At 58.0% G+C, this 122466-nt stretch overlaps 11 protein-coding genes across 19 annotated transcripts in view; 3 read left to right on the top strand and 8 right to left on the bottom strand.

Annotated features, from left to right (window-relative positions):
* Positions 1-3070: 3070 nt before the first annotated feature.
* On the bottom strand, positions 3071-5399 carry LOC133276108 (activated RNA polymerase II transcriptional coactivator p15-like). The gene is made up of 5 exons (XM_061466631.1): positions 5194-5399; positions 5053-5128; positions 4823-4939; positions 4571-4679; positions 3071-3496 (listed from the first exon to the last, which is right to left on the bottom strand). The coding sequence occupies exons 1-5, from the start codon at positions 5397-5399 to the stop codon at positions 3417-3419; spliced, it is 588 nt and encodes a 195-aa protein (XP_061322615.1). The 3' UTR covers positions 3071-3416.
* A 522-nt stretch (positions 5400-5921) lies between these two features.
* Positions 5922-15696, bottom strand: NCLN (nicalin). 3 transcript variants are annotated; one of them, XM_061466698.1, is made up of 16 exons: positions 15426-15696; positions 13725-13915; positions 13369-13513; positions 12653-12747; positions 12357-12437; positions 12103-12206; positions 11918-12006; positions 11626-11765; positions 10887-11065; positions 10639-10726; positions 10517-10555; positions 10250-10413; positions 9629-9682; positions 9469-9547; positions 8692-8791; positions 5922-8239 (listed from the first exon to the last, which is right to left on the bottom strand). In XM_061466698.1, the coding sequence occupies exons 1-15, from the start codon at positions 15607-15609 to the stop codon at positions 8732-8734; spliced, it is 1692 nt and encodes a 563-aa protein (XP_061322682.1). In that variant the 5' UTR covers positions 15610-15696; the 3' UTR covers positions 5922-8239; positions 8692-8731. The 3 variants fall into 3 exon arrangements, with proteins under 3 accessions (XP_061322682.1, XP_061322683.1, XP_061322681.1); XM_061466699.1 differs by lacking the exon at positions 5922-8239 and adding an exon at positions 8268-8494; XM_061466697.1 differs by lacking the exon at positions 5922-8239 and having other exon boundaries at positions 8268-8791.
* A 983-nt stretch (positions 15697-16679) lies between these two features.
* S1PR4 (sphingosine-1-phosphate receptor 4) lies at positions 16680-17930 on the bottom strand. The gene has a single exon (XM_061466647.1). The coding sequence runs from the start codon at positions 17883-17885 to the stop codon at positions 16680-16682; it is 1206 nt and encodes a 401-aa protein (XP_061322631.1). The 5' UTR covers positions 17886-17930.
* A 4215-nt stretch (positions 17931-22145) lies between these two features.
* Positions 22146-23847, top strand: LOC133276122 (mast cell protease 1A-like). Its single transcript, XM_061466646.1, has 5 exons — positions 22146-22405; positions 22484-22616; positions 22735-22870; positions 23028-23279; positions 23476-23847. The coding sequence occupies exons 1-5, from the start codon at positions 22291-22293 to the stop codon at positions 23605-23607; spliced, it is 768 nt and encodes a 255-aa protein (XP_061322630.1). The 5' UTR covers positions 22146-22290; the 3' UTR covers positions 23608-23847.
* Positions 23848-25797: 1950 nt separating this feature from the next.
* On the top strand, positions 25798-27543 carry LOC133276121 (cathepsin G-like). Its single transcript, XM_061466645.1, has 5 exons — positions 25798-25869; positions 25952-26099; positions 26420-26561; positions 26664-26897; positions 27397-27543. The coding sequence occupies exons 1-5, from the start codon at positions 25806-25808 to the stop codon at positions 27532-27534; spliced, it is 726 nt and encodes a 241-aa protein (XP_061322629.1). The 5' UTR covers positions 25798-25805; the 3' UTR covers positions 27535-27543.
* A 5551-nt stretch (positions 27544-33094) lies between these two features.
* On the bottom strand, positions 33095-43223 carry GNA11 (G protein subunit alpha 11). The gene is made up of 7 exons (XM_061466691.1): positions 43041-43223; positions 38573-38757; positions 38162-38316; positions 37129-37257; positions 36322-36451; positions 35457-35610; positions 33095-34599 (listed from the first exon to the last, which is right to left on the bottom strand). The coding sequence occupies exons 1-7, from the start codon at positions 43174-43176 to the stop codon at positions 34409-34411; spliced, it is 1080 nt and encodes a 359-aa protein (XP_061322675.1). The 5' UTR covers positions 43177-43223; the 3' UTR covers positions 33095-34408.
* Positions 43224-50851: 7628 nt separating this feature from the next.
* Positions 50852-55850, top strand: TLE5 (TLE family member 5, transcriptional modulator). 2 transcript variants are annotated; one of them, XM_061466687.1, is made up of 7 exons: positions 50852-50934; positions 51181-51278; positions 52236-52299; positions 53996-54040; positions 54305-54367; positions 55046-55120; positions 55595-55850. In XM_061466687.1, exons 1-7 carry the CDS (start codon positions 50908-50910, stop codon positions 55811-55813), a joined length of 591 nt encoding a protein of 196 aa, XP_061322671.1. In that variant the 5' UTR covers positions 50852-50907; the 3' UTR covers positions 55814-55850. The 2 variants fall into 2 exon arrangements, with proteins under 2 accessions (XP_061322671.1, XP_061322670.1); XM_061466686.1 differs by having other exon boundaries at positions 55592-55849.
* Positions 55851-65822: 9972 nt separating this feature from the next.
* On the bottom strand, positions 65823-78147 carry LOC133276147 (transducin-like enhancer protein 1). The gene is given in 23 exon segments (XM_061466685.1): positions 65823-66169; positions 66465-66541; positions 66728-66878; positions 66954-67101; positions 67209-67456; positions 68654-68790; positions 68793-68911; positions 69562-69638; positions 69717-69892; positions 69972-69987; positions 69989-70105; positions 70333-70488; positions 70768-70812; positions 70963-71067; positions 71328-71344; positions 71668-71863; positions 72490-72564; positions 72769-72831; positions 75999-76043; positions 76469-76532; positions 77127-77275; positions 77638-77760; positions 78033-78147. Coding segments are annotated over 22 exon segments (2313 nt in total). The 5' UTR covers positions 77662-77760; positions 78033-78147; the 3' UTR covers positions 65823-66061.
* Positions 78148-84119: 5972 nt separating this feature from the next.
* On the bottom strand, positions 84120-88559 carry PLPP2 (phospholipid phosphatase 2). The gene is made up of 6 exons (XM_061466683.1): positions 88389-88559; positions 86085-86236; positions 85582-85859; positions 85453-85510; positions 85191-85367; positions 84120-85102 (listed from the first exon to the last, which is right to left on the bottom strand). Exons 1-6 carry the CDS (start codon positions 88438-88440, stop codon positions 84965-84967), a joined length of 855 nt encoding a protein of 284 aa, XP_061322667.1. The 5' UTR covers positions 88441-88559; the 3' UTR covers positions 84120-84964.
* Positions 88560-92639: 4080 nt separating this feature from the next.
* On the bottom strand, positions 92640-105443 carry MIER2 (MIER family member 2). 6 transcript variants are annotated; one of them, XM_061466677.1, is made up of 13 exons: positions 105356-105443; positions 101661-101748; positions 101011-101162; positions 100440-100625; positions 99696-99819; positions 98972-99081; positions 98252-98321; positions 96922-97088; positions 96148-96229; positions 95953-96047; positions 95059-95186; positions 93951-94087; positions 92640-93287 (listed from the first exon to the last, which is right to left on the bottom strand). In XM_061466677.1, the coding sequence occupies exons 1-13, from the start codon at positions 105362-105364 to the stop codon at positions 92818-92820; spliced, it is 1818 nt and encodes a 605-aa protein (XP_061322661.1). In that variant the 5' UTR covers positions 105365-105443; the 3' UTR covers positions 92640-92817. The 6 variants fall into 6 exon arrangements, with proteins under 6 accessions (XP_061322661.1, XP_061322663.1, XP_061322662.1 ...); XM_061466679.1 differs by having other exon boundaries at positions 95083-95186; XM_061466678.1 differs by having other exon boundaries at positions 96922-97073.
* Positions 105444-122373: 16930 nt separating this feature from the next.
* C2CD4C (C2 calcium dependent domain containing 4C) overlaps positions 122374-122466 on the bottom strand; it is a 1616-nt gene continuing 1523 nt past the window's right edge. The window contains exon 2 of the mRNA XM_061466644.1: positions 122374-122466. This exon is cut by the window's right edge and continues 1190 nt beyond it. Coding sequence (XP_061322628.1) covers positions 122396-122466 — 71 coding nt within the window. The 3' untranslated portion in view covers positions 122374-122395.

Below are 122466 nucleotides of genomic sequence, written 5' to 3'. Positions count from 1 at the left end.
GCCACCGCCATGGCAGAGCCGAAGGAGCTCTTTGCAAAGCCTCAGGCCGAGCTCCTTCGGCTCTGCCATCGCTGTGGGGCAGGCACAACGCGGCCTCTTTTCCCCTTGCTTGGGCTCTCTGCTTCTGCCACCTCGCTCTGCTCTTGCCCTGGATGCTACAGGCAGATGGAGGCCCCCACAGCAGCCCACATGTACCAGTACTACCCAGATGTGTTAGGCTTGCTTCTACCCCTGCAATGGGAGGAACTGCAGCAGGTTTCGGTGCTGATGCGTGCAAGGAAGATCAGGGAAAAGGGGTTGGGGGAGCAGAGGGATCCTGATCCCAGGGAGAAATGAGAAGAACAGAGAGCACTGCTCATGTATGAACAGTTACCAGGCTCAAGTCATGCCCAGAGTGAGGGATCCCCCTGCAGAAGCAGAGGAACACGCTGGTCCTCGGTAGGGAAGCACTGTGCATCCCTTCCTCTCTTGTGCTCTGGAGAGATTTCAGCCCTTCTCCAGGCTCCAGCTCTGTATCCTTCTTCCTCCATTGTCCCCATCTGCACGTGGAGCTGCTGGAACACTCAGGTCCAGCCTGGCCTTGAACGCTTCCCGAGCCTCAGCAGGGGCTGGAGCATGGGATTGGATCTGGAATCTTCACTGAAATGGCCTTGCAAAGGCCCTCAGCTCCTGGCCTGAACCTCGGGGCCATTGCAGGGCTCTTGCTGCGGCTGAGGGTCCTAAACCAGCCCCTAAATAGCCCCAGCGAACTCCCCCCACTGGTCAGCCCGGCTCACATCCCCTGCAAACACTGCCAGGGCTTTGCCATCCATCGGGACACATCCACTGGGAAGCCCATGACAGGTCAAGCTGCTCTCGTTTTCAACAGCTCAACCATTCTCAAGCCAAGAAACCTCTACAGCAACAGCAGCAAAGCTCTCACCTTGGACGAATCGTACCGTAGCAACTCATATTTCCAAGCACCTTTCCATGCACAGCCTGCTTTTCCCTGTTGGCTCCTCCAGCACAAGCTGCTCCTGGCTTATGTTAGAGCTCGATGGACCCAGTGCCTCAGGTGGAAAATGCCTGTTGAGAAGGCAAAGTACATCCAGGAGCTTTTGGAGTCCATGGAAACCAGAACTGGAGGACCTGGAAAGAGCTCAGAGCCAGGCAGACACTTACACACCGCAGCAACAGGGGTAAGGGGCAGATAAAGCATAGTCATGGCATCAAGAGAGGGTGAAGAAGGGACGTGACAGGTCCCCTTTGCAGCCGACATTGAGGGGGCTGCAAGGGGCACAGCAGGGCTCAGATGCACCATTCCCAAAGGAGGAAGGAGCCAGCTTCTGCCCAAACCCGAGATGCTGCTCCACCAAAAGAGCTGTTAAAGGAAGAGTACATTGTGTGCCCAGGATTCCCTTCTGCAGGGTGAGATTTGCTAGTGATAAAACCCGAGTGAAAAGCACCTCTCTGTTGCTTGTGGTGTGTCTGGATTTAGACAGGGCCCAAAAGACAAGAGAAAAAGTGAAGAACTTCCAGCTCAGCAGAGAAGGACTCCAAGAGGGGACATAGGAACAGCAAAGCTACGCGTTGCGATTGAAGTGCTTGCCTTTTCCTTCCAGCTCCTAAAGGCAGGGAGGAAAGGACAAAAGCCAAGCTGGAGCTCTGCGTTTCCACATCACCTAGGAGACAGAAAACCAACCACCAGCTCCGAGAAGAAATAGAGAGGAGGGGAAAAGTCAGTCAAGGATCCTTTAAAACAAGCTGCTTTTCCTTCCCTATCTGCTCCCCAAGAGCCAAAGGCCAAGTTACAACAGTCCTGGCAGAGAAAACCCCAAGCAACAACATCCTATCTCAAGAAGGGAAAAGTTCATTCCTATAACGTGATTGTTTCTGGTCTGGAGCAAAAGGTTGTGCAGAGCAAAGTGCTCCAAGCCAGGCAGATGAAGAGCTTCAGGGACAAACACCTTCCCTTTGCAGGAGATCCATTGCTAGAAGCTTCCATCCTCTCCACTTTACCAGCCCCTCTTGCTTTTCATCTTCCCATTACCTTCAGTCTCGGAACACTAAGGCAGAAGTATCCCACAGGAAGCTTTAAAGCATGAGCAACCTGGCTCTGGGACACAGCCTGGTGTCCTCATGCTCTTCCTCTTATTGAGAGGAAGCAGACTTAGCTGCACATCAAATGAGAGGAGAACACCTCAACCATCAACTCCACCCATCTCCACCCAGCAGCCACAGCACTGAGCTCTCCAAAACTGGCTTGAAGAGACAGTTCTGTGAGGACAGATGATTTCTTCCTTGCTACCCTTAGTGCAGGGACAAATCCCACCTTTAGGAAAGCCTCTAACTTCAACTCACTGCTCCACCCCGCATCTTCCACACAGCCCTGAGCTGGTGCAGCCCCTGCACCTCCACAGAGCAAGGGCCTCGGTACCTCCTACTTCACCAAGGTGTTGCAAGTGTCAGATATATTTAAGAGCATGAAGCATTCGGATACTATGGAAACCAGGGCAAGAGAGAACCCAAAAATAGATGGAAGACGCAAGCTGTTGAAGAGTCTGGAAAAGTCTTGCTGAGGAAGGCTGCAGCTGAGCCCAGAGTGGGATCCATTTAGAGCTCAGGCACAAAATAGCCTCTCTGCTCTCTTCCCAGAGCTTGTCATTTTTCTCTGCCACAGGGAAAGGAATATTCCTTTTCCTCCTCAGGTCTTTAATTTCCCCTCTATTTAATAGGCTTCCTCCTCATCAGTTCCCTGGAATGATTCGCAGTCTCCTTTGCCCTTCCCATCACCTGGAGCAGCCCCGTTGGCTGCTTCTGTCCAGCAGGATTATTGGGAACGTTGCATGAGAGCAAACATCAGAGAGCCTTCTCCTTCTGAAAGGGAAACCCAACAGCAACCTGCAAAGAAGGGTGCCTGAATCAAGGAGGTGTAAGGCTGTGAGGTACTACCCTGGCCTTTTTATAATGCAAGCACCTTTATTGTGTGTACCTTCACCCTCTACAGCCAAACCAGTTGCTACAGTACAATCCCTTTCTTCACACAGAAAAGCTGAATGACACACAGAGGAAACAAGGAGGAAGCCAACGGGAGGTGTACAACCCATCTTTCTCAACACTGAACCCAGTGGAAGACAGCACCAGGTAAAGCATCCCACAAGGCTGAAGCCATCCACGCCTCTTGTCCCTCACCAGCACAGATCTCAGGTCTGCTTGGGACCAGATGTGCCCAAGTCCCACTTCAAGCACTGGTGCTGGTTCCCAGTGCTCATTACAAGCTACTCCTTGGAAACAGAAGAGTCTTTTCAGCATGACCACCTCAGGGAGGAAACCCCAGCGAGGTGAGGGGAAGGCTTCAGGTGGGAATCTTTGCCTTTATACTCATCAGTGCACTTAAGGGAAAGGAAAGAGATTGAAGGTGTCCAAGATTCTTCGTGTTAGAACTTCTTTACTGCAGCATCGACCTCAGGAATGATCTCCTTCAGCTGGTTCCACTGCTCTGCAGACAGGGCAATCCCTAGAGAGAGCAGGAGAGGCTTCAGAGGAGGCAGGGGTTGAGCATCAGTTTCCTTTCAACTGCCCAAGGGAACCAATGCCAACTCCAGCCCTGTTTAAAGGAGCTGCTAACAAGAAATCACTCGTGTGGCTTAAACCCTTGAGAAGAACTGGCTCCTTCTGAGGTCCAGCAGAGATCTTGATGTGCTGGGCCTCTCCCTTACAAAGCCAATGCAGCAGGGGAATCCTGGTGTGTGGTCCAGCCAGATGTCAACTTGTTCCTTGGTTCAGAATCACATGAAAGAAGTGGGGCCAGAGTGTTATTAAATTCTCTAGATAAAGATCAGGGCCCAAGAGCTCTTGCGACAGCAGAGGCAGTATTTCACTGAAAACCCCCATTTCTCCATCCTCTCTGTTTTAACTGACATCCCTTACATTGTGGGTGTGCTTTTTCCAGCCTGGAAGGAGTCCACAAGGCTCCTTTCCCTCCCTGCTCCCAATAGCACAGAAAAGCTGGAGGGCTTTGCTTCCCATTTGCATTACAGGCTACGCAGTTCCCTCTGAGGGAGCAATTTAGACTTGTAACTTCTCCAAAGGAAATTCATTTCTGGAAGGAAAACCACGCTCCATGGGTAGGAAGCAAATCGAGCTGAAGCCAATTTGCCTGCCCTGCACACGCAAACCTATAGCGAGGACCAAAAGGTTCAATAGGAAAGCCCACATCAACCCAGTCTTTGTCAGGCACAACACCCAGGGCAGGTGAAGGGAGAGCAGAGCCTGAGAACTATGAGGCAAGTGCCAAAGTTCCAAAGCAAAAGGCCTGAGTTGAGCCTTAACTCCGCAGCTCCAGAGGAGACTGTGTCTTCCCTTCTCCAGTACTTCCATCACCTCCCCAGGTAGTGCTGGCCTCTATAGCACATCGCCACACAGCTCGCCTAAAGGATAAGGAACACCTAACACAGCAGGGTCCTGGGAGGGACCTAGAAGGGTCTTATCCTTCCTGTCCCCACCTCAATTGGGAAGAGTGGATTTACTTTTGGAGGGGGGTGTTCTCCCTGCCATTATAAGGGAAACCCCCCCCAAACATCACCGGTACCTTTCCTCCCTGGCTTCACGTCACCATCCTTGCCAGCGTAGAACTCCCTGATGTCCACCAGGCCCTTCCCCTTGAAGCAGGACACTCGCACATAGCGCATGTACCCAATCTGCAGGGACACAGAGCCCGTGGTGAACCTGCCCAAGCCACATGGGCCACTCAAGAGCCGGGAATGCTGTCTTACAAGGGGAGCAGGTAGAGGGAAGGTGGATATAGAGAGATGGAGGAAGAGCAGCTCCCTGCCCTCAGTACCTGGAACATGGCCCCCTCCTCACCACCTTGTCCCATTGGGGTTTCTATCGCCTTTGAAGACTTGGCCTCTGTTTTCAGCTTTTTCTCTGCCTTCAAAGCCGCTTCTTTCTTTCTTTTCTAGACACAGAGATCACCGCTTTGAAGAGCGGGGTGAGGAGCCGCAGGAAGGCATTACCCGGGCCTCCACAGCCCACACGGTGCCCGTCACACCGCCGAAGCGGCTCGCTAACCTTTTCCTTCCCATCCTTTCCCTTCCGGTCAATCTCCACGCTGTTCATCCCCACCAAATCCTTGCCTTTGGGCATCCTATGGGCAAGAACCGGGCGTCAGAGACACCGGGAGCAGGCGGGGAGCCCCGGCCCTACCGGTACCTCCCGGAGCTCTGCCCGCGCCGCCGTCCCGCCGTCCGCCCCAAGAGCCAAGCCCCGCCCCTCCCCGCGGCCGCTCCGCCAATCGCGCGGCTCGCTGCTCTTCCCGCCATGTCAACGCCTCTTCCAGCCAGCCAATCGTGGCCGCGCTGCCCCGCCTCGCCCCGCCCCGTCAGGGCCGGGCCGTGAGGGGAGCGGGCTCTCGCCATGGCCGCCGGTCGCTCGCTGCAAGCCGGCCTAGTGCGAGGTGCGTGGCAAGGGGCTCGAAGCTGGATGGGCTCGAAGGCTCCTTCCACCCATTCCACGGCCGCTGTGTTTTGCAGGACTCGGCGAACACACACCTCTAAACACGAACAAACAGCTCCCAAGTGTTCCAAGAGTCATTTGTAACGGCAGAGGCTGGAGCTTTCTTGCATTAGAAGCTTTAACTGCTTCCAAGCAGCGCAAAACGTTGGGATACATGGGAATTGCCTCACCTTGGGGGGGGGTGGAATCTTGCTCAGGGTCCCTAAATGGGGTCCATCCTACTATTTGGCTTTGGACTCTATAGAAGGGGTGATGTAAACCAAAAGGGTGGAAATCCATGTTTATCCCTTCAAATCAGTCCAGGAGATTCCAGGCCTTTGGGAGCTTCCAGCTCTCCACCCAAATCTGTTCATCAAACCCACTCATGGGGTTTATTGGGTTTTTTTCCCAAGGCACGAAAGGGACAAACGAAGAAGGGAAGGAAAAACGTGGAAATACTTAAATATTATTACATTTATAGTCAGGGAAAAAAAAAAAAAAAAGGAAAATAATCATAGGTCAATCAACTGCATTGAATTTTCTATTAGCTTTTAAATAGTCACTCAATATACATTTGTTCTTTAGGACACACGAGAGAGAAACAATGGAGGCAACACTGCCAGAGCCATCAACTCTTTGCTCCCGAGCTTCAGCTCTTCCAGATGATCACCATGGAATTGCTATCCAAGAATTCCAAATGGAAACGAAACCAGATCAACCCGGAGCCCCCCCACCCCAAGGCCCAACCTGCAGGGACACCGAGGAGCAGCCGCATCATTTCGGATCAGTTCGATCAAAAGTGAATGGCTCTTCAATGGAAAACCCGCTTTGTGCTGTGACCACCACGAGGGTGGGTGATTTCAAACCACCCCCACCCCAATTTGGGGTGGTTTGAAGCATTCTGGAGAGGTCGTGGTGATGCCTTCAGGCACAGGGAGTGGGATACCCAGTTCTGCTTTGGCTTCAGGGCCTTTCCTCTTCACACGGAGTACAAGAGTAGAGAGTCCCTATTGCGCAGTAGCACTTACTTCAGAGCAACAAAGCAGCCTCTTGTTTGGGAGATGGACTACAGCAGTCCAAGCTACCCGCACACAGTCCCCATTAGTGCTTGTGAGGGTGGGAGTGGGCAGAAGGAACAGCTTCAGTGCTTAAAACCTGTTGGAAAAGCAGGTTTTTGGAGGTGCAGGCTTAGACAGCACCAGGGCAGCAGGTAACACCAGGCAGAGAGCAAAGCCAAGGGGTTTCTGGCTACAAGCATCCGCTGCCAGTCGCTCGTGTGCATGTGGACATATGTTTTCTATGCTTCTTCCTTACATGCCATGGAAACTCCTGATCAAAAAGGCTCCATAAAAACAGGGGCAACAAGAACCAGCTACATAGAGCTCTGCTGCAGTGTTGTGAGCTTTTATCTCACCACAACAGCGGTTGTTTCTGCCTTCGTGGCTCACAGCAGTGGCAGAACTGAGCAATGCACTGCACTATAGCTCAGCACCTTTTTCCTTGGGTTTTCCAAACCTAGCAGAATAGCAGGGTCTATTTATTACAAGCTTCGCTGTCAGCTTCCCAAAGGAAGCAGCACTGGGGCAATGGAGTTCGCTCTGCTCCAGCTATGAGAAAGCTGGAATTTGATGGGAGTGGAGAGTATTTCGATGCCCACGCATTTGGACCGAAAGCAGAAGCCCTTTACCATAGTAAAAACTACTTTCTCTAGCAGCCAGCTACACAACGGGCATCCAGATTACAGGATAAATCGTGATGTGCCCCTCAGGTTTATGAGCTCTCCTCCTCTGCCTCTTTCAACCTTTCATTTAAAGGGCTGCCATTGGCTCCAGGCCCTGCATCAGGAGTGTTCCCTGTTGAGATCTGCTTTAATACTACAGCCCTGACAGGGACAGAGCTGTTACCACACTGCCTTGGTGGAAGCCTTTGACTCTGAGCTTCAACTGCAGATGACAATTCTTGAGCACCCAAGCCTTATCTCTGAACAACATTTGGCTCTCCAGCCAGGAGCAGCAGCAAAGTTAAACTTAGCCTTGCTCAAGGATAAAAGTAATAGAGAGTGTGTGTTCCAAGAGATGCTCTCTTAGGTATTGCTCTAGAAAGAGCCATGTTTAAAACGACATTCATGAAACTCCTTTTTGAGGTTTGTTTTGCTTTTTAATGGCTAAAGGGACCTGCCTCCCTCCATACACACTGGGGGCAGCACATGAAAGGACAGCAACAAGCACTTTGGGAACGTGCAGGCCAGGAACAGTGTTTCCAAAACTAATAAAGAGCTGAAAAACATGAAATGAGACCCTGAGATGCAGATGAACATGGGAACCCCCCCAAAATCCAGACCCCATCTGGAAGTGAAAGCTGAGGAATGGAGAGTGAAGGGATTACAGACCAGAGCTCAGCAGGAGCTGGGTTGCTCTTGTTATTAATACAACCAGTTCATTTAAATACATGGAACAGCATAGAACAGGGCCCTGCAGCAGTTGGACCTGTAGAACACCTCTTCAAAATCAAGCCAGAGGTTGGTACAGAGCGATGGCAGCTGTGAACTGCTCAAGGACCAGAGAAACCAAGTACCCAGCACAATGCATCTTCCACGGGAGACGGGAGGGAATCTGCCCTGGCACAAACCCTACTGCAAGGAACCTGCTTGACCAATCTTGACTCATCCTGCCAGTAACAGCAGAGATCAGTTCCAGTGCAGCTCCTTGAAGGGAGGGAGTTATTGCACAGTCTAATTGCTCAACACACCTTCCTAAAGCCAGGCCTGGAAGATAAGGTGCCATAAGAAACCATGCTAATAGTATTCTCTTTAATTTCACGTGCACTTCTTTTTGGTTAAAACAAGTGCTCCCAGTCCTGTTTGCTGGGCAGAGGTTATACATCACTCTACTCTGTAGTTTCCAAGTATGACATGTGTGTCCATGAAGGTGCTGGACTTGCTTTTACACTCACAGAAGCTGCTCAGAACCAGCCAGTGTTGGATCAACCTGCAGAACTCCTGATGTCTCTGAGCCTTTCCCTTGCCAAAAGCAAAGGAAATCAGACATGGTGCAAATGCAGGGGAAGAAGGTGAAGAAAAGCACTTCAAAGGTGCACAAGAGTTAAAATGTCATGTTCTTTCTGCCTTCCTCCCCTCTATAGAGGAGCAAAGAGGAGACAGAGGAAGAAAACCAGCAGGATTCAACGGAAGGCAGAAAAAGTTCCTGATGGGCTCACCGATGGCTCAGTGCTGCTGTCTGGGTGGTGCCTTGGGGCTTCACTGCTGCTTGGTTTTAAGGGATAATCTCTGTATCATCCTGTAAAGGAGACCAAAGTGCTGGGAACAGAAGGAAAATAAGTAACCATCAGTCCTTCTCAATACTCATAAAATGACTGTGTTCTACAGAGAGGCAACAGGCACAAACTAAACGTGAGGAAGAACCTCTTTACAGCGAGGGGGACTGAGCACCAGAGTAGGGTGGCCCAGAGAGGTTGTGGAATCTCCTTCCCTGGACATATTCAGGAGACATCTAAGGTGAGCAGGGAGATTGGACTGGATGACCCTCCCAACCTCAACCATGCTGCGTTGTGGAAGCTTACTAGAAGGCTTAACTCAATCCCACTGGGCAAATGCAACACCTTGTCCGGATCATACGGAGCACTCACCCTGAGGACAGGGTGCACCTGGTGCAACAGGAGTTATTACAACTTGGAGCTGTACAGAAGTGTTTGTGCCTGTCTCACCCCCCCAGAGATGATGCAAGCACTTGATAAAGTCTTTTCATTTTTTGGATGCAGCTCTGTTTGTTCTGGAGGGGAACTAAAATGGCAAGAGATGGCCTTCGGGTACTCAAAACACATGCACATCAAAGAGCCATCCTGGACTACTGCTTTTAGAGTGGAGTGGCATTATTGTTTCAACTGTGGTGCTGGGAGGGTGCGAGCACCAGTTACTGCAGCTAATGTGACTTGTGAGGGAAATACTACACCCACTTCCTGCTTATTCCCCTTTACCTGCACTGCCACATAGGCAACACCAAGGTAGGCGGCGATGCAGACAGCCAGGAGCAGGTCAAAGATTGCTGGCTTGACCCTGTGACAAAGAAAAAACACCTGAAATTGCTACAGCTACAGAGGGAGGCAACAGCTCCCCACATCCAAGGGGGCTCCGTACCTGTATGCATTCATCACCTGCTTCAGCTGGTCATAGAACACAAACTCAGGGTCCCTGTGAAAAGAAGAAACCCTTCAGGTTGTACAATGCATCTCAACGCTGCGGCAAGGACAGCCCAAGCCCCTCATTCCCAAGGAGTTCATCCAGCCAGAAGCAGGGAAGCGTGACCACCTGCATTCCAGTTCTGAACTGGTTTTAGTTAAGTCTTTCCTACCATCAGAGGCCCAAGTGTACAATTCAGAACATGCTGTTCAGCTGTCTCAGAGCAGCCCATGGAAGATGCTTCGCCATGGTCATTAAACTGCTTCAACCCCAGCAGGGTTGCCTCCTTGCCATTAAAGTTTTCCAGGGGACCTGAGTCTTTCCCTGCATCCCGAGGAAAGCAGCACTCGAGAGTGGGAAGCATGGAACCAAAACAAGCTCTTCACACAGAGGGAGCTGCTGGGACTTGTTACTGTGGTGTGAGGATGAGAAAGAGCTCTCTTCGGGACAACAGAGAGCATGAACCAAAGCCGACAGGAGAGAAGGAAGGACCAATCACTTCCAGCTCCATGCCAAGAAGTTGGACACGAAAGCATTAGAGGGGGAAGCCAATGTGCATGCTTTCACTCCTTGTCTTACCTTTTGTCTGCCTTTACGTGATGCTGTTTGACATCCTTCAGGTAGCGACCCATGTAATATTCTAAGGTGTTGAGGAAGGTGCTGTCTTTATCGATGAGCTGCGCAGCCCTGGGCTGACTGCTCAGCCAGTCCATCACTGATTCCAGCTGCTCCTGCTGGATCTGCTGCAAGAAAACACCACCAAAGCAAAAGGAGTCAAGCACGGGGACCAGGGCCCCTCTCACAGATCCTTCATTCCTCCTTCCCACAAATAAAACCTGTGCTCACCATCTGGTCCGTGAAGATCTGCAGGTCTGCAGGTGCGCCCTGCAAGGGAATAAAAACCCTTGGTGCAGGGCACCTGCTTGGGCGGGACAAAGGTGGCAGACAGCCCAATGGACAGCTCTTACCTTGTCTGTTAGGTTGTAGATGACCCTTGTCAAAGCCTCAGCAATGATCCTGGTATTCCTGGTTAGTGCCTTAGTGTCTACTCGTGACCTAAAGCAGAAGAAGGGGATTATAGACTTGTTGGCGGCTCTAGAACTCCTCTAGAACCCCCCTTTCCCACTGCAGCAATCCAGAACCCAACTCCCAGTGGTTTTTCACCCATCAGCACAGCAGCAGCAGTGCTGAGGTTGGATGGGGGGTGGTCTCCCACCTCCTGTCCATGATGCTGTTGCGCCGGCTGTCCCGGTGGCTCTCCAGGTGGGAGATGGTGAAGGCGGGCAAGCGGCGGATGGCGAAGCGCTCGTGCTCCCACGCCAGCATGTCCTCAGCCAGGTTTATCTTCTTGTGCACCATGGAGAACTTCACCTCTGGGAACTGGCTGGTAACAACCTGAGGCAAAGGACATCCAGGGTGTCACTGCCCACTGCACAGTCCCATCTCACACTGCCCAGACCCAGCTGGTTTGTGTTCCCCAAGGTGCAGTTACTTCCACCTCTAAGGTGCAGTTACTGCCATTAAAAAGTTGGTTTAATGTCAGAAAAGAAGTGGTGAATGCTCCATCCCTGGCAGTGTTCAAGGCCAGGCTGGACAGAGCCTTGGGTGACATGGTCTAGTATTGAGGCATCCCTGCCCATGGCAGGGAGTTGGACCTGGATGATCTTAAGGTCCTTTCCAACCCAAACCAGTCTGTGATTCTATGAAAAAGCTGGTTTAGGGTCACTACAGGGGAGCTTTTGCAAGCAGCAAGCCATAAGGAAGTGCAGTGGAAAATGCAGATCTGGTCTGCTTCAGCTGGGACTGTGGCACGAGGATTTGTCTGCACTTCAAACCAACAACACACGAAATCCCTCCATGGCACAACTCCTCCTTCATCCTTTCCTCTCTTGGAGAGCTGCAACTCCCCACAGTAAGTCCCAAACTCCCCATCTACTTAAAATGCTTCTCATTACCGTCTCCAGCTCCCTCAGAAACGCATGCTGCAAAGTGCCCTCCTTGGGAGGCTTGGAGACATGGAGGTGGAGGCTGTTGCCTCGACCCAGAGTATCGAGGCAGAGAACAAACGCTACGTTGTCCTGCAGCAGGCTGGAATCTGGAAGAGACAAACCCAAACCCTTATTGCTCTGCTTTATGTTGGGATTTCCATCCCCAAAAAGCAGGGAGATTCCCCCAGGAGGGTTGATATTCCAGTTAACACCATTGTATTAAGAAGCCTTGCTAGAGAACACACAGCCCCCTCCTCACCAGTGTGATCCAAATTGTCTTCCAGCCACCGCTTGGTTCCTTGATAATTAAACTTGCCACCTCCAGATGCAAAGAACAGCAAGTTGTACCTGCAGGTCAAAGAGGACAGGAGAGTGTCAGCACATCACACTGCACACTACAGGACTCAGCCTGGGACACCGAAGCAGGAAGAGGGCAGTTCTCACCCCGCGTGCGTACGTCTGTAGGTGTAGAGCCGGGAGAAGAGCCGGGCGAGTTCCAGCAGCACCGAGATCCCGCTGCCATTGGAGTCAGCCCCATGTGACAGCCACTGCAGGACAAAGGGAGACCAGGTGACAACCTTACACTGACCCTTGTAGCACAACAACCTTCAGGATAGCCCACCCCATCTTCCTTTAAGGCCAAGAAAACCCAGCGGGGCAGAGGCCATATGGGAGCTGCAGAAAGGAAAGATACTCACTGGAGCCACTCCGAAAGAATCATAGTGGGCAACTATCACAACAGTGGGCAGGTCTTCTCCACCCAGCCCCGTCAGCCTTCCCTGCAGAGGAGAGAAGTCAGTGTCATCCAGCATCACTTCTGTCCCCTGTACAAAGACTTCTACACTCACACTGAGCCTGAAGCAGCCTCTCTTCCCAGGACTTAAGACACTTCTCTGGCTGAGAACCCCCCTCACTTCCCCTACCAGTCCAAATGAAGCCCCAACAGAAGGTGGTATCCCACCAGTGTTGCAGTTTGAACCCATCCACAACTCACCTCCACGCTGGGGATGAGCCAGTCGTTGATGGCTTTGCTCTGAGCCCCGCTGGTCACCATCTGGAAGCCATTGGCAGTTGCTGTGTGCAGCAGGACTAGAACAAACCAGACAGAAATGTGCCCCTGGGGAAGCTTCATCCCTTATTTCCATCGTTTTGAGCTTTGGAGGCCAGCTTCAAACCATCTAAGCCCTCTCAGTTGCTGCTTGTGCACTGACATGGAAACCTGGTGACCAAGCACTTCCATTCTGTCCTCAAATCCCAGCATTTTGAGCTGGCTAAACCAAACCCCTTTCTCCAGCAATCCTGAAGTTCACCACACGCAGCAGGCCACTAAAGATAGAAAAGTTCTTTACAGGGAAATACATGGAAGCAGTGAACTGACCTGTAGGCAGACAAAAAGCTTCCCAAACCCCACCACACTGTAGTCATTTAACACCTTCAGTGCTGGTTTTTAACCTGAGTTTCTCTCTCACTTGCAAGAGTGTGAAGCTGAGAACTAAGCTCCACGCAGCTGTATTTCTAAACTCAGCCAGGCAATACTCTAATACTCTCTTACAGTGTGTTTTAATTCCATTAAACCTCAAAGTGCTTTAATAAAGACAGAACATGAAGGCAGCAGACCACTGGCTCACGGTGCATGACACAACAGACTGCTCCCAGAGGTGGGTCCAGGCCTGTCCTTCCTCTAAACCTTTCCCACTTGTCAGAACTCACCTTCTGCAGCCGAGGCAGAGCCCTGCGAGGCAGAAGCAGCCCGGGTTTGCTCATAGATTGACAGCAGCTCTTCATCTTCCACTGCAAAATAGACTGGCACGATGGTTTCCATCGCGAGCATCTCCGGCTCGATCTCCATGAACTGCTGTGGGTTGAAAGGAGACAGAGACTCAGCAGCTGCTAAAGGTGCAGGAGGGCAGAGCAAAATGAACCTCCAAAGCAGAGAAAGCCAAGCTTGAAATCAGAGCAAGTGCACAAAACCAGGAGCTTTCAGTCCTGCAGCAACCCAAACGTCTCCCCCCGCCACCTCCACTCCATCTCCCATGGGAAGAGAAAGGGAACCTGCTGGTTTTTACCCTGACGACATCCTGCGGGACAGAGGAGATGGCTCGGGGCAGGATGATGACCACAGCACCCGCGGACTGGCGCAGAGCTTTCTGGTACTGCTCGTAGGAGAAATCCACCAGGCGCATCATGACGCAGCGGCGGCTCAGCACGTCCGCCTCGACCGTGCGCGCCTCCGTGTTGAGCACCGCGCTCCTGGTGCCTGCAGGACAGCAGCAAGAGCCTTGCTAAGAGATTCCAGCCCAGCCCCTTCTCAGGGCCAATGTGGTGAGCTTCTGAGCAGCCAGGACCTGCAGAGAGCCAACCTCGTCCCTTCCCCTCCATCCAAGAAGGGACAGAGATCTGGGGGTTTGCCTTGCATCCACCTGTGCAGCCACATCCTGCCTGACTCACCTCCCTGAAGCACTACACAGCCTTCCCCAAGGTTCCTCTCCACCACAACCACGCAGGCTGGCCTGGCTCAGGCACCGGGATGTTTCTGTGCAGCCTGCTTTGAACTGCTCCCTCTCTCCTGCTCTCAGTCCCAGCGTATCAAATCCCTCACATGAAAATGCAATCCTCTGGGAGAGCAGCAGCCTGGAGGCTTTCCAGCAGCTCCAGAACTCTCCAAGAGCAGACCACAAGGACATCTTGTATAAATAGAACCAGAGAACGAGTTGGAAGGGACCTTAAAGCTCCAACCCCCTGCCACAGGCAGGGAACTCTTCCACTGGAGCAGCTTGCTCCAAGCCCCTGTGTCCAACCTGCCCTTGAACACTGCCAGGGATGGGGCAGCCACAGCTTCTCTGGGCACCCTGTGCCAGCGCCTCAGCACCCTCACAGGGAAGAGCTTCTGCCTAAGAGCTCATCTCAGTCTCCCCTCGGGCCGGTTCAAGCCATTCCCCTTGGCCTGTCCCTGCATCCCTTGTCCCAAGCCCCTCTCCAGGTTTCCTGCAGCCCCTTTAGGCACTGGAGCTGCTCTAAGGTCTCTCCTTAAGGAACCTTCTCTTCTCCAGGCTGACCCAGCCCAGCTCTCAACCACACAAGGAGATGGCAGGAGACCCACGAGCGCATCTGCCTGGGACCCAGCGAGGCTCTCAACAACGTGGAGGTACCTCCGGGAGAGTCAGGAACCCCGCTTGGCTCTGGGTTAGCGAGTGCAGGAGGAGGAGACTGAGAGCTTCAGCACTTCAATGATTCACAGAACAGGTCTGACCGTAAGGAAGGTGTTGCACAACCAGCAACAGAACGGAGGAGCTGGAGGTCACCGGTAGCATAAAGGAGCAGCTGTACAAGGACAGACTCCCGAATGGAGATGCTGCTAGAGCCTGAGGAGCCACTGAGGGCTCAAAGGCAGGAGAACAGAAACGAGCTCAGCACCAAGCTCCCCAACGTGCCACAGAGCTGCGGAGTAAACCCCACATGCAGGAGCCTGCAGGGCACAGCGGGAGCCCCGGCCACCCCCGGCTCACCCTGCGGGGCCCCCTCCTGCTCCCGCTGAGCCTGGGCTTTGCCCGACGGGGCCCGGCTGCGGCTTCCCCGCGGCCTGCGCTTGGCCGCCCTCCCCGGGCCGCCCGTGGCTTCGCGGCCTTCGCTGGGCCCCTCCCCGGGCTCTGGGCTCTTGGCGGGTCCCCACCACCGCTGAACGGGAAGGAGGGAGGCAGAGAAGAAGGGACGGAGGGAAAGCGAGGGGGGGGATTCGCCCTCCCGGAGGCCCGAGCCCGGTGTCTCACCGTAGGGCTGCCCGCCCAGCTCGTACTGCTGCATGCGGTACACGGTGAACTCGTGCGCGGCCTCCGCGGCGGGCGGCGGGCCCAGCAGCAGCAGCAGCACGGCGGGCACGAAGAGCAGGAAGCTCAGCGGCAGGCACGAAGCCTTCAGCACCGATTCCAGCACCTCGCCCGCCTCCTCCAGCATCGCCGCGGCACCGGCACCGGCCCCCGGCCCCGCCGCTGCGGCCCCGCTCCACCGGCCACGCACGGCACGCACCGCGCCCGCGGGATGCTGGGAGCTGTAGTTCGAGGCGCCGCCGCAAGGGACGCTGGGAGTTGTAGGCGCCTCCGTTCGTGCTCCCGTCGGGGCTGCAGGGGGCGCTCCGACCGGAGAACACCGGGACACCCCCCCCCAACCCCGGTCACGGCCCCGTTGCTTCCCCCCTCTCCCCGCCCCCGGTTGGGCATGGAGGGCGCTGCCGGTGCCGGTTTCCCCCGGGCCATGAATGAGAGCTCGGGCGCAGCTGTTCCGGCAGCTCCGTTTATTGGGGAGAGCCGGGAGCTGCCCGGTGCCGCGGGTGTGGGAATGGGGAAGGGGGAATGCGAGGCACGAACCGGGCTCCATCGGGCCCTGGGGCTGGTTTGGAGCTTCCCACGGCTCCCACAGGAGCTGCTCAGCCCCGGCCCCAAAGCGAAGGGCTCCAAGCGGGGGCAAAGCCACCTCGGAGCGGGTCCCCATTGGCCCTTGGAGCTGCAGGACCTCGGGATCTCCGGGGCTAAATGGAAGGGGCAGAGGCATCAGTGGGGCGGGGATGGGGGTCTGTGTGTGGCTGCTGAGCTTGTGGCTCCTGAGCTGCCTCCTCTGCTTCTTCCAGCCCATCGGGAGGTGGAGACCCTCAGAACATCTCTTGTGCCACCCCCTCCTCCGGACGGGCCAGGATCAGACCCTTCCATCCCCTGGAGGAACCTGCGGCCGCTCCGCCCCACTGCAGTCCCCGGGTGACGATGACTCTTGCAGTGATTGCTGCAAACACCGGTGTGGGGAAAAGGATCATCCATAGAACAGGGTCCGCTTCCAACCCAACAGAGGGATGTGCCCGCATCCTTCACTCCCACCCCACCGGAGCCGTACCCCGGGCTGAAGCGACCGGAAAGCCAACAACTGGGATGGAGCCACACTCAATCAAACCCGAGCTGCCTGGGTTGGCCTCAGCCGGGCCAGGCCCAGCAGCAGGAGGTCCTGGTGAGCTGTGGGGCATCTCCTGCTCGCCGCCCTCAGAGGCTGGGCAGGTTGCTCATCATGCTGGAGTTACTGGAGAGCGGAGCGCGGGGCCGGGCGCTGCGGAAGCTCTCCCGGTACCGCAGGGAGCTCTCGGTGGATGAACCCGAGTTGATGTCCGTGACGACCAAGCAGCTCCCGGGCTCGCAAAGGCCGAGGCGGACGCAGCAGCAGCACAGGAGGCTCCCCACGGCGCGGCGAACCTCCACGCTGCGCAGGGAGTAAATGACGGGGTTCACCCCCGAGTTCAGCATGGCCAGAGCCAAGGTCCAGTCCAGGCTGTGGAGGTGGGCGCAGCTCCGGGGCTCGCAGAAGACGTCCAAGAGCAGCAGGACAAAGAGGGGGCTCCAGCAGATGATGAAGGCCCCCAAGATCATCAGCACGGTCTTGAGCAAGCGCAGGGACCGCTTGCGGCTGTGCCTCAAGCTGGTTTGCCTCGAGCTGGCCTGGACCAGCTGGAAGATGGAGATGTAGAGGCCGAGGATCCCCAGGAGGATGATGCTGAACATGACCACGGAGAAAAGGATGTAGTTCTTGGAGTAGAGAGGCAGGAGGACGGAGCAGGCGCTCAAGTGGCACAGGCAGTTCCAGCCCAGCAGCGGGAGCAGCCCGATGACGAAGGCCAAGAGCCAGCAGCACACGATGAGGCCCCGTAAGCGCAGGGTCTTGCTGGCTTCGTTCTCAGCGATGGGCCTCACCATGGCACTGTAGCGCTCGATGGCGGTCACCAGCAAGCTGAAGGTGGAGGCGGCCAGCGCCATGAAGAGGGTTCCTTCCCGCAGGAACCAGAGCTGCGGGGAGAGCTGGAAGGTTTTCCTGCCCGAGAGGCAGAGGTTGCACAGGTAGGCAGCCCCGGCCAGCAGGTCGCTCAACGTGATGCTGGCGATGCAGGAGTAGACCCAGCGGCGCGCTCGCAGGCACCGCAGGATGGCCAAGAGCACCAGCAGGTTCTCCAGGATGATGATGCAGCTGATGACGGCGAACGCTGTGCGGGTGAGCCCAGTGCCCTCGTCCCCGGCCTGCCTGTTGCTCAGCTTGCCCGTGAAGTTGTAGTGCTGCAGGATGATGTTCACGTTCCTCAGGGCAGCCAGCTCCAGGCAGGAGCTTTGCCTGTCGAGCAGCTCAAGTCTGAGCTCGGGATACTGAGCAGAGCCAAGGGGAAGGGAGAGATTCGCCAGCCAGCTCCGCTCCGGACCATCCATCCTCTGAGCTTTGGGATGCAGGATGGAGCAAGGCTTGGGAGCAGAGCAGAGGCACCAGGGGGCTGTGGCTGGAGCAGGCTGAGCCCAGCAGCTCTGTACAGCGTGGAGATGCGAGCCAGAGTCCTGCCTGCCGGCAGCACTGGAAGGAAAGGGGAGAGGAGGGTGAGGTGTTTTGTAAGTCCAAGCATGAGCATGGGCTTCCTGTTGTTTAATGCAGTTTCCTGATGCGAGGCACAGCACTGACATCGTCCCTAACTTCATCGTTTGTGGCTGTTCTCAGCTTTGCTCTGCTTGGGAAGGTGGGACAGGAGTGAAATGATGTGTCAGGAGCTGCTTTGAGTCAGGGTGTGCTGGGTTGATGGGGAAACACCTGCCTGGCCTTGGGCTGCTCAACAAAGCCACTAAGAGCACCTAGAGACACCAAGAGCTCTGCCTTTGGTGCCATTCAATTCACCCCTGAGCCTGGCAGGGAGCAACTGCCCCTTCACCACCCATGGGATGTACCCAAGGCACATCCCTGTCCAGGCTCCCCATGGGCCCAGCTCGTCCATCAGGACACATCCATCCACACCCTGCCCTGTCCATGCAGCAAGTCCAGGCAGCCCAGGGCCATAGGGACCAGCGGTCAGAGCCCTGCAGCCTCCACCAGCACCTCTCCAAGCACCCACCAGGGATGGGTCAGGAGCTTCCCAGCACCCAGCACAGGGAAGCACAAAGTTGCTGCCCCTTGCTGCAGCGCAGCCTGATGTGATTGAACAATGTCAACGCCCATCATTGACCCTGTGCCTGCAAAACTCAACCAGAGAGGAAGCCCTGCAGGATGCTGCTCCCAACACAGCGCTTCCATCCTCCTGATGCACTCACCAGTGGTACCCGGACGAGGCTCCCGCTGCCCGCTGAGGTCCAGCAGCTCTCCAGATGCGTGTCTATGGCCCAGCAGGGAGGAGGCTCCTTGTGCAAAACAAGAGAGGGTTCTACCTACCCCAGTGGGAAAGGGGAAGTTACAACATCAGCACCAACCACATCCCTGTGCAGGGGGGGACCCCACCCAGGGCAACTGCATAGAGAAAACACGCCCCGAGCACCTTGAGCTCAGGTTAAAGCTGTGGCTGCTCCCTGCTCTCACCCCCCCACACACACACACACAAAGCCATGGAGAGGTCCCCAAGTGGAGAGCAAAGAGAATGGCTTGAGTTGGAAGGGACCTTAAAGCTCCTCCAGCTCCAACCCCTGCCATGGGCAAGGACCCCTTCCACTGGAGCAGCTTGCTCCAAGCCCCTGTGTCCAACCTGGCCTTGAGCACTGCCAGGGATGGGGCAGCCACGGCTTCTCTGGGCACCCTGGCACAGCGCTGGGGGCAGAAGGGTCAATGTGACCCTCACCCCTCAGCCCTGCTTCAGGCTGAGCTGCTGGGGATGCTCAGCACAGCCCAAAGGATGCGGGGATGGAGCCACGCACCCTTGCCAGGGCCCAAGGAGCTGCTCGAGCTGTTGGCAGCGCGTGAGCAGCTCAGGAAGGAGAGATCAGACAAGAACCAGCTCCTTGTCAGGGACATCACAGGGGGGCAAAGCAGAGAACCCCAGCCTGGGTTGGCATGGAAGGGACCTCAAAGCTCAACCAGCTCCAACCCATGCCGTGGCGACACCTTCCTCTTAGAGCAGGATGCTCCGAGCCCCTGTGTCCAACCTGGCCTTGGCCACCACTGCTCCCATCAAAACCGAGGTGCCCTCAGCCACAGGAGGGGGTTCCTGTTGTGAAGCAGCAGCTCCCTGCCCATCTCTATCTGCACGGGCACAGGCTGGGCTTTATCTTGCTTTATCGTGCTTCTCCTCTGCTGCTCTTTCAGTTGAGATGCTCTTCCTTTGAGATGCAGGGGCAGGGGAAGGACACCCCCTCCTGCAACGCTTCCCAGCGCTCGCCCTCAGATGAGGACTGTGATCTGCTTCAGACTGCCTGATAGTGCCGAGGGCTGGGCTTGGGGGGACCACAGGAGGCAGAGGGGGCACCCTGGGTGCTGAGACAGGGGCTGTAACAGCACAAAGCTGGACCCCTCCGGTGCAGGATCCTGCCAACAGGGAGGGAAAAGCACCTTGTGTCCAGAGGGAAGCGTTGGGATGCAGCCCAGGACAGCCTGAGAACCTGCAGCATCCCATCACTCCCATCAGTGGGGACCATGAGCAGATATGGGGGGCAGAAGCAGCAGCTACCAAGAGGAGATAACACATTGATGACTTGTTTGAGGTTTTCCTGCTGTGCTGCTGCTCGGGCCCGATTAGAGCTTGTCTGTTCATCCTGATTAAATAGAGATCCTGGGTGGCTCTGCCTGGGGGCTCATGGAGCAGGGCAGCCCCATCTCTTGTCCCACAGGGCTCCCACCCCATCCTGGTCCCGCTGTGCAGCCCCAACCTCAGCTGAAGCATCCCTGCACCGATGGTGGATGTTGTTGTGCCCCAGGAAGGGTGGAGTTGGGCTGGTTTGAAACCCGTCCTGACACTTGGTTTCATTTCACAGATCACAGAACCCCAGCCTGGGTTGGGTTGAAGGGGCCTTAAAGCTTCTCCAGCTCCAACCCCTGCCACGGGCAGGGACCCCTTCCACTGGAGCAGCTTGCTCCAAGCCCCTGTGTCCAACCTGCCCTTGAACACTGCCAGGGATGGGGCAGCCACAGCCCCTCAGCACCCTCCCAGGGAAGAGCTTCTGCCTAAGAGCTCATCTCAGTCTCCCCTCGGGCAGGTTCAAGCCATTCCCCTTGGCCTGTCCCTACATCCCTTGTCCCAAGCCCCTCTCCAGGTTTCCTGCAGCCCCTTCAGGCACTGGAGCTGCTCTCAGGTCTCCCCTTCAGGAGCCTTCTCTTCTCCAGGCTGCCCCAGCCCAGCTCTCTCAGCCTGGCTCCAGAGCAGAGCTGCTCCAGCCCTCGCAGCATCTCCATGGCCTCCTCTGGCCTCACTCCAGCAGCTCCACGTCCCCCTTGTGCTGCTGCTCCAGCACTGGATGAGTTCACACGGGGACGTGAGGGAGGAACCAGCCCTCGCCCAGGAAATGGGCTCCGGGTAAACAGGGAGGGGGGGGCCGTGGTGGGGACCCCGGGTGTGGTGCCAGAGGAAACCAACCTGAGCCCAGCACCTCCCTGTGCTTGGTGCTGCAGGGGCACCGCGCGTGGTGGCGGTGGCAGCGATGCCGGTGCTGCTGCAGCGATGCCGGTGCTGCTGCAGTGATGCTGGTGCTGCCGCAGCGATACCGGTGCTGCCGCAGTGATGCCGGTGCTGCCGCAGTGATGCCGGTGCTGCCACAGCGATACCGGTGCTGCCGCAGTGATGCCGGTGCTGCCGCAGCGATGCCGGTGCTGCCGCAGTGATGCCGGTGCTGCTGCAGTGATACCGGTGCTGCCGCAGTGATGCTGGTGCTGCTGCAGTGATGCTGGTGCTGCCACAGCGATACCGGTGCTGCCGCAGTGATGCTGGTGCTGCTGCAGTGATACCGGTGCTGCTGCAACGATGCCGGTGCTGCTGTACCGTGTGGAGAGCATCGGTTCGTGTCCCGCGCACCACTTCCTCCACCTCCTCCCTCTCTGGTGGTTGTACATAACAATACCGAGTGGTTTAGGGCCACGGAACCGCTGTCTGGTTTCTGTTGTCTGCTGCAGAACCTGGCCCCGAAGTCAGGCAGCTCCTCAGACACTGCGCCCATCACAAGAGCATCGCGATGGAACCCAAAGATCAGCCACCAGCCCAGGCTGGTGAGAGCCAGGGCTAGAAGGAACGGGGATGTCCTGAGCCCCAGGGCCATGACACGAGGATTCGGTCACTGCTATGGAACAGGGGCAGCCCAATGGTGGCTTTGCTCAGGAGCACCAGGAGGGACAAGTGCAGCAGGATTGGTGCTCAGCTGCGTATTTAAACACATCCCACATTGCCCGGGGCAAGGGGAAGCGCCAATGGCAGCGATTCTGGGGCAGAGCATCCAGAGTGGGGCAGGCAAAGGCTCCCAAAGGGATGGCCCCAGGTGAGGATGCGGCAGGGGCATGAATAGGCCTAAGGGTTTCCCCCTTCTTCCCTCCACTGCCATGGGCAGGGATGGCAGAGTCATCCCAGGGGCTCCCAGCATCCACAAACCAGGAATGCCGCGAGCTCCCAAAGGCACAGAGGAAGCCAGGCTGGCGGCCAGAGCTCGAGGACCCCATTGGAACCTGGTGGATGCGATCCACCTGCAGGGAAGAAGAAATCCGTGACCTGAGCAGCATCCCTGAGGCTTCAGGATGCCCCTGGTCCTCGTGCGCTGCTCTATCAGTGCCCGGGGAGCACAGGGCTGCTGCTCTGTGATTAGCACTATCAGCCCATCGCACGTGGCTTCCTGGCTGCCGGGTCCAGCTGCTCCCAGGGTATAAAACCAGCTCCTGCTCACTGGGATGCTCCAACTCCCCCCCCGTGCCTCAGAAGGAGCATCCATACGGCTGCAGGACAGGATGTGCTGGCCCCAGGCACTGCTGCTGCTGCTGCTGCTGCTCTCAGGGGCTGATAGCAGTAAGAGGGGAGCTGGGAGGTGCTGCTGTGGGTCTGCCCCACGGCACGGGCTCAGCCGGCAGCGGGGGTGTCTTGCAGGTCACATCGTGGGGGGCCACGAGGCTCAGCCCCACTCCCACCCGTACATGGCATTCCTGAAGGTAGGACATTTGGCCTGCGGAGGCTTCCTGGTGGCGCCGGGCTGGGTGATGACAGCGGCGCACTGCATGGGGTGAGTACCTCATGGAGCCCCCCGCATCCCCTTGGAGCAGGTTCCTCTGCCTCGGAGCACGAGGGGAGGGTGAGGAGGGGGAGCCCCAACGCGGGTTCTCCCCCTCCTCCGCGGGCAGGAACATCACAGTGATCCTGGGGGCTCACAACATCCACAAACCAGAACGGAGCCAGCAGGTCCGGGGGGTCGACAGGTACCACCAGCACCCCGGCTACGACCCCAACACCTACCTCAACGACATCATGCTGCTCAAGGCAAGGCTCTCGGTGCAACCCATCGGCTGCCTCTGCCCACGCCGGAGGCAGGAATGGGAGGGACCCAGGGGCTCGGAAGCGCGTTCCCTCCTCATAGGAGCATCCCTACTCGCTGTGTGCGCTCAACAGCCTTCCCCAAACCCCTTCCTTCCCCCAGCTGACGGCAAAGGCCACTCTCAACGACTACGTCAAGACCATCCCCTTGCCCAAAGGCAGCAGCGACCTCCCCACGGGTACCAAGTGCGGTGTAGCCGGATGGGGCCTCATCGACGAGGAGCAGGCGACCAACAGGCTCTTTGAAACCAGGGTCTCCATCTACAGCCGCAGGAGCTGCGTCCGCTTCTTCCCGCACCTCGACACCGGCATGGTCTGCGCCGGCAGCTTCCATGAGCTCCGGGATTCCAGCCAGGTACGGGAATGGGGCAGGAGGGGGCTGTTGAAGGAAGAGAGATGCTGGTTCCCAATAGAGGTGATCGGATGCGTAGATCCAACGTGGGTCAACGATTCCCTGCTCCAGAGCCACAACCTTGCTGGTATTCCCCAAGGGAGGGACCAATTCCTGCAGGGAAGAGGCCTCTCAAGGCTGTTTCTCATCTCGTCCCCAGGGAGATTCAGGTGGGCCCCTGGTGTGCAATGGGGTGGCACAAGGCATCGTGTCCTTCGGGTACGACGCTCCCCCCGGGGTCTACACCCGCATCTCCAACTACCTGCCCTGGATCAGGAAAATCATGAAGTAGCCGCAGCTCCGGTTCATCCCTGCCCCTGCTCAAGGCTTGAGCCCCCTCCTCAGCATCCCAAGGGACCAGACGAGCGCACACCAGGGTCCCTCCCTCCATCCCGAGGCTGCCGCTCCTCCCATTCCCTGCCCATCCCGGCAGAACCAGCATCATCCCGGATGGCACCTGAAAGAGGCTGTGCTAGAACAGAGCCCGTTTCCATCACAGGTCACCCTGTCCCTGCTTGAGCCTCGCTGCACTTAACCCCCAGTAAAGGCAGAGCTGCATCTCCCACCGTGTCCCTTCTCTTGTCTTCTGCCTTGCCCTTGGGAGCAGGGCGGGTTGGGGATGGTGAGCATGGGGCAGAGCTCTCTGCACCTCCATCACTGCAATGGGATGCTCAGGCCAGGTTGGATGGGGCTTGGAGCAAGCTGCTCTAGGGGAAGGGGTCCCTGCCCGTGGCAGGGGTTGGAGCTGGAGGAGTTTAAGGTCCCTTCACCCCAGCCCAGGCTGGGATTCCATGATGTCCTGGGTAGAGGCACTGATACGGTCTCTGAAAGGGCTGATAACAGACCTGGGTTCACAAAAGTCCCTGTCCCGATGCCACTTCCTCCTTGCCTCCCACGACAACAGTGGGAAAACCCAACTCTTTCCCTGCAGGAGACAAAGCCAGGTCTGTGCTCAGCCCCAGCAGTGCCCTGCGAGCAGGGCTGACAACGGCCCCATCCCACAAAGGATGCTCCACATCATCCTCAGGCGGGCCCTGCGCTGGAGGCTGTGACCTGCGCCAGCCTCTCCTTCCAGGGCCTAAACCCCAAGCCCTGCTCTCGCTGTTCCAACCGGCTCCTGGTGGCACCTCTTCTATAGGAGCAGGACACGATGAGGGGCAGAGGCACTGGTAGATAAGGGTGTGGGGTGATGGTGTCCAAGAGGAGCCCAGACTGCTTTGTGCTGGGGAAACCCAACCGGCGGGGGGGGGATTTTCAGTGCACAGAAGCTCAGGCAATGGGATGCTCGGCCTCTTCTCAGCTCCATCCGGATGCTCCAGGAGCTCCCTGCTCTTACTGGGACGAAGGGAAGCTCCATGAGCAGCCTGGGAAGAGCCCGGGCTCTTGGGCTCACGCTGGTGGCTGCTATCAGTGAGATCAGTGAGCAAAGAGGGCTTAATCTGCGCTCTCACGTCAGGGTTTTCCTCGAAGCCGGGGCTGCTGCAGCCTTTGCACGAGAACAGCTCAACCCGGGGCTTGCCTGGGCGGGGGCAGTGGGGAAAAGGAGCTTATGGGCCCCAGCGGCCCCATTCCCCATCCGGATCCGTCCCCTTGCGTCAGAGCCCAAGGCAGGAACCGCTGCGGATGCGCCCACGGGGCATGGGCGGCAATGGGGAGGCAATGGGATGCTTGGGGCTGAGGGAGGGAGAGCAGGGATCTGCCACCCCGAGGGACACAACGGGCTCCAGGGAAGGGGCAGGATCCCAAATGCGTGGCCCTGTCTCCATCAAGTGGGAGCCCGGGGACGTGTCTGTCCCCCTCCCCATCTCCCACAGTGGTTCCAAGAGGCAGTGGTTGGTTAATGGTGACCGATGACATCCGGGAAGGACCCCTTGGAATGGGGTTTTGCTGCACAAAGCAGAGCCCAAAGCTGGGACCTCGTGGTGGAACAGCCCTGCTGGGGCTGCCATAACCCATCCCATGCCCACACCTGCAGGTCTACCTCTATCTGCCCTCACACAGCGGGGTCTTAGAGATGTCCTCACCCCGACTTAGCTCCATGGGGCAGGAACCTCACCCAGTGAGGAGGAGCAAGGGGGGTCCCTCCCTGCCCCTGCAGCATCTCTGGGGCTGGTTCATCAAGAGACAGATCTTGTTCTTGCAGAGCTCCTGATAACATCAACTGCTTGCAAGCGCACGACAACCACCGCCATGGGCTGGAGGGGAGGAGGAGGTGAAGCCATGGGGCTGGCTATGGTCCCTCCAGCTCCCAGCTCAAAGGCAAGGAGTTAAAACCTGGCCTTAGAAGGGCATGGGCCAGGTGCAGGGTGGAGGTGGGTTGATGCCCGAGGGCGAATTCCCCTCTGGGATGGCTGAGACGTGCAGTTTGCAGCGGCATGAATCAGATCAGTCGGATTTCTGTGGTTTCCTGGAGGCCCAGCTCGGGCTATAAAAGCCCCAAGTGGGTGCCGAGGCGACCCCGGCAGCACCTCAACCTCCACGGCACCCACCATGAAGGACCTGCAGCACCTCCTGCTCCCCATCCTGCTGCTGACGGGCCCAGCGCCTCGAGCCAGTGAGTCCAGGGCTGGGGAAGGAGGAGTCCCAGGAGCGCATCCCGCATCCTCCCATCTCAGCCTCGGCTCCATCCGTTGCAGGTTCTGCCTGGAACCGGAGTGACAGAGGCCACAGGACCAGGAGCCAGCCCATGCCCTACATGGCCTATGTGCAAGGAAAGAACCAGCAGTCCTGTGGGGGCTTCCTGGTGGCCCCAAGCTGGGTGATGACGGCGGCTCAGTGCTTGGAGTAAGTTCTGCCTGGGGTGGGACTTCCATGGGGTGGGTGATGGCTCCTGCGTGGGGCCAACGCCTGGGGTCACTTCAAGGCTGTGGCCGAGCTCTTCCCATCCCTATGGCTGCTCAAGGGGAAGGGCAAGGCCATGTCCTGCGCTCCCACCAGTCCTTAAAGCAGTGCCCAAGGCCAGGTTGGATGGGGCTTGGAGCAAGCTGCTCCAGTGGAAGGGGTCCCTGCCTGTGGCAGGGGTTGGAGCTGGACGAGCTTTAAGCTCCCTCCCAACCCAACCCATTCCATGATTCCATGACACACCTCGGGCTCGGGCTCCCCAGCTACAAGCCTCTGACTGTCATCCTGGGAGCCCACACGGTCCAGAGGAGAGAGGCAAGCGGGCAGAGGTTCGAGGTGCAGCAGTACCATCGGCACCCAGGCTTCACCAGCCCCAGGAAGGGAAACGACATCCTCTTGCTGAAGGTAACTACGTGCCGGAGCTCCTCACGGTCCCATCTGCCGCAACATGGAGCCTCATCACTCCTGACCCGAGCTCTTACTTCTGCCTTTGCCCCCTTGTCGCAGCTGAAGGGCAACGCCACCACCAACCACCACGTCCGGACCATCTCCTTCGACACCGACAGGGAGCTCGGGGGCACCAAGTGCAGTGTCAAGGGCTGGAGCCACACGACGCCCACGGCCACCCTGCGCCAAGTCTGCGTCACCATCCTCAAGCCAAGGCAATGCTTGAACTGGAACCCTGGCCTGGCCCAGAACCTCATCTGTGCCCTCAATGAATCCTCCGAGTGGCCCAAGAAGGTCAGTCCCTAGGCTAAAGCACTTTGGGTACCACCTGCAAGCGCTGCTTCTTGTCCCGTTCCTCCATCCCCATCCGTGCTCCCTCTCCAGCATCCCTCTCCCGCTGTCCTGGCACAAGGGTCTTGCTCTCCAAGGCTCAGCCCCTCGTGGTCCTGCTGACCGCAGGCACCACGTTGTGCTCAGCCCACGGCGAAGCAGAGGGGAGCCTGGTTTTCCCACAGCAAAGAGGGGTTTGCTCTACATGTCCTCGTTGATCCGAGTGCCTCTGAGCACAGAATCCACCAGCTTGGAAAAGACCTTTCCCATCATCAACTCCCAACCATCCTGCGGTGCTCTGCAGGCGCAGAAGGGCAAAAGGGATGCTTTAACTGGTCCCTTCTAGAGGGGTCCAAGCTGCTCCTGGGGAAGCTCTGCAGCCTCCCTGTTGGCAGATGCCAAGGCCCCATTTCCTAGGGGAAATCCCACATAAAGCAGTGATTTCCCCTCCTCCTCTTCCCAGGGTGATGCTGGGGACCCGCTGGTCTGCAACAACAAAGCCTACGGCATCTTCTCCTACCGGCACCAGAACTGGCCCGGGTTCTACACACACATCTCTCCTTTCCTGACCTGGATCAACAGCGTCATGAAGTCAGCGTGACCCTGCTCCTGCTCCTCCTTCCCTCCTCCCTAGGAAGCACCTTCCACTGTTCCCTATGGACACGGCTGGGATTCCTCCCTGGCAAAGCCAAACCTTGGCTCCCACTGCCTCCCGCTCCCATTTCCCCTTCTTTAAGCTCTGGGTGAGGTGAAGCAGCCCTGGGGGCTCTTGGGGAAGGAGAGGGGAGGGGGGGATCCAAAGAGCAGCCTCCTCCCTACCCATTGCCTTTAGGACACCATTGCCTGGGGCTGCTTTGCCCAAGCCCTGGCCCCAATCTCAGCTCCTGTTTCACTTCTGCAGCTCCGGTGGCCAACCTCTGCACCCCGCTGCCTCCTTCCTCCCCTCCTCTTGTAGCTGCAGAACACGTGAACCAATAAATGGTGTCTGCCTTGGAGAGCCTCTCTCCTTGCTGTGGTTTGGAATCCTCTTGGATGCTTCCTCCGGCCGGGAGCAAGTCACTGCTCCAACAGCTCCAAGAGGTTCTGCCCTGCTCCTGGAATAGGGGTAAAACCTGGCTCTGGGGCAAGGAAAGCCTCGTGGCCTCCTCCCCCTCAGGCTCCCACCATTCCTTAAAGCAGTGTCCAGGTTGGGCTTGGAGCAAGCTGCTCCAGTGCAAGGGGGTCCTTCCCCTTGGCAGGGGTTGGAGCTGGAGGAGCTTTAAGGTGCTGGGATCAAGGGGCAGCAGCGCAGGACAGAATCCCCCCACAAAGCTTCCAGGGATCATTGGGTATTGGAGCACCAGAGAGAGGGAGGGAGGAGCTCAGTGGGGACCCATAAAGTGGGAGCAGGACCCATAAGGTGGGAGCAGGACCCATAAGGTGGGAGCAGGACCCATAAGGTGGGAGCAGGGCCACGAAGCTGATCCAAGGCCTGGAAAGCCAAGAGGAAAGGCTGAGAGAGTTGAGGGCTCAGGGGAGACCTTGGTACCACGTTCCGGTATTCCAACGGACACGAAGAAGATGGAAGATTCCGAGTGGACCCAAAAGGAACACAGCTCACTATGGGAACAACCACCACTAGAATCATCTCCTAAGGGAAGTGGTGCAGTCCCCAATGTTGGACATTCACATTCAGCTGGACACGGTGCTGGGTCAGGCAGGTCAGGCTGAGCCTGGAGAGGTTGGACCTTGAGGTCCCTTCCACCCATGTACCATGATTCTGGGGGCAAAACCCCAGACCAAAGGGATTAAGGGAGCAGGTACTTGCCAATCCCAGTCGTTCCCATAGGTAGGAAAAGCTGTGAGCAAAGTGACTGGGGGCCTGCTGGGGATGCTCAGGTTGGTGCCGTGGGTTTCCATGCCCACAATGCCCTCTATGGGTTACCAACAGGACGTGTTCTTCAAGGCCCTACCTAAGGCACTGCTGAAACGACCCAAAACAAGCCCTTTAGAGGCAAAGCCCCATCTGCAGGTTGGAAGTGAACCGGTAACTACGCTGGGAATGGCAGCTCATTCCCCAAGGCTCTTCCCACCATGCAGGCTGCTCTGAAGCAAGTGCTGGGAAGCTGATGTCAGGCTTCCCAAGGATGCTCCCATCCGACACCCTCTTCTGCTTCCCCAAGAGCCTCACTGAAGGCCTCCATGACCCAGCAGAGCAGGAGGGACCTGCTTTTTGGATGCTTCCTACCAACACCCTTTATTTCCATGGCCAGGAGCTATAGATCCAGAGCCCAGATGAAGGGAGGAGCAGCAGTGGTGGCTGGGAGCAGGGAATGGCACCCACTGGGGCGGTGCAGAAGAGCCGCCAGCCACATCCTCACCCACCTTGGGCTTATCCAGATGCTTCCCCAACCCAAATCCCAGCCTGGTTTGTATTGGGAAGGACCTTAAAGCTCCTCCAGTTCCAACCCCCTGCCATGGACAAGGACACCTTCCACTAGAGCAGCTTGCTCTAGTGTGATGCAGGATGATCCAAAGCTCCAGCTGCTGCTTTTCCCAAGAGCCCCCCAACCACAGCTGGGATAAAGCATTCCCAGCAGGACACCGAGCTCCCAGGGCCTTCCCCCTGTGCAAGGAGAAGGCTTGGAGCAAGGGGACGGGTACCTGCCAAGTGCAAGGGCTGGAGGGGGTCTTCTATGGCTGGAGATGAAGCTCAGGTCCCTCTGGCTGCAGCTTCACTCGCGTGTGACACCGAACCTCCGTGGCTGCAGCCTCCTGCAAACACAAGGACATTCAGGCCTCTCCCGAGTGATTTCAGCTGGAATTCCTGGGGAATGACCCTAGGGAAGGAGGATGAAACTCCAGGAACTCCATCCCGGGAAATCCCGTTGGCAAATCACCACCGCATCCATCGCAACCCTGCGTCCCCCAGGCTCCTGAAGGGATGGATTGAGCGGTGGTCCATGCGTCAGTCTGTGTTGCTAACAGGCAAGACTGGAAGCAGGGTTGCTTCCCCACGTTCCTCCTAGTGGCAATGGATACCCTGGGACAACGCTATAGGAAGAGGCAACTGGACAATTCTGCTCCCAAATCCTGGAAAACTAAGTCCCCACAGCTTCAAATCCGAGTCAGCCCCTGCCCACACATCAGTGCTGTATGGAGTTACTGCATGTGTTACCTTCTAGTGACCAAACCACTTGGTTTTATGCCTGAATCCTGGTTTCCCAAGCAGGGCTTTTAGCCTCAACGGCCTGCAGGTCCCACAAGGTCCTGTTGGAGCCAAGCAGAAAAAGAAAGGAATGAAGAAACACAATCCAGGACCACCAGGGCTTTTAGGAACAAAATTTATTCCAATTTCAAACAGAGAATTTTATTTCAGGAGAAAGATATGAAAATCCATGGTGGCTTTTTGTTTTTCCATCCGAGATTTCTGTCCTAAGGGGGTTGTTGCCCAGCAGTCGGAATGGGATCATTGCAAGAAACAAACCCACTCCTGGACTGGAATGAGACACTTTGGAGCCTGAACAGATCCGGACAGTGGGTATCTTATTCAGCAACTCCTTTCCCCTCCCCTCTGCCCTCCCTCCCACCCCAACACGCACAACAATACATGCACTGCAAAGGACAAGGTTTAAAAACAGCGTCGGAGAGAGGCTCCTTTTCAAGAGGCTAATGGTGAAATGGTCTGCAATGAGAAGGTACAAGTCTAACCGAAGAAGTTCCACCACATTGGCACTTGGCAAGAGTCTCTGGCACTACTAAAGAAGGGGCATTGGCACGAACCATACTCTTCAATAACTGGGTGCTGCAGAACACACTGGATCTCGGCTGGACTCTCACGACCTGGGCTCTGTACAGAACGACACAACGGGCAGCACACTCGGCAAGTACTCTAGATATATTTTTATATATATATAGAAGTGGGGGGGTTTTAACCTTTTTTTTTTTTTTTTAACTTTTTTTTACTTTTTTCCTGTTTTTTTTTTCCTTTTTTTTCTAAAAAAAAAAAAAAAAAACCAAGAAAACACATGAAGAAAACCCAGAGTGGAAGGCAAGGCCGACAACTGCGGGGAAGCAACAACAAGAAACCAAGGAATCCACCTCCGGGAGAGGGGAGAGGGGCAAGGAGCTATGTGACACGCTGAAGCGGGAAGGGGCTGTTGCTCCAATCCATCTGGAATGGCAGAAGGAAAAGCGGGATGCTCCTCGCCTCACGTTTCAAGCTGGCTCAAAGTTGGTTCCTTCAGCAGAGCAAAGAGCAGAGGTTGGCCCGGAGACCGTTATCCGCGGGCTCAAGATGCGAGCTTATCCCCCGAGAACCCAATTCCACCTCTTTCCTGACGGTTTCAACCTGTGGAGCGTTCCAACTGGCCTCACTTATGGAAAAAGGGGGACAAGAGGCAAATTTGGTTTCGGGTTTGGCACTTTTGCTGGGCCAGGCCTTTGCCAAAGCGCCAGCCAAGAGAGATGCGCACCAGCGCTGCAGCAAGGCAGAGGCACAACGAGCTCCCTCGTGCTCAGAGGGGCACGGGCCAAAACCGGGATGTCCTCGCATGGAACAGGGCCCGTGGACAACTCTGGATCACACATACGAGGCCGACCCGGTCCCTGCCTCCTCCCAAAGGAGGGTGCAGAGCCATCGCGGAACGCTCTCCCCTTCCCTCTGCAGTAACCACCACGCCAAGTCGCTCACAGGGCCAACAGCTACACCAAGGAGTTGCTCAGCAAGGTACTCACCCCCCTCTAACTCCTCGTGCTCACAGCCTCAACAGCTCCCACACAACAGAGTCCCTCTGCGAGAGACAGAAGCCAAACTCCCTCCTCCTGGGCCAGGGCAGCAGCGCTTCAAGAAGGGGAGGATACAAACCCAAGGAGTTTCTGATTCAAGTGGCAGTGCCACCATCATTCACCTTGGAAAAGAACGTCTGGGAAGTTACTCCCAAGAGCCTGTGTCTCTCAGCGCCAGCTTTGGGCTGGCAATAGCTGTAGTGTGAACCATTTCCAAGAGGATCACAGAAGAGGCTGCTGCTGCCATCTGCTTGGGCTGAGCAGCACTTCGAATACACCCGGGTGATTATAAATTCCTCTTTATAGGACAGTGTCTACAAAATGGATCATTTTGGCATAAAGACAAAAAAGAAAACCAAGCAGTAAAATTGATGCAAAGCTGTCTGACACATGGGAATCCCTCTCCTTCCTCCCAAGTGTTCCATGCAGGCCAGAGCGTGGCTACTCTAAAGAGATGCTGCGCTTCCCCCAGCATCACTGCTCAGCCACGCTGGCTCTTCAGCTGTTGGTCCCGTGGCTACTGCTCCACCTCGAGCTCTCTCATGGCTCTGAGCAGAGCTTCCTTTCTCCTGTAGTGCTCTGAGACATCAGAGGCTTCCCTCACAAGAGGGACCTAGAAACAACAACGCTGTCCCTCCCTACTGTAGTGTTCTAGATCGAAGCATCTCAGACAGTTGAGATTGACTCTTAACACGGTGTGCAAAACACTGACGTAGTGCTCTGTCTACAAAAGAGACAAAATATCAACAGCCCCCTTCAACAGTGCAGCTCGTGTCTTCACCTTCAGGCCTTCACGGGGGCAACCTGCTTGAGCCAGAGAATTTGGACCCGATGCTACTGGTTGGAATTGAAAGAGAAGCATTAATGATGCTAAACAACACGTAGCCAGCGGTGGGTCAGGTTCCCCTGCTTCCTATCCCTGCTCCTTGATACCGCAGTTACTTTCCAGGCTGGCAGCAGCTCTGCAGCACGTCTGTTCACTTGCCTCAGCTCTGCGATGTGCAAAGGCTTCACATCCTTCCGCTTAGTGCAGTTCCATTTGGCATCTAGAATCCACAACTGCTGCTGCTCTACCTTCCACCCTGCACCAGCAAAGCCTGCTCTCTGCTCTCCTGCTACCAGCACAGCAGAGCTCCCTGCTCCCACCACGACACAGCACACGTCCCCCTGGAGCAAGGTTGGGTGCGAGTCTTCCGACGAGGATCCCTACACTCCTCTCTCAAGAGAAACCCAGCAGCATGTGCTTATGGGGAATGCATAAACAGGAGAGGGAGAACTGCTCCTCCCCTCCATCCTCAAGCTTTTCAGGTAAGAATCCTCCCTCCATCCCAAAGTTGGTCACGAACCAACTCTGGTCCTTCCTATGAACCTACGAGCTGGACAGGACCGAGGAGTTCTTCCACAGTCAATTGAACACACTGGCACAGAACAACAATCAAGGCTTGTTTGCTACTAGCAGCAAGAAAAGAACTCAAGGGTGGCACGAGACTAGAGAGATTTCCCATCCAGCCCAAGCGTGATGCTGGAACGCCACAGCTCCTGGGCGCGCCGTGGGGATGCGCTGCCCGCAGAAGCCGCTCCACGCCACACACCACCGCTCTCTACTCGACAAGACCTAAGTCTGCCCTCTGCAAACGGAGCCCTTGTGGTGTGTGGGGAGGGGGAGGACGTGGGGACGTGTGTGAGAAACCAAAAGGAAAAGCAAACCTAAAATTCAAACCAAAAGAAAGAAAACTGAGAAGAGAAAACGAAAGAACAGTTACAGTCAGGCACTTCCCCAGGCTCAGCAGCTATTGCTCCAAGAGCTTCCATCATTTGTAGTCCATGAACAAAATACAGCAACACGTAGCAAACTATGTATAGAACATCAATAATTTAAAAAAAAAAAAATAATAATCACAGTCTCCATACCTTTTATCATTGATAAAGAAACAAAATAAAACTAGAACATATCAAGAATGGCAAAGTGATGGCTTTTGGTGGTGGTGGTGGTGGTGGCGGTTTGCCTTTTTCTTGTGTGGGGTTTCTTTTTTGCACAATGGTTGGAGAGCAATTGCTCCTCCCCAACGTTTCATCACAGTGAACCATGGAGCGCGTCCTGGGGAAGGGAAAGGGTAGGGCAAGAAGCAAGCAGGGTTAACAACTGACACCAGAGGCACCCATAGCACGAGGCAAAGGGCCCAGTAGCATTCTGCACTCCCACAGTCCAGTGAATGCACAATCTCAGCTGGAAAGTTGGGGGTTGTTTTTATATATATATTTATATATATACCATGGGAATGAAAACGGGGCGGGGGGGGAAGGAAAGGGGCAGGGGGAGGCAAAAAGTGGCGAAGCAACGAAGGAAAGCTCAAGATGAGGCTGCTTTGAGTGAGCAGAACGTAAGAAGTAAGCAAGGTGCTGAAGAGATGAGGCATATCCCCGTTAACTTGTGAAAGAAAAGCGATCTTGTTAAAATAGGAAATCAGCTACTCTGTGGACAGAGACATGAGACTCCAGGGGTAACACTGAGCACGTGCCACTCCACAGGTCAGACAATTTGCAATCATTACATCATCAAAAAAAAAAACCAAAAAAAAACAACAACAAAAAAAAAAAAAAAAAAAAAGGAATTAAAACTTTTGTGGTTTTCCTGTCGTCTGGAAACTTTCTTGTTTTGTCTTTTCTTCCCAACGAAGCCTCTCGAAGGGGCTGAGAGCAGAGCGGGGTCAAACCAGGTTGTATTCCTTCAGGTTGAGCTGTAGGATGGTGTCCTTGACAGCTGCGAAGACGAAACGGATGTTTTCCGTGTCTGTGGCACATGTGAAGTGGGAATAGATGATTTTGTCGCTGTCGGGATTTAAATCCACAAACATCTTGAGAATGAACTCCCGGGCTGCCTGCGCATCCCTCTGCGGGCCTGCAGCGAACAGAGACACCAGTTACCCACTCACCCAGCAACCCCACACGCTGGGGTGGGTTGGAAGGGACCTTAAAGCTCCTCCAGCTCCAACCCCTTGCCACGGGCAGGGACACCTTCCACTTGAGCAGCTTGCTCTGAGCCCCATCCACCCTGGCTTTGAGCATTACCAAGGATGGGGCAGCCACAGCTTCTCTGTTCCAACCCATTCCAGTGTCCCAGCACCCCCACAGGGAACAGCTTCTGCTAAGAGCTCATCTCAATGTATCCTGTAAGGATCTAAAGCCAGCTTTAAATGAACTCAGCTGAAGAGCCCGAAGCATGATTTGGGCTAAAGAGCTGTGTTGCCAACAGCAATTTCTCTGCTTCACATCGACCCTGGCTGACCACAGCTGCACATGGCACATGAGTCACAATTCACTTTGGAGACCTGCAGCACCCTCATTTGAACAAGCTGGGTATTGGACCAGGCAGTTTCTTCAAACAAGGACTCACATCACCTCCTGACTACAGGACTGAAGTGCCCAGTACACCAGTAAAGGGGGTTTATGAACTGGCTTTCTGCACAAGCACACAGGTAGGAAAGCCAGACTTCCATAACACCCTGAAGTGCATCCTGAGGGCAGGACGAGTCATTCTTCACCTAGGAGAGGCTCATTCCATCAGATTCCAGTTACCTCCGTATGATCAAGATACTTTGGTGCCATCTTCTCCTTGCTGTAGCTATTCCTTCCCCAATCCAGATGTTTTGCCCATCTCTAGAGCTGAGGTATCTTTCAAAACCAAATACAACTGTGACCAAACCACCTCCAACCCCTTCTTCTAGATAAGAAGGTTCCTCCTTGAAAACCACTCACCATCAAACTCCGGGAAATAGTCGACAAGGTGGGAATATAGGATCTTGTCTTCCAACAGATCTTTCTTGTTGAGAAAGAGGATAACAGAAGAGTTTTGGAACCATGGGTAAGTGATAATGGTTCGAAAGAGGGCTTTGCTCTCTTCCATCCGGTTCTGAAAGAGAGAAGAGAAAGCCTTGTTTCCACAAAGGAGCACACTGAGATGCTTTTCTGCTGCCTGCACTCCCATCTGTAGCAATCCAGAATCTTGGATACTGGATGCAGAATCCTTTGGCCCCAGGTAGGTTCTGGCTCAAGCTGCACCAGTAAATACAAAGGAAATGCAAGATCTAATGGATTCCAGCTTCATTTAATTGGCAAACCATTGAGATCAAAAGCCTTAGCAGTCATTTTATGCTGTGAGAGTCATGTGAGAGGACTCTGTGGACATGTTTTGTCTGTAGAAAAGGAATAACTGCTGTTACCTAATGGCATTTTTTAGTCTCTTAGCAAGTGTAAAGATTCAGTGTCACACCTTCAAAGAGAGCAGGCACTATCTAAAAAGGCAGCAGTCACAGCACGGAGTCATTCAGTGTGGAAAGGAGGAATGGAGGGGGTTTAGGAGCATTCCCAGGCACACAGAACTCAGCAATTTCACAGTATTTCAGGATTACTCGACAAGTTCCCGATGATCCAAATGCTCCACACATTCTCCATCCTCAGGGACATCATGACCCATCAAGGCTCATGTTCCCTCTGCAACAGGATGAACTGAAGGCCAAAACCAGCAATAGATGCTAACCCCACTTTGGTACCAGCCTGCAGAAGCTAAAGACATTCCTCCTTTCTTTGCACCTTCCTGCCGAGTTCCCATTCTTTGGCTTACCTCGTTATCAGATTCCACCAGAACTTGGTCATATTCACTAAGTGCTACTAAAAACATGATGGAAGTCACATTTTCAAAGCAATGGATCCACTTCCTTCGTTCTGATCTTTGCCCTCCAACATCCACCATTCTAAGGAGGAGAAACACACATAGTAGCACAGAAGTGGCTGCAGTTCTCTAGCTGAACACAAAGGACCAGCATATGATGAGAAGCATCGTGGCTCTTTGCCACTCAGTTTAACTTGGCATGGGGATGGAATATGTGCTTGCTAACAAAACCCTCAGGTTTACAAACCACCCTGCTCCAGAAATACATCCAACTGACAGGATGGCCACCAAATGCCACCTGGTGCTGCAGCAGCATAGGCAGTGAGCTTTGGTGTCATCCTGAGAGCGCAAGGAGGGCACAGAAAAGGATTTCTGCACGAGAAGTGGTCTCTTTTTGAAGGAGAAATAACTGGTCAAGGTTGGTTGAGCTCAGCGTTCTTAAAGGCAAATACATTCCACTCCCAGCCCAAGCCTTCCCCCATCCCCTCGGTGGCTTAAGCTCCCATCAGTTCACTCCTCACATGCAACACAATCCCTCCCAAGATCCCTGCAAGATGGTTAGTTGGGCTTTAAGTGTTACTGATTCTGTTCCACAGCTTGGAGCTTTCCCTTCATCAGAATAACATGTTACACCATCCCCACAGCAGGAGCAGCCTTCAGCAGATGCTTCAGAGCATCACACCACATACAGCCACTCAAGCACCGGCCCACTCTAAAGCCATCCTGAGTTCAGCTGTAACATGAATACACCTTCAGTACCTGAAGATAATATTCTCTAGGTCAAAGGGGTACTCTATGATCCCAGTTGTAGGAACTCGAACCCGTAGCACATCTTGCTGAGTTGGTAGATATCCCGGGGTAGCGATACGATCCACGTCGCTGAGATAGCTACAGGAAGGGAAAGACAAATTGCCCGAGGTTACAGCACATAAAGACCCCTATTTCAACCCCTTTAGGCTTTCCCTGGCTCAACAAGAAAAGCAAAAGTCACCTGAATCACTTCAAATATGGGAATAAATCTTTGGGGAGCAGTAATTCACCAGCCATCTGCTTCGGGGAGAAACAGGAGCAAGGACAGCAAAGGAGTGTGGCAGGCAGAGAAAGGTGAAGTTCAGGGATGCTTATGGTTGAGAATTAAGTCTCATCTGAGGTTTTCTATTTAGTAACAAGCAAACCTATGTCATCTGCCAAACCAGCCACCAGTTAAGTTACACATCCATGGAGACCAAAGGACAAACCTGAAGAGAGAGCAACACTTCTGCTACCTAAGTGCCAGGGCCACGCTAGATGGTGTAGGGTAGAGATTCAAGCCTCAGGCAGATCCAGAAGCAGATGTGCCTGTATCACCCTCCACAACCCATCTTATCCTTTACCTTAGGAAAGGTAGGAAGTAGGAAATGGTGAGGAATTTCCAGATCGGTATCTACCCCCAAAACAAACACAGCTTCTCTAGTGCAGCTCTTTGCCTTGTGGAGCCAGATTCAAACAAGTTCCCAGGTTCCTGCTCCCACTGCTCTTTCAGCTTCACTTTTCCTAAGGATATTTCTGCCTTTCTCATGTGCCTACAGCTTTCATCCCAATCCACGTGGCCAGCAGAGGCTGTGCAGCTTGTCTAAAGCACCAGCAAGACTCACCCACGTCAGGGAAACCGAGAGAAGGTACTTTAAATAACACAGGGAAATCCACAGCAGTACTCCTGCTCTCTGGAACCAACTCTAGGCTTCCATTAAACAACTGGACAGGTATTATTTGTTACAGCATCACTCCCATCTACCAGTCAGTAGGTACTTACTATTTAGCTGAGTCAGAAAGCTGATATTCTCTTCTCCTGTCATAACACTCTTGGATTCCAGGGTCATTCCACAATGTTTTAATTGCACTTACATATGGCTGCTCAAATGTCATGACCTTTTCTACATCCACTTCCCGGATCAGCACTGCATTGGCCTGGAGATTGAAGAGGAAAGACAGAAAGAGACAGAGAAGTTCAAAAGGGGGTGTTGTCAGCAATCAGAAGCAGGGGCTATTGGTCACAGAGAGGCCAAACTGCCCTAAGAAGCAGTCCTTGAGCACACATCTATGGGAAAGGCTGCCCAGAGGTTGAGACTGCCATGCAGAAGGACACAAGGGAACAGAAACTTTGGAGTCAAGCCCTAGAATCCCCAGTGCCTAAAGATAAGTGCACAAAGTGGGAGCAACTTACCTTGTTCTGTTCATATTTGTACAGAATCTTCAGGGTTTCCATGGCCCTGATCATAGACTGCATGGCAGTGAAGATGTTCTGGTACACCAGCTTGGTGAAGCCTTTTTTATCCTCTTCAGAGTAGCCTGAGCCATGAATGATACGCATCTGCTTAATGAACGTGCTCTTTCCACTCTCCCCAGTGCCTACAGAATGCAAGAGAGTTAAGAGCCATCAGGAGCAAGGTTTGCTGAGGCAGAAAGCATCTACCATCCATCCCATCCCACCCCAAAGCTCCTCTTTGCTCTACCCGAGCACACATGGCTTCCAAGCACTGTTTGAGCTGCTTCCCAGGATCCTCAAGGCCACTGGTCCAGCTCATCCCTACCACGAAGCTTAGAGCACAGGAAGACATCTTGTCCTTCCGAGCAGCCTTCACAAGCAGCTCTGGTTCTTCTTCCACCTCTCACGTTACAGCTCCTCCCACCCGTTCTGCGTCAAAAGGCCCCTGGTCCGTCACACCTGACCTATTCCCAGATACTCCAGTAAGATGCTACAATAATCCCAGCAGCACGCTCCACAACTGGTGACACTGCCAATGGAGAGGCTCAGGGGAAGCCCGTTTGCTCGGGTGTTTCGTTGGGGTTTGGCACAAAATGCTCTTGGTCTTCCCGAAAATGTGGCTTTTCTCTGGCTACAACTGAAATAAATCAGCTCTAAAGGAGATAGGAGTTCAAGAAACAATTGGGTTCTCCGGCTGATGGGAGCAGCTACGGAAGGGCATCTGCTCAGCATCCCAAACTGCTATGCAAACAGGATGTTTGGACTGAAATGGTAATCACCACTGGGGCAAGATACCTCTAGGAGTGCTTGTGCCCTCTGGGCATTACAGAGTTAACACGAGGGGAGAGCAGAGGAGGATGCTGCTCACAGCTCTCTGCACTGGGTCTTCAGCCCTTATAGACTGCAGGCTGCTCAGCAGGGCTACCTGCTCCTTCTACCATGGGGTTGCTGCTCCAGGGACACGAGGGCTTAGAGCACACAGGAGGGAAAGACACAGCACATTCAGCCTGGCCCTGTCGCTGCTTCCTGCACACTAAGCGAGGCAGGTCCTCCCACTCCTACATTTATGGCCCCAGAGAAGTGCTGCTGAACACGTGAAGGCCAACAGAGGAGATAAAGAGATAGGGGAGGAACTTTCTAACACCGTAAGTATGAGAGAAAACCATCAGCAGGTAAAGTGTCGATGCTGATACACGGCCTGGTTAGAGTCATGATTCCAGGGAGACCTTAGGGCAGCTCCCAAGGGAAACCTGGAGAGGGGCTTTGGACAAGGGCCTATAGGGACAGGCCAAGGGGAATGGCTTGAACCTGCCCGAGGGGAGACTGAGATGAGCTCTTAGGCAGAAGCTCTTCCCTGGGAGGGTGCTGAAGCACTGGCACAGGGTGCCCAGAGAAGCTGTGGCTGCCCCATCCCTGGCAGTGTTCAAGGCCAGGTTGGACACAGGGGCTTGGAGCAAGCTGCTCTAGTGGTAGGCGTCCACAGCCAACAGCTTAAAAAACATCTACCACAGATGCTTCTCTCACGTACTTTTAGTCAGTCTTTTAAACCTTTGCTATCCATATACAGAATATATAAACAAAGAAACCTCTTTAATACAGGGGCCCAACTCCCTGAGAGCAAAAACTAAAACCTATCCCATAAGCAACATGTCCTTTCACCATCAGGTATCCTCACAGCAGGGACTCGCTCTATGAAGCCTAGATGTCATTCATCACACTCCACAGTTACTACTCAGAGGTAGATTCTCAGTTACTCCTGTTTGTAGTGCGAGGCTAAAAGACAAACAAATAAATATGCTCCCATAAGAGCAGGGAGCACAGAACCAGAAGCAGCACGTTTAAACCAAACCAGCTCCCCCCATAGCCGAGATGTGACAGAAATCCCATCAGCAAGGAGAGGAATGAACATTAGAAACACCATTAACAGACAGCAAAGGCTCTCAAACACAAAGCTATCCCATAATATGGGAGAGGGGAAATGGAAACTGAAATCTTTTGTGGTTTCTCTCACTGTGGTGAGAAATGCTTCCTCGGTGCTTACCACAGCGACCAAAAGTGGGGGGGGGGGGAAGACAAGACGTTGTGCTTCAAAGCATTCTGACAGCACAAACCTAAGAGAAACCTCAGCACCAGCCACTCAACCCAGAGCACAGACCCGGCTTTCTCCTGTCACTCACCAGCACCCATCTTTGGGGTGGGGTTTTTGGTTAAAGGTGCCTTTTGCTCTCAGCCAGCCGAGGTTTTGCAGAGCACAGTAACCTCGTTGCATCTGCTAACGTTGAGGCAACGTGAATTCCCCATTTCATCTGGCAAAGGGGGGAAAGCAACAGTTCACCCTGCATTGGGAACAACCCCTGACTGGCACTCGGAGGTTCATTCCTCAGTCAACACGCTGAACCCCCCCTCCCCACCCAGTACAAAGAGGAACAACCACCTTATACCAGAGGGCAATGTCCAACACATTGAAAGCAGAGTTCTTACTACCTCGTGCATCATCGATTCCCACTGTCGGTCCTCATCCCAGTGCTCTGGTTTAGGCTTCAACCACCAAACTGTCATTGAACAAAGTGACAAGGAAAATGAATGAAGTTTCTGGGAGACAGAAATTCCCTCTGGAATCTCGAGGGTTTGGGAAAGGCCTCTCACTAACACCATCCCTAACAGTGGTGGATGGAATTGCTCCATGTAATAGCAAGAAAGAAACCCCTGGAAGCACAGTTACGTCAAGGAGGGAGAACACTCACTACCTGCCACGAGTGAAGGTGGGAATTGTGCTGTCTCCAGTGCAAAGCACTCAGCAGACACATCCTAGAACCGGGAACGTTGCTCATTCAATATTAACCACCTCCTATAGAGCTTTTGTTCTGCAAATCTGATGCTGAATGGCCCAGAGCTGCAACTTGCAGAAAAGCAGAAAGGATTCTTGAGCAATTGGGATCATTCTTAAAGTGAAATCTTTAGATCCAGTGGGATCTTCTTAACCCAGATCTATCCTATAGTGCCAACCTATTTTGAAACAGCTGCTTCTATGGGACCGCTGTCAGGAAGCAGGAGACGCATGGAAGACATGTACCCGATGTCTTACAGCAGCTGCCCCAGCGGCTCTGCAGAGCACAAACATCAGGCCCTGGATTTTACCCTTCACCTGAAGCACAGCAACACGTTAACCACCCAGGATTCAGGGGGAGAAGGAAAGCCCTGGCCTTCCCTTCATTGCCACGCCACAACAATGGCAGCCCTCCAGAGGCAGCCCCAGCCTCACTTCACTCCCGTCAAGTTGGCTATTTGATCCCCCAGGGATCATTCCCAATCCATCCGCTGTACCTCAATGGGCAGCTCCCACCAGACCCCAATAAGCTCAATCCAGCAGATCCACTCCACGGTTCAGCTCGAGACGACGGGGTATTTCAGACACAAAGCAGGACACATGCACAAGCAATGCTACATCACAGCAGCCATGAAAACTGAAACACAAGTCCAAATTGGGGGGCTCCCTGGACATCAAGCTCATTGCTGAAGGAGGACCTAAACACCTCAAATCTTAGCTGGCCGCTCTTGGAACTGATCCCCCATCACTATAAACCTTACCTCAACATGGAATAGTTATTTACCCATCTGCACACCACTCCATTTCCACCTCACACCTACACCCTTATCGCTGCACAGGTGATTTCTACCTCCAAAAAGCACCAGAGCCATTTCCCCCTCAGACACAGCTCTGCTGGGCTTTGTTTCTCTTCAGATCCACTTCCCCCCAAGCTCCCAACCCCACCGGCCCTCCCTGGGTGGCGCAAGGGGAATTCTGTGCTTTAGGAGCTGGAAGATGATTCTTCCACACACATTTACCCAAGGCCTGGAAATTCTTCCCTAGGAAGAGAAGCTGTGGCTGCCCCATCCCTGGCAGTGCTCAAGGCCAGGTTGGATGCAGCTTGGAGCAACCTGTTCCAATGGAAGGTGTCCCTGCCTATAGCAAGGGGGCTGGAACGGAACGAGCTTTAAGGTCCCTTCCAACACAACCCACTCCATGGTTCTATGGATACCGAAAAGCATCAACTCCATCCCTGGATCCTGCCCGCTGATAAAAGGCCGGCTACGGGAAGCACTTCCTCGAGCCCATTTCCACACACACCCATCTCGGTGCCCGAGCCTCCAGAGCCCAAATCACTCCCGATCAATTGTATGAGTTCACCCTCACAGTTCCTCCCGATGTCAAACACCATTTGGACACCGAACGCGCCGCAAAACCCACACAAAGGGCAGCCAACAACACATCCCCCACACACACACACCGAGGGCGAGAACAACCCCGGTCCCCCCCTTCCAACAACCACCGCCCGGGCGCGGCCACCGGGACCTGTCAAGCCCCGCGGCCGGGGCAGGGCCCAGGCCCCTTTGGCGCGGTCAGGCCGGGCCCGTCGCTTCTCACCCAGCAGCAGCAGCTTCAGCTCGCGGCGGGCGTCGCGCTTGTCCCTCCGCAACTGCTTCTCGATCTCGGCGTTGATGCGCTTCGACTCCTTCACCTCGTCGCTCAGGCAACAGGCCATCATGGACTCCAGAGTCATGGTGGCGCCGAGGCCGGGCCTCCCCCGCCCGCCCGCCCGCCCACCCCCCCCCACCACCACCACCACCACCACCCCCCCGGGGCACCGACCACCGGCCTCCGCACGGCCGGGAGCGCGGCCCGGCCCCGCGCCCCCTTCCCTGCCCACCCCACCCTCCCTCCCTGCGCGGCCCGGCCCCGGCCCCGGCCTCAGATCCGACTACGTGCGGCCGGGCCTAGCGCCGTCGTCGCCGCCGCCACTACCACGACGACGACGACCACAACCGCCGCCGTCGCCGGCCCCCTCCGCGCTGCCCTCTCCCGGCTGCGGCCGCCGCTCCCTCCCCGCACGGCCCCGCCGAGGCAGCGACGAGCCGGCGCAACCCAACCCGCTGCCGCCGAAAACAAGCGCTGACTGACAGCCGCTCAGCCAATGGCACAGCGCGGATTGCGGCGGGGGCGGGACTAAGCCGGCGGGGCGGGGCGCCGCAGCCAACCGGAGCGCGAGTTTGGTTGGCCGGGCACGGGGGGGGGGGGGAGTGCGCGGACGCGCGTTCCCAGAGCGGGGCGGGGGCCGCTGGGCATTGTGGGACGGTGGCGGACCGGGGCGGGCGGGCGGGTAGCCATGGCGGCCCGTGGGCTTCTCCCCACAGGCCGGGTGCGGAGCGGGCACCGCGGCCTTGCCCGGCCCGGCCTCACCTCACCTCACCCCGCGGGGCCGCGGCTCCTTCCGCCGGCCGCCACCCCCGGCCCCGCTCTTGGGGAGCGCCCAGCCCGGGCTCAGGCCCCGCCCGCCCACGGCTGCGGCAGCGGGGGAAATGCCCGGCGGGCCCGGGGCCGCCTCTGAACCCGGCCCCGTTCCCGGCGCTCCGTGCACGGCCTCAACGCTGCCTTTAGCCTCGGTGCCCCCCTTGCTGCTTAGCAGGGCGCTGTTACAGGTAGCCCCGAGGCAGCCTGATGTCAGCCCGAGCCTTGGCCATCCATCCTCGCTGCTTTACCTTCATGAGGAACCCAACCCTACCGCAGCAGAAGACACACTTGGGACCCCCATCTTCCACCTGTACAGGCTGGTTCCCAAGCTCAGTTCATCCCGGAGCCCTCCAGAACGGGGGGGGGGGGGGGCGGGCTCAAACGGGACCAACGAGCCCCAGCCCTGTATCCCAGTCACCCCAGGACCGTGTTCCTTCAGTCAGGCATCACCCACAGAGCAGGAAGTGCTGACAGGGACCGCGGACCCAGTGCCCCAGGCAGCTGCATCCCCCTCCCTGTGCAGGAAGAGATGGAATTGCGGAAGCTCCATAGATTCTCTTTTACCATGGCCATGTCCACAAGCTGCAGCTCCCACCATCCCTTTGGATGGACACCAGGGGCCCCGCTGGTCCAGGAGGAGGGGAAGAGGCAAAGCAAGACCTCTGTGGCAAGGTAAAACTGGTGCACACAACATCCCAAAGGAGAAGTCTCTTCCCACCTTCCCCTTGCTCCATCTGGTGTTGTTTCTCTGTCTCACTTTCAGCTTCCTTAACGCCGAGGTTCACCCCAGCTCTGCTGTTTGCAGGTGTTTTGGAGCCGGTATGGATGCCCAGCTCCATCACTGCCTGGTCTGGCTGCGGTCAGTCCCCTTATCCTTGCCCTGTTCTGCCTGGAGCTCTGTGCATAACCACTGACAGCAGCAGGACAGAGCTGCTACATCCCTGTCTTCCTGGTTACCTGCTGGTCCCTGCCCCGTGGCAGTCTGATGGAGACACAGACACGAGATGCTCCCAGGCAGCAGGCTGTTTCCCACTGCCATTCCTCCTGCTCTTCTAGCTGTGCTGCTCCCCTCAGCTCTTGGCCTCAATGAGCAGAAGATTTTCACTTCTTTTTCCAGTGGTCTCGCCATAGTTTGGCTTTTCCCAGCATTCCCTTCCATTCTTCTCCTGCTTTCTCTTCCTGGTGTCCCACCCCTCAGACAGAGCTCTTCCTCTCTCCTTACTGATCTCTGGTGAAAGACTTGTTCCTCTGGCAGGTGACTCCAAGTCACAGTGAGCTGCTCAGTGTCACCCTTTTGGAACTCCAGCTAGGAATGGTGCTTAAGGAAGCAGGAAGCCTTCGGTTCCTACCACACTGCTCTGGCTTTAAGCAAGTCACTTCACCTCCTTGCCTGTCCTCAGGGTGTGAGTGCAAGATAGATCCTGGCTCAGGAGTTACCAACCAGGACTGCCAGGCTGCTTTGCACCACAAGGTGCTATGTGCCAGAGGCTGTTGTTTGGGTTCTCTTCCCTTGAGCAGGAGCAAAACCTAAAGGCCAGAAGCTCCTGCACTGGTTGCCATAGGAAAAGGAGGAACAACATCTGCATCCAGCCTCTGGACCACTTGGCTCCTGCTGCTAGGCATCAGCTCTGATGAATCCTGCTCCGTGGAGGTAGGAATGACAGAGCTGGTGGTCTCCAAGCAGCAATGCTCTGTCTGCTCCTTCCCTTCCTGCCCTCCTGGAAAAGCTGCTTGGAGCAGGGAGAAGCCAGCTGCAGTTTGCTGCAGCTGCTCCATCAGTTTTCCTTGCCTAAAGAAAAGCATCTTGCAACCAGACAGCGCGAACTGATCCCATCCTGCTGCAGAAACCAGGTGCTTTGGGCACCCAGTTCAGCTGCACACACACACACACCCCCACAGGGGGATGTGCTGCAGAAGGGCAGCAAGAGGGGTTCAGGCTGCTCTCTGGGTTTGCTGGAGATGGCCCCATGAATTCCTGGTGCTGAAGGCCTATAAAGCAAGGCAAAGCAGCTCTGTTCCAGTGCCAGAGGATGCTGTCCATCCAGCCTGGAGCCCCACTGATGGTCCTGCAGCCAGCTCTGGGACCCCAACAGCAGAGAAGGACCTCTTGGAGTAGTCCATGGCTTGCCACTGCTGAGAGCACGACCCAGGCCCAGAGAGGATGTGCTCCAAGGAGGACAGCTTCCAGCACCCACCTCCATCAGCCCCAGGATGGAGCACCCACACCAGCCTCACCTCCCACAGGAGGGCACTGCAAGCCAGAGGTGCTGCCAGCTCCAGCACCTTTTTCTCCTCCAGCGCCAAGGGGAGCAGGTCAGGATGGGACCCTGCCACTGCTTAACGCAAGCCTGGGCAGTGCACGGTCAGTGGTTGCCATCCCAGCTCTCACAGGAAGGAAAAGGAAAGGGATGTATTGTTTAATGCAAGAAAGCATCTTCATACCAGTGAAGTGTGAGCAGTGAGAACCTTCTGTAAACCAGGACCAGCTCAGTCATCCCCTTCCCCATGCTGCAGATCCTGGTCTGTGAATCATAGGATCCCAGCCTGGGTTGGGCTGGAAGGGACCTTAAAGCTCCTTCAGCTCCAACCCCTGCCATGGGCAGGGACCCCTTCCACTGGAGCAGCTTGCTCCAAGCCCCTGTGTCCAACCTGGCCTTGAACACTGCCAGGGATGGGGCAGCCACAGCTTCTCTGGGCACCCTGTGCCAGCACCTCAGCACCCTCCCAGGGAAGAGCTTCTGCCTAAGAGCTCATCTCAGTCTCCCCTCGGGCAGGTTCAAGCCATTCCCCTTGGCCTGTCCCTACATCCCTTGTCCCAAGCTCCTCTCCAGGTTCCCTGCAGCCCCTTCAGGCACTGGAGCTGCTCTCAGGTCTCCCCTTCAGGAGCCTTCTCTTCTCCAGGCTGCCCCAGCCCAGCTCTCTCAGCCTGGCTCCAGAGCAGAGCTGCTCCAGCCCTCGCAGCATCTCCATGGCCTCCTCTGGCCTCACTCCACCAGCTCCACATCCTTATACTGGGGCTGGATCCAGGACTGGAGGTAAATGCTTCCCAGGAGGCCACAAGAGGCACTACAGGAGTACCTATGAGATGCAGAAGGACCCAGACACAGTCTCCTCGTGCCATCAATCCTCATTCTCCGGTGTTTTGTCCTAAATTGAGGTCAGGAAGAAACGTTCCTCCTACCTGGAATTCCAAGTGCAGGCCCCCGCAGGGTGCAGCAATCTCAGTCCGTCTTCCCATTCCGGAGTCACTGCAAACCTCTGCACTCATGGCAGTATTCCTTTGCTGGAGCTCCCATCCTGCAGACCAGCACTGATCCTGCCCAGGGGCAGCAGCAATGGGTTGCAGGATCATCAGGAGGGATTATCCGCCTTGTGTTAGGCAGGAGGAAAGCCTGGATGATCCCTTTGACCTTCAGATTGATCTCTCATTGCTCCCTTTGTCCAGCAAGGAAAACAGGAGAGAGGTGGGAGGCCCTGCCGTGGCAGGCCTGGAGCAGAAGCCTCTCTGCTCATTCCAGCCCCTAGGATCACCATCAGGCTCTGTCTGGTTTGCAGAGGGATTCAGGGATTCAACTCCTGCTCCTGGACACCCATGGTACAAAGGTCTGGATTCCCCTGGACCTGTTCTAGCTCCAAGCTCTCTGTTTCTCTGTTCTTTCCCTGGACCTTGGTGCCAGCCCAGCCCTGGCCCAGGAGAGGCAATTCCAGCTGCAGATCCCTTTCCTGCTTCCTGTGAGGAGCATGAACCGCTGCTCCTTGCACTTTGCCTGGGAAAAAGGAGGAGAATCACCCCTCCTGGGTCTGCAGCCAAAGCAGAGGGGAAGGAGAGGAATGGAGCCTTTTAAATCCCTGCTGAGACGGGATCAGAGGGTGGGAATGCTGCACCAGCTGTAAAAAGCCTGCCTGGAGCACGGCTTTTCCTTGGAGCAAGGCTCTTTCTGCCCACAGGCACAAGCTGGGGCTCACTGTGTGTCCCTGAGGGATGCAGCACCCACCTGCAAGGAAGAGGTGGGAAAAGTGGCAGTGGACAGGGGGAAGCGTGCCAGGGGACACGGATGCAGCCACCAGCACTGCTGTCACCACCGGTGTCTTAAGGACATTCCCTACCTGGGCACTCATCCACCTGCATAGGCATGGCTCAGTGCCATGGGGGGGATCTGTCCTCCACAGGGCAGCCTGGAATGTGGGGAAGATTCCAGCTTTTCCCTACATCAGGAGGATTTGCCTGGCTGGATGTGCTGGTGGGGAGGAAGAGGAGGAAACAGCCTCTATGTCAAGGGGAGACCACAGAGAGGCATGGCTTATAAATCACAGCCCTTGCCAGGCGCACGGTCGATTGCATTAGGCTATCTGGAGAAGGTTTAATATAAAAAGCCAATAATCCCTCTGATAAGAAGGCTGATAAGGGCCAGCGTGGCCTCAGCTCCCACCAGAGCTGCTCTGGATGGGGCAGGGAGCTGGAGCTCAGCATTCCCAGGGAAGTTGGGCTGGGAAAACAGGGAGGCTGGAAGGGGAGAAGCGCCAGCCGCGTGGCGAGGAGCTAACAGCAAGCTCTGTGCCTCATAGGACACCTCCCAGATGCCTGGAGAGGGCTTTCCATAGGGATGGGCTTTGTTAGGAGCTGGTGGGTGGGTGGCAGCTGAGGTTGGATGAGGTTGGTGGGAGTGCAAAGAGTCCGCAGCATCCAGCCCATCACTGAGAGGCCAAGGAGGAGCCATTGACACCTCCAATGGTCCTGCCATTTTGGCTTCCTCCCTCTTTAATTCCAGGTAACAGAGCCCTTATTCCCAGGATAAAAGCAGGATCTCAGAGCCTACCTTGCCGTTGAGATGACTCAGTCCAGAGCTTCAGAGAAGCAAGTGTCTGTCTTGCACCAGCGCTGTTACATGGGATAGAGCTGAACCATTTACAAAGGCTCTTCATGAAACAGCTTTATCTGGGGCCCCTTTGTTGGACTGCTCCTTTTGGGAATGAATGGGAAGTTGCTCCAGGCTCACTGGGACATCCCTGGATGAACCCTTCCTGCTGGGGCCCATTGGACAGCCCATTGCTCCATTAGCAAGGCTGAATATAAAGCCCCTGTCGGAGGTAACCGGTGCCCAGGGAATCTGAGGAGCACGACATGGATGTCATGGGATGTGGGAACATGGGGATGCTCCAGCCCTGCACAGGCTCCTGCTTCCAACTGGACATGCTCATGGTGGAAAGCAAAGCTCAGCGTGGGGAAGCTCTGGCTAGGGGAGGCCAGCAAGCACATTGCAGTTCCCCATGGGTACCACAGCACCTTGCAGTGATGCTAAAGGCACAGCATCTTCCTCCCCGGCAGGTCGATTCCCAACAGGATCCCATGGGAGAGGTGCAAGCGGCTCCTCCAGCCCCCATGTCCTGCTTGCCCTGTGCTGGGGACCCTTTCCAGCCTCCAACACCAAGCCCTTGGACCAGGGGGGGTTAGGGATGCTCCTCCATGCGTGGTTTGCTGTGCCCAGGCCGTGCTCAGGGCGGTTAAAATCCCCCTTCTTCACACACAGATGCATTGCCCTGCTGGAGACAGACATTAAAGAGTCATTTACAAGGCACAAGTGAGTTTGTGTTCCCCTGGATTGGGATTTGCCAAGATTATCCCATAAATTAGAGCATTTCCTGGAAGAAAGGAAGGAGAGAAAAAGAAAAAACAACAACAAAAAAAAAAAGAGAAAATGGAACATTTTGTAGCCACCATAAAAGCCTATAAAGGAACATTTCATTTCCCGCTTGGAAGGGAGCAACTGTGAGTTATAAAATCATGGAATCATGGAATAGTTTGGGTTGGAAGGGACCTTAAAACTCATCCAATGCCACGGGCAGGGACCCCTTCCACTGGAGCAGCTCCGAGCCCCTGTGTCCAACCTGGCCTTGAACACTGCCAGGGATGGGGCAGCCACAGCTTCTCTGGGCACCCTGTGCCAGCGCCTCAGCACCCTCACTCTAATGTTGATGCCAGGCCAGGCCAGGCCACCAGCACCACAACTGGGGGTGCTTCTGAACCAGGAGAGGTGCTGAGCATCTCCCCATGCGCCAACCCGCTTCCTGCCCGTTATTCCCAGGCTGGTGTCCAAGGATCCGATCCTGCCTCAGCTCTGCCCCGGTTGCGTGCGTGGCTTGAAGGAGGCCACGAAGTCCTTCCAGCAATGACTCTGTGGCTAAATCCCCAGCTCCCTGCTGTCCGTAGGGATGCGGTTGATCCCCCAGGACACCAAGCGCTCCTCAGGCAGCGGGTTTAGGGCAGAGCTTGGCCTCCAGAGCAGGACGTTCTCTGTTGGGAGACGCGAGGTTCGCTTGGGGCCGGTTGCGGATGGATTCCCAGGCGCCTCGGATGGTGTTTCCCACATGGAACAGTTCAAGTCCTACGGTGTCACACCAGGATTTGAGGAACCGGAGCAGCGGCTCCATTAACACTGAAGCTTCCCCTTCCCTTTAACGATGCCGGGATGCAGGCACCGCGATTCTCTCCCCTGGTTGGCCCAACGGTACCGGTACCGGTAACCCCGCTCCATCCCAGCATCACCCGGCTGTGGGGCAGCCCCAAGGCCTTGGTGGAGGGGGGGGGGGGGCTCAGCGGGACAGAGCCCCGACCCCGGCGGCGAGGAAGGACCCGGGGAGCTGCGGGAGCGGAGGGGGGGGAAAGGCCCCGTCCGGTTGCGCGGCCCCGGTGCCGGTGCCGGTGCCGCGACGGGGGCGGGGACCGACGGGGGCGGGAGCGGCCGTGGGCCCGCCCGGGCCGGGGAGGCGGCGGCGGCTGCAGGTGGTGCCGAGCAGCCGCAGGACGGAGCCGGAGCCGCAGCCGCCATTAGACAATAGGCGCCGGCGGCGGGAGCGGCGAGGGGCGAACGGCGCGGCCGGGGCGGCCGCGGGCCCGGCGCGGACAAAGGCGGCGGAGGGGAGCGGAGCGGAGCTGAGCTGAGCGGACACCGGGGCCAACGGGGCGGGGAGCGGGGAGCGGGACCGGGCCGCTCCGCAGCCTGACATGATGTTTCCACAAAGCCGGCACTCGGTACGGGGCCGGGCACCGGGGTGGGTTTAGTGGTGGTGGTGGGGGGGAAAGCAACGGGAACCCTTCGGGGGTCGCCCCATAGCCCGGTAGCGATGGGGAGGCCCCATCGGTGACCTTGGGCGCGTTGCGGGCCTGAGCGCGGGGCGGGGATGTGGGGATGGATGGAGGGGATGGGATGGGGGGGGGGGGAACGGGGGGTCCGTCGGTGCGGCCCCCGGCGCTGAGCGCCGTGTCCGGTCGTTGCAGGGCTCCTCTCACCTGCCGCAGCAGCTCAAGTTCACGACCTCCGACTCCTGCGACCGCATCAAGGACGAGTTCCAGCTCCTGCAGGCCCAGTACCACAGGTACGTGCCCTCCGCACCGCTCCGCTCTGCCCCGGTGTCTGCGGGATGCGGGAGCGGCGCCCGTAGCACGGGGTCAAGCGCATCCGCACCGGGAGAGCGAGCATCCTCCCCTCGGCATCCTCGGCCCAGGCTCTCCTCGCTGGCTGCCATTCCCGGTGCTGCGAGGGAGCGTTTGGATCCAAACGCTCTCCTGGGGGAATGGGGGGGGGGGGGAATGTGTGTGGGAATCCCGCTGCTGACCCGCAACCGGCTCTGCCGCCGTGTGTCATTCCAGCACTGAAACTGCTGGGAAATGGCTGTTTCCTGGTGTTCCCAGGGCCAGTGGAGGAGCCCAAGGAGCATTCCCGCTGGAAAGGGAAGGCTAGCCCACCCCCCCCCCCTCCCCGCTCCACCTTCCTGGACTTAATCCGCTCGGGAAGAAGCAGGTTTTGTGTAGGTGAAGCTGTTTCTTGTTGGAAACAGAAAACCCCGGCCTGAGCCTCATAAAACATTGGGAGCAGCAGCACTTTCCTGAAGGGTGTGAAGAATGGAGGGGGGGGGGGGGGGGGGAATCCTTTCTCGTGGATGGATCCCTCCCACCATTCCCAAACGGATCTGCCTTTGCTTTGGAAGTTGGACCGGAGCATCCCTTTGAGTGCTGCAGGCAAGCCTGTGCCAGAAGCTGTCCCCAGCTGCCAGTTGAGGAAAGGCAAACCCCTTCCTGGGCTGGCTTGTGCCCAGCTTTCTGCTTCTCACCACTGGATTTGCTTGGAATGGGGAGGGAGAGGATGGTGTCCGGCTGTGGATAACCTCGTGCTGCTTCTCCTGAGCTCATCTTAGTGGGGCTGTAGTGGGAGCATCGCAGGCGCAGCCTGGTTCTGCCCACCCCATAGAGCAGCCAGGAAGCAGCTGCTCTGTGGCCATCAATGCCTCTCTCCTCCTGGCTCTGGGTTCCTGACTGTTTTCTGGCTTTTCCAGCTTGAAGTTGGAATGTGACAAACTGGCCAGTGAGAAATCCGAGATGCAGCGTCACTACGTCATGGTGAGGACCGGCCCCGGTGCTATGGGTATGGGGAGGGGGACGACACACAGCGGGATGCGGGTGCCTGTGTCCACATGGGCACGGAGCCTTTGCCTGGTGGAGTTCCAGGTTGTGAGGTCTGACTTGGCTCCAAACGGGGCTTTCCCTGTGTTTTGTGGGGTTGAAGTGCAGGGAAGCACACAAGGAAGTTGACTGCTCCATGATGGTGATGGGAGGGGGTCCTTGACCTTAGTCCCTATGGGCTGGGGGAAGTGAGAGCACGCAAGCACCTGCAGAAGGAGCTGCAGGTCCGGGGGCTCCAGGTTCATCGTGGCCTGTGTTTGATAAAGTGTGGTAAGGATTAGCCATGATCCAAGGATAAATCTGCCAGGAAAGGGCTGTATTCCTGCAGGCAGGTAACACCTCTGTGCTCCTGTGCATGGAAGAGCCCTTGTAGGAGAGGCAGGGATGCCAGGCTGCTCTGTTCCCATCAAGTAGCTCCCAGGAGGTGTGGTACCATCCATAGGGATGAGCTGGTGCCCACTTGCTGCTGGAAGGAAGAGATAAGGTGTAGAAAGATGCTCTTTGGAGCGGTGTTAGGACCGGCAAACCAGGAATGAGGGAGTTGGTCCTTCCATCCTCCTGCATGGCTGGACTCGGGCTATGGGGACCAAAGAGTGCTTGGGGCTGGGGATGAGGAGAAGAGGTCACGGCTTTCCTTATGGATTAACAGGGAGGCGATCGCTCCTGGGCCTCGCATGGATGCTCAGCTCAGGTGGGGCTGAGCGCTGGTGGGGAGTCCCCAGCATGGGCTCGGGTACCAGCAGCAGCAGAAGGGAAGGGGCTGCAGCTCCATGTGCAGTGCTGGCGGCTCTGCAGGTGCAGCTGCTCCTGCCTCATCCTGCGGGGCTGAGCCGGAGCCGCCGTTTCCCATCCCAGGGAATGACGGGAAGCGGAGAGGAGGGATCCTGCTCCAGCTGCTCTGCCTGGTGAAGAAGTCACAATTAGGGGGTCGGGCTCCTGCTTCCTGCTCAGTCTCCAGGATGATGCAAAGAGGCCTGGAGAGAGCCAGCAGTGGGGTGAGAGCAGGCTGGGATCAGGGAGATGCCGAACCAGGCGCTTCCAGGCTTGTGGCATCGGTACCAATCCAGCAGCATCCTTCTCCTCGAATGAAACGTGAGGTTTTCCTTCCCTTTGGGAGCATCAGGCTTGCAGCCTGCAGGCTAAGGGAGGAGACGTTGAAACGCTCTCAAGCATCAGCCTTCAACCAGCTTCTTCCAGGGGTCAGGAATTAGCTTCTCCTGCCAAGAGATTGCTCTGGAGCCGCATGTTGCTGCTGTGCAGGGAGGGGGGTCTGGGTGGGATTTATTGGATGTGGTGTGGTTTGGGGTGAGGGGGGTTCCACAGGGCTTCTTCCCAAGTATCCGGAGCTGTGTGCAGCTGGATGTGCTGCTTGTACTTGTGAAGCCCGGTTGTGATCCCTTCCGTTTGCTGCTGGAGCAGCCACGTGGGCTTTAGGATGTTGGCCAGGCAGAGCTCATGGAGTCCAGCTGCCTCTTTTGGCTGTGGATATGGAAGTCTATGGAGCCCTGAGCCTTGCCCAGCCTTTGTAGCAGCCCTTGCTTGGGAAAGCAGTAGCAGTTCCCAGCAGTGCTCTATGGAGCTGCTTTACCTGGTGGAGATTTAACAGTTTCTCTTGTTCTCTCCTGTTCTGCAGTACTATGAGATGTCCTACGGGCTCAATATTGAAATGCACAAACAGGTAGGAGGGAGAGGTGTTTCCAAGTGCTTGAATTCCAAGGGGAAGTGGGGGGAATTGGCTGCTCTGCTTTGCCCTCAGTCACTCCAGGGGGTGGGAGGAAGGGACCCCTTCCACTGGAGCAGCTTGCTCCAAGCCTCTGTGTCCAGCCTGGCCTTGGACACTGCCAGGGATGGGGCAGCCACAGCTTGTGGGGATGGGGAAGTTGGGGCAGGCGGTGCTGAGCATCTCCTGATGCTTTTCCTCTCTGCTCCTGCCACCTTCCAGGCTGAAATCGTCAAGAGGCTAAATGGGATCTGTGCTCAGGTCCTGCCCTACCTGTCCCAAGAGGTGAGTCCTGGGCCTTGGGTTTGGGATGGGAAACCACGTCCCTTGCTCTCAGCCCTGCATGGGGACGGATTCAAGGCCTGGAGGCCTTTGAGCAGCTCCGGGGCTGGGGCCAGGCTGTGGTTTTCCTGTGCTTGGGAAGGACGCAGTGGCTTGCGGATCCCATCAGAGCCGCCTGACAGCAAAGCCACAACGAAGCCTTTTGCATCTTAATGCATACCCTTCCCCAGCCCTGTCCTGCTGCCAAATTGGGAAGCAAAAATCCACTTGTTGGGAAGCAGAGCCCACTTGTTGGGAAGCAGAACCCACTTGTTGGGAAGCAGAACCCACTTGTTGGGAAGCAGAACCCACTTGTTGGGAAGCAGAACCCACTTGTTGGGAAGCAGAACCCACTTGTTGGGAAGCAGAACCCACTTGCTGGAGTGTGATGGACAGGCCTGGAGCTTGGAGACCTTTTGCTCCCAGATGAGCAAGGGCAGTTGCCCTTTAGATTGTGTGCTAGAGCTGCTTTTCCTGCCTGCACCCAGGATGTGTCCCAAGGAGTCGGGAGCTTCCCAAGAGCTGCTGGGTTTAGGGCTCACTGTTTGCTCTGCTTCACCTTGTGTGTGTCAGACCTGGGTTCTCCTTCCCTGTTCCCACTGGAACTGCTCCCGAATCCCTCTGTTTTCTCCTCGCTTGCAGCATCAGCAGCAAGTCCTGGGAGCCATTGAACGGGCCAAGCAGGTCACAGCACCAGAACTGAACTCCATCATCCGTGTACGTGATGCATGTTTAGCTCGGGTTTGGAGGGATGGGAATCGGTGCCTTTGGCCTCTGGGACAGAGCTGGGCAGGGCAGGTGGGAGCTGGGAACGGGCTGCTCCACGTGCATGGATGAGGAAGGGATGCGCTGAGCCGGTGTTTTCCGATGTGGGCACCTCCATCCCAGCGGGATGCAAGGAGAGGAGCTTTGGGTTTGCAAGCACCATCTGTTCCCGAGGGCTTTAACTGCATCCTTGGAGCACCGAGGCCAGATGTCCTGCGGGCTCGTGGCTGTGTCCTGCTGCTCCAAAGCCTCGGGAATCTCCTTTTCCCCTTCTCCCTGGAGGCTCTGCTGCCCGCCAGGCCCCTGAATGAGCTTCCAGCCTGGCTCAGCCTCCCTTTAGCATCCCCATCCCTGCCTCCGAGTGCGCTCCCAAATGACGATGCCCCTCTGCTGTCTCCCTGCCTTGCCCCTCGTTCCCTACAGCAGCAGCTTCAAGCCCATCAGCTCTCGCAGCTCCAAGCCCTCGCTCTGCCCCTGACCCCGCTGCCCGTGGGGCTGCAGCCGCCGGCGCTCCCGGCTGTCAGCGCTGGCACGGGGCTGCTCTCGCTCTCGGCCCTGGGCTCCCAAGCTCATCTCTCCAAGGAGGACAAGAACGGCCACGACGGGGACGCCCACCAAGACGACGATGGGGAGAAGTCGGATTAGAGCGACCTGGGGAAGGGGGGGGCAGCCGGGGTTGGGGTGTGGGGGGGGTTGGTTGTGGGGTGGTGGGGGGGAAGCGGGTTAATGCAAGATGCAGTATCTCTCTCTAGTTGCTGTGCAGCAGAAGCTGGGGAAAGGGGAAAGGGGAGGGGGGTGTTGGTGGCAGCTTTTCCAGGCCTGTTCCCATTGGAAGCAGAGCCTGGGGGATGATGTCCCCCATCCCCATCCCTGCAGCCGGGCTGCTCCGCAAGCGCCGTAGCAGTGACCGTGTGGCCGATCGTGCTCTCCCCCTGCGCCCAGCCTGGCTTCCCTTATCCCTGTTCCCAAGCCGCAGCCTGGCTTGGGCTGCTCCGGGGCCGCATCCCTGCTCCTCAGTGGCTCCCCTCTGCTCTCTCTCCTCCGTGGTATTTAAAGCTGCCCCTTGAGCTGCACAATTCCCTGCCCCGATCCCATCTCCTCCTTGCCCAAGCGCTCTTGATCTCGTCGCATCGCTCCCCCTCCACCCCATGCTCCTCCTGCACTAACTCCAGGCCGGCACCTTGCTGTTCTGCATGTTATCTGTTTTTAACCGTTCCCATGGGATTGCTCCTTGGCTTTGGGGCTGGTGATGGAGCCTCCACCACCCGCTTCCCTTTGGGAACAGCACCCAGCTCGGGGGGGGGGGGGGGGGCTCAGGGTGATGGGGGCAGGCAGAGCCAGAGCCCATCCTGGTCCTTCCTCCCCATCCCTGTGTAGAGGATGCAGTGGCTTTTCTCTGTTCTGGTCTCCGTGCGCTAACGTCTCTTCTAAACACCCCACCAATGGAACTAAACCAGAGGGAAGAATTAGCTGAGGTGAGGGCCTGGGGTTTGTATATAGTCCTTTAGGAAGATCTCGGTTTGCTTTTTGTGTTTCATCACCTGTAATAAGAGGAACCTGAAGATGCTGTATCGAGGACGTACAAGCTGTGCCTTTCAAATAAAGAAATAAGAAGGTTGGTTAAAGCTCTGCTTTCTTGTCACCTGTGGGGTGGCTTTGAGGGGTTTCCTGCTCCTCCGCATGGGAATGGCGGTGGGAGAGCAGGAAACCCGGGACTTGGCCTTGAAGTCGCCATAGGAGGGGGGTTAAGTTGGTACCTCTGGTTCTGGCTTCAGAGCAAGGCGCATCTTCATTGCCTGCATCCCGCTCTGGAATGCTACAGGCATCCTCATGGAGCTCTGTGCCCATGCTAGGGCTTTGGCTGGACTCTGACAGAGCCATGGCAAGGAGGAATCCCTGGGCATAGCCAGAACAAGCTGGAGAGCAAAGGGAAAGCGGGCGATGGCAAAAGGGACCTGGAGTTCTCCGGATGGAAAGTGAGGAAGGCTGGAGAAGGAGCACTGTGCTTTGGTAACTCATGGAATGGGCCCTATGGGCTGCCCAACTCTGCTCCGCGGGTTCATTTTCCCTGTGGATGCTGAGGCCCCTCTGGAATATCTGACCCATGGTGCCCTAGGGCTGGGATTGCTGTGATGGAATTGGCTCTCCATCATTAGAGCCTGGTAACATCATCCCTGTGCATCTCCCAAGCCAGATGGGAGTGGGAAAAGATCTTTCCCTTGGGAAGGAACCATTGCAGGGATCTCAGTGACACCAATGGGACCCTGGTGAGAGCCAGAAGGGGAGCAGTGGCCACCGTGCATGCATCAGGATGAGCCCCGAGGTTGGGATTTAATGGGATTTGCTGGGATTCGCTGAACCAGCTCAGGTCTGGGGCAGGCTCTGTCCCTGGGGTGATGCTGTGGGTCTATGGAGCGAAGTGCACAAGCACCTGCAACACCTTCCCTGGTGCAAAGTGAGCATGGAGGGAATGGTGGGAGGCTCAATCCAGGCCTGGCACAGCCCTGCTGTGGCTTTGGATGGGTTACAGAGGCTATGGACAACGCTCCCGTTATCCCGCCTCAACCACATGATCCAATCCGGATCCCATGGTCCTGCGGCTGCTCCGAGGGCCTCACTGGTGCTGGGTGAGCAGGTTCCCGATGGGAACCCTTTGGGCTGGGGCTGCTCCTGCCCCTGCTCTGGCTGTTTCCTATGGGAGAACTGGGAATAAGAGCTTGGTGCTGGTGGGTGATGTGGGGCCTCCAAAGCTGTTCTCTGCGTGCTTTCAGCCTGGTTCCTGCAGAGAAACTCTTGATCCTTGTGTGGGATACAGGATGGGAAAAGAGGGCTGGGAATCAGCTCTCCTGGCACCGGGAGCCTTGGAAACACACGGCAAAACCTTGGCTCATTGAATGGGGATGGAGAAGAAGCCAGTGACAGCGTCCCACCGGTTGTGGAGGGCAGGACCCCGGCCATCAGCATCCCACAGAGCAGCCCAGCGTTTAGCCTGCGTTTGACACCAATTCCTGCTTCCAGCTGCCCTGGGCTTGGCAAACCTCTGCTCATTCCCATCTTTTCCACCTGTCTGGGGGGTCATCAACCTGCATCCGAGGGGAGCCGGTGCCGGCTCTTCCCTGAGTGAAGGAGGTTCCTATCCCATAGGACAGACCCCACCGCATCCCCCTCCCGCTCCCACCCTCCTCAGTTTTCAGCTTTCCTTGAGACAATGGCCGAGCCTGCGAGCCAGGAATGCTGCGGAGCGGGGGCCTCCTTCCCAATCCATCACTAATGCAGGAACGCCGAGCCCCTGCCGGCAGCCAGCGCCAGATAAAAGCTAAAAGAGGCATCAATAATTCAAACCCACTCAGAGCTGGGAAGTGCAAACAGGAGCCAACACCCGGATCGAAGGCAGAGCCAGAGACCACCCCCTGCTCCAAGGGCTCCCCTGTCCCTTCTGTGGGTGCTGTCCCCCCCAGTGGTGATGGGGAGACCCAGGCTGGGACCTGGGTTTGGTCCCTGGACAGCTTTGGCTCGGCTCTTGCTGCCTCGCTGCCAATCCCTTCCCTGCCTTTCCTTTCCCAGCTCGTGTTCATTCCAGGCCAGGCTCCAGCCAGAAGAAGGCTCCTGTTTGTGCCAGCTGCTGGTGTAAATGCCCAGGGACATTGACGCTGGTGCCAGGAACTGAGTTCAAGGCTCCTCATTCAAGCTGGAAACAGGATGGGTTAGAAGCATCGCGGTCATCTCCTGGCCCCGCAGCACAGAGCTCAGGGCAGGAGGTGCTGTGTCCCAGTGCCCCAGGAAGCACCCGAGCGGTGGAATCCTCGGGGCTGATCCCTGTTTTCCTTGGCTCTGGGTTCAAACGGCGCTTCCGGGCATCCCGAAGCGTGGGCTTTGGGTTGGTTATCAGCAGCAGGGGCTGTTTCCAGCCCTCGCCTCTCGCTCCTGGCAGCGATTTCAAACACCCGCATCCTTTGGGGCTCAAGGGAGCGGCGGAGCCCGGGGGCCGAGCATCCTGTATCCCGAGGGAGGAGCGGGACCCGCTCCCTTCGCTGCAGCCTGGGGCTGCAAGGGGTTAACCCTGGCTCCTTCCTCCTCAACCCCAGCGCATTCACCTCTGGGTTAGAGCCCGTCCCGCTCCAGGGCCCCCGTCAATCATTAACGGAGGGTGATGAAGACGTGTGCGGCTTCCATCATTCCGGGTTCACCTGGAGCTCGGGGCCGGGAACCACCATTGCAGCGTCTCCTTCCCTCGAAACACGAGCCGGAATGGCTCCAGCTTGGGAATAAACCCGCTTTCCTCAAATAAAACCCAACCCGGTGCGGGGAAACCCACTTAAAACAGAGCTCCAGGACGCAGCCCTAGGGCGGTAACACGGAGGTGATGGCGCTGGAGCTTGGGGATGCCACGCACAGGGAACGCAATGGGGATGGAGACGGTCCCGTTGCCCGCTTGGGACCGTGTGGGTCCGGTTGGACCCCGGAGCCTCCGCCGGGCTCCACCGCCCCACGTTACTTTGAGTGGCAGCCGCAAGGTCTTGTGGGCACCGTAGTTCACTCGCTCCGCCCCCCCCCCCCGGGCACCGGGGTCCCGGCCCCGCCGCTCCGGGCCCGCAGCAAGGAACCGGCTCCAGCCCCGAGGGCCCCGGCGGCACCGGGCGGCAGGACCCGGGCAGAGGCGGCGGCTCCCGGAGCCACCGGCAGAGAACTACAACTCCCAGCGTGCCCCGCGGTGCCTCCGCTCGCTTCTCATTGGGCTTCCCTGGGTGAGGCGTCACGAGCCCATGTGGGAACGCCGCAGGGCGATTGGTTAGCGCTGCTGCAGAGGCAGCCAATGGCAGGAGCGGCCGTCGCAGATGAGGGTCGTGAAGATGATTAAGGTACCGGGGGAGGGGGACGGACCGGGGCCACGCCCACACACGGTGAAGCCCCGCCCACAGCCGATGAGGTCCCGCCCACAACAGACGAGGCCCCTCCCACATCCCGGTAGGGCCAGTCCCGGTCCCGGTCCCGGTCCCGGTCCCAGTGCCAGTCCCGGTCCCAGTGCCAGTCCCGGTCCCAGTACCGGTCCCACTCACAGACCCAGTCCCAGTCCCTGTCTCCGTCCTAATATCGGTCCCAGTCCCGGTCCCGGTCCCGGTCCCAGTCCCAGTACCGGTCCCAGTCCCAGTCATGGTCCCGGTCCCAGTGCCGGTCCCGGTCCCAGTACCGGTCCCACTCACAGACCCGGTCCCGGTCCCAGTCCCTGTCCCAGTCCCGGTCCCAGTCCCGGTCCCAGTCCCAGTACCGGTCCCAGTCCCAGTCATGGTCCCGGTCCCAGTGCCGGTCCCGGTCCCAGTACCGGTCCCACTCACAGACCCGGTCCCGGTCACAGTCCCTGTCCCAGTCCCGGTCCCAGTCCCGGTCCCAGTACCGGTCCCAGTCCCAGTCATGGTCCCGGTCCCAGTGCCAGTCCCGGTCCCAGTACCGGTCCCACTCACAGACCCAGTCCCGGTCCCAGGCCCAGTCCTAGTCATGGTCCCGGTCCCAGTCCCGGTCCCTGTCCCGGTGCTCCCCCCGGTCCAAAGCCCTGGGTCCCCAGCTCGGTTGTGGTCCCCGTGCCCCCGCCGGCTGCCGGTGCCGCTCCCGGGGGATGCGGATGCTCCCGCTCCGGCTCCTCTCCGGACGGGCGGGAGAGGTGGTGCCGGTGCGAGGAGGAAGGCGAACAGAGCCCGGTCGGTTCCGTTCGGTCACTGCTCCAGGGCTGCCCCCACCCGCCCGCGGTGTCCGGTATCACCCGTGGAGCTCCGGGGACCGGGGCACTCGGGGTGTTCCCATAGGGGTGGCTCCCGGTGCATACCGGGAGCAGGAGGGAGCCTGGAGGTGGTGGAGGCGCAGCTTCAATCCCGTCGAATTCCCGGTCCTGGGAAGCTGTGAGAGCATCAAGGAGGAATTTCAGTCCCTGCAGGCTCAATGCAACGGGTGAGGGGCGGGGGGAGCGGAGCTGCGGGTGTAGCACCCCCATTTGGGTGGAAGCAAGGGATGGGGTGAGCGGGGGACTTCCAGAGAATGGGGGGAATGGGGTGTTCGGGCAGGATGGGGCGCATGGGGCTCAGCACAGGGGCAGGAGAGCTTGGAGAAGGGGGCTCTGGTGTGAGGGAATGGGCAGAGGGGTGGTGTGAAGCTGGGAATTGGGGTGGCAGGTCCTGAGTGAGGGTCCCAAGGGGAAACCACCCCAGTTTGTGCTGTCCATTGAGCTGGGTGAAGGTTGACATGGGGGGGGGACGGACACAGCGGGAATGGGGACCCAAAGCCGCACGGATTTGGGTCCCCCAAAGGTGACAACACCATGGTTTGGGCAAGAGACCTTAGAGCAGCTCCAGTGCCTAAAGGGGCTGCAGGGAACATGGAGAGGGGCTTTGGACAAGGGCCTGTAGGGACAGGCCAAGGGGAATGGCTTGAACCTGCCAGAGGGGAGACTGAGATGAGCTCTTAGGCAGAAGCTCTTCCCTGTGAGGGTGCTGAGGCGCTGGCACAGGGTGCCCAGAGAAGCTGTGGCTGCCCCATCCCTGGCAGTGTTCAAGGGCAGGTTGGACACAGGGGCTTGGAGCAAGCTGCTCCAGTGGAAGGGGTCCCTGCCCGTGGCAGGGGTTGGGGCTGGAGGAGCTTTAAGGTCCCTTCCAACCCAAACCCATTCTATGGTGTTAAGCAGCTCCCTGGGGCGCCAGAAGCAGGAGTGAGCCTGGAGGAAACAGCAGGAGCCGGAGCCCAGAGGCAAAGGAATTGTCTTTCTCTTTTCTTTCTCCTTAATCCCCTTTCCCTCTCCCGGAGCCCGGGGGGGGGGGGGGGAAGTGTTCACCCTTTTCCTGCTTCCCCTTTTGTTCCAGCGTTAATTTGCTTTCCCTCTCCAGAGTTATCAATCCCGTCATCGCGGGCTCGCTGCCAGGGAAATTAGTTTGGAGCAGTGCCTGACAAAGTGCCAAGTCAACTGCCATGTTCCTCCAGCTGGCTCAGCCCCTCCGAGCTTGCTCCTTTTGTTAACGGCGAGAGAGGCCCCGGAGCCCCGACAGCGCTTTCCTGCCATCCCTACGCGCTCCCGGCTCCGCTGGGGCTGGGACCCGGCGCTGGGCTTGGGATCCAGGGCTGGCACCGCCCCCAGGACTGGGATCCAGGGATATCCCAAGCCGTGCGGAGCCAGGACTCTGCCCACGAGGTGAGAAGTGCTTGAGGAGGTGATGAGGTTGAGGTGACGGCCAAGGGCTTGGAGGAGCTCATCCCATGTCCAGCTCCCGGCTCTGCGTGGGCGCAGGTCCCCTGTGTGTGTCCTTGGGTGCTGTTGCCCCCGTACACAAAGCAGGAGGGATGAGATCGGGATTCCCTGCTTTGGGAGCTCAGGGAGATGCCGGGAGGGGGGGGGGGGGGGGACGGGACTGAATCCATTCGCATCCCCCTTGGGTCTGGGTTGGATGTGCAGGAGGGAGCAAGCGGTGCTGGTGGCCCGTGGCCAGCGCTGGTGGCTCCGCTCCCTCCCTGCCAGCCCACAAAGCCAACATGGGATGGGGCAGCACTGACAGCTCCCAGGCCTCGGCTTGGCCGGGATCCACCGAGGGATTCAGGAGTCGGGATCCCTCCCATGCGCTGGGGAGGGGGGAGCCGAAAGCCTGGGAGGGGGGGTGCTTGGGCATGGACCTCCCTTGGCAGCAGCTTGGGAAATCCCAGCAGGATGCACAGGGATTTACACTGAGGTGGGAGCTCTGGGCTCCTCCATAGAGGTGCTGGGAATTGGATGGAGGGGATGGGATGGGCTTGGAGCCATTCCCATCCCTCCATGGTGCTATCGGCCGAGCGCCATCCGCACCCAGGTGGCTCCTGCCCCTCTGGGGACACTGGACACAAAAGGGGACGTGGATGGGGACAACCGAGGTAAGGGGGAGAAGATGCAGGGCAGACATCCCGGAGGTGCACTGGGGGGGGGGGAATCCTGCTGCCTACTGTCCCTGTTTCCTGCTGCTCCTCCATGTCCCCAGCATGGGAACGACACTGGGAATGGCATTCCCAGATCCAGCTCATTAGATCTCTGCACCCCGGTCCCCCTCTCGCCAAGGTTTACACCAAGCAGAGATCGGATGCCTGAAGCCAAGGGAGATGCTGCTTCGAGCCCCTGTGGGACCCCTAAAGGGAATTGAGGATGCAGAGCCCGGCGGTGCCTCGTCATTCCTCATCCCTCATCCTGACGGGTGCCGCCTCCTCTCAGGATCACCGAGTGCTTCACAAACAGCATCAATATTTAACCATCATTAAAGCAGCGCTCAGGATGCTCCTGGGTTGAGTTAACTCCACAGCCCAGTCTGGCTGCTGGCTCCATGGACCGGGAATGGGCAGGGATGCAGCAGCCGCAGTGATGCTCCTATGCAGGCTCCTCCAGGGACTGTTCTGGCTGCTCCTGGTGTGCTTCCAGCAGCAAATCCCCTGGGCACAGCCCGAAGCTGCCCCCTTGGCAGGGCTGGAGGGTGCAAAGCCCCCCAGAATAAGGTGGGTTAATCCCTGGTGCTGTGGCTACAGCCACATCCGCGGTGTGGAGCAGGGATGCGGTGCTGAGCGCAACGTACCACATCCCTCTCCATCCCCTTTCCCAGGGGAAAAGAGGTTGGGACCAGTTTGTTCCCTCACAATGCTGATGTGATCCATAGGAGGCAAAACCATCCCCAAGTGCCCAGGTTTGCAGCAAACACCTGGCCCATCTTCCCGGAGCTCCCAGAGGGGGATCCCTGCTGTTGTCCATGTGAAAAGCCTCGGAGGGTTTCCAAGCAGGGCTTTGGAGGTGGCTTCCTAAGGAAAGAGGGTGGGTGTTATTCGGGATGTTTCGGATGGGTGGATGGCTCATTCCCTCCACCGCTACATCCAGGGAAGAGATTCCAAAGCGCAGTGGATAGAAGTTCCCCAAGGAGGACCCATGTGCTCATCCCCCCTTAGACAGCAGAGAATCCACACTGCCCATGGACAACGGGATGTGATTTCCAGCCCCTTCTCCTTGCTCCAGCCTTGGACCATGAGGCTCTGGGCAGGAGCATCCTCCTGGACCATGCGCCAGGAGCGGATTGATGCCAGCCGAGGCTGATCCCGGCTCGCAGCGCTCCGGGTGGAAGGCGGTGCCAGCCAGGGCTCAGCTTTGCCAGCCGCAGGCTTGGCTCTGCCTCACAATCCCTTTTCAGCCCCTTCTCCCATATGGAGAGGTTGATAAGCTGGGATGAGAGCCCCAGGGAGCCGGGCTGGCAGCTTGTGCACATGGAGGTGGCAGGAACAGGCAGGGATGCTGGGCTGCCTTTGCGGGAGAGCTCACAGGGTATCCCATACAGTCTCATACAGCGCCTGGTCTTAGAGCAGCCTTAATATGAGCACACTGAGCTCCTGCCCCTATTCCAGCATGGAATTCCAGGCATTCCCAGTACAACCACCGCAGCAGATCCCAGCCCCAGCTATTCTTGGGTTTGGGGACATCTCTTTTCCTCCCCTGGAATCACTGCATGTGATTGGGATTTGATTCCTTTTTTGTCTATTGCTACTTCCCAAGGAAATCCAAGCGCTGGAAGGAGCACCAGGACTTGTGTATAACAACCCCTCTAAAACTGCTCCTTGGTGTAATGATGGTGATAAAGATCCCAGCCCTAATGGAGTGTGTGATTCCTGGTGGGTGGCCGTGCCTCTGGAATGCTGGTGAGGGGCTGCCAAGAGGCCCTTCCTCAGCTCCCTGCCTGTGCTGGAGCTGGAATTCCTGCCCTTGTGCAGAGGGAATGGGCTTTCTGCTCCCCAGAGACCTCTTCTTCCCCCAGGACCCCCCCTTGGAACCCAGCAGCTGGGAGATGCCTGGGAATCCTGTATCCATCCCCTCCAATCAGAGCATGATGCCCGTCAAGGATAAGGACCAGAGGCTGGTAGGCACCACGGGTGGGCAGCAGGGCTGGGAATGTGGCCCTGGATTCCTCTGTGGTCCATCCATCCCAAAGGAGAGCAAGGAGATGCCTGCACTGGGTGTTTGGTACCCAGCTCCATGCCCTCGGTGGGATGTGAATCATCTTCCAGGCAGCAGCCGGGCTCTGCAGGTATTTTCCATGCAGCTGCCTGCAGAATTCCCTGGGGATGCTCAGAGAATTGATTTTCCTTTATTTCTTTCTTTTATTCCTTTTCTCCTGTCTAAGCACCAGCCCAAAGCTCAGATTGAAACATCATCCTGGAGCAATGCATCCCTGCCCCTTGAAGCCCATAGAACTGGAATGCAGGAGCCGTTGTGGCGGGGGGAACAGAAGCTCCCATCACATCCCATCATGGAACAGGGGTCCCCAACCAGTGCTGCCCCATGGAGCAACGGGCTGGGAAGGGGAGTTGGGGGTCCAGGAGCAGCAGTGATGGAACAGCTTTTCCTGCCATGGCAGAGCCTCTGCAGCCCTGGCTCCATCCTCTCCTGGCTCCATCCCGTGGCCACGCAGCACCAAGGGAGCTGCTCAGGACCAGGCAGAGCTCTGCTTTTGCTTGCTTTTATTATTAAATACAGCCCAGGAGGCCCACCCAAGGGTGCTGAGGACGGAGCCCATGGCCCCAGCGCCTCCCCCAACCGACCCCCACCAAAATAACCTCCCAAAAGTGAAAAAATAAACTAAAAAAAAAACCAAATAAACCCCCAAAATCCTTAAACACCCCCACCCCCACCCCCCAGGTCCCCCCATCCAACAAACAGAGCCCAAACCAAGGAGCAAGTCCCCATTGCCATCACCCAGCCCTGTGTGACATCGGCCCGGGGCCACCTCCAGCCCTGGCCACGCTCCTCTGCCTCGGCTGGCCCGGATCTGCTTTGGGAAGGCAGGAGCAGGGTGGGCAGAGCCCCCCCCCTCATCCATCCATCCATGGGGTGTCCGTGTGTCTGCCTGCCACCTCCTGCTCTCAGTAGATGACCTCGTAGACCGTGGCCTTCTTGTCCCCAGAGCCAGTGACGATGAACTGGTCATCGGTGGAGACGTCGCAGCTGAGGACGGATGAGGTTTCCTTGGACTGAGAGAAGGGAGAAGGGAAGGAGAAGAGGAAACACAGAGCAAGGACCTGCCCCCATCCTGGGGAACCCCATAGGGACCACGTTGGTCACTGGGTGCCCCATCCCTGGCAGTGCTCAGGGCCAGGTTGGAGCTGCTCCAGTGGAAGGGGTCCCTGCCCGTGGCATTGGATGAGCTTTAAGGTCCCTTCCAAGCCAAACCATTCCATGACTGCTAATACATTGCTATATACATCCCTATAGCTCTCTCTCTCTATTACTATGTACATTTAGATGCACTGAGCAACCTTCCTGTACCTGGAAGATGCTGGCTCCATAGGGCGTCCTCCAGGCGTTGAGCAGGTTGTCCTTCCCCGTGCTCACGAACCACTTCCCTATGGGAGGCACCGAAGGGATCCAGAGGATCATCCCAGCATCACTGCCACAGGGGTTGCTCCAGAGCACCCCTTCTCCCAAGCAATACTGGCATCCACATACGGAACCAGCGCTTGCTCCCCAGCATCCAGGAGAGGAGACCCATCCCAAGGTCCCAAATCCAGGCCCGGGGGATCCATGCCTACCGCAGGAGGCGAATTTGAGGGAGAGGACGCAGCTCTCGTGCAGGTGCAGTTGGTACTTGTCCGGTTTGGTGACGTGCAGGATCTCCACGTTGCTGCTCTCCATCCCCACCGCCAACCACTCCCCAGTGGGGCAATAACCCAAGGAGAAGATCTGGGGTGAGAAAGCAGGGTTGAGGCAAGTCCCGTTTGTCCCCATGGGGCTCCTGGTTCAGCCCCATTGCTTTACCTGGGAGCTGAAGTCGTGCTGCTGGAGCTGACGGCCCTCGCGCAGGTCCCAGCACCGCACCGTGTTATCCAGCCCCCCCGTCCACAGCTTGGTGCCGTCGTTGGAGATGTCGATGCAGCTGGCTCCATCCGTGTGGCCTTGAAACTGCCTGGGAAAGGGGGGGGGAAACGGGACAGGGAGCAGGCAAGGACACGGCTGCCAACAGTGCTTAGAGTGTGCCCTGTGCTCCCTCTCCCCGTGCAGCACCGCACTCACCGGACCAGGGTCTGGTTCTGCAGGTCCCACACCACGATGTTGCCGTCGCTGCAGCAGGAGAAGCAGACCTTGGCGTCGGGGCTGATGGCCAGGGCGTAGCAAGCAGGGGCAGAGGAGGTGAGCTCGGCCTTGATGCGGGGCGTGGGGGCCGCCAGGTCCCAGATGGAGAGGGTGCTGGCTTCCCCCCCCACGATCAGGCTGCGGCCGTCGGGTAGCAGCTTGCAGGAGCGGATGTAGTTGTCGCGGTTCTGGGGTGCAAGAGGCAGGATCCCGTTATCCCCCTTTCCCTTCCAGCCCTCCTGCACCCATCCCAGATGTCAGAACCGGGTGATCTTAAGGTCCTTTCCAACCCAAATCGTTCCAGGTCCTTAGGGACCATCACCCGCAGCATCCCCAAGAGATGCGGCTGCTGCAGCTCCGATGGCTCCGAGCACTAAACCATCATTTCCCCCCGTTCCTGAACTTCGGGATGCAGCTGGAAATGATCATGACTCAGTCACTTCCTTGTTTATGCATCGGGATCTTCAAGGTCAGCGCCATCCAGGAATAACATTTGTCAGGCTGCCCAAGGCCAGCAAGTGGAGGGGAGGGTTTGGGTTTGGGCCCTTCACAACGGGCACAGGGATTCCCATCCCATTGAAAACAAACCTCAAAGAACCCAGGTTAAAAAGAATCCCTGCTGATGGCTGTGCCGGGATTGGCAGTGGCATTCCCAACCTGAGGAAACCTCAGGATGCTGCCGGGAGCTCTTGAGACAGCAACGGAGGGGACCTCAAGGGCCAGGGCAACAGTGGCCAAGTGCCCACACCTACTAAAGAACCCTCCTAGAACAAGAGGAAACAGCCTCGGGCTGCATCAGGAAAGGTTTAAATGGGATCTTAGGGCAGATTTCCTCAGCCAAAGGGTTGGGAAGCACTGGGAGAGGCTGCGCAGGGCAGTGGTGGAGTCAGCATCCCTGGAGGGACTGGGGCCATGGTTTAGTGGTGGGTGGCATTTAGGGACATGGTTTACCCGTGTCCCCCACTGTGCTGGCTCAGTGCTTGGACTCGATGAGCTTAAAGGTCTTTTTCCAACCTAAACCATCCTATGATTTATTCCTACACGGAATCCGAGCTCTCTCCATCCAGCCAGACCCACGCAGGCAGAAGCAGAGCAGAGCCGAACCCAAGGGATGCCCCAGCCTGTAGGAACCAACTACAGGGAGGGCTGGCACTGTGAGATGAAGCAGTGCCAAGCACTGGTGGATGGAGAAGCCCCCCCCCCCCCCCCGAAAAGCTTGGGATGCTCGGAACAGGCCTGGGCAGCTCAGCACCAGCAGCACGGAGCCATCAGCTTTCCCCAGCATCCACAAGCACCCCGGTTAGAAACAGGCCCACAAATGATGCTCCAAATCACCCATGCCGAGGTCCCCATCCTCAATGCAGGGAACCCAACCGGGGTGGCACAGCCTTACCAAGCCAGTCGAGCTGAGCCACGGCCGTCTTGGTGCCCGGCTGCCCCACGTCCCACACCTTGACGCAGCCCTTGCCGCCGGTGTAGACGTGCCTGGTGGAGTTGCTGATGGTGACGGCACAAACCACTTCCCGTGGCTCAGGGCATGGAGCTGCCGCGCGTGCCGGGGGATGCCGGAGCCGAGCAGGGCATCCGGGGGGAACGGCACCGGCTGCATCTGCCCGTCGGCGCTGACGTGGAAGGAGTAAGCGCTGGAAAGGGAGAGGGAGGGTGAGAAGTAGCCCAGGAAGATGCATGGAGCAGCCGGGGCCACGTCGGGCACGGGCAGCGTGGTTTGGAGGGGGAGCTGGGAGCAGCCTGGTTGGGCACAGGGCAGGAGGGTCCTGCTCCAGAACAGCTCCAACGGGAGCATCCATGGAGATGCTGTGAGGGCTGGAGCAGCTCTGCTCTGGAGCCGGGCTGGGAGAGCTGGGCTGGGGCAGCCTGGAGAAGAGAAGGCTCCTGAAGGGGAGACCTGAGAGCAGCTCCAGTGCCTGAAGGGGCTGCAGGGGAACCTGGAGAGGGGCTTTGGACAAGGGATGTAGGGACAGGCCAAGGGGAATGGCTTGAACCTGCCCGAGGGGAGACTGAGATGAGCTCTTAGGCAAAAGCTCTTCCCTGGGAGGGTGCTGAGGCGCTGGCACAGGGTGCCCAGAGAAGCTGTGGCTGCCCCATCCCTGGCAGTGTTCAAGGCCAGGTTGGACACAGGGGCTTGGAGCAAGCTGCTCCAGTGGAAGGGGTCCCTGCCCGTGGCAGGGGTTGGGGCTGGAGGAGCTTTAAGGTCCCTTCCACCCCATCCCATCCCATGCTCCCCACCAGCCCCGGGCACCCCATCCCCTGCCGCAACCCCAGCCCCACTCACGGTTTCCCTGACGTCCCCACTTGCATTCCAGCCGCCAGCCCTGGGACGCGCATGTGGGGATGGGGATCGTATCCCACCTGGAGGGGACGGCGGGTGAGAGCAGCTCACACCCCACAGTCCCCCTCCACAGCCCCATGGCGAAGGGGCTCACGTACCAGGGGCGAGCGCCCATAGCTGCCGGCAGCTGCAGCCCCATTGAGCTGTGGGGACATGAGGTGGAGGCTGGCGTAGGGTCCGGTCCCGGCCATGTCCCCGTTAACGGCTGCATGGGCCATGCCGAAGGCGGCTGAGTAGGGGCTCTGCACCCCCAAAGGGTTCCTCAGGCTCAGGGCTGTGGGGGAGATGCAGGATGAAGGAAGAGGTTGGAGCTTGGAGCCACCCACCTGGGTCCCCGGCCCGGCCATGCTCACCCAATGGGTCCACGGGGGGTCTTGGCGGTGGTTGTGGGGCGAAACTGCTGGGTACCACTGGAACCCGGGGCTGTGGCATCCCCTTGGGATGTGGGGGTGCTGGACTTGAGGCTGGGTGTCCCTGCCTTGTCCCCCTGCAAACAGAGGGGGAAGATGTGATGATCGCACTACAGCCCTGATGGGGGTCTCCATGGGTCCCTCCATCCTTGTTCCAGCAACATAGGGTCAGCTCGATGGCACATGGGATGTAACAGAGCAGGACCCCCAGCGCTGCCTTCACCCCATGAGTCTGGAGGTGCAGCCCTGCGCAGCTGAGCCCAAGCAGCAGGATCACAAGGACACCCCCCAAGTGAACACGTACCGTGGGCACATCCTTGCTCCGGGTTGGGGACGTGCTGCTGGAGGAGGCCATGGAAGTGGGGCTGAGCGGTGGGGCCTCTTTCCTCCCCACAGGGACCTTCTCCACCCCGTTCTCCCGGGAGGAGTAGGAGTGGACGCTGTGTGGGGAAGAGGGGTCCTGTAGGGAAAGGGGGGTCAGCAGGACAGGCTGGGATACCCATAGGCACGAGGGAGCCTGGGGTTCATCACTGCCATCAGCGTGAGTGGGGGGCCCAATGCTGCCCACCTCCACCTTTAGGAGCCCATTAGCCCCCAACCAGGGAGAGAGGGACCAGCAGCACATCCCAGCACCAGCCCCATCCCAGTGCCAGCCCCATCCCAGTGCCAGCCCCATCCCAGCACCAGCCTCATCCCAGTGCCAGCCCCATCCCAGCGCCAGCCCCATCCCAGCACTGACCTCATCCACCACCAAGTTGTCTTCGCTCTTGTCTGCATCGCTGCCCTGCAACACAGGGGCCGATTGGAGCCAAAGGGATGCCCCAGCTCCCGCTTGGGATGTGCCAGGGGCACGGGTGGCTCCACACACACATCCATGGGGACAAGGACACCCCATTTCCCCCCCCCCCCCCCATCCTCCCAGCCCTGGGCTCACGTAGTCTGTCCCAAAGTCCTTCTCCTCCACTTTCCTCTTCTTGCTGCTGCTCAGGTACTCGGAGATGGTTCGTGCCCGCTCCCCGTTGGGCAGCACCAGGGAGCTCTGGGATGGGGACACACACACAAGGTTAGGGGACATGAGCTGGCTCCCAGGGCATGCAGAGCCCCCCAGCCCCAGCTTGGGGCTTCACTGCTGCCAATGGAGCAAGGAGGGGACACAGCGTGGGTTGCCCTTGGGACATGGGGAAGGGGTCCTTGGCAACAGGGACTTGGATGGGGAGTGGGACCCGTCCCCCCCATGGCCACCAGCTCCCAGCATCCCGGATGGAGGAGGATGGTGCAAGAGAAGGAAAAGGCACTTACGGGGCCGGGGTCTCGCTCTGTCGCCGTGGCACAGCAGGAGGATGAAGAGGAGGGAGGAAGGAAGGAGGGACACACTGTGCCACTGCCAAGAGCCCCCCAGAAAGCTCCTCCTGGGGTGCTCATGGGCCCCAAGCAGGGATGACCCCCCCCCCCCACAGGAGGGACATTCACCCCAAACCCTTCATGGCCACCAAGCCCCTGACTCCACCAGCCCATTCAAGAGCCCCATGGCACGGACAAGCTCTAGTGCCACCCCAGGGCCCAGCACCACCCATTCCCAAGGGGGTCACACCAGACTCGACCCCCCCCCCCCCAAAGGTCTCAGCCCCCCCAAACTCACCCCTGGGCTCGGGCTCATGGGCTCCTCGGTCATCTTTGGCCAGGAGCTGGGCCTGGGCCCCCAGTGCCCCCGAGAGCGCCAGCAGCCCTGAGGCGGTGCTGATGCCTGCGAGGCCGGTGGGCTGCATCCCAGAGGGATGAGGGGTCAGAGGGATGGGGGGAGCGTGGTGCGAGAGGTGCTGGGTCTGCAGCTGGTGCTGGGGAGGAGAGGAGAGGGAGAGGGAGAGAGAGAGCAGAGCCAAAGGAACACATCAGGATGGAGGTTGGGCTCCCAGCATCCTTCCTGCTGCTACCTCCCAGCTGCGACAGGAGCTACTGGGATGCATGGGGGAACCCTACCTGTACCCATATGGATAGGGGACCCTGCCCGTACCCATGCACTGTGATTTGGAGGGGATAACTGAGGTATGGGGATGGTGGTGACAGCCCCCCAAGCCAGGCCACAGTGACACACACCATGTCACCCAAGTGCCCTGCTCTAACACCGCTGCAGCAGCATCTTGGGACAGGCCAAGGGGAATGGCTTGAACCTGCCCAAGAGGAGACTGAGATGAGCTCTTAGGCAGAAGCTCTTCCCTGGGAGGGTGCTGAGGCGCTGGCACAGGGTGCCCAGAGAAGCTGTGGCTGCCCCATCCCTGGCAGTGTTCAAGGCCAGGTTGGACACAGGGGCTTGGAGCAAGCTGCTCCAGTGGAAGGGGTCCCCATCCTCCCCTGCCAGAGCCACAGAAGGAGGCAGCACGAGGGCTGCCGGGGTGTGTGTCCCTATGGGGAAGCACGGGAAACAGCGGTGCCTGCGGGATGGGGGGGCAGAGGGTTGACATACCCCGAGCGCCGCGTTCAGGTCGGTCATAGTCACCTGCTTCGCTCGCTCCACGGCCTGGACGACCTGCTGCTGGTGCTGCGGGGAGAGGAGAGCGTGGCACTGGGTGATGCCGCAGCCCCCAGCGGGGATTCCTCATGGAATGGGGCAAAACCAGGGCCCCCAGCCCGGCTCAATGCGCAGGGCCCGAGTCCCCGGGGGGGGGGGGACGGACAGGACACATGCTCCCTGTGCCCCAGGGGAGCTCTCCACATGCCCAGCTGGGGGCTGAGGGTCACTCACCTCCTGAGACAGGAACGGGATGAGCTGGGCACAGATCACGTTGAGTCGCTTTGCGATCTCCGTCTGGCGGGAGAAGAGATGCAGTGAGAGATGCAGTCAGAGGTGCAGTCAGAGATGCAGCCAGAGGTGCAGTGAGAGACGCAGACAGAGATGCAGTGAGAGATGCAGCCAGAGGTGCAGTGGAGAGATGCAGCCAGAGGTGCAGTGAGAGACGCAGCCAGAGGTGCAGTGAGAGACGCAGCCAGAGATGCAGCCAGAGATGCAGTGAGAGATGCAGCCAGAGGTGCAGTGAGAGATGCAGCCAGAGGTGCAGTGAGAGATGCAGCCAGAGGTGCAGTGAGAGACGCAACCAGAGATGCAGCCAGAGATGCAGTGAGAGATGCAGCCAGAGGTGCAGTGAGAGACGCAGCCAGAGATGCAGTCAGAGATGCAGTGAGAGATGCAGCCAGAGGTGCAGTGAGAGACGCAACCAGAGATGCAGCCAGAGGTGCAGTGAGAGATGCAGCCAGAGGTGCAGTGAGAGATGCAGCAAGAGACGCAGCCAGAGATGCAGCGACAGATGCAGTGAAAGATGCAGCCAGAGGTGCAGTGAGAGATGCAGCACCCATCAGGTTGAGGGCAGAGCTACCCCGCACTGCAGGACACCCCCCTCCCATCCCCACCTCAGCAGCCACCGTGTTTTACATGTTAATAAACCGCTCTAATATGACCTTAGGCGCTGGTGCTCATTCCCCTCACCGAGGAGCCGAAACCCCCTGGGGGCCCAAGGAAAGCTGCCCTTCCTGATGCCATCCCTCCAGCATCCTCCATCCCCACCCTGAGAGCTTTCAGCCTCCTCCTTGCCAAGGCCCACGGAGCCCCATGGCACCGACCCAGACGAGCCCCCCGGGGTCTCACCTCCGCCCTCCCACCGGCACCAGGCCCGGTAATTGCTGCCCTCCCGGCCGGCAGGAAGCCTGGAGAGATGCTCTCCATAGAGCTGCTGATTCCTGCAGCACTCGAGTGCCACCGGCAATCAGGAGCACACGGCGAGCAGAGGGAGGGAGAGCGGCAGCCTTCCATGCTGTGCCGTGCTCCCACTGCACTCCACAGCCCGGCGTAGGGGACAGCACAGGCTTTACATCACCCCCGGGCCCCACAGGCACAGCCCTGGGGCTGTGGGGTGCCCGTGGGGGTCTTCAACTCTGCCAGAGAGGGGCAGAGACCCGGAGCCCTCCCCATACGCAGGCATCAATCCCCGCATCATCCCTGTGCACAGGACGGAACCGATACGGAGCCAGCCCTGGAGGAGACGAGCAGGTCGAGCCTGAACCCTGTTGTCAGCCCCAGGAGGAGACCAGAGGCTGGGAAACCCAACAGCCAAGGATGGAGCTGACCCTGCATCTTCCCACCAGGACCTCGGGCACGGCTCCAGTGCCGGGCTTGGCACCGCAGGAGCATGGTCAGGATGAGGACACAGACCCCGGTACCCCCATCCAGAGCGGCCACCGACCTGCATTTCCCAGACCCACACTGAGCAGCAACAATCCCACACCCGCCCTCGCTTCCCCTTCCCAGGGAGGGAAAACAGAGAGAAAAGAAAGAAAGGGAAGGGGAGGGAAAGGCGGAGGGGGGGGAAGGAGATTTGGCAGCCGGCAGTTCTGGGAAGGATTTAGCTGTCTCCCGGGGCCGGCAGTGATGGATTCTCTTCCCTAATGCACTGATGGGCAGCAGCTCCTTGGGGAGAGCTGCCTCCAATTCACTCGCACTCGTTAATGTGCAATTTACTGGCACTTTAACGCTCTCAGCATGAAAAACGATCGCGCTGTTTGCGGCACCCCCCCAGCGCCGCCACCTCCCCTCCGCCTCGGGGCGAACGAGCCCAAGGCCGGGCGCATCGGGGAGGTGGTTTTATGAAGAGCTCCGAGCCCTTTCCCCCGTGCCAAACCCAGAGCCACCACCATCAAAACGCGAACAGCTCCTGCTCGCTCCCTGCCTGCCGCTGCCCCACCGCAGCCAGCCCCAGCCCCACACGGCGGGGGCTCCCCCGGGGCAAGCGCTGCATCGCCGGCAGCACCGGGGATGCTGTGAGAGGACCACGGCACCCCCCTGCCTTCACCAAGGGTGCTCAGGACCCCTGCCCGTGCCCATATGGGTGGGCAGCGCTGGATGTGGGGCAAAGGGAGGAAAAGCAGCGACCCGACCTTGCCACCGCGGTGATGGGGGGGACCGGCGGCTCCCGCACCGGCAGCTCCCGGTTTTCCCTCAATGGCCGCTGGCTGCTGGAGCAGACTTAGGGGCCCTTGTGAAAGGGCAGCACTTGGGACCCGTAAACACCCCCGCACCATTCCATGGCAGAATCAATCCCGGTAGGCGGATGAGAGGAGCAGGGAGGCCTCCGGGAAGGGGGCACTGGGATGAGGAACCCTCAGCATTGCCCCTCACAAGGGCAACTTCACACCTCCTCCTCATCCTCCTCCTCATCCTTTATCATCATCCTCAGCCAGCTGGGCTGATGGGACCAGCCATCAGCCTGGGATGGGGGAACAGGGACCAGCATCCCAGTGCCGTGCTCCCGCGCAACAGTTGGCGTCGGGCACAGGGTGGGATGGGAAGGATGGGATGGATGGATGGATGGATGGATGGATGGATGGATGGATGGATGGATGGGAGGGAAGGAAGGAAGGAAGGGAGGGATGGAAGGAGGCCACGGCTGCAGCGCGCCTCGCCCGGCTCCTCCGCAGCCTCTTTAAAAATAGATGAGAAGAAACCTTCTGTCTCCGAGCAGCTGGTGACCCGGAGCGCGGCGCAGAGGGAGGAAGGGAGGGAGGAAAGAGGGATGGATGGGGAGGCAGTAAGGGGAGGGGGGGGGGGGATGTGCAGCCCCGAGCCTCCTCCTTCCCACCTCGGGGTGTTCCTCAGCACCCTGCATCCCTCACCGGGGTCCCCAAGTGGCTGCTCACGAGGTGATGCGCAAGCGCAAGTCCTGCACCACAACAAGTGCATGGGGAGACCCAGACGGGGCCATGCAGCCTGGACCCAGTGAGGAGAGAGCTAAGGAGACAGGCCAAGGACATGATGTAGAGCTCCTGAAGCATGGAAGAGAGATCCAGCCTTCCCTGGGTTACAGAAGGGAGCAACTTCCCATAGGAAGGGATGACCCCGAAGGGCCCAGAGAGCAAGATGAGGACAGGGATGACAAAGCCGGGATGACAGAGCCAGGACGATGCTCCCGTCCCACCCAGCCTCACCTGCTTGTGCATCTCGATGTTGAGGCCGTAGGACATCTCATAGTACTGCAAGAGAGAAAAGGCAGCGTCAGCATTGGATGGAGAGCCCAGGGGAATCACAGCCACAAAACCCTCTCCAGCGCTGGCACAAAGGCTCAGCCTGGCCATGGATGGCTGTGCTGGGGCCAGGCCAGGAGGAGAACATGGTCCCCAGGTCCCTCCAGCACATGGCTGCGGAATGGACACGATCCTCCCCTTCATTGCCCATGGGAAAGGAAACAACCAGCGCGGGAACTGATCCACCACCACCACCATCCGCTTGCTTTGGGGGAAGAAGAACACCCAGCAAGAGCCACAGGAACCGCAGCTCCAGGCCTGGCCACACAACCCGAAGGCAAAGGGAAGGCAAAGCATCCCGGGGCCGCGTATCCTTTGATGGCTCAGAGCAGACACCCCCAGCACCCTCCTCCCCTCAGGTGGAGCGCACTGACCATGACATAATGACGCTGGATTTCGGTTTTCTCCGTTGCCAGCTTCTCACATTCTAACTTCAAGCTGTAAAAATAAAGAGAAGAAAGAAAGAGGGAAGGAGGGAGAGGAAGAACATCCCCCCCCCCCCCCCCCCTCCCCTTTCCAGACAAGGTATCCCAAGCTGGACAGAGCATGAGCCCCCCCCTTTGCCCCATGTGCTTCAGCCTCCTGCTCCCAGCTTCAATCCCATTTCCCAGCACAAGCCCAGAAAACCACCTGAAAGAGGATTGGGAAGGGGATGATAAAGAGGAGATGGACAGCAAAGGGAATCCAGGCGTCAGGAAGCCATCCGCACGGAGTTTTAACCCCCTCCCCAGCATCTGCTTCCCAAATGGAGCGAGCTGCAAAGCCGAGCTGTGTTCCAAACCTTGCTCTGCCCGGCACTGGTGTAGGGAAGGGGAGGTGATCCCGGGGGGGAATGGAGCCCTGGAAGCCAGCACCCTCATCCCGGGGCTTTCGGCAGGAGGAGGCCGAGTTTCTCCCTCAAACAGCATCACTTCAAGGGACCATGGTGGTGCTTGGTCCTCTGATGCCCAGCGCCGTGGGGAGCCCGGCTCTCACCAGCACCGGTGATGGGCCCAGCACCACCAGAGCCCCCGAGCTCCGGCCGCTCCTCACCTGTGGTATTGGTTCTGCAGGAACTGGAATTCCTCCTTGATGCGGTCCAGGGTCTCCGGGTAAGTCAGCTTGAGGGACTGCGGGGTGCTGGGGATGGCGCTGGCGGCCACAGCGGCTCCCGAGGCAGCGGAGGGTGCCTGGAGATGGGCCTGGGCACAGGAGGGGACCCCGCGGGTCACTGCTGCTGGCCCTGAGAGGCTGCCGAGTCCCTGAGGGGGAGCTTTGGGCAACCAGGGCAGGAGCAATGGGGGAGCAGGAGGAGTCCCTGCCCAGGGCAGCCCTGCTCCGCCTTTGGCACCATAGAGCCCCCGAGCCAGGGAAGGGGATCAACGCCATCCCCATCTGGCTCCATGGGACCCAGACCCCGCAGTGCCGGCGCTCGGCATCACTTTGGCATGAGGCACCGGACCGCGGAGCACAACTTTCGGGGCCCAAAGCCCGTTATGTCCCGTCCCGTGTGTGTGGGGTGCCCGGGGCTCAGGAGGGGGATGAGGCCGAGGTGCGGGCTCACCGGGGGCCGGTTCTGCGGGAACATCGTCGGCACCGGACTGGCCCAGGACCCCTTTGGCTGCTCCGGTCCCCACCGCAGCCTCGGGACGGGGCCTGGGGACGCTTCTCACCTCCGGATCAGGCTCTGGGAGAGAGACACCGGGAGTCACCACCGCAGGGCTCCGGTTCCGTGCACCCCTTCGGAACCCCGCTCGGCTCCCCCCGCCCTCACCCCAGGCCCGCGCCCTCCCGCACGGCGCAGACAATAGCCCCGCAGCAGGGACGGCTGCGGGGAGGGCTCCGCAGCCCCGAGTGGGGCCAGACCCCGGCCGGAGGGAGCCCCGGGGTAGGGCGGGCCCGGCCCCGGCTGCGGGCACCGAACCGGGATGAGACGGGACGGGACGGGACGGGACTCACCGCGGTGATGGACCCGGACCCAGGCGCGCACCCCTGCGGCGGGGCGGCCGGGCCGGGCCGAGGGGAGCCGAACGGAGCCGAGCGGGACCGAGCCGAGCCCGAGCCGAGCCGAGCCCGAGCCCTAGCCCGAGCCCGAACCCGAGCCGAGCTGAGCCGAGCCCGAGCCCCAGCCCGAGCCCGAACCCGAGCCGAGCCGAGCCGAGCCGAGCCGAGCCGAGCCGAGCCGAGCCCCCGCCCGGCCCCGCCCCTCCCGCGGCAGCCGCTCTGCGGAGCGCGATCAATGAACGAGCGCCAGCGCCAGCTCCACGTGGGGCCTGGCCCGTGCTGGCGATCGCCCCGTCGGCAGCCAATGGGAACGCCGCGGGAGCGGCTCGCCCCCACGTGGGGTCGCGACGAGCCGCGTCCTTATTGGTCAGGCGGGCCCTGCCGCCGAGGGAAGTGTCAATCTAAGGGAGGCCGAGCAGCCAAAGAGGAGGCGGCGCGGGAGGGGGGCGGGGATTTAACCCCTGCGGGGCCGGCGGGGACCGGGGGGGTCCCTGGGGGTCCGCGGGGTCACGGGGGGGGGGGGTGGGGTCCCACGTTACCGGTAGCATCCAGCCCCCCCCCCCCCCCCCGAGCCAGAGACCCCCTCCAATGGGGGACCCCCAGAGCCCCCACATCCATAATGAACCCCCCAGCCCATAAAGGACCCCCCCATAAGTGACCCCCCGAAGGGACCCCCCCCCATAAGTGACCCCCTCATGAGGGACCCCCCATAAGGGACCCCGGACCCCCTCCATAAGGGACCCCCCCATGAGGGACCCCCCCATAAGTGACTCCCCCATAGGTGACTCCCCCCATGAGGAACCCCACCCATAATGGACCCCCCATAAGGGAACCTCCCCATAAGTGACCCCCCCCCCCCCATGAGGGACCACTCCCAAGGGACCCCCCCCATAAGTGACCCCCCCCCCCCATAAGGGACGCCCCCATGAGGGACCCCCCATAAGTGACCCCCTCATGAGGGACCCCCCATAAGGGACCCCTCCATAAGTGACCCCAGGCCCCCTCCATAACGGACCCCCCATGAGGGACCCCCCCCATAAGTGACCCCCCCCATGAGGGACCCCCGCCATAAGAGACCCCCCCAATGAGGGACCCCCCCATAAGAGACCCCCTCATGAGGGACTCCCCATAAGGGACCCCTCCATAAGTGACCCCGGACCCCCTCCATAAGGGACCCCCCTATGAGGGACCCCCCCATAAGTGACTCCCCCCATGAGGAACCCCACCCAGAAGGGACCCCCCCAATGAGGGAGCCCCCCCAAGGGACCCCCCCCATAAGGGATGCCCCCATGAGGGACCCCTCCATAAGTGACCCCGGACCCCCTCCATAAGGGACCCCCCATGAGGAACCCCCCTCATGAGGAACTCCCCCCCATAAGGGACCCCCTCCATTAGTGACCCCCCCATGAGGACCCCCCCATAAGTGACGCCCCCCCCATGAAGGACCCCCCCATCTCTCACCAGCAAAGGCCTCAGCATCCCCCATCCCCAGTGCAGTTCAGCCACCCTCGATTCTCCCCATCCACCCCGTGTGTCCATCATCAAACCCACGTTTGGGGGTTTCCAATGGGATTCCAATGGGAACTGAGGATTCCAATGGGATTTCTGGCTTTTCCTCCTCCTCTTCCTCCCCCTCAAGCATTGAGCAGGGAAATGTCCCGCTCGTGGCTCCATCCCCTTGGTCCTCGTGGTCCAGCCCCCTTCTGGACCCATCCATGTGCAGACACCGAGGGTGGGCAAAGCCTCTCCCGCAAGCAGGAGGCGGAACAATTGCTCTTGGCTCTGGTGCTGCTTGCCCATAGGGACACCGGTGCTGGCCACAACCTGGTGCTCCATGCACCCCTGGCACCACCTTCCTGCACCCACCGCTTGTCCAGAGCAGGAACTGGGCTCTGCGCACGTAACGGGAAGGGGAAAATCCATCAGGAAGTGAATTACCCTGGAATACCCAGGCAGAGACGCAGGAACCGCGTCGGGGTGATGGGCAGGGAAAGCAGCAACGGGAAAAGCTGAGATTGATCCCATTTGGGTGTTTGATTTTTGCAGCCCCAATGAGCCCCAAGGGGCTGGGCTGGGTGTCTGGATCCCCATCACCATCAGGATCCAGGGACCAAGAAGCCAACCGCAGGGAGCACAGCTTGCCTCCAGGCCCTGAACCATAAGAATCCCCTCGGCAAACATGGGAAAGCCCCAATTCCAGAGCTGGAAAAGGCTGGGAATGCCCCTGCCCTCGCTGCACCCACTCTTGGCTCTGCACCAGCCACCCAGACGTTTGTGCTCTGGGGAGGGAGGGAGGTTGGGGCTGGGGGAGCCAGCAGCAGAACCCTCTCCAGCCCTTCTTATGTATTCAAATGGAATAAGAGCACAAGGTCTATTTTGGTGGCCAGAACGGATCCGCTCTGGAAAAGGGCCATAAATCCCAAAGGGAGGAGAAAGCATTTGACCAAGGTTATGGTAAGAGAAAAAGAGGGAAATCAAAGACCAAAAGGGGTCCACATCAGCTCATCCCATCCCATCCTGGAAACGGGGCTCTGATGGCACCATCCAGCACCACCATTCCCGTGCTTGTGCCAGCGCCTCAGCACCCTCCCAGGGAAGAGCTTCTGCCTAAGAGCTCATCTCAGTCTCCCCTCTGGCAGGTTCAAGCCATTCCCCTTGGCCTGTCCCTGCATCCCTTGTCCCAAGCCCCTCTCCAGGGCTCTTGTCACAGTGATCCCAGAGAGGGTTTGGTGGGGATGTGCGAGGAAAGGGCCAGGGGGGAGCATCCAGCATCCCACAGCCAACGCTTGCAGGGAGCACGGCCCCGGCCCTGGCAGCGCAGGGAAGCAAAGCGCTGCTCGTCCCCTCTGGCGGTGCCTCCGGGCCCGGCTCCGACGCCTGGTGCCAGAGCAGGGACGGGGCTGCGTGGAGGGGAGAGCTCCCGGCGCCGCTGCCACCGCAGCTGCTGGTCCCGCAGCACAACCAGAACCAGCCCCAGCTCCAGCCCCAGCCCCAGCCCCAGCCTCAGCCCCAGCTCCAGCCCCAGCTCCATTACCAGCTCCATCCCCAGCTCCAGCTCCAGCTCATCCCCAGCTCCAGCTCCAGCTCATCCCCAGCTCCAGCTCCAGCTCATCCCCAGCTCCAGCTCCAGCTCCAGCCCCAGCTCCAGCCCCAGCCCCAGCTCCAGCCCCAGCTGAGCTCCATCCCCAGCTCTGTCCACAGCTCCAGCCCCAGCTCCGGCTCCATCCCCAGTTTCAACCACAACTTCAGCCCCAGTTCCATCCTAAAGCTCCATTCCCAGCTCCAGCTCCATCCCCAGCCTCAGCTCCATCTCCATCCCCATTCCCAGCTCCTTCCCCATCCCCAGCTCCATCCCCAGTCCTAGCTCCTTTGCCAACCCTAACTCCATCTCCATTCCCAGCTATTTCTCCAGTCCCATTCCCAGCTCCTTCCCCATCCCCAGCTCCATGTCCATTCCCAGCTCCTTTCCCAGCCCCAGCTCCATGTCCATTCCCAGCTCCTTTCCCAGCCCCAGCTCCATCCCCAGTCCTAGCTCCTTTGCCAACCCTAACTCCATCTCCATTCCCAGCTATTTCTCCATTCCCATTCCCAGCTCCTTCCCCATCCCCAGCTCCATGTCCATTCCCAGCTCCTTTCCCAGCCCCAGCTCCATGTCCATTCCCAGCTCCTTTCCCAGCCCCAGCTCCATCCCCAGTCCTAGCTCCTTTGCCAACCCTAGCTCCATGTCCATTCCCAGCTATTTCTCCATTCCCATCCCCAGCTCCATCCCCAGCCCCAGGCTCCTTCCCCAGTCCCAGCTCCAGAGCCAAAAGCAGGATGTGGCCCCGCTCGCTCCCCGGACATTGGCCTGGGCCAGGTCTTGCCTGATAAAGAGGCACCTCCTGCATCACCTCCCACGGGAGGGTTTCCCCTTCTCCTTTCCTCCTGCCCTCACTGCTTAATTCCTCCTCTGCCCCCTCCTTCCCTTCCGCAGCCAGATCAAAGGAGGCGGCTGCACCCGGAATCATGGATTAAAGGGGAGAGGGGAGGCGGCACTGATGGGATCGGAGGAGGAGGAAAGGGGGAAGAAGGAGCAGGAGAAGGCAAAAGAGAAGGAGGAGAAGGCAAAAGGAGAGGGAGGAGCAGGAGCAAAAGGACGAGAAAGAGGAGAGGAGGAGGAGGAGAAGGAGGAGCAGCACCGGGGCCGGGCCTGCGAGGCCGCCGGGAGCGGAGCGGGCTCCACCGGGCTCCTGCGGCCCTCTGCCGCCGCCCCGCTCCGGACCACGGGCACCGGCCCCGGGGGCGCTTCCCATCCCCGGTCCCGGCTCCGCTGCTGCCTCCTCCCGGGGCCTTGGGCCAGGGAACGGGATGTTTAGGGATGAGTAACATCCTTCCTGGCAATGCCTCTGCCCGTCCCTGGAAGCGGGCACCGGGAAGCGAGGGGGCCGGGGCACGGAGCCAACAAGCAGGGAGAGAGCCGGGGCTGGAGCCAGAGGACCGGGACACGGCCCATGGAGGAACCCCCGGTGCCAGGGAGCGGGGAGGAGGATGCTGCGTGGCACAAGGAAGGAGGCACCGGCTGGGGGAGGCAGCGCAGGGCCCCTCTCGAGCGGGGCTGGAGCCGGAGCCCGGCTTGGGAAGGAGGAGCCTTGGGATGGAGCTGATGCCGCGGTCAAACGTACCCCAGCACAAGCAGGATGGGAGCCGTGGCTCCGGCAGCGCAGGCTGCAAAGGGCTTCGGGCACCCCAGTCACAGCCCAGGGCTGGAATGTGAGAGGAGCAGCCTGGGATCATAGAATCGGGGATCCCTATGGAAGGGGATCCATCGAGTTCACGCGGGGCACTGCATCCCACCAAGTGCAGGTTACTCCGGGCTTGGGATGCCACGAGTTTGGTCCGGTCTCAGCCCCTTTCCCGTGGCTGGCAGCGTGCATCCATCCGGGAAGGAGCAGCCGCGCTCCCTCGGCTCCAAGCCTGCCCTGCCCTTGGGAGCTGCACACTGCAGCATTGTGGCCCAGCTGGTTTTTCCAGAGCCGCATCCAAGGGGTGAAATCAGATCTCAAGGGAAGGGAACAGGCACGTTCCTGGCTGCACAGAGGAGCTGGTGGGACCGTGCCAAGATCTGGGGCAGCTGCTGAGCACCAAAGCCCAGGATAAAGGGGAAAAGGGAGCCCCGGCTGTGCCTCCTGCTCCCTATTCCAGGAGCTGCTGCTCCTTCCCAGACCTTCGGTTGCGATTCCTGCCGCATCCCCCCGGCTTTGTTTGACACCATCAGATGTTAACCCAGGAGCCTGGAGGGCTGGGAAAGGGGGAAGGATCCCGTTGTGGGGAGCAGGGAAGGATCTGCAGGAGCAAAGCAGCATCCGCAAAGGGCTTGTCCAGACTGGAGTCACTCACAACCAGCAGCACCAGTGAGTGGTTTCGGAGGCAGAGCTGAGCCCAGGATGGGATGATCCCGGTGTTCCCTGGTACCCTGCAGAGCTGGAAGGAGCCTACAGCATTCCCGGTGCCATAGCGGCTGACACGGGGGCAATGGAGGAGCCCCAGCTCACCCTCAAGCCTGACGCTGCCTCCCAATGCCCCCCATTGAAAGGCCCCTGGCTCTGCTCCTGCTGCTGCCACCATCCCCATCCCTATCCCTATCCCATGCCAAGGCTCTGTCCTTGCGCTGCCAGAGCAGCCAAGGGAGCTGCAGGCACAAAAACGTCACTTTTTCCAAGAGCTTCTCCCCTCCCTTCCCTTCCCCCTTTGCTGAGGGCAGCGGCTGCGGAGCCGGGAATGCCGGAGGCTCCCGGGAGCAGGGATGGGACCAGCCGGGATGGAGCCCGGATCCTGCGCTGGCCACGGCTCTTTCTCACCTCTCCAAGGCTCGGCTGAGTGAAGGAGAAGCCTCTTGAAGGCAGCAGCGCATGGGCACCGCGGGCAAGGAGCCCAGGGGGATGCTGCTCCCATGGGACCAGCATTCCCATGGGAATGGGGCTCTGCAGATTCTCTTCAGCCCCGTTCCATCCACCCCAAGGCCGGGAGCATCCATGGGGGGAGAGACCAGGCCTGACACAGACATTCTTTAAGGATGATCTCATTTAGAAAACGCATTTTTTGTATCAAAACACATCGTGAAAACGTGTGGAATTGAGGAAGAGGCTCCAGAGCTGCGCTGGGACCCGCTCCGTGGCCCATTCCCCACCTTCCCGAGGTGTTCGGAACCCCACATCCAGCTCCACATCCCCATCGGTTTTCCTTTACCACAGAAAGCTTCTCCCTTTGCCCCCCCTTACCCCCTAAAGCATCAGCTGAAGCTGCAGCAGAGACAAAGGCTGGAGCATCCCCAAGCACGGTGAGTGCAAGAATCCCTTGCTCCCAGCATCAGGAAGTGGGAAGAGCCCTTCCCATGCTCCCTGCGCTCACACACACTGGAAACCAGCGTTGCTTTCTAAGGGAATCAGGGAACAGAGAAAGGTCTGGATCGCTTTAATCCTTGCTAACCCAGCAGCCGCCCTCCTTGTGCTCATGAGGCTGGATCATTCGACAGGGATAACAGCCCAGGCAAGCTCAGGCTTCCCAAGGAGTTTGCTCTTCGCTCCGTGCCATTTGCCAGCCTGATAAATCCATCCCACGTGCCTCCCTTCCCCTCCCTGCGCATGGAAAGCCGGGATGGCAGCTTGGGAGCGTGACTCAGACACACAAGGAACCAAGGAGCTCCCTTCCCTCAGGGAGGATGCTGGGATCACCGGGCACCGGTGCCAGCGCAGGGGCACCACGGGCACGGAGAACACCAGGAGTGGGGATAGGCAGGGATAACCCGCAGGTACCTGCGGCAGCAAGCGGCACCGGAGCCAGTGGTCCATAGGGAGCCAGCGTTCCATAGGGAGCCAGCGGTCCATAGGGAGCCCGGTGCGGAGCACGGCTCACGGCGCGCCCCGGTAGCTGTAGTGATTGCGGTCGGGGTCGCTCATGGTGAGCGGGAGGCTGGGTTTGCGCTCCGGGTCCTTCCCATCGCAGGGCCTCGGGGGACGCTGCTTGAAGAAGTCGGAGACGTATCGGACCTGGGATAAGAGCATCGGGAAGGAGACGCATGGGGACCGCTGCGGCCCAAGGAGCATGGCGGGGTTGGGTGGCACCGGGGACACTCACGATGAGGATGGCGATGAGAGCCCCTTGGAGCAGCCCCACCAGCACATCGCTCCAGTGGTGCTTGTAGTCGGACACCCTGGTGTAGCCCACGTAGATGGCGAAGGTGATGAGGAAGAACTGGATGGTGGGACGCAGCAGCCGGGCCCACTTCCCCACCAGCCGGGCTTGCACATAGAGCTGCATAGGGGATTGGGGAGCCATCACCCAGTGTGTGTGTGGGGTGAGGGGGGCACTGGGTAACAGGGTCCATGGGGGCACTTACCGCCAGGAACATCATGCAGTACATCCCAAAGGAGGAGTGGCCCGAGTAGAAGGACAACCTACGGGGCAAAAGGGGTGGTGAGGCCTCCATGGCAGGAGAGCATCGCTGTCCCCCAGCCCCACAACTCACCTGGACTCGGTGACGTTCCTGCTCTCCCCTTGGCAGACGTTGTCCAGCTGCACGTACATGGAACAGTTCACCTTGGACCAGTCGGGATTGCAGACAGCCAGGAAGTTGGGCCGGAGGCGGCCGATCATGTACTTGGCCAGGTCAGTGAGGGACTGGCTGATGGCCCCTCCGAAGAGGAAGGTCCCCACCACCTTGTAGAGGGCAGCCAGGTAGTTGTTGAATTCCGACTTGGAATAGAGGCGCTCCGTGTAGACCAGGTACAGCTCCCCTGATGAGAGCTGCAAAGGACAAGGGCTGAAGGGCTTGGAGCTATCAAGCAGCTCCCCAGCACCATGGATATGGGATGCTCCCGGTGCCCGACCCCATGGCATGAAGGTCCCAAGGGAGCTCCCGACCCAAGGGCCCCGTTGGCGTCTGGAGGTGGGTGTGCTGGGCCCCTGCTCCTGGATAACGCCTGGGGGAGCATCCCACCCCTAAGAGGGAAGGGGACGGCGCTTCCTTACGATGACGACGGTGCAGGTGATGGTGACCCCGGCCATGAGGCCGTGGGTGATGGTGTCCGCCTTGTAGGGGTAGCGGATGGAGTCGTCGTTGCAGTAGAAGCCCCGTTTGTACGGGGAGTTCACCAGCGTCAGGATGACGAAGGGCAGAGACGCTGCAAGGCAGAGGAGAGGTGAGGAGTTAGGGGGGGGACAACACAGGCACCCCCCGGGGGACACCATCCGGAGCCACCCGCACCCCAGGGCCAGGAGGACTCGCCCTGATGCTGATAGAGCCCTATCACAACCCACAGCTGCCTGAGGCGCCCAGATACCACAGGAGATGGCGGCGGGGCACCCACAGGGCTGCCCCACAGCTCCCCGGTGCTGATGTTGTGCCCTCTCCTCCCACTGCTCAGGGTCTTCCAGCCCAGGAGGATGCAGCTCGTTAGAACCGATGAGAAGAGGCTCTCGCAGCAGTGGGACCCTCACACCGGCTCCAGGGGAGCCAATGCCTGGAGATGCAGGGTGGGGGGGGGTGAGGACTCCCTTATCCCCTGCTCCGCTCCGGGTTCTGCAGGGATGCTGCAAGCGGCCGGGACGGGCTGGTCCCCGGCATCAGCGTGGTTTGGAGCGCGGGGGGCTCTGCCCCATCCCTGCCCATCAAAGAGGAACCTCCTGGCCCGGAGCACGGGGGATGCTCGGCCCGTCCTGAGGCCGGGCTCCGATCCCGGTTCCGCCTTTCCCAGCGGCTTCCGCCGGCCCTTGTTCCACCGTCTCCCGGGAACAAGCACCTTTGGCCCCGCCCGCACCAACCCGGGGAAACGGGAAGAAACGGGCGGAGCCACCGGGACCGGGACCAAGCCCTGGTGTGTGCATGTGTGTAAGTGTGTGTGTATGTATGTCTGCGTATGTATGTGTGTGTGTGGGGGTATGTATGTGTGTATGTGTATGTATGTATGATGTATGTGTATGTATGTGTGTGTATGTATGATGCATGTGTATGTATGTGTGTGTGTGTATGTATGTGTGTGTATGTATGTATGTGGGTGTATGTATGTGTATGTATGTGTATGTATGTATGTGTGTGGGTGTATGTATGATGTATGTGTATGTATGTGTGTGTGTGTATGTATGTGTGTATGTATGTGTGTATGTGTATGTATGTATGTGTGTGTGTATGTGTATGTATGATGTACGTGTATGTATGTATGTATGTGTATGTATGATGTATGTGTATGTATGTCTGTGTGTATGTGTATGTATGATGTATGTGTATGATGTACGTGTATGTATGTAAGTGTGTGCATGTATGTATGTGTGTGGGTGTACGTATGATGTATGTGTATGTATGTGTGTATGTGTGTGTATGTATGATATATGTGTACGTGTGTATGTGTATATGTGTGCATGTATGTATGTACATGCATGTATGGGTGTATGTATGTATGCATGTATTATGTATGTGTATGCATGTGTGTGTGTGTATGTATGATGTATGTGTATGTATGTGTGTATGTGTGTGTGTGTATGTATGATGTATGTGTATGTATGTGTGTATGTGTATATGTGTGTATGTCTGTATGTGTATGCGTATATGGGTGTACGTATGTATGTGTATATGGGTGTATGCATGTATGCATGTGTATGTATGTATACGTGTATGTGTGTATGTGTATTGGTCCCCCTCTCGCAACCTCCTCCTCATCCACCTCAAGCATCCCCCGTGGCTCGGATCAGACCCCGTATCCCTCCCTGCACAATCCCATGCTCCAAAATCGCTTCCCGAAAAACAAGAGCAGGGAAACGGGACCCAAACAAACCCAGGAGACACCGCCCCCCCCCCCCCGCCCCGCTCCTTGAGGCCGGAATTACGACCTGGGCCTTTATTTTTAGCCCGGTTCCATTCGCAGCTTCCCCGGTTTAGAAACGGGCGTTTGGAAACGCCCCCCCCGGGGCAGCGGCAAACGGGAACGGCCCCAGCCCGGCCAACGCCGCAGGACCCCTCCGGTCGCCGCTTCCACCCCCCGGTTCGACGCTGACACCAACCCCAACACCCCCCCCTTCCCTCCGCTCCAAGCGCTGGGATCCCCGACGGGGCCCCGCAGCCCCGGGGTAGGGCCCGGTGCCCGCCGCGGAAGGGAAACGGCGCCGGTGGGGCCGCTCAGGTGCAGCCCCGGCACCGGGGGCACTCAGACCCCCCCCCCCCCCCCCCCCCGGTACAGCCCCACCGGAGGGGGGGGGGGGGATCGGGGAAAGGACGGGGGAGAGGAGGAGGAGAAGGGGGGGGGGGGGGGTGTCCGGGATCCGCCGGTCCCGAGCCCTCACCGACCGCCAGGCAGAGCACGTCGAGCACCACGAACACTTTCCTGCGCTCCATGGCGCTGCCGGTGGCGGCCCTGCGGCCCGGCCCCGCTCCTCACATGGCCCGGAACGGAGCCGGGCCCGGCCGGGAGGTAAAGTCCGGGCGGACGGGACGGGACGGGGCGGAGCGCGGCTGGGGCGGGACGGGGCGGCACCGGCAGCCCCGCTCGGTGCCCCCGCCCGCGGGCTGCGGAGGGGCCGGGGCAGGTGTGGGGCGGTGGGGAACCCCCCCCCCGGTAGCTCCGGTTGCCCCCGAGGAAAGGGGACGGGAGGGAGGGGGTGAGGCCGCTTGCGGGTTCCTCCAGCCCCGGGCTCCTTTCCCGAGGGAAAATGGGGGAAAAAAGGGGGAAAAAAGGAAAAGCCGAGAGTGGAAGAAGGCGGGGCCGGGGTGGGGGGGTGCGGATTGCGGGGCTGGCACAGGCCCGGTTGTTCCGCCTGGAGGAGCTTCTGTTTTAAGGCAGGATCCGACCTCTGGGATGTGGGACATCGCTTCCCCAAGGCTCAGGCGGTGCCGGAGCCCGCTGCTGGGATGTGGCAGAGCAGGGATGGGAGCAAAGGGTCAAACACGGGTCCCCATGTGAGCTCCCGGTGGGACCGGGGACAGCCGGAACCCGGCTCTTTTGCTCCAGGCCCGAGTCTCAATCAGGAACGGAAGGAAACAAATAACAGGGAAAGCACCCAACTGGAGCCGTGGGGCTGGGCTGGGGGGTGTGGGGCGGGCTATGGGGGGAAGCAGCGGAGCTGGAAACGCTCTGGGGTGCTCTGGGATTTAAGGAGAGGGCCAAGAGCTGCTTGCTGGGGTCTCTCTGCTCTGCTCCAACCCCATGTGCCCCGATGCAACTTCCCTCCTGGCCGCGGGTGCTGCGGGGCCCCGGTGCTGCTGCTGGGGCCCGGTTTGCCCCACACGTGCTACCTGTGGGCCCCGGGTCCTAGGGGTGGGAGGGGAAGAGCTCCGGGACAGGAAAGAAGCGGGATGCTGGGGGGAATGCAGGGGAGGATGCAGGAGGGGATGCTCGAGGGGATGCAGGGGGGATGCTAGAGGGGATGCTCGAGGGGATGCAGGGGGGGATGCTAGAGGGCATGCAGGGAGGGATGCTGGAGGAGATACAGGAGGGGATACAGGGGGGGATACTGGAGAAGATGCTGGAGGGGATGCTGGGAGGGTGCTCAGAGGATGCAGAGGGGGATACTGGAGAAGATGCCGGGGGGAATACTGCGGGGATGCTAGAGGCGGGGCGGGCTGGTGGCACTGTGGGGTGCCCAAGCTATGCCCTGGGTGGGGAGGATGCAGGGTTTAACGCAGCCTCTCCCCACACTGAGCTCAGCCCCATCGCAGCCCCCAGCAGGCCTTGGGCTGTGCTGAGCCTCCCACTCAGTTTTAGGGGCTCAGATGTGGAGGTGGGGGGCTCAGCGAGGACAAGATGCAGCCTGGTGGGGTCACACAACCCCATGCTGCAGGCCCCTTGCTGCAGCAGGGCAGAGAGGGGCAAAATAAGGCAGCAGCTCCCGTGCCAATGGAATGGCCTCACGGAGCAGCCCCATGGGCAGGACTTTGCCCTATAGCGTGCTGTGGCTGCTGGAGACACCCCGGAAGAGCCCAGCCCCGGCTCTGAGCTGCTCTGAGCCCGGCCCCACAATCCCAGCTCAGTTGTGTGGGGCTGGGCAGGGGGCTGAGCAGTGCAGGGCCGCGGGGGAGGGTGGGGGGGTGCCTGGCACTTGGCCCCTATCCATTAGGTAACCATCAACTCCTCCTGTGCTTCCCGTAGGGTCCTGCACTCATTCCAGCACCAGGGCCCCATCCTGGGGAATGCTGATGCTCCGCTCCGAGGGGCTGCAACTGCAGCGGGATCCGATGTCCGGTGCCCCGGGAAGGAGCCGGTCCCGGTCCCGGTGCCCCCTCTGCCGTCGAAGCGCCGCTCCCGCAGCGTCCCCGCAGGATGCAGTGGTGATGGTGGGGGGTTTGGTCCCGCTGGTCCTGCACCTTCCAGAGCCAGAAGGGCCTTTAGAGGATGCGATGAGACAAAGGACAGGGACCCCCTAAGACCTAGAGCTCCCCATTGCATCCAGGGCCGATCCTGGGGAAACATGGCACCAGGAGAGCTCCCCAAGCCCTTTTCCTGCTGGTTTTCCAGCTGAGGATGGAGATGGGAAGCTGCCATCACCCCCAAAGCCCTGAGCAAGAGCTGGAGAAGGGAACTTAGGGAGTTTGGGACAAAACAGAGGGGCTTTGTGGGGAACAACACACAAGGGAGCAGCAGCAGGAACGCTGGATGTAGTTTCTGGCTGAAGCCAATGAGGGATGGATGGAGGGATGGGTCCCTTCTCCTCCTACCACAACCACAGGCTCTCCAAAGGAACCAGAGCACCTGTAAGAGCATCAAAGCCTCCTGCCCTCCACGCTGAACGGCCAACAGCCCCAGGGCAGGATGAGGCCGAGGTGAGGACCCTCTTCTTTGCTTCTCTCCGGCTCCGACAGCACAAGAGGCTCCTGCTCACTTTCAAATGAGGGGTTTAATTAAATAAATAGCGGCGAGGGGGGCTTCAAGGCAGTTTCACTTCACAGTGTAGGGGTTGGGGGGGGAACGAGTCCAGCAGCGGGAGTGGCTCAAAGTGAATGTGCTTTGTAAAGGAGAAAGAAAACCCCACCAAACCCCTGCTTCCTCCCCCCTGGCCCAGCCCTTTCCTGCCCTCCTCTCCTTTGGAAGATGGGTGGGAAAAGCAGGACCCCGGTGGTGAAGGAGCCCATGCGACTGTAAACAGCACTGGAGAACATAAATAAGGGATCCCTGCCTCGGGAGGGCTTGAAATGAACCAAAGAAAGAAGGGATTGGGGAAAACTAAGCCTGTTTGTGGCTGGCAGAGAGGAGAGGCTGAGGTCTGGCCCTCCCCTCTGCTTCTCTTCCCTCCAAGGAGCTTCCTCTCCAGCCAGGAAAGAGGACTCGGAGCCGGGTGGTTCCACTCTGGTTCCATGTGTTTGCCTTCCCCTTGAGCCCAGTTATCACATGGTGATGGATTGAGCTCAGCACCCCTCACAGCAAAGCCCTGCCCATGAAACCAGCCTGGGGCTTGGAAGAGGAGCCACAAGGTATGATCCTGTCATCCCCCCCCTCCCGCGGGGCTGAGCACCACCTCCCAGGGCTGGCGACAACAGGATGCGGGTTAATGGGTTTAGTCACCGTCCAGACCCACTGATGGCAGCTCAAAGGGCTCAATCAAAGCGAGCAGAAAACCTCAACCCCTTCCCAAATGTGGAAAACAAATGGAGGAGGGAAGGTCTGCGCCAGCCGGACAGCATTCCCGCATGGATAAAAAGGGAAGGAGAACACGTGCATTGAAGCCAGTGGCAAACCCAAGCCCTGGAACACACCCGGGAAGCGAAGCGGCTCCAGCCTCCAGCACAGCCCTGTTGTCACCTCCCTGGGCACTGCTAATGGCAGTAAAGACAGACTTTCCTCTTGGAACACAGCTTTCCCTGTGCTGCAGGAAGGGGCAGGGATGCTCTCTCCTGCCCAGGATTCCATGCTGGCACCACACTTGGTGCCCTCCTCATCTTCCTCCTCCCACAGCTGGGATGGCTGCACGAGCTGGGAAGTTCCAGACCTTTCCATCTGCATTTTCCCCTCCTGCACTGCAGGGCTCACAAGGATCAAGTCCTTCACTGCCGGGCACCGAAGCGGCACAGCTCTGGGGGGGGTGTCTAGAAACTCCCTTTCCTCCCAGGACAATTCCCTGCAAGGGAAGGCGAGAAGGACTTAAGCACACACAGGATCCCTTCGCCAGGACCTGAGGCCGGCCTCCAGCTGCATCCCACCCGCAGGAACACACAGCAGCGGGCAGAGATCACCATCGGGGTGCCAGGACCCACAACGGGAATGGGCAGGATGATTCCACGGCAACACGCTACCTGTGGGTGAAGGGCAAAGGCTCCTCCATCCTCCTCCTCTGGCATGGCCATGCCTGTCCCTTGGAACGTGCTTCCTGGGCATGTCCTAAGCTCTTGGACCTGCAGACTGCATCCTGCGCCCCGGGTCCCCATGGCACCGGTGACACATCCCTGCTCTCAAAGCATCTCTGGGGCCAAGGCCACTTCTCCTGTCCCAAGGCAGGGACTCTCTGAGCCTGGCATTACCTGGGGTGACACAGGGTCAAGGCAAGAGGGGGGTGAGCGAGCTCCCCCCCCCATCACCACAGCCAGCCACCAGCTTTGCGGGCTGGTGCCAGAACACACTGGAGCAGAAAGGTGTTTGGTTTCACTTGGATCAAGGAGGATGGAAAGGCGGGTTCTGACCAACAGCTCCAAACTGTCCCTGGGGAGCAGCGGAAGCTCCCGGATTTCAGTCAAGTCAGCTCAAAGTCCTTGCTGGGTCTGGGACAAGTCCATGAGCGGAGCCTTTCACTGTGACAAAGGCTCCGACCGAGCCACAGGAGCTGGACAAGCCTGGTGAGCACTCAGGAAACTATTTACATCTCCGATGCCGATGAGGCCAAACTCTGTGACCGATAAGGACACTTGCGCAGGGGCCACCTCTGGCTCTCTGTCCAAATCCACAGGGCCAGCGATTAAAGGCAAAGCCTCCTTAATGTCTGCAGGGAGAGGGAAGTCCATGCTTAGCGTCCCACCAGAGCTCTGCAAGGGCTCCTGCTTCTCCGCCTGTGCCGGGGCCGCCGGGGGCAGAGGGAAGAGCCGCGGCTCGGTGCTGGCGGTGGGGTGGCGAGGGCAGGGAGCCGAGGGGGTGCCTGAGGATGGCTCTTCCTGGGGGTCGAAGGAGCAGTTGGTCTCCGAAGGAGTGCTGCACTCGTAGCCCTGCCCCGACTCGCTCATGCTGCCCAGGCTGCAGGCAGTGCTCTCCACGCTCAGGGGCTCTGTGCATCCCATGGGGAGGGGAGAGGCAGACAAAAGAGACAGGGAGGGAGAAAGGGGGAGGGACAAGGGACAGAAAGCTGCAGTGAGTCCAAGCTTCCACTTCGATCCTGCCTAAATCCCAACCAGTTTGCTGGCACAAAGGTTTATTACAGCGACCGAGGGCCCAAGGAGGGCAAGATGCAGCCAGCAGATGGGAGGCCAGCAGTGTTTCTATGGAAATTAAAGGGAATCTCAGAGACACTCCCCAAGATAAAGCTAATCCAAAGTCTCTCCCCCCTCGTGCTGGCAGCCCCTGCGAGATGCCTACACAAAGGCCTCATCTGCAGTGTGACAACGAGGGAAGGAACCCATCTGGGACTCCCTGTGTGTCTGCTCACAGCCAGATCCCTCTGGGAGCAGTATCAGGTACAGCCCAACTCCTGGTGCCATAAATCAGCCTCTGGAACAGTTTTCAGTCACTACTGGTCAAGGCAGAGCCAAAGTCTTCTCTGCTCACACCAAGCTCTGCTCTTTGGCACAGGGCAAAGTGAACCCATTGGCAAGGTAGGGGGAAAAGAGCAACAGCTCGATAATGGCAATGGGAGAAAGGCAAACGCAGCCCAGACCCCCTGAGTGAGGGAGATGAGTTATCCCCATGGCAGAGAGAACACAAAGGACATTACCTGTGCTCTCTATTGCTATCTGGTCTTGACTGAAGTGGGAATCCAGGCAGCCAGTTCCAGAGGGAATGGGAGGGGAGCTCCGAGGACGAGTGGAGTTTTCAACTTCACCCCCATCCAAGTCATTGTCGGTGTAATCCCTGTGGAGACAGACAGTCAGCACTGCCACCCCTGCCAGTGAGGATGCAGGCAGGGAAAACAGGGCTGGGATCACAACCCAGCCACAAAGAAAGCAACAGGACTGTAGAGACCTCACTGGAACCAATGTCCATCCCTCCTTGGTGGGCAGAGCCCAGTTTAAACAGCACTGAGGTGACTGAAGGTAGCTCAGGGTGGCCAAGATCAGCCTGGGAGAAACCTGAAGGGGCTCCGCAGCTTTCCCAACCAGAGCTCTGAACCTCAGCCCCTTCCAAAGGGAAACAGATAGCCACAGGCCTTCCTTAAAGGGAACACCTCCTCCCCTTGGGTGGCTTGTGGCAATGCTGGCATGCCAGCAAAGGGAAGTGATGGGAAAATATCTTCCCATCCTGGAGGGATTTGGGATTTCAGCTATTTTCCTTTCTTGCATCACAATAAAAAGTGATTATCTAAGACTTCATCTATGGATTTAATGCATTCAACTGAAATACTTCAGTTTGACCTTTAAAACGTTTCGGTTTCCACCTCTCTGTGCAGCGCCTGCCCTACCTGCATGCATTTCCAAGTGAGGAATTTGCCTCGAAGGGTGGCAGCAGGGAAAGGAACGAATTCAGGTTCCAAACCACCAGAAATGGTAACTTTGAACTTCAAAAGCTCCCTTCCCTAAACCTCCCTGAACTGAGTCACCGAGCTCAGCCCTGAATCCCTGCCCTTGCCCTTCACTTGCGTGCTTCTGTTTGCCTTTGCCTTGAATGAAAAGTGGTTTCTGACACCCAAAGTGCCCAACCAAGCGACTCATTGCTTCCTCTCCCCTCCCCACGCTTGCAGGGATCAGGTTGTGGGAGCATCCAGCGCATCCCTCCCCACTCCCACCCCAGCAACCTTCTAGAGGAGCAAGCGGAGGTGCTCTGCAGCAGGAATCTTCACTGGGAGCTTAGAGTTACTAAGTTTAGGGTGAGAATATTCCACGCACGTGGCTCCAGGGTGGAGGACGTACTTCTTCCTTCCTAAACGTGTCTGCTGAGTGAAGTAGTCGTAACGCTCCGACTTCTTCCACATGTAGTAATATTCCACGCACTCGCCCACTGACCGGGTACGGACCTGAGGGGAAAGAGATCCCAGTGAGACCTCCAGGTGTGGAGCAAGGAGCAGCTTCCCATTTAAGCAGCATAGAAAAATTCCAGTCATTTCTAGCACTACGGACACATCTAAGCTGCCCCAACAGCAGCACAAAGTGAGCTTTCCAAGGTGGTAATCGGCCCAAGAAAGGGCTCCCCACAGTGCACAGTTGTTCTTGCAGAGCCCAGTGTTGGTGCAGGACATCCCTGCGCTTCCAGCAGCACGTTTACCATCAAGAGAGCAAACCTGCATCCATTTTCACTGGCCAGCATCAACATGCCCACAATTAATCAGCAGTAGAACTGGACTCTCTGGTTCTGCCAACTCCCAGCACAGCAGCGTATGTCCTGGGGCCCAGCTCTTCCCTACAACAGCATCTTTGGTTCTAGAGGACCCCAGGGGACTTTACAAAACATCCACATGCTCAACTCACTCATTCACAGAAGCACTGCAAGGGCTGAGAGTTTGGAAAGAACTTTTGAGACTCCAGAAAGGGCTAATCAGTAATTAACTGACATCACTCATGCAGGTCAGTGGTGTTTGTGACTTCTCCCACCTGGAAAATAAGGCAGAGCAGGGCAGTGAACAGCCCATCACCTGCTATAGCATGAGTCAACACAAAGCCTGGGATGGGAACTCAGCAGTCCTGAACTTCCTGCATTAGCTGAGGCTCACTACATACCTCTGGTGCCAAGGCACGTGCCTCCTTTCCTCCGTCTTAGTGGGATGCGGTGGGGAATGCCCTTACCTTGTTTGCCTGGATAAGGTGGAAGTTTTTCCCATGGACCCTGAAGCCATGCTCAAAATTCCTACATTCTTCCTCGCTCCAGGCACAAAGCTCATCTAGAGCAGAGAGAAAGTGGAAGTGGAGGAGATGGAGCTCTTTCCAGACTCTACACATGCCTCAAGGTCTGGGGCAGACCCCAAGCAAGGGGGTTCTCACCTCTGATGACCTTCACGTTGAACCGTAGCCTCCGCAGTGCCTCTTCTGCATTGAAGTTGCATTTAACCAGCTCGTACAAAGCCTAAAAAGAGAAGGCAAAGACTCCCAGCGTGTACCTGAGCCACACACCCCAAACCAACCTGCTCAAGCCTCACCTTTGTCACCTCTTTTTCCCAGGAGCCACTTTGCCACTAACCCCACTGTGACCATCAGAGGAGATGCTTCTGCTTTTGGAGGCACCGGATCACAAACCCTAAGTCTGCAGCTCTGCAGGCCTCTGGGGTGCCATTGCCCTCCTGCAGACTTAGGGTGAGAATCTAACCTGGCTACATGGAGGAAACACAACTGCTCTCGTTTCTTAGCCAAATGTTTGATCTTCTGCTGGCTTCACAGAAGAATCAGATGCTGTTCTAGAGGACAGAGCCAAAAAGGTGACCCTGCTACAAGCTCTGTGTTTGGGAGACTGGGAGAGTACAGTTAGAACAGTACCCAGCCTGTTACATGCATGCCACAAGCAACTGTGACTGCGTTGAGGGTACAGCACTGAGGCAGACAGGCCTGTGGCACAGGGTGCCCAGAGAAGCTGTGGCTGCCCCATCCCTGGCAGTGTTCAAGGCCAGGTTGGACACAGGGGCTTGGAGCAAGCTGCTCTAGTGGGAGGTGTCCCTGCCCGTGGCAAGGGGCTTTAAGGCTCCTTCCAACCCAACCCACTCTGGAATTCCATGGTTCTATGAAGCAGGAACAAAGGATCCCTGCAGGAAGCCCCACACTTACCTGCTCGTTGTCCTTCACCATCTCTCCTTCTGGCAGGCTGCTGCTGGACAGCTCGTCCCACTGCCGCTTCACCGCGCGGTACAGGAACTCCTCCACCTCTCTCTCGGGGAGGATGTTTGGGTCCCAAAGCAGCTGATCTTCATTCTCATAGGCTAACAGAAAAAGCACTGAAATAAGATAATCAAACAGAGAATTCCACTGCTTTTCAGGAATGGTCTGCACAGGAGAGAGACAAGGAGGGAGGAAACCTGGGCTTGGTCCCACAACCTGGCACTAGGGATGGCAACCATCGCTGGGAATACTGGAGGTGGAGATGCTTAATGCTCCCTATACCTCTTATCAAGCCCTGGCACAGGCTCAGCTTGCTTCCACTTCTTCAGAAGAGTTGGCTGATAAGGATTTTGTTACCATGTTCTCAAAGCTTGTTGCTTTGATTCATTATTAGAAACCCCTAAGTTCTAAGGTGTCTTTTCCTGCACACAGTAAACAAGAGGAGTGGGAGCTGAAGGCAGCTTTGAGCTACAACCCTGGCTTAGGCTCAAGCCCTTCTCCCTGTCCTAGACACAGAACTAAGCAGCTGGAAAGCTGAGTGTCCCCCCAGCAGCTTGTAACATTCCTCCAGGAGCTGCTTCACCCACAGGAGCACACATGACCATCAAGTAATTCTTGCCCCTTTCAGCTTTCAAAGCTCTTTCTACATGAGAACACAGCACACAAGAATGCAGAGAGATGCTGAAGTAAAGTAACAGCACAGAGGAAGCAAGAAGAAAGACTCTGCAATAGGAAATCATCAGAAATGCTGAGATTTTTCTATTCAAATGAAGACATCAGCACTTCATGGACTGAACTGGTTTCCACAGGCAAAGGAACCAACCCTTCTGCCCTGTAAAATCACTAAAATCAGGTCAGAGGCACTTGACAGAGCACAGAAGGCCCCCCACTGAGATCTGCTATCAGTTTACTTTCATTTCACACTGATGCAAACATGGAAAACACACACTAAATCTGTGCTCTTAATACAGAAGGCTGAGAGCACTGATAAGAGTTACACGGAAACCTTCTGAGAGCTGCACAGGTAAATGTGAAACAGGCCCTGCAAAACAGATCACTTTTATCCCCTTGAACTTATCTGCTCAGAGTCTGCAAGGATAAAAGACCTAAAGAGGAAACAAGGGATTTCTGCAGACGGAGCTTTCTGTCAGCTACTTCATTCAGAAACCCCACAAGCTGCTTCTGGTATCACCCTGGTTATCAGACACAACCTCCAAATGAAGGCCCCCCAAATACAGCAGCCCTCCATCCAAACAGGGCACAGAAAGCAGGTGCTTACCTTTTTCCCCATGCCTGTTCAAGTGGAGGATGGGAACAGTGGCTTGGTACTGAGGTCCAACCATGATCTCCTGAAACATCACCAGAGATGCTGGTAAATGGAAATAGAAACAGCTCCACGCAGGCACAGAGGAGCACTTCATGATTTAGGGGCTGGAACACTATGAGGCTGATTTATGTATTGGTAGTCCCCCCTGTCACTGTTCTAGGGAACCCTGAGTATTTTATAGGCTAACTAAGAAGATTTACTACCAACAAGATGGTACTGTGGGGACTGGAGGCATTTACATAGTTTTAACGGTGAAGATATATGGCAAGCAGCTCAGCTGGAGACAAAGTCATGCAGAAGCTCTCCTGCAACCTTCACAACTAGGATGTATTTGGAAGTCTGCTCCTCTCTTTCCTATGGTGCTGCCCCCTCTGTAAATCCTGCTGGGAATATTGCACAGCTTTTCACCTTTATAGGGCTACAGGCTGCAGTTTTCATTTGCCAAGGCACAGCAGCATTTGCCACAGCTGAAGCAGAAGATAACTTCAGATGCAGGTTTCAAGATTGGATTTAAAGTACCTCTTGTAACCCACATCTGCTGCCACCTCCCACAGAATACAAGGTGCTAAGGAAAAAGAAAAGAGATAGAATTCCTTGGTTTTGGTATCACGCTTTCCTCAGGCTCAGGCACACTGCATTGGTTCCCCTTCCCAACATGCCCCAATCATTTACCTTCTTACACTCATTGGATGGGATGGAATCCTCCTCCGAATCCTCAGCCATGGAGGAAGCACATGGAGATGAACAGGGCTCTTTGTCTTCATCAGCAAGGAAGTTGTTTGCTTTGTGGGAAAGGGAAACACCTATAGTTATTTCCCCCCCACACTGCTCTATGTTCCCTCTCCTTCCCTTCATTTCCTGTCCTAAAGTTGCTTTCACCAGGATCCACAGTGACAACTTACCCTGATTAAATACAAGGATATGCCCCCTTGCTACATGGGTGCTGCTGACCAACCTGGGGGGCTCAGGCTCCTTCATTCTGCAGGGTAGCAGACGGGATAAGACCCCTTTGTGCTGAGTCTCCCTCTCTGCACTTTGGTTTCCCATATGTAGGAACTGCCACAGTATATCACAGCACACACACTACTGCATTTATTCACTTCTAGAGATGTCAGATCAAGGGCTGATCTCTCAGACTGCAACCACAGCAGGCAGCAAAGCAGTTCTCACTTTCTCAATAGTATGAGTTACACCCAAAGGCAATTATCCCTCATCTCCACTCTATCACATCTTCACCAACACTCCTTAGCACCACTGGCACTCAGGTTTGGTTACCTGCAGCCCCCAGAAGGAAAGTGATGTCAAGAAACCGAGTGATAAAAGAAAGAAATCCCTTCTTGCTCTACCCTGCACATGACATCTAAGTAAGAAACCCCAATTACTTAGGGACACATACAGCCAGGCTGGTTTGGGAATAGGTCCGATGCATCGTGCGATGTGACGGATGGTGTCAGGTCGTCAGCTGAAGACTGTGTCTCCTCCTCTTCTTCCCCTGAAAGCAAATCCTTCGCTATTTGTTCCTTTTAACAACAACAAGAAAGTGAAAAATATGTTTAAATGAAGAAAATAGAGGAGGGGTGGGGTGGGGTATGAGGCCTAGAGTAAAGCATTCCTGGTCAATTCAAACCCCAAAGACAGATTCTCCCTCACTCTCCCCACCACCCCCAGATTATTTTCCTTAGAAGCTCCTTGACAAGTGTCAAGAGTGGCTTCCCACGGAAGCCAGAGAGAGGACAAGCAAGTGGTCCTTTCTGTAGAGCTCCCCTCATAGCAGATAGTTGCTGGAAGGAGAAAAAGAGCTTTCCATAGACTGTAGCTAGAAGAAGAGGAGCCACATCTTCACCTGGCAAGGTGCAAACCCTCCCTGATTCTCCAGAGCCACACCTGTGTGCCCAGACTTGTAACCCAGCTTCCATAAAGAGTTTTTACAGTGGTCTTTTTAAACAGCTCTCTCCTCTAAACTCTTTATGTTCACATTGCTGCTGCTGGCATTCCTCACTGGGACACCAGACCTAGGCAGGCCCCTTCCCTTGGCATCAGTTGAACCCCAGCTGAAAAGAGCTCCTGGATGCCTCAAGCTCCAGACAGCCCAGTAACCAACAGCACTAAGAGCACACACCAAGCAGAGAGCTGCTCTTACCTTATCCAGAGTCATATCTGGGAGATTTGGAGTAATATCATTGCTCTCGCTGTCCTGCTCCGAGATGGGATCAGATGCCTCATAGCCATAAAGTGCAAGCAGCTCCTCAAATGGCATTTCACTGCTCTGAGCGAGAGGAGGACAAAGCTTCATCAGGAAGGGAACAATCACCGAGCACAACACCAGCTGCAGTGAACACAGAGATATGCAGAGGCAGTCAAGGCACCTCTGCTCTTCTGGGGGCTCTGATCTGCCTCGGGTCATGCTGTGTAAGGAAGGAGGCACTGAGGTCTAACAGGACCCACCATAACCTGCTCTTCTCAGGGGTGAGGAGAAGCCAGTAGCTTTCAGCCCAGGCAAGGGCATTAAAAAGCATATTTCTTTTTATATCTCTATGTTACATTTAATTACTTTGCATTTATTACACACTATTAAATCATTATCTTTACTTTTTATACTAGATTCCACGCTGGTGAAGAGATGCCAGACAGCACAGTTGTGTTTATACAGAGGAAGCGAAGCAAATCCAAAGCAAACCCAACCCCCTCTTCCCTTCCCTCGCTGCCTTTACCTGAGGGGCACTGAAGCTCTTCTCCAGCTCTTCTAAAGATTTCTGCTTCTCCTGAGTATCATCTTCCTCCTCCCTTTCTTCCCGTACACCATAGTTCTGTGAAAGGATCTCTGCTAAGTTCAGTCGATGATCAGCTGAGCCCATGGACACAACTGCAGGGATTAAAAGAAGTTGGACACTAGCACCACCCTGGACCAAATCTGCAGCTGCAACAAAGCTTGGGATGATCCCTTCTTATGTGTGTGCAGCCATGAGAAGACAGAGGAGGAGATGAGGTAGAAATGGGCTGGGGAACACCAACTCTGGCTTCTCTGCACATTCAAGTCCACAAGTGACCGAAAGCTGAGGGTTTTCTGGGTATTAGTGTGTCTGTCCCAACTGGATTCCCTGGTGTCACAACACGTGAATGGCTGGGGAAGCCTTTCCTTCACCTGAGGTGGTTTGAGGATAACTACCCCTTATAGAAAGAATGGGCAAATGGGCACTTAGAGCTCTGGCATCTCTAATACTTCCCTGTCAAATGGCATGGGAGTCCACTGACAGGTTTGGAAGATGGCAGAAGGAGAAGGGAACAGACAAGCTGAGCACAGGAGCTCTGCCTCCTCTGGAAACGGGGCCAACAGACAGACACAGACTTAAACCACGGGTACCTGCTGCAGTCTGAAGGGCGGGCTCTGCAGGACATAGGCTGCGTGCTGGGTACGGCACCACCCGGGGGCTCTGCCGCCCAACCGAGGCCTTGAAGAGAAGAGAAAACCACACCTGAGACATCTCCTCCTCGAAGGTGACCCCGCCAGGCAATGCAACTCATGTCATCCCAAAGCCAAAGTTAACAGAACCCACATGGGCAGCACAAGAGACTGTGCAAAGAGAGCTCAAGTGTATCCCCCAGCTCCATCACCTTCTCCTGGATCTCTGTGTATGGAGCTGTTTCCACTTTATCTTCAGCACTCCATTAACTATTTCTCCTCTCACCAATTTAAGACCTCAGATCTTTCTGTCTTACATCTTCCCTCACAGAATTACTTGGACCCTTATTCTAAATGCACACATCATGCTTGTCTAAGGCAGCATTTTTAGGAGCTGCCCCATTGGAGGCAATCGGAGACAGCCACAACTCAATGGCTTCTGCCTAACTCCTCACCACATCCAGAAGGCTCCAAGGGGTGAGTAAAGAGATTTAGTGCTGAGCAGGCAGCAAAGGAGCCTGGTAGGACTGGGAATGGCCCAGGTGAGGTGGGAAAAGGTGAGACAGGTAGACACTGAGAACAGGCACCTGCCCTCTGGCATTCAGTGCTCACTCGGAAGTTCAGGCAGCAGAATGGGCTGAGGCCTGGCAAAGAACCCAGGACATCTGCTGCTGCCTGGGCTGCTGTGCAGGGAAATGCTGTTCATCAAGCTCAGCTTAGGTGGGGAGCAAGCAGGGGACTAACCAGGGCCTTTGGGTGACTGAGAGCATCCGACTGCAGAAGAAAATCACAGTCCCTCAGTCACCACTGACACTGGTTTACGATGCTCAGCCATTAACAACCTCAGCCGTGCACTGGTGCTCCTCAGTGGGAGCCAGGACATCCACAGCGCTGCAGCACGAGGCTCTTACAACTGAAAGCACAGCCCAGCCTCACATCAAAATGCATCCTCTAACAATAAAGCAAAGTGTACACCAGAAAAGCCACCCCAGATTTTGGGTCTGGAGTTGGAGCCTTCAGGTACCAACACATACAACTGCAAATTCCATAGCAACACAGAGGCAGCTGGTTTTTAGGTCTAATTATCACTGAGATGATGGCTGGCCTGGAAAGAGATTGCCATAGAAAGAAGGCTCAAGAAGGAGGAAGGAGAAGGATGTGTGAAGCAGCGGTGGAATTCCTGCTCCCTCCTCTACTAGGACCAGGGAAAAGAGGATGCCTCTGGTTCAACGCTGCAGATCACTGTCCCCAGGCATGAGAACCCCACTGGAGACCACTGTAGCTGCAGGCAGAGCCCAGAGGTGGTCACCCGAAGAAAAGGAAGCAGTTTATGGGATCATGAAAGGAGAAGAAGATGGAAAGGAATCAAACAGACTCCATTTGGAGCATGGTCATATCAGGCAACAGCTTCGGAACTCAAGGAAGTATCAGTGCCGCTTTTCTGGGCTCTGCTGGACCACAACCAAGTACAGAACCCTCTTGGGTAAAGCCTTCCATGCAAGCATCCCTGGTTTGATGAGCAGGATAAGGGGAAGCTCACACTCCAGTCCTCAGTGATCTTTGCTGAAACCCTCATCTTTGTATCTATGGGTTGCACCTCCTTCACACAGGGATCGATAAGGAGCTGCACGTAAAGGACTCTGAAAGCAAAGCCTGAATCTGTCACAGTGGCTGGGCCAGCTTGAAAGGATGTCAAGAATCCTTCAGGAATGATGAGATCTTACATTAACAATCAGGTGCTGGAATGAAGAGTGACAGGCAATATGACAGGGTAACAACTTGGCAGTTTATTTCCCCAAAGTAGTAACGCAGCATTAAGAGCAAGTGGGAGCTGCTCTGAGCTGGAGTTGCCACGAAATAACCAGCACCACCGGATTTGGGATGAGAAGGGGAGAAATAAGTGACCAATAGCCCACTCCACCCCCAAATGTAAAGAGGTGTTGATCTTAATAAGCCTTCCAACGGTTTACAAACCCAGAAGCCCACAGAAACAAGTCAAAGGAGCATGGGAGAAAGGCAGGTCTGGCTTCAAAACATGAACAATGCCAGAGAGAATATTCCCAATCCCACTGACTCCTGATGCCAGGGGTGTGTTTGAAGGTGAGGAGCTGCAGTCCAATGCTTCAAATCCAGGTATCACACAGGAAACAGAACATGCAACAGCATTACACAGGGCAGAAAGACATCAAGGTGCTGGTGGGGATCTCCAGGTCAGGAGCTCCTGGTCCAGGTGGAGATGCTCTTCTGGCTGGTGGCAGGGTTGATCAGCAGGGAAGGGTGCAGGGGTGAATTCCATTCACTTTGGGCAGTGCCAATGTCTGCTTCTCAGGCATGAGTACAAACTGGGTTTCTCCAGAGCACTACCAGAGAACACCTTGCAGAGAGTCACGGAGTAGCCCAAGTTGGAAGGGATCCATAAGAACCATCAAGCCCAACACCTACAGGCTGAAACCACCCTCACAAGGAAGCGAGGAAGAAGAGTGCAGGTTTCCCTTTCCAGTGCTACCTCTTCAATGACTCCCATGGCTCCCTGAGCTACTCTAACCCCTATTTCAGACCCAGTGAGAAGCCTTCCTTGTTCCTTTGCCTTTCCCCTACTGCTTGACACGGGTCCCTCCTCTACAAACTCCAGCTGTAGCCAGAGGGAAGTGGAATGGACGGAAACGGGTTCATCCTGCACCTGAACAAGCAAACAAACAGGGGACAAGAGACACAGAGCTCAGGAAAACCTGCATCCCAATCACTCACTGCTGCAGATACTCCAGCCTCATCTGTGGGACACCAGCAGCTCCTGCATCTCCCTAAAAAGAGCAAACCCCCCCCAGATAGATGAGAGACCAGATGGCACCTTCCTCCTCACAGTGCTTCAACACCCTGATAGTGAAGTCTCAATCTCTCCCAGTGTCCTCTTCCCACATCGTGGTCACCACGAGGACCTCACGATGGAAACGAAGCACGGATGTGCCACCACGACCATTACAACAGCATGGGGATATCTCAAGGACGTGATAAGATGCGACAGCGAACGGCATCAGCAGCCGGAGCGCGGTGGAGCCATGGCAGCAGCATTTCGGCACGAGGCCCCCATCAACCACCACTGTGGGATCCCCCTCTCAAGGTGGGTCTCCCTCTCCCATCACTCAAACCAATCCCAAAGCCTCTCCTGCTCCTATGCCCTGCCCGGCAGCGCTCTCCAACTGCTCGGACCCCATCATTCACCTCCGACCCTCCTGAGCCCCCTTCCATCACCCCTCAGACTCCGGCTCCCATCCCACCCCGCCGGGCCAAAGCCTCGGGGCTCTGCTCCGTCCCCGTAACCCCGCAGATCCACCCGCATCCCTCCGGCCCCGCTCCCGCAGGCCTGGCCCGGGCAGCCCCGCGGCTGCTCCCGGGGCTCGGCCCCGGCCCCTGCCCGTTGCCCTCCGCCCGGCCCCGGTGGGCCCCGCTGCACCCCGCGGCCGCAGCACCCTGAGCCCGAGCGGCGCCGGGCTGTAGGCCTCGGGGTGCCGGTGCCCTGGGAGTGGTGGGGCCCGGGGTTGAAGGGACCGGAGAGTGCCGGGGCTCGGGGGTACCGGGACCGGAGGGTGCCGGGGCTCCGGGTTCCGCCGGGGGAGGCCCGAGGCCCATCCCGAGCGCACCGGCGGCTCCTCACTCACCTCCGCCATGGCCGAGCGCGAGCGGCAGCGGGGCTCAGGCCCCGGATGTGGCGGCCGCCGCTCATTGGCTGCGGCGCCGGGAGGGCGGGGGAGCGCCGGGGGGCGCGGCCGTGCGGGGCCGGGTCAGGGGTCAGGGGCCAAGCGGAGCCGGCGGCGGGGCCGGGAGCGGAGGCCGCGGAGGGAGGGGCGGGCCTGGAGGGGCCCCGGGACACGGAGGCGCTGTGCCCGCAGCCAGAGCTTGAGTCAATTGATAACCGGAGTTAATCGATCATCAGTCGATCACCGGAGTTAATCGATCACCGGAGTTAATTGATCATCAGTCAATCGATCATCAGTCAGTTGATCACCGGAGTTAATCGATCATCAGTCAGTTGATCACCGGAGTTAATCGATCATCAATCGATCACCGGAGTTAATCGATCACCGGAGTTAATTGATCATCAGTCAATCGATTATCAGTCAATCGATCACCAGAGTTAATCGATCATCAGTCAGTTGATCACCGGAGTTAATCGATCATCAATCGATCACCAGAGTTAATCGATCACCGGAGTTAATTGATCATCAGTCAATCGATCATCAGTCAGTTGATCACCGGAGTTAATCGATCATCAGTCAATCGATCACCAGAGTTAATCGATCATCAGTCAGTTGATCACCGGAGTTAATCGATCATCAATCGATCACCAGAGTTAATCGATCACCGGAGTTAATTGATCATCAGTCAATTGATCATCAGTCAGTTGATCACCGGAGTTAATCGATCATCAGTCAATCGATCACCAGAGTTAATCGATCATCAGTCAGTTGATCACCAGAGTTAATCGATCATCAGTCAATCGATCACCTGAGTTAATCGATCACCGGAGTTAATTGATCATCAGTCAATCAATCATCAGTCAGTTGATCACCAGAGTCAATCGATCATCAGTCAATTGATCACCGGAGTTAATCGATCATCAGTCAATCGATCATCAGTCAGTTGATCACCAGAGTCAATCGATCATTAGTCAATTGATCACCGGAGTCAATCGATCATTAGTCAATTGATCACCGGAGTTAATCAATCATCAGTCAATTGATAACCGGAGTCAATCGATCATCAGTCAAGTGGTCACCAGAGTCAATCGATCATCAGTCAGTTGATCACCGGAGTCAATCAATCACTGGAGTTAATCTATCACCGGAGTCAATTGATCACCAGAATCAATCGATCACCAAAGGTAATTGATCACTGGAGTCATTTGATCACTGGAGTCAATCTATCACCAGAGTCAATTTAGCACAAGAATCAATCGATCACCAGAGTCAATCGATCACCAGAGTCAATTGAGCACAAGAATCAATCGATCACCAGAGTCAATCAATCATCAATCGATCACCAGAGTTAATTGATCACTGGAGTCAGTTGATCACCAGAGTCAGTTGATCACCAGAGTTAATCACTGGAGTCAATCAATCACCAGAGTCAATCATCAGTCCATTGATCGCCAGAGTCAATCAATCACCAGAGTCAATTGATCATCAGAATCAATCAATCACCAGAGTTAGTCGATCACCAGAGTCAAATCGATCATCAGTCAATTGATCACCAGAGTCAATTGATCACCAGAATCCATCGATCACCAGTGTTAATCGATCACCAGAGTCAATCGATCACCAGAATCCATCGATCACCCGAGTCCATCGATCACTGCAGTCAGTTGATCCCAGAGTCAGTTGCTCACCGAGCTGCACTCTGCAGGAAGCAGTCCGTGGCCCTCCACGTTGCTCAGAAGCTGCTGGATCCCAGTTAGCGGGAGGGAAGGGGGGGAATTGGGGTTGGAGCCCCAGGATGCTGCCTCTGCGCCGTGGTCGTGCCCCGGAGCCCCAGGGATGCGCTGGCACCAGCGGCTGGGGCTGTGCTGTTGCAGAGCTGCCTGTGACACCCCTCCCAGTGCCCCAAGGGGCTGCAGGAAACAGGTTGGACACAGGAGCTTGGAGCAAGCTGCTCCAGTGGAAGGGGTCCCTGCCCATGGAGGAGCTTTAAGGTCCCTTCCAACCCAACCCATTCCCTGGTTCTATGCTCACTCAGCTCAAGTTGATGCCCCTCGGGCTCTGAGCAGCTCTGTCCCGCAGCAGTGATGCCACCACAGAGCTGTGCCTGGGGAGGATTCCCAAGCTCCTTTCCCCAGGAGCAGCATCCGCAACCCGGTTTCACTCAGGCTTTTGAGCTCGGGAAGCAACGCGTCCTCAAGTGCCTCTGAAGTGGTGGTGGCCCTTGAGCTGTGCCCCAGTGCACTTCAGCAGCCCTTTATTCCCTTCTCAAAGGACTAACACGTTGCGGATGCTCTTTATTCCATTCCAATAGTTCCCTTTCAGGGCTGTTTCCTGCCTGGCTCCCAGGTCTTTTGCCACCACAAAAAGCAGGAAGGCTTTGCCTCGGGATCAGGAATGGGCATGGCTTCTCAGGCCCTCTGCTGTTCGCTCCGAGAGCTTCCCTATGGGATATGGGAAGCAGCTCAGGCAGCCCATGGGTTCAAGGGTGGCTTCTGTGAGGAGCTGCTCAGAGCTTCCCTGCATCCCATAAAACCCATAGAGCTGGGTCCAAGGCAGAGCCACCACTGGCCAAGGCTGAGCCCATCCGCGATGGAGGAAGCGCCTCTGGGATAAGATTGAGGAAGGGAGGGATAAAGAAGCCCTGAGCAGTTTTGCAGCCACATTGAGGAGTGAGAAGATGAGAGCAGGAGCCCTGCAGAGCCCAAGGTCAGTGAGGAAGAAGGGGATGCAGCCAGCCCCCAGCCAGGGTCACCCCAGCACAGTGGGGAAGGGAGCAGCAGCTCAGCTCCACTGCCCATGCCCATTCTGCTGCCTGATGTTGATGCTGAGCTTCTCAAAGGCCTTTAAACCCCATGCAGGGGTTGGGATGCCGGTGACTGGAGCTCTCCATCTGCCTGCCACTGATGTTGTGATGCTCCCCAGTGATGCTCCCCAGTTTACAACTGCTGCTCTGTGGACAAAGACAACAAAGCATAGAAGGATGAAGTGGCTTTGGCCAAAACCAGGGTTGCTTTGCCTCTAAACCACGTCAGCCTTGCCCTCCTGGTAAGCAATGCTGCTTCCTGGAAAAGCTTTACAGCCTGGAGACAAACAGCAAATACCTATCTACTGGATACAGTGCAGCCACAAGGGATTGGAGATATGAGTAAAGGCTTCAAAAAGGGTTCAAAAAGCAGCTTTGAAAGGGAAAAAAAGCCCTGTAGCAGGATAGGGAAAGGACTAACCCTGCCTTGGGAAAGTGGGGTTTGTGTCCAAACACGTCCTGCTGGAGGCACGAAGGATGCTGGCGATGCAGAGGAGGTGAGAGCTGTGTGTACAAGCTTTGGCTGTAAAGAAACACTGAAGTTTGCTGTCGGTTGAGGCTGTGAACAGATAGAAGAACAGCTTTGGCCATTTCAAGTAGCTCTCAATTGAGCTGTGGAGAAGCATCAGTTTCCATGGATGCTAGATGGAGCTCTGCTCCTCACAAATAACCTGCTGCTTCAGGTTTTCCAACAGGCTCTATCCTTTGGAACATGCCAGCTCCTCACTACCCCTCCAGCCCTGTGAGCTGCTCATTGAACACGTATGGTCTGTGCAGCCCTGGTGCAGGTTCTGTACATCCCAGCATGGCCACTTGAGAGGGTGGAGGGGTTGAGGTGCCACCAACCTCATGGAATCCCAGCCTGGTTTGGGTTGGAAGGGACCTTAAAGCCATTCCTCCTTGTCCTGTCCCTACAGCCCTTGTCAAAACAGATCATACAGGAAGCATTTTGACTGGGAACACCTATGAAGTGCAACAGCTACAAGCATAAGAGATGCTTCTGTCCCTGATGGTGATACCAGCACCAGTGCCCAAGGAACCTTGACCAAGGTGATGACTCTCCAGGGGTAGTCATTCCCTCCTGGTTGTAATGCAGGGATGGGCTTCCTGGGGGGAATGCCCCTGTGATGCTCAATCCACTTGTTACTGCTCCTCTCCTCCTCAGACACCACAGCCCTGACGTGGAAGCCTGGTCCAAGTCCAAACTCCGTCTTTCCAACTGTTACAAGGTGTTGGGAAGGCGACATGTGGAGCAGAGACCCTGGATGTGAGGCTGGTACCTCCCCTCTCACAGCTCCCATAACAACCGTGCCTGCATCAGCATCCCAAATGGAGCATAGCATCCCAAATGGAGCATAGCATCCCAAATGGACACTATTTCCTCTTCCCTCCCTCCTGCAGCAACCTCTAGCTTCCCAAATTCACCCTCAATCCCATCTTGACATGCTGATTTGATGGCGTTGCCATGGGACTGGGAATTCCAGTGCAGCCGTAGGGGATTAGCCCTGCAGGTCAGGTAACAGCCATCCCAGGTGCTGGAATACGGGGGGAAGCTGGGATGTGACAGTTCCAACAGGCAAGTGAAGGCTTTGCAGCTCCTCGTGTCTGCCAAGCACGGCGCTGGGATGGCAAATCCATCTCGGGATGTCGACATTCCCACAAGGCCAGCGCCGGGAGAGCAGGCAGGGAATGGTTGCTTCCTCCGAGCACACTCTGCTGGTGTGGGAACGCCTGGAGCTGGAGGCGAGGGAAGAGCAAAGCAGCACAAAGCCCCTCCTGCACCAAGCAGGATGCGCCATGGTCTCTCACCATGGGGTAGCCTCTTGAGCATCCCGTGCTGCAGGCTCCCCCATGGCCACTTTGCCATGGGTTTGGTTGGTGGGATCAATCCTGCACCCAGGGAAGGTCCTGTGTTTGAAATATAGACTGAAGGCAGAGTGCTGTGAGCCCCCCGGCCCTGCTGCCATGGGCACAGCTTGGATGCTGCCTCGTGGTACCCTGAGCTGCTGACTCCAGGAGGGAGCTGAACGAAGCAGCGCTGATGAGGGACTCATTCATCCTGGTGCCTGTCAGCCTTAGGGGGTGAGGAAGCCCTGCATCCCTCTGGAGCAGCGGGATGCAGTGGTGGCGCTGGGAGGGAGCAGCGGGATGCAGTGTTGGCGCTGGGAGGGAGCAGCGGGATGCAGTGTTGGCGCTGGGAGGGAGCAGCGGGATGCAGTGTTGGCGCTGGGAGGGAGCAGCGGGATGCAGTGTTGGCGCTGGGAGGGAGCAGCGGGATGCAGTGGTGGCGCTGGGAGGGAGCAGCGGGATGCAGTGGTGGCGCTGGGAGGGAGCAGCGGGATGCAGTGGTGGCGCTGGGAGGGAGCAGCGGGATGCAGTGGTGGCGCTGGGAGGGAGCAGCGGGATGCAGTGGTGGCACTGGGAGGGAGCAGCGGGATGCAGTGGTGGCACTGGGAGGGAACAGCCGGATGCAGTGGTGGCACTGGGAGGGAGCAGCGGGATGCAGTGGTGGCGCTGGGAGGGAGCAGCGGGATGCAGTGTTGGCGCTGGGAGGGAGCAGCGGGATGCAGTGTTGGCGCTGGGAGGGAGCAGCGGGATGCAGTGGTGGCACTGGGAGGGAACAGCCGGATGCAGTGGTGGCACTGGGAGGGAGCAGCCCTGCCTCGCTCCATCCTCGCATCTTGCATCCAGCCTCACATCCCAGGAGCCCCCCGCTAGGAGCTGTGGGAGTGGGTGCAGGATGGACAAGGGTCCCTCACGTGTGTTGCTGCAGGCACTTGTGGCCTGATGGGACATGTGGCTGCCCCCCCCATGCACACACATGTGCTCAGGGGGTGGACACGGGCTGTCACACATGTCTGGGGGGTGTCAGCACGTGTTGCTCCAACTGCCCAGGCTGAGGCTCCCGCAGTGCCTGGCAGCATTCCCAATGAATTCAGCGCTGCCCTTCCCAGCCGGCAGCCCCAGGAGAAGGTGTTTTGCAGCCCCATCTTTATTCAATGCGCCTCAGCCTCACAAACATCTCGTTCACAGCTGCAGCTTCAAAAGGACCGAGGGAAAAGGAGGGGGAGGCTGCGAGGAGCCACACAGAGCTGGGGGGAAAGAGGGGGGGGGGGGGCTACAGCATCACCACCCACCCGCTGGGTACAGCCCAGCTCTGCTCCCTGGGGATGCCCGTGGCTCCAGGGAGCTGCCTGTCCCCAGCAACCACCCCGTGATGTGATGGGAGACACCTCACACAAGGGCTCCCAAGGGCATCCCATGGGCACGCAGAGAGGCAAGGAGGTGATGGAGGGCAAGGTGTGTGTGGGGGGGAATCTGTGTCTGCCTCCTCCTCTTCCTCCCTGCTCTGCTCTCAGCCCATCTCGCAGGGCTGAAACCCAATTAGGGTCCCAGCGAGGGGCTGGCGCAGCCGGCAGAGATGCCCATGAGCTCCGGGAATGGAGATGGAGCGATAGGAGCTGGAATGAGTTCTCCATCTCCCTGCCCTGCTGCAGGGCACCTCTCCACCCCAAGGGCTGCCTGCTGGGGGATGGACAGACCACACACTGCATGGTGGAGAGGCTCTGAGGGCCCCATTGGGCTGGGCTGGGGCACAGGACCCTTCTGCACCCACAATGACACCAGCAGCGCTTCGGTCATGCTTTGGATCTTGCTGCTGTGTTCCCGTGTGTGCTTCCATGGCTTTGAGTCGCTCCAAAAGCCCCAGGAGCTGCCCCAAAGGGTGGCCCAGAGCTGCTCCCTCACAACCCTCATTGGTTCCAATAGTAAGAAGGACGTTTGGCGGTGGAGCTGCTCTCTGAGGCTTCATTAACCCCGTCCCCCTCCTGCCCAGCCTCCCCTTTCTCTGCTCAGATGCCACAAATGAACCTGTGCAGATGCTAATCTGCAGAAGGGGGGGGGGGAACCCCACAAAAGAAAGATTCCACATTTATTGCAGAACATAAAGATATTACGTGGTCATTAAAGCACCATGAATATGGAAATGAAATCCACAGGCATCCCTGCAGATAATGGCAGGGAAAAGGGAGCTGCAGGTGAAGCTGGAAGGTGGAAAGGTCAGGCTCTGTCTGGATGCGTCATTAACCCCCTGCTCCAGGCAATCTCCAAGGTCTGGGGAGGGGATTTGGGGGGTCTCAGGGGTCCTGGCCTCATCCTGTAGGGCTGCAGAGGGTGGCGGTGCCCTGGGGACCAGCAGGAAGCCCCAGAAGCATCCCAAGGCCCCACAAGATGTGGGGCACCTGCTGTGCTCCTCACCGCCTGCTCCCAAATCCACTCCAAATACTTGGGGACAAAGGAGGGAGATGGGGTCCATGTGGTACCCAGCGGCAAAGGGAGGGATGCAGAAGGATGGATGTCCCCGGGGGGGGGGGGGGCAGCCCCTCAGAGGGGTCCTGATGCCCCTTCCCACAGGGAGCTGCTGCCTTTGCTCCCTGCATCCTGAGCATCCTGGAGTCAGGAGTTATAAAGGAGGAAGGAGACCCCTAAAGCTGCCCCAAATCTCTGCCCCTGCCGACATCCAGGCCCTGCCAACCGGTCTCTGAGTGATGGGAGGGCCCGGTGAGGAGAGCCCGGTGCTGCTGGGACCCTCCAGCCCCACACACAGCGACGCTGATGCTGCCGGAGCCCTTCCCTGCTCCCCCAGCAGCAGCTTTCGCCTCGGGGGAGAGCGTGGAAGGAGGAGAGGAGCAGATCGGAGCCATCGCCGCGGCTGAGCTGATGTCGGGTGGCTCCTGACACAGCCCCGCAGGGGTGGGGGGCGAGGAGCCCCGGTGCTCCCCAGGCTGCTCTGGGCACCCCTCGGGGTGCAGGAGGTGGGAATGGGGCACCCCAAGGGGGGAGATGCCGGTGCCAGCCCTCTCCCCCCCGGGGCACGATCCCAGCCGCAGCCCCAGAAACTTTCCTTGCTCTGGTTCCCATGGAAACGAGGAATTTTCTTCTCCCCAAAGTTGAGCGGGCAGGGATGGGGATGGGGATGAGGGCGCTCGCCCGGCCCCTGGTGCGGCAGCCCCGTGGCAGGGCCAGGTTGGGGATGGAGCATCCCTCAACACACGGGGATGGGTGGAGAGGAGGAGGAGGAGGAGGAGGAACGGCTCCTGCTGAGCATCCCCCATGGCTCGGATGGAGAAAACAAGCAGCCTCCTGGGACAATCACCCGGCTCCAGCCCCAGTGAGCCCCTGCTTTTGCCTCAGGCCAGGAGTGATTTGAGACCCATCCATCACCAACCAGAGGGAGATGGTGGCTCAATGCCTGCCTTTTCCTGCCGAGTGGCACATGCAGGGTGGGAGAACATGGGGAAATGGTTAAAACCACCCAATCCAGCCCAATCCCCAAGGAGCATGGCTCCTGGACACCCTCAGTGCTGGACCAGCCCAGGAGATGTGCATGAGGATGCTGGGGCCTGCCTGGATGATGGGGGTGATGGCGGGGGGGGGGGGGGGGGGGGGGGGATGCAGGAGCTCCCTGGATGGTGCAGGCAGTGCCAAGGCCATGCAGGCACCGCAGCAGGATCCAGCCCTGCTATAGGAAACCTGGAGAGAGCCTTTGGACAAGGGCCTGGAGGGGCAGGCCAAGGGGAATGGCTTGAACCTGCCCGAGGGGAGATGGAGATGAGCTCTTAGGCAGAATCCCCCGGTGCCCATCAGTGCTGGGGTGCTCTGAACCCCAGTGCCCTGCTCCCGGGCTCCTTCCCTCCTTTCCTGCTGCTGGTGCTGGGATTTTAATTAGCGCTGCTCTGTCTATTGAGATAGTGGGAGCCTGGAATGGAAATGTACAGGTGTCCCCTTGATCCAGTTGCCATGGTGCCTGCGTCAAGGTGGGGGCTACAGCTTGCTTTCTTCCCTGGTTTTATTACAGCAGCTTCAATCCCTTTGGCAAAGGAGGGAAAGGGGGAGAAGGGGGGGATCCAAAGTGTGGGATGAGGCCGTGTTCCTACGGCCGGGCTTGTTTGCTGCTGTTCCTCCTGGCTTGGTTGCAAGCGCCGGTTTCCAAGATGCTCAAAGTCAATGAGTTCAGGAGGGAGATCCCAGCCTGTGCTGTGGGGAGGACAAGCCCGGGCAGCACATCCGAGCTGCCTGATTGACCACAGGGACACCCTGATGGCAGAGAGCAGGATGGTGCTGAGCTGTGCTGGGGTATCCCTGTCCCCAACCCCACATCCGCATCCTTTTGCCCCCCCCCCGCCCCATCCATGCTGATGCTGCGAGGGCTGGAGCAGCTCTGCTCTGGAGCCAGGCTGGGAGAGCTGGGCTGGGGCAGCCTGGACAAGAGAAGGCTCCTGAAGGGGAGACCTGAGAGCAGCTCCAGTGCCTGAAGGGGCTGCAGGAAACCTGGAGAGGGGCTTGGGACAAGGGATGTAGGGACAGGCCAAGGGGAATGGCTTGAACCTGCCCGAGGGGAGACTGAGATGAGCTCTTAGGCAGAAGCTCTTCCCTGTGAGGGCGCTGAGGCGCTGGCACAGGGTGCCCAGAGAAGCTGTGGCTGCCCCATCCCTGGCAGTGTTCAAGGGCAGGTTGGACACAGGGGCTTGGAGCAAGCTGCTCCAGTGGAAGGGGTCCCTGCCCGTGGCAGGGGTTGGAGCTGGAGGAGCTTTAAGGTCCCTTCAACCCAAACCAGGCTGGGATTCTATGACCCTGCCTGTGCAAACAAGCAAAATCCCCTCTGGAATGGAGGGAAAGGAGCAGCTTTTGTGCACCAGGGGTTAATAATAACATGGAAGCAGCGTGGGCCCAGGAAGGATCCACTCCCCTCACCCTGCTCTGCATGGCTCCGCTTGCCAAGTGCGGGGAAGAGCTCCCCTCTCCTGGTGCTGTGGCACATACAGACACGGAGCCACGGACACACCAGTCACCAGTCAATGTTCTTTTCTTTACCCATGTGTTTCCCTGCAGCTCCGTGTTTTCCTCTCCTGCTGCCCCAGCCTCCTTAGGCTGCATTTCAAACCAGGAGTCAAGGCTGCATGGTGCAATTAAAGCTCCGCATGGGATGCGGGATGTGGGATGCCAGGGATGGGGCAGCCACAGCTTCTCTGGGCACCCTGTGCCAGCGCCTCAGCACCCTCACAGGGAAGAGCTTCTGCCTTATCCCCAACCTGAACTTCCCCTGTTTAGTTTGAACCCATCACCCCTTGTCCTATCACTGCAGTCCCTGATGAAGAATCCCTCTCCAGCATCCTCATGGCCCCCTTCAGACACTGGAATGCTGTTTTCCTTTGGGACCATCCTGCGGACACAACTCCCACCAGCACAACCCAGAGCCATCACCCAGGCTCATGTCCCCATCCCAGTGAAGGTCTCATGGTACAGCTCACGCCATCAGCTCCGGGTACCACCTCCAGCTCGGGTGTGCTGAGCTCTGCCCAGCCCCAGAGCCACCGGATCCATATGGAAACCTCCAGCTCCCTACAGAGCACATCAGCTCCTACCCGGCCCCATCTGTCACAAGGATGCCAGAAGCTCCGCTGGCCCCACAGCCCAGCATCACAGCCCCATCACCACTGGGGACCAACAGAGGCTTTGGAAATATATAGTAACAAGTGAGCGCAGGCAGCAGAAGCAGCAAACATATGGTGGGTGCTGGAGTTTATTCCTGTCAGGGAGTGTCAGCAGCGACAGACGGCTGGGGGTGGCGAAGTGAGAAGCTTTTTGGTAGGTGCCCGTGCAACACCACCCTACGGCCGCTGCAGCTGCGGCGAGCGGGGGGGGACGGGACCCCGACACCCCCAAAACGCGTGCCATCGGGGGGGGGACCCGCATGCGCAGGGATCAGTGATGCTCCTGGGGATGCCCGAGCACCCCCCACCTCCCTGCACCCCTCTTTGGCATCGGCTGAGCCCCCCCCCCCCAAATGAGCAGAGCCCTGTGAGCCACATCCAGCCCGATCCTGGTCCTGCTCTCTGGGCTTTGCCAGCACGGGCAGGGATGCCGGTGGCAGCAGGGATGGGCATGGAGCTTTCCGTGGCACCCATGAATGGTCCCAGTGGCCAAAGCAGCTCCCAGCACCCAATGGCTGTGCCTGGAGGTGCTGCGGGCAGGCAGGCAGTGCTGGTGGGAAGGGAAGAGATTGTCCACCACGAGCAGGTTCATACCCATCTGCTGGGTTTGGGGGACACAGTGCCCCCAGCACAGCTCCTCTGGGGCCCTGTAATGTGGGTGCTCACACTGGGGGGGTGCACAGGTTGCCCCCCTGTACTGCCTGTAGGAGGATGGGGAGCAGGAGCTGCCTCCCCCATGGCCTTGCAGAGGGAGATGCTTTGCTGGGGGATCAGGCCACCAGCACCCAGATCTCCATCAGCTCAGTGAGGGGGACCCAAGCAGGGCTGGGATGGAGCCGGGAAAGCCAGGATTAAGGCTGGCATTCATCTCCTGTGCCAAGCCAAGGCACAGCAGCACTGCTCAAGGACTCTTCACCCTCTTCTTTGGGGGGTTTGGCTCCTTGGTGATGGGGGGACAGGAAAGGCAAATCCTTCCCCAGCAGAAGCCGGCTTCCTGCAGAGCTCCATGGCTCTGCCATTGCCTCATCCCATTCTGCCCGGGGTGGGTAAAGCTCAGCCCCAGCAAGCACCAATCAAGCACATCCTCCCCTGGCACAAGTGACATAAATACTCCCCGAGCAGCAGCTCACCTGCGGCTCCTGCCCGTGCTAATTGCAGTGCTCTCACTCCACACTGATGTGCTCGATAAGATTAGTGATTACAGCAATCTCAGCTGGCAATTGCATTGGATCGGGAGCTGCGGATGGGAATTCATCCCAACCTGGCAGCGGGGACGTTGGGGGGTTTCAATAGGCGTTTTTATGGGCTGCCCGGTGCAAGCTCTGCCGTTGTCGTGGGTACAAGAGAGGGGGGCTGAGGGCTTCAGCCGCTCAGGGACGTGTTTGCTGCCATCCAGGCAGGGGATGTGTTGTGATGGGCACTGAGCTGGAACTCTCAGCGCTGCTCCAGCAGATGATGGTGGCCGGAGGCATCTCCCTGTCAAGCTGCGGCTGCCGGAGCTCCCGGCCCTCCCCGCTCCATTATCTCCATTTCCATGGCAATGCCAGGCGAGCTCCCTTGTGCTGTGTCCAGCATCACCGGGCTGCGATGGCAGAGGCGGGCCCAGCCCGGCCTCGCACCCCGCTCCTGCATCCAGAGCATCTCCCAGCCCTTCCCACCGCAGTGCTGCGGGGGCTCCCCATAGCCCAGCCCGAGCCCCCCCATAACCCTGTACAGGAGCCAGCCCGTGGCCCCGAACGCTGTACTCGCGTGTTTGCCTGCGGTTGCTGGCGTTTAACGCATCCTCCCGTCTGCTTTGTTTGTGCCGTTTCTCTTTGCCTCCCACCTGGGCCTGGTTGATGCTTTGGGGCATTTTGCGAACGTTTTTGAAAGGCAGCGTTTGGAGCTCCAGCAGGCAGCCAGCGAGGAGCAGGGCACCGGAGCCAGCGAGCAGAGGCAGGGAGACATCCCTCACCCAGCAGAGCAGCTTCTGCCCTCGCACTCACTCATCCATCCTCGGAGCCACGCAGCTCCAGGGGTTTGCGTTAATGTCTTTGACTTCCCATCCTCTCACCGCTGTTCCCTGGCTGCGGAGGCAGGATCTAGCCCCAGGTTCTTGTTGGCTTGGCAGCCTCAAAGCAGGAGAGCAAAGCGAAACGTGTGCCCCGGGGCTGGTGGTGACAGGCAGAGCCCTGGGGACACCCCGGAGCTGCTGCTTCCACCCCCTGGCTTCTACAGACACACCAAGGAGGAGCCGAAGGTTGTCCCTGCTACCGGCCCGGAGGGTGGGGTGGGTTCCATGTCCCCTGGATGGGGTTGGGAGCACAAGGGGGAATGGGAATCGCTCTCCTCCGGCTTCCTCTCACGCCTGATGTGACTATGAGGGATTGTGGGATTCAATTAAGCTCTGTTTTCCTCCCCGGAGCAGTGGGAGTCTCTTCTCTCCGCTTTAAACCAGACACGCTGCCATGGAAGACAAATGCTCACAATAAAGCCAAGGAGGAGACCAGGGGAGGCCGATGCTCTCCTGCAGCCAAGCCACACTCATTGCTTCCCAGCACATCCCAATGGCCACCCCTGACTGTCCAGAGCCACATCCCAGAGCTCCAGCACAGGACCCCCATGGCACAGCACGACTGCTGGTGGCGATGGCCACCACACCACAGTCACCGGTCCCCCATTACTGCCCTGGGAGGTTGGGGGGGGGGTGATGGATGCAGGGGTCTCACTCCAGGAGGACCCCAGGTCTCTGTCACCCTGTTCCATCTGATGGCAACAAACACCCATTTACCAGCCTGTATCGGGTCCTGAAGGAAGCAGGAAGGCAACAGGTTGCTGCTGGGTTTGCTGCCTTGGGAGCACAACGAGGGGTGATTGCACCCCCCAAGTGCCATCAACCCCCCCCCCCCCCCCCATTAGCAACGCAAACCCTGCTGCTGCTTCACATGCACCGTGGCCCCGAACAGCCCCGGTGAGGGCTGCAGGTGAGGAGGGGCCCCCCCATAAACCCACCACCACCACCACGGAGCCCGCCCCCGGCGCTGGACCAGGCGGCCGAGCGTTGCCAGGCAACGGGAAGATGCTTTTTCTGACCAAACCGGTAAATCGGCAGCTGGGTCGCGGGGGGATGGGGGGGGGGGGGGGGGGGGGGAGACACATGGATAAGGGCAGGCTGGGAATACCGGGATGGGGGATGGGGGGGAAGCCGAGAATTGGGGCTCCCTCAACCTCAACAGCTCCCAAACCCTGAAGTGGGGATGGAGCCACTGTGGGGACCCACCGGGGATCGGGGTCCTTCTGGGGAGCCTCATCCCTGCTGCACAGCCGGGCTGTGGCTGAACCCTGAGCCCCTCCTGTGCCTCCCACCGCTGCTGAGCGAGCTCCAGGCAATGTTCTCGCAAGTTGAGTCCTTCCCGTTGTGGAAAAACAGGGACTAAAAATAGCCCAGCTCCGTGTGTGCATCAACCCAGGTGAATGCGCGGCTGCCACCGGCTCCTCCGCATCCAGCCTCCCTCTGCCTCAGTTTCCTGCAGGTCCCTGTCCATGGAGACAAACCCCGACCACGGGCAGGCTCCCAGGGCTGGAGCATCCCTCAGTGGGGCTGTATCCCCCTGCTCCCTCCCTCCCAGCCAGCTCCTAGGGGAGAGGCTCAGCCCAGCCTGACCCCAGCCTGACAAGCAGCTGCGTTTCCATCCCACAATGAATCCATTACAAATTCAGAGTTAAATCTTCCCCCACAAGATGCCCCTTTCCCCCCACCCCTCTCCGGCTGCTTCCAAGCACTTTCCCTATTGAACACTTCCCAGGCACTTTGCGTGCGTTGAGGCTGACCCCATCCTCTCGGGTTCAGCACCAGCTTCATCAGCCTCGGCTCATTGAGGGGCTGCTGCTGCTTTACACCTCGAGAAAAAGCAGGGCTGAGAAGCCTGGTACCTGCCAAGCGCTGCCTCCCCTAACCCTGTGGGGGCAGGAGGAGCTGTTTTAGTGCTCCCGGCCTTTGATTCATCCCCACAATGACAAGTTATTAGAGGAGAGGAAAGCAGAAGAATGGCATTTAGTGAACAGAGGAGCCTTCCTCTCTTCTTCAGGGGGTTAAAAGCACAGGGAAGTGGGGATGAAGAGTCCCAGGGCAATGGGAATGCTGACAGCCAGGGCAGGGGAGGGAGATGGGCCACGGGATGCCCCGGGAGCAGCTCATTCGACACCCACAGTCCTTGTGCATCGGGGATCTCCATAGCATCGGGTTGGTTTTCACACCAAGCCAGGGTTTGGAGGGGCAATGGGCTGTGGAGATGGGAAGCAGCAGGGATCGCTTCCAGCCCTGCTCTGCCATGGGGTCAGAGCTCAGCTGCCCCCCAAAGAGCACCCCCAAGGGCAGCGCCACAGCCCAAACCCAGCATCACATCCTTCATCACCAGCACAGCCGAGGAGGAGGAAGGATGCTCATGGGAAGGGGCTCTCCGTATCCCCACACGGGCAATGGCCACAACAGCCTCTTTCCCCACATTCCCACCACCTGCCCCAGGGAGAGCAGCTTCCACCTCACCCCACGGCTGATCGGGAAAGAGCTTTGGAAGCACATGGAGCCTGTCGGGAAAGGGCAGCAACATGCGGAAGCACGGTCACCGCCCCATGGCTGGGCAGCCCCAGAGGTGCAGCTCTGCTCCCCCAGCACAAGGAGATGGGGAGGGGTTTAACAGGGATGGGGGGGACACTGCAGCCACGGCAGTGAAAAGGGAAGGAAACATCTTTGGGAAGAAACCAGGAGCCTGAGCAGCACCAGCATCTGTGTTAGAAATGACTTTATTGCACTAAAAAGAGGGAGTCATCTGTAAAGAACCATTCCAGCCAGGTATATCAATATAGATGTATTGTTGTTTTCCACTCCAAAAATGCATCATTAAATCCAGCCACAGAAATATCAAAGCAGGAACAGTAGAAAAGAGCTACAAGGGAGGAAATACCCAGCCAGGCCACAGCCCCAGCTCCCACATTGCAGCAGCACAGCCCAGGGCTCCATGATGGTCACTCGAGTCCAGGGGGGACACAACATGGGGACAACAGCACAAGCCCCCAGGCCCTTGGGTCTCCCCCAGGGCCAGCCCCAACCTAGAGTACCCCAGGACCCTGCTCTCAGCATCCCCCTTCCCCAAAGCCAAAGGCTCTGCCATGGGGGTGCATCACCCCCAAACCCTCTCATAGAGCACCAAAGTCTTTGCCCAGCTCCTGTTCCCCTTCCCCTGGGTCCCATCAGCCCCTCGGGGGTGCAGGACCCCTGGGGACCACAGCATCCCAATGGGACATGCACAGGGCCATGGGCAGCAGCAGGGTCCCCTTCTTGCCCCCAGGGCCCCCCATGGCACTCATGGGTCAGGGCTATCCCCATGGTGGCTCCTGGGCTATGGTGGGAAGCCTCAGGTGGGAGCTTCCCCATGGAAGAGGAAGGTGTCTGCTCCTTCCATCCTGCACGGGTTGTTTTCAGCCGCAAGCTCAACAAACAGCCACGATCACCCCAAATACACACACACACACACACACACATACACACATACACCCCGACATGCAAACACGGCGCTACCAGAACCATGCCTCGCGTACCTGGAACGTATTTACAGGCAGGGAAAGATCAGCCTGGGATATAAATAGCCAACACTGAAACGTGCCATCTGCTGCAAAGGACAAGGAAGGAACATCGACTGCCAGCGACAGAGGTTAACACCGAGGGACACGTGTGTGCGGGTGTCCATGCGTGCTGCAACAGGCAGGGATGGGAGCGCTGCGAATCCTGCTCCCTTCCATTGGGACATGCAGAGCCCGAGGCCAGGGAGCACCACACCAAGCAACAACAAAGCTCCCGGTGCCTCCGGCCGGGATGGGAAAGGATGGGAGCGTTTGATGAGGACCAAAGGGATACTGCAGAGCCCTGCAAGTCCCGCTGCACACAGCGGCTTTGTGGCCTCATGGGACAAATCCCTCCTGCCCGGTGGGTGCTGACACCCCTGAGCCCCACAGGGGATGGAGGGCAGAGGGTGAGGAAGCATCATCCAGCCCCAGTGGTACCCTCCTGGCATCACCCTCCTGCAGGTAGGGATGGGCACGAGCAGGGTCCGGCCACTCCTGGGTTTGGGCAGACCCGTGAGCAGTTTCCTGCAGGGATCAGCAGCAGGGATGCTGCTGGGGGGGGGGGACACGGGACACAGGGAGGGTGCCCCGGGAGGCTGCAGGTCTCAGACCAAGGCAACTCACACATCTGCAGGCTCGCAGGGCTGGGAAAGAGCCCAGGAGAGGCTCAGAAGCCCCAAGCCGGGCTCAGCCCTCCCTCAGCCTGCTCCTGGGTCACCTCCGCGCTTCCCAAGACTGGAAACTTGTCTTAAATTAAAGCTGGGATCGATGTGATCGCCTGACTGCAGGAGCTGGGGGCTTTGCCAGGGGCGGTTGTACGCTCCAGAGACCTACCCACCTCCAAGCATCGTGCTGGCCAGCTGCAGAGCGCGGGCACCAGGGAGGGCAGAGCCCGGGAGGTGACCTCCATCCTTCCTGCTGGAGACAGGATGGTGGCTCCCTGCTTATAGCGGGACTCCAGGAGGGAGCAGGGGGTCGGAAGCAGGGGCTCTGCCTGCCCTGCTGAAGGAGGGATGCAGCTGGCAGTGCCACCATCCCCATGGGGACCCACACACCTCCAGCAGGGCAGGGAGTCAGGGCTCCCTCCGGGGCTGCAGCAAGCACCTACAAGGCCAGGAGGGTGGTGAGCGGCAGCTCCTTCTCCCCCAGCAGCGTGTCCCGCTTAAGGCTGCTGC

This window comes from Pezoporus flaviventris, unplaced genomic scaffold (assembly GCF_033815535.1).
Source record: "Pezoporus flaviventris isolate CSIRO_AGI_PZ_B2104156 unplaced genomic scaffold, CSIRO_AGI_Pfla_v1 ptg000043l, whole genome shotgun sequence".
In the NCBI taxonomy this organism is placed as follows: Eukaryota; Metazoa; Chordata; class Aves; order Psittaciformes; family Psittacidae; genus Pezoporus; species Pezoporus flaviventris.
Note: the sequence above shows the minus strand (reverse complement) of the source record. Positions and strands in the feature narration are given on the sequence as shown.

Excerpts from the sequence above, each read along its gene's own strand:
- LOC133276108 (XM_061466631.1), bottom strand. The coding sequence starts at position 5,399 with ATGGCGAGAGCCCGCTCCCCTCACGGCCCGGCCCTGACGGGGCGGGGC. Across the intron at positions 4,680-4,822 it reads AGGAGGGGGCCATGTTCCAG|ATTGGGTACATGCGCTATGT; the intron begins GTACTGAGGGCA and ends GTGTCCCTGCAG. Across the intron at positions 3,497-4,570 it reads CGTGAAGCCAGGGAGGAAAG|GGATTGCCCTGTCTGCAGAG; the intron begins GTACCGGTGATG and ends TGCTCTCTCTAG.
- NCLN (XM_061466698.1), bottom strand. The coding sequence starts at position 15,609 with ATGCTGGAGGAGGCGGGCGAGGTGCTGGAATCGGTGCTGAAGGCTTCG. Across the intron at positions 12,007-12,102 it reads TACAGACGTACGCACGCGGG|GTACAACTTGCTGTTCTTTG; the intron begins GTGAGAACTGCC and ends TTTGACCTGCAG. Across the intron at positions 10,727-10,886 it reads AACAGCATCATGGACAGGAG|GTCACGAGTAGACACTAAGG; the intron begins GTGGGAGACCAC and ends CTTCTGCTTTAG.
- S1PR4 (XM_061466647.1), bottom strand. The coding sequence starts at position 17,885 with ATGGATGGTCCGGAGCGGAGCTGGCTGGCGAATCTCTCCCTTCCCCTT.
- LOC133276122 (XM_061466646.1), top strand. The coding sequence starts at position 22,291 with ATGCTCCAACTCCCCCCCCGTGCCTCAGAAGGAGCATCCATACGGCTG. Across the intron at positions 22,617-22,734 it reads ACAGCGGCGCACTGCATGGG|GAACATCACAGTGATCCTGG; the intron begins GTGAGTACCTCA and ends CTCCGCGGGCAG. Across the intron at positions 22,871-23,027 it reads ACGACATCATGCTGCTCAAG|CTGACGGCAAAGGCCACTCT; the intron begins GCAAGGCTCTCG and ends TCCTTCCCCCAG.
- LOC133276121 (XM_061466645.1), top strand. The coding sequence starts at position 25,806 with ATGAAGGACCTGCAGCACCTCCTGCTCCCCATCCTGCTGCTGACGGGC. Across the intron at positions 26,100-26,419 it reads ACGGCGGCTCAGTGCTTGGA|CTACAAGCCTCTGACTGTCA; the intron begins GTAAGTTCTGCC and ends CGGGCTCCCCAG. Across the intron at positions 26,898-27,396 it reads CCTCCGAGTGGCCCAAGAAG|GGTGATGCTGGGGACCCGCT; the intron begins GTCAGTCCCTAG and ends TCCTCTTCCCAG.
- GNA11 (XM_061466691.1), bottom strand. The coding sequence starts at position 43,176 with ATGACTCTGGAGTCCATGATGGCCTGTTGCCTGAGCGACGAGGTGAAG. Across the intron at positions 38,317-38,572 it reads ACAAATATGAACAGAACAAG|GCCAATGCAGTGCTGATCCG; the intron begins GTAAGTTGCTCC and ends TTCAATCTCCAG. Across the intron at positions 37,258-38,161 it reads CTTTCTGACTCAGCTAAATA|CTATCTCAGCGACGTGGATC; the intron begins GTAAGTACCTAC and ends CCCTTCCTGTAG.
- TLE5 (XM_061466686.1), top strand. The coding sequence starts at position 50,908 with ATGATGTTTCCACAAAGCCGGCACTCG. Across the intron at positions 50,935-51,180 it reads TTCCACAAAGCCGGCACTCG|GGCTCCTCTCACCTGCCGCA; the intron begins GTACGGGGCCGG and ends CGGTCGTTGCAG. Across the intron at positions 52,300-53,995 it reads TGCAGCGTCACTACGTCATG|TACTATGAGATGTCCTACGG; the intron begins GTGAGGACCGGC and ends CCTGTTCTGCAG.
- PLPP2 (XM_061466683.1), bottom strand. The coding sequence starts at position 88,440 with ATGGAGCGCAGGAAAGTGTTCGTGGTGCTCGACGTGCTCTGCCTGGCG. Across the intron at positions 85,860-86,084 it reads TCACCTGCACCGTCGTCATC|CTCTCATCAGGGGAGCTGTA; the intron begins GTAAGGAAGCGC and ends TGTCCTTTGCAG. Across the intron at positions 85,511-85,581 it reads AGGAACGTCACCGAGTCCAG|GTTGTCCTTCTACTCGGGCC; the intron begins GTGAGTTGTGGG and ends TTTGCCCCGTAG.
- MIER2 (XM_061466677.1), bottom strand. Across the intron at positions 97,089-98,251 it reads GAACAGGCATGGGGAAAAAG|TGCTTTTTCTGTTAGCCTAT; the intron begins GTAAGCACCTGC and ends ATCTTATTTCAG. Across the intron at positions 94,088-95,058 it reads GTCCTCCACCCTGGAGCCAC|GGATTACACCGACAATGACT; the intron begins GTGCGTGGAATA and ends CTGTCTCCACAG.